The following is a 142,284-nucleotide window of genomic DNA, read 5'->3' on the forward strand; positions in this document are numbered from 1 at the left end:
CCTTACGTGCACGGCTAAAAAGAAGAAATGGAATAAAGATTGTGATGCCACCAGTAATTCAGGCACGTGGCCTTTTTACCACACACTATATTAATGTAAGAAAGCAAGCATCTATTTGGCTACCATCAAAAAAAAATCCATGAGTAAAATCAAGCCCTAAATCCCTGCTCTGTGAGGCCACATGATTTCACATGCTACCTTCACAGTATGATCAGGCCACTAAGCAAAGGCGACTTTACTCCACAGGTATGTGCTGGATTTTTCCCAGGGTGAGGGTGGGATTCCCAGAGTGCTCCGGGGGTAGGGGGTGGGGGGGTGGGATTTGCACCCCACCATCCCGGTTTCAGAGTCTCTTTTGAGGAGAGGTCATTTGAAGAGGTGCTCTAGGTAGACAGCAGGGACAGGGAAGGAGAATTACTATTTTTTAAACCTTTATAGCCTATGTGAAACATTTTCTGTGTGCAGACTGACCCAGGAAGGGAGGGCTGTAAGAAAATTAATTACTTATAAGTTCTTCACATGCCAGGAAGAGAAAAGAAGGTATAAATAAATAAATAACAAAGACATGGTGGGGAAAGAAATCCCTGATGCAATAGTAAGCTATCGCTCCAGAATTACGTGCTGCAGGATTATGAACTGATGTGACTAAGAGGACTTGTGGTGTGCAGATCTACAGATCCATCTGCAAGTGGTGACAGAGATACTTCTGTTGCCCAAGGGTGAGCTAAGGCTAAATACATTCTTCTATGATAATTGCTACAGTATGCATACATACACCTAGCTCAAGTCAGTGTCCATGAGGGCATGATCAAAAATTCACTGAAATGAGTGAAAAATTTTCTACTGTCTTAAACAGGCTTTGTATGGGATCTTAAAGCTTATACTTTAATGAACAACCAAATAGCTTTATGTTTAAAACCAGGAAAACAACTGGTGCAGGAACACAATGAGTGCTTTTAATGGCATTAAAAGGCCACCAGATGGACAATTTTCAATCATAGTTAAATCACTGTCCTCAAGTAGAGACTGAGATGTTTAAAAAGTAAAAAGTCTTAAGATGGAACATATCGATAAGCTGAAAAAAAGCATGACTCATCCCTAGCTTTCCTCTTTTCATCCTCATTGCACAAAAGCTCTTAAAAGTTGGTTTCAGCAATTTTCTCCTCATTATAATGCTTGATCCCTTTGTCACTGCTAAACCTATCCTCTTAGGCCAAAAATTTGCTAGAACTGTCCTGGTAAAACAGGGCTGCAATTTAAATTGCTATATTCAAACAGGCCCTCACAGAGTCTCAGGTACACCTTGGTCCTGGCCAGAGCCACTACACTTTTGATGTCCCATGGTATAACTGGTACCTGAACCAAAGGCACACGCCACACTCAGCATTGCAGGAGCAAAGCTTTCCTCTGTGACCTTTCTGGGCATCTACAGAAATAAGTTAAGGATATTACGTAGGGGTGAGGCAAAAAGGAACCATCATGGCTCTGTCCCCTTGTCATTACGGTCTATTTAGTAACACCACCACCGCAGATGCCCCAGTGCACAGGTGAGCTCAACAGCACCGAATCTTGCTGAGGCACAATACATTCACGCTGGTGTGAAGCTGTCTAGGTGCCATAGCGTGCTGTAACTTACAGGCTTAATCAAGCTTTGAATAGGGATGGCCACCTTTTCTTTCTTCTGAAAGAAAGGACAGAAAAATAGATGGTGAGGAGAGCAAAACCCATTGCGAAATGAGACTGTAAGTCAAAGAAAACCTACGCCTCTCTTGTATTATATTTTCATTTTTATTACTATAATAGCAATCAAAACTACTTTTTATAGCCCCCTCTTTAAAAAAAAAAAGTTCATGAACTGCAGGGCGTCCTAGAAATGTAATTGCAATTTTTTAAAATCTTGTAGTCAGATCAGAAAACATGTTTCTAAAACTCTCCTTTTTAACTCCACAATCCTGCATAAGCATTGACAATAAAAACTATCATAAAAGCTGTGTATTGGGAGTGGGGAATAGAAATTGAGAAAGGGAAATTTTTTCTTTATTTTAAGGATATATTAATTATTAGTTTAATTTTCTTTGCAGAATATTCACTTTGCCAGGACCATGCCTAGTTTAGAAGGGCATTTATCAAACATCCTTTGAAACCTTGAACATGCATGTCGGTTTTGAAGAGTACAGCATCCTGGCTAGGGTGATCCTACTGGTTCTTCTGGATTCTTCTGAACGCTGCTGCGTTCTCCTTTTGCCAGAGACAGCCTGGGAAATGCAGGCTTGAGTCCAAAGCTTAGGAAAGTTCTGAAAATAGGGGTTTGCTTTCTGCTCATTTCTATATCTTCTACATTTGGCTCTCCCTCACCTCTATGTATTCTAATGGGGAATAATCTATCATGGTTTTTTTGGAACAAACATTGGAAACCTGCTCCCAGTGCTCTATGGATCCATGCATGATGGCCTCTTGGAAACATGATGGAATGAAGTATAATAGGAAAAGGTGCAGGGTTTTTCTGATATTTCCACTTTTGAAACCAGAATAGTGTTGTTGGTTCCTTGTCACAGCCTCGTTACGCCTTTTTCTGAATTTTCTCCTACTACCACATGGCGTCTTATACGTGGTTACATTTAAATTACTGGGGGAAAAATCAAACCAGTCTGAAGCAACCATGAAGGATACCAATAGATATCTCCTGTTTATCAAAACAACGTTTGAACAAAAGGGGAAACTAAGCTCTCTTAAGCATAAGGGGTACGTTGGGCTAGTTAGTTAAGACTTGACCTAAAAAGAATGACTTGCTATCTGCTTTGCAGCATACTTTGGGATATTAATGACTGTTTGGCTAACAAGGATTTCAAAAGTGGTATCTTTTCTGAAATGCAATTTAACTTAGAGCTCTGCTAGTGTGTAACTAATTAACAAAGCTTTTGGAGCTGGAACTTAGCTCACTAGAGATGGGTAGTGACTTAGCTCACTAGAAGATGTAGGACTGCTCAGTGTTCAAGTCCTGCTCTGGACTTGGTAGTGTCATGATTCAGTAACCAGGCTGATTAGTAGCAAGTTACCAGTCATCTACCTCAGCAACGGCTTCTCTAGCACCTGGAGAATGACTCCAGCATCACAGCCCCATCTGTTTTGTGTGTGCTTCTTCAGATATTTAAGGTCTACTGCTTAGAGAGACTTTTAAAATCTGTGCTTATATAAAATACATTTTAAAGACATAATCTAATGACAATATGTGCTGAAGATAAAGTTACTGCTGCGTTAAGGTACTGAAAAATATCAAACACCTCTCCTCTTGTTTTGGTAAGACCACGTGCTGGTATGTACATATTGGTACTGACAAGCAGCTCAGAGTTCATGATGAGAAATGATGGGAGAAGAATGGTAAAAGAACCATTTTATAGCCCTTATTGCAACCTCAGAACCAAGACTACTCTTTATTTCTGTGCAGGAAGAATGATCAGTGAATGCTTCCAGCTATGGATGACATCCATCAGTGATCTTTGCTGTTTCTCTGGTTATATACCATGGGCCAGTATTTGGGCTCTGGCAATCCTAATTCTCAATGTTAATGAATGACTGCAGGAGCAAATAAGCCTGTGAAAGAAATCTACACATAATGATTCCAAAATTTATCAGCACTTTTGAGGACTTAATTAACTATATAGTGAAAAATGCCCCATGACCAACACCACCCCCCGGCCAAGACTGTGTAGGACACAATGAGTACATTACTTTGCTTCCTTGATTCTGCTGCTTTCTGCATTTTTCCCTGAGTGTTACATTCCTGCCTGCCACTGCCCACAAGCATATTTCTTTGCCACCCAATTTTAATCAGCAGAGGAGCTGTGTACTGTGCACTCAGAGTATGCAGTCATGTGTGTGTTTACAGATTAACAACCTCCAGGATCTCATTGTATCTGAATTCCTAGCAGCGAGTAGCTGTTCCCAGCAGCAGTGTTTGGAGCCCCTTTGCAAATCCCAGCTCCACAAGGTGGCTCTCGATTCCTTTAAAAATACCACTGCATTTGTGGATTAAACACATCCGAGAATGATCTTGAGCATGCTCTTCAGGGCTCTACGGCTGCACAAGGCTATAGTGGAACCCAAGATTCCCCTCAGTAAGCTGTGTATTTTTCTTTCAGTAAAGCTGGAAACTACTAAAGTATTACAATTTGAAGGAATGTTTCATGTTAGCTGCTCAATAAAATCCAAAAAAGGAGAAAATAAAGGCATTATACATGCCTGGAATGTGAAATGGGACATTTCACCCACTGCCTGCTCTGTTCCTTTGTGGCTGCTAAGATCACCTTCTCTCCTAGAAGTACCCTTCCCCTACTCTGTATCTCTGTAGGATCAGGTTAACGTAGTAACCAGGTACTGAGGAGTGCAACCTCTGCCAGTATGGACAGAGACACAGCAGCTTGGTGCTCCTCAGGAAAGAGATCCTGCCTTTGAAGGCAAGGACCCACAATAAGGTATTTTCTTGACTCCAGCTAGGACATCGGCTTCCCCAGGCAGACCTCCCAAATCACTTTGTTGCTGACCACATGTCAGCATGGCTTCAGATGACACAAGGAGGTCAAACCCAAAGAGTTTTACCTCCTAGAGCAGTTCACCTGAATGCCCTGTGGTCTGTGTCTCCAAACACCCTTGGTTAGATGATCACAGATGATCACCAGTTCTCTGTGGCACAGAGTCACATGTGAAACTGGAGTGAGACTGTGGCACCACAATGTATATCTGTGAGACAGGCTGGGCTGCAGTGTATGTGCAAAGCAGAAGCTGATGGTGTGAACTTCATACTCAGTGCATAAGCCTGGATAAGTCTGCCTTCCCTCCTGGGTGCAGTATTGCTGCTTTGGTAGTCAAAAATTCAACTTCATGCTGCTCACATCCTAAGAACAGCTTAAGAAAACCTGAGTAAACTTTGGGGAAAAAAATTATCTGCTTTCTGTTGTTTCAGGTCTTATTTTCAGGTTTTCCATAGCAGGGCTAGAAATGTTTTTTTTTTTAAAAAAAACAAAATCTGAGAGCTGAAGCTATATAATAAACAGTAACTATCGCATGGCAATGCTGGGTGTGTCTACGCTGTAACGTTAAATTCATTCTTCTTGTCGCTTCCTTCAAAGCTCTGCTGAGCTCAGCCCCTCCCTTGTTACCCTCCCCTGCCGAGCTTGCTGCAACCCCTACGCTTCGGTGCTGTTCCCACCTTTGTCCCTTCTCCTGCCAGCTTCTTGCACAACTGTCTCTCTGCACCTTTGCCTCCACACTTCTGCTTAGCACAGCTTTTCCCCTTGACCCTTTCTATAGTGTGGTCTCTTTTAAAGATCAGTTAGAGCGAAGCCACCTGCTTCTTGTTTTCCTAATTTCCCTTTTGTTTTCTGACTGTCTTAAAACACAAGTTCTTCCATGGAGAGACGGTGCAAAAATCAAATTGCAGGTGCTAATAACTATGTACACTTTCTCTTAACTTGAATCTGATAGATCTGCCCTGTGTTCATCTGCACAATCTTCGGAGCAGCTGAGGTTGCCTTTCTGCTCCAATTCTTTGTAGTAGGTGTCTGACAATGGGTAAAGACTCTGGGGACAATCTCTGCTACAGAAATTTGTATCCTGGAGCCAGCACAAGGGTAGGCCAAGGGACATATCTTTCAGTCCAATATCTAGTTTTTACGTTTTCACATGTAGAAAGTCTGCAGTCAAGAGCCAGAAATGTGATATCAGCATTAGAACCCGGTTCATTAAAAATTCAAATCAATGGAAACAACAGGATGTATTATTTATCTAAGCCTTGAATCAATCTGACTACTATGCATAATGATCTTAATTAGAAAAGTGAGCCGAAGCAGGAAGACAGTCTGTCTCCTGGCTTTGAAATTATCATAGCCCTATCAGTATGCTTGGGTAACTTGTAATTAGGGACAAAGGTTACACATAATTTTATATGCTGAAAAACCGGTTTTATACATGTCATTTCAAAAAATATTTAAGAAATAGATATAAGACTTGCTACCCCTATTATGCTTTGATTTTTTACTACTAGATTATTAGCCTGCACTAATTCATTGATGGTCTTAAGAAATACCGATAGAAGCTTTGCATTTACATAGAGCCTGGACACTAATAAGTAACTAGTAATATCATTATTAGTCTTTGTACAACTTCCCTTCCGAATTTTGGTTGCTTGTTGTATCTGTTTCACCCGCATGGAAAATGCAGCTCAGAAAAGCAGTGCGGGTTGTCCAAAAGCAGAGTTAGTCCTTGCCTGTTCAAAAACTTTACTGGCACGTTACACCAGTATACCCAGAATTACACCAATATAATTCCCTGTGCAGTCACCGACTCTTTTCTTCCAGTCATGCTTATCTTCAACTGCTGCCATTGAATATGGTGTGTTCAGGTTTTGACAAATTGGCAGAGTCCTGTGATTACGCCTTAACATTTTTTTTGACCAGCTGTAATTAGAAAACAGAAGTCCTAACTCCGAGGTCCTGCCTCATCAAAGCAGTCACTTCCATGCTTAATTTAAACAAGTTCTTCCATTTCGTTAAATCAACTGAGCAGGCCCACTGCCTGCTCATGGCCTCGAGTCACACACAAGCACCGCTCTCAGCAGGAGCAACGCCTTATTTTCTCAACTGGAACACAACTCTTCCTGTTTTATCACAGACACAGCTACCCTGATTTTTTTTCAAGGTAGTATTTCATCTTAGAAATTCATTACAAAAAGACCAAACTCTGTCACACAAACTGGCCTTGCTTTCCCAGAACCGTATTTCCGCGAACAAAAAATATGGAAATTAAAAACACAAGCAGGATCTGTTTCATCAAAGTATTAGCTGCATTTCTGTGAGGTTGACAATCACCTTTTTAACATGTCAGGAATTATATGCGTAATTCTCTTTAATGGGTGTTACAAATGTTCATCCCACACTGAAAAAAGATCACAGTTGGTATGAGTAATAACTTTTTTTCTTGAACATCAACAGTTCCCCTCTAGCTCTGTACATATCCTCCAACATCAATGTAACCACAGCTGTCAAGGCAGCCTCACCTCTTTCTATGTATATTTTAGCTTTAATTTTTTCCCATGCTTTCACTTACTGGACCTTTTTTTTTTTTTTTTTCTAAGGGGCCTAAACCTGTTCTCCAATTTTGTGGGCAAATTTATTGCAATAACAGATCTCAGTGTTTAGACATCTTCAAATATTAATTTCTTGCATGCTAATAATAGAGACCTACATCAAGATCTGGAGGTTTGGGGTTTGTTTTTTTTTTAATTGAAAGTGAATTTCAAATAATAGTTTCCCTCATTCAAGGATCTCAAACCACTTTACATAGTTAAATGAGTTCTTGTGGCCTCCTTTTGCACAGGCAGCAGCAGTCCCCCTTCCAACAGCGCCGGCACAGCCTCAGCGGTCACCCGCCGCCTGTACGTGGCCAGGGCGACGGGAGGGCGAGGAGGCAGGGGCTCGGCGCTGAGGCGGCACGCGGCCAGGCCCCAGGACACTGCTGTGGCGGAGCCTGCCATGTCCTGCCAGAGGTGAAGCACCCATGAGCACTTCCCTGAGGGGACAATGTCCCCTTTGAGGTGAAGCGCCCACGTCCCCTCAGTGATCCATGTCTCCTCAGTGATCAATGTCTCCTCAGAGACGAAGCACCCATGTCCCCTCATGGAAGCTCCCCCACGTCCCCTCACAGGCGTAGCACCCCTTGCCACCTCAGCGGTGAGGCGCCCGTGCGCCCTCGGGGCCTTGCTCTCCCCCCGGGGCCCCTGCGGGCCCCGTGCTCACCGCGGCGGGCCTCTCGCCACCCCACGCAGCGCCGAGGTCCCTCAGCGCCTCCCAGCCCCACCGCCAAGAGCTCTCCGCCGAGGGGAGATGGGGGGACGGGGTGGACGCAGGGGCGCCCGGAGTGGCCGGTGGGGAGGCAGATGGCCGTCCCCCAGCCGGCGACAGGCTTGACAAAGGGCTGCCCGGCCCCGCGGCGGGCGCGGAACCAAGTGCCGGGGCTGCTGTTTCCAGGCCGACCTGTAGTGCGCCCGCTCGGTGCGGTTGCCATGGTGCGGGCCCCGGGGCGGCTGCCGACATGGAGGCGGAGGCCACGGTGGGGCCGGGCGGCGCGGGGAGCGGTGGGGGCGGCTGGTTTCACTGGGCCGGAGGGAGCTGGCGCAGCGCGGCGGCCGCGGCCGCGTGGGAGGCGCTTCCCCGCCGGGCGTTCAGCGGCTGCGGGGCGGGCGGGGGGAGGTCCGGCGGCTCCCGGCACTGTTTGCCCCGGCCCCGCTCCGTTCCGCTCTGCCCGCCGGGCATGGCCGGGGACTGGAGGCGGCAGGCGAGGCCCTGTCCGGGCCCCTCGGCTTGGCGGCCGCCGGGTCAGTACTTGGCAGCCCGGGTGCTTCGTCCCGGGCCGGGGCCTGTGGGGGCCGCGGGTGTGCCGCCAGCCCTCCCCCCCCGCCCCGGGGACGGCCCGAGGGGCGCTGCCCGGCCTCAGCGCCTGTGGGGCGCTTCTGAGAAACACCTTCTTTTGAAATCCGTTGTTTCCCTTCTTTTCTCCTTCCTCCTCCGGCTTCCCCGGGAAGCCTCCCTTCCGGCAAGTCCCTTCACCGGCGTGTGCAGGCTTCCTTCTACTGCACGTGTTTCTTCACAGTCCTAGAAACGTATTTTTACTTTCATCTCCCCCTCTCTGCTTTTTGTCTCCGCTTCCATTTCTGGTGGGTGGTTTTGTTCAAGGCACGTCATGTGTGTGAAGTGTGGATTATTATTCCCCTTGTACAAACACTCACGTACTCAAGAGCTGAGGCTTCCCAGCTAAAATTATTTGTTCATAGTTATCAATGACTGATAACAAATGCTATGAGTACTTGTTATCAACCAGAGCTAATATAAAGGGTATAAATATTCTCCTCTATGAATAATCTCAAAGGCTGTGTGGTAGCCTAGTAACGGTGCCATTTGTTTTACTTGAACATGTGTGAAACTATTTTTTTCTTCCTTTTAGAGAGATTTTAATGAACGCTGTGCTCAGTGTTCGGAAGTGAACTGGGGTCTCACTGATGGAGGCAGATTTTACTGCAGATCTTGCCACAATGTTGCTGAGGTAAAAAGCTAAGCTACTGGCCTTGATAAAGGTTTATTTTGATTGTTTCTTGGTTTTATATTAAGAAAATGTTAGATTTCCTCCTTGGCATTAGGAGTCGAAGGCAGTGTTGTGATTCTTCATTTTCCGTGCTTTACTTGACACTGTTTAAAAATAATGTTCCTTGAAATCACAATTTAAAATGAGCTATTTTAAGATGCTCTGTTGCCATAGCTGTAGTGTGGGCATGATGTCTAGGTTCCATAGAGTTATTGCCTGGGTATTGCTGGACCCATGTACAGTTCTAATGTAGGCAAACCCATGTCACCTGTATGTCCCAGATAGTGATCCTATTTTTGTAATTTCTGAATGAAAAGTTCAGAATGTGCTGTCTCCCTTTAGGAAATTTGAACAAGTTCCTCCACTATGTTTTATGATGGGACAATCTATGCAAGTTAGGTCTGGTTTTTTTTCATGCTAAGATGTACTCCTGTTTTGCAGAGAACTAGAGAAGTTGTAAACACTGATTTTATTTCTAATGCAAGAATCCAGACAATCTCCAAAGGTTTAAGAAAGCAGGAAAAAACTGGTATGTATGAGTTTCCTTCTGTATTTTACATAAGAGTGGCTGTTCAGCCAGAGTTCACCTAGCCCATTATGTCTTTGAGAGCGGCCAAAACAGATAGCTAGGAAAGACTTGTAAGTACAGGAACAAAATACACTCCCCAAATGTTGTCAGTACCTTAAACAGTCACCTTTGGTGACTTCCTGAGCCACAGGTGATGTCTGTGAGCCTGGTGGTGGTTTTTTTTGCATTGAACAGAACCACGTGTTACCTATTGCCACTTTGACTTGTGGAAGCCAGTGGTCACTGAAGATACTGGTGGCATGCATTCAGATATGGTGATCCCTTTGTTCCTTCCTTGTGATGCCTATCACAAAACCAGAAAAGTTGTCTGTCTTTGTGAGATGTGATGGTGGCCCAGCTCTTGGAATGTCAGTCTGGGTTGTGTTATAGGTACTTGGCGCTGTAACCTACGCGCAAACCTACATGGAGGAGATTTCATGCAGTTACAATAGCTAAACCAATATTATATCTTTCATCCAGAGTCCCTTCTATACTTTTAATTTCATGATTCAGGAGAAGAGTAGTCATTACGAATGGTGATACATGCAGTAAGGGTGTTATGGTGAGGCTGCTGCTGGGGCTGTGTATGTATACTGTGATGGATGGATGGATGGATATATGGATGGATGCTTTACTGTTGTGGCCACTTTGAAAAAGCCAAAATGCATTACGATGCTAAACGAAGCATGGGGTTATCACTGTCTCTGATATGCTGACCTATCTTTGCTCAACTGCAGTAGCAGTGGATTACTCCATTCCTTTGAAAATAACAATTGTGGGGATGCAAAGGGAGGAGTGAAAAGGGGAACAACCTTAACACCTCTGCTTGTCTTTATCCTGTATTGCTCCTAAAGTCTGAGCTGTCTACTACTTCATGCTTTTTATTTCTCCTGTTAGGGAGGTCATTAGCCATCCCTCAGGCTTCTTAAGAAAGAAATCCTTAGCTTCATACAGTCCCTTGTATGACTGCAGTTAAATTATACTATGGCAGCTTATTTTCATGCATTTATGGCAGTAAGCTGTATCTGTGGTTAACAGCTAAAGCCAACATCATTAAAGCAGGGCAGAAGCTTTGTGCAGGTAACTTCTAAGATGGTGAGATGCGAGGTGTGATTGGTAGGAAAAATAATGAACAACAGGTGTGGAGGGAATGAAAAGGAGGTTGAGAAATGTAGACAATATTTCTAAGACCAAAAGCCTGTAGAAAAGGAGTTGTAAATGTAGAGAGGTAAGGGCAAAAAATAAATGAAACGCAGTCTGAAGGAACAGTGAATAGATTGGAGAAGGCCCATTCCTTATGAAATTTGTGTTGTGCCAACATTTGCTAGAAGCTCTGAATATCTGAGAAAGTTTCTTTCATTTAAATGTGTGTGTGATCCTGTGGGAGAAAGTGGTAAAGAACATGGTGATATTGGTTGTTTTTTGCCTGACTCACCACCATAATATGTTCCAATTTTCTGTGCTGGGGATGGGAAAGAAATGATCGTATTTAATTTTTTAATGACAGGTTCTCAGTTATTTTAAAACTGGTCACTTAACTCTCCACTTGATTGCCACATTAGAAATTATACTGAAATATGTTATTCTTGGGAAATGCGTGGACAACAGTGCTTGTTCACTAGTTTTTCTTCTTGATTAAGACTGTGAAGAAATGGAAGTTAATGGAGTATTTGGCATAGCTGGTCTATGCTCTAGGATCTGAAATTATTTAATAGAGAGACTTGTGTCTGTCCTGATACCAAGAGAACAGAACATTAAGTGGAAATAAGTGTGCATAAGGTTAAAAAAAAAAAGTACAAACAAAAAAACATACCTTTTTTTTTCTTCCTTAGATGGAGGCTGTGAATGGTATGTTTGTGAAGGCTTTCAGCTTGTGCTCAAGAAACAAGCTGAAGCTTTGGAAGCATTAGGAGTATGTCCACAAATGAAGGTACGTAGATGTCAGTGCGAGTTCTACGTGCTGTGACTGTGTAACAGGGGGTGCTATGTAAAAAGATGGTAATTGTTGAAGTGAATTGAACAACTCCCTGTTTAAAAACATTGAGCATATGAAAACAAACTTAGTTTCTCTGGTAATTTCAAAATGTATTTTATAAATCACAGTTCATAAAATCACAGCTGAAACATTATTCAGGTTCCTGAGTTAGAAATTACACTTTGTTGTCTCAACAATTAATGATCTTGTAAACTTTGCACTAATTACTGTCCATTTGTATTTATCAGGATGAAATTCTGTGCAATTTTTGGAGGCGTTATCTTCAGAAGAGCGAACAGGCATATTGCAACAGACCAGCTGGGGAAACTGTCAAAGCATTATCAGTAAGTGAAAAGCTAAAATCCCACGAGATGTTGGCTATCTTTTTAAAAAGCAACAACAGAAACCTTCTTTGTTCAAGCTACACATCTAGCTTGTAGTAATGTCGCTTCGGTATGAAGGATGTCTTCTAAACAGGGTTCCACATGTCCGTTTTACTGTTTGGGTTTTTTTTTTTAATTTCGAGAGACAAATATTTCTTCCAGTATGGAAGACTGCTTGTTTAAAAATATTGCTTTGTCTTGCCATAGATAGTCAGTAAATAGGGCGGAAATTAGAATATAAAAGGCATCATCAACTACCATCTTCTCCTGCGAGCTTTTTTGACGTTACTTATTTCATCAAGCTTTGATTCTATGTATTGCCAACTTTCTGGTCATTGAAGCAGACTGAAATGTAATGTGATCACTAGAAATGTTTTTACCTTGAGAAATCCTTTTAAAATACTTTTTTGCGGGGTTTCTTTATGTACTGGTGATTCACAGAGAAAGTAAAAATGCAGACAGTTTGGGTTCAAACTTCATTTACTGTTGATCTTGCATCTACCATGCTTTCTTTGGTTTCTTCAGATTGAAATGGTAACTAACAGTAGATAATACAATGACTTATTTACAAAAACTAGGTATGTGATAGCAGTACTGATGTGGATAGTGAACCAGAGAGACCTAGCCTTCTTCACCTCTTGTCTCTCTCTGAAAGTGAAGGGGATCTACAAACTGATTGCAGCTTTGCCTCATCAACTAGCAAGATCTCAGGTAGGAGCAATGAACTGGACTATCTGGAAACCATTTTTGTATAATTTAAAAAATATAAATAAATGTATAAAAGTGTATTAGTGTACAATGAATTGGAGGAACTGGTTGGAACATGTAATTTTTTCAGTCCTGTTTGCCACTAGCTTACTTTATATTCTATGAGAAATAGAAGTCTTTCCCCCTCCAAATCCAACCCAAAGAGAGGAAGTTGAATAGGTCCTGGAAATAAAATGGGAAATGCAGGAGGAAGTTCTGTTTTATAACAAGTTTGCTGCATGCCTCCTGCTTTGAGTGGGAAAAATTGCTATTTTATCTGCAAAGCTAGATCTTCACAAACACAGCAGCTTTAAAGAATAAGCACTTGTTTAGCTAATAACAGAGCTGTCAGTTATTGATGTTAAAAACCATGAGTTTGTTCTTTTTGGGGGATGGGAGGGTATTATTTTTTTCCTATCCCATAGATATATTTAGCTTTCTAATTTTTTCTTTACAGTATTGTTGGTACTTCTGTATCTTTTGTCTCTGCATTCTTTTTACCACTTTCCCTATAACCCCATCTGTCAAAAATCTTTTAGCATTCCATCAGTTTCTCCTTTCTGTTCACAATATCAACTTGAAAATATTTACAGAAAGTTGAACATTTTCATTAAAATGTTCTAGGAAATTGGAGTGTTTGGTGCCACTGGGCAAGTGTAATGCCAGACAGAGCTGCAGTGTCTGATATTGGAAATACATTTCAAGGCACATTTGAAAGCTTTCACTTGCGTTTTAAACTTCTGATGGTTTTTCTTTCTTGCTTTATTCTTTGCTTGCCTTTTCCTGCTTTGTTTGTTTCAGTGTTTCTTTTTACCCTATTATGTACTGTCCTCTGTATGTCCCATGCCTGTTCTTTTATGATATTGCCTGTCTACCCTCAGAAGAATGCAATCTTGTTGTTTCATAGTTTTCTCTTTATTTCATAAAGTCCAGGAATGGTAATAGAAAGAGAAAATCGATCTGCAGCAGTTAAAAAAATCAAGACGATTTTAAAAATCCAAACAGAATTAGAGAGGGCAAAAGGGTAAAAAATGGTGACACAAGTTTTTGTGAATATAACGTGAGTACCTTTTGTCCTTATATATTAAAATTACACAATTTTCAGGTAAAGAGTTCCTCTGTGTTTGTACATGTAGCAGATCTTGGGTGTTATGCAAATATATTTTATATGAAGAGGAAAGAATTGAGTGAAAAATTTCTAATGAAAATATTGTATTGAATTTTCTTCCCCTTTTTGATGTCTAGAGGAACTCCTTTCATAGAATCATAGAATCGTTAAGGTTGGAAAAGACCCTTAAGGTCATCGAGTCCAACTGCTAACCTATCACTGCCAAGTCCACCACTAAACCATATCCTCAAGCACCATGTCTACCCTTCTTTTAAATACCTCCAGGGATGGAGACTCAACCACCTCCCTGGGAAGCTTGTTCCAATGCCTGACAACCCTTTCAGTAAAGAATTTTTTCCTGATATCCAAAGTAAACTTTCCCTGGTGCAACTTGAGGCCGTTTCCTCTCGTCCTATCGCTTGTTACTTGGGAGAAGAGTCCGACCCCCACCTCGCTACAGCCTCCTTTCAGGTAGTTGTAGAGAGGGATAAGGTCTCCCCTCAGCCTCCTCTTCTCCAGGCTAAACAACTCCAGTTTCCTCAGCTGCTCCTCATAAGACTTGTTCTCCAGACCCTTCACCAACTTGGTTGCCCTTCTCTGGACACGCTCCAGCACCTCAATGTCCTTCTTGTGTTCAGTTTTGGGCCCCTCAGTACAGGATTTGAGGTGCGGCCTCACCGGTGCTGAGTACAGGGGCACGATCACCTCCCTGCTCCTGCTGGCCACACTCTTCCTGATACAAGCCGGGATGCTGTTGGCCTTCTTGGCCACCTGAGCACACGGCTGGCTCATGCTCAGCCAGCTGTCAGCCAGCACCCCCAGGCCCTTTTCCTCCAGGCAGCTCTCCAGCCACTCCTCCCCAAGCCTGTGTTGAATGGGGTTGATTCTTCCTTGGTATTTGTGCCTTTTATAGTTATGTTTCTTAGAGTTTTAGAACAGTCTTAAGATAGGATGTAATTTAACATGTTCTTGGTCTGTTGTTTCAGAAACTGAATTCAGCTTTTAAGTAGTCATACCGATTTCATTAAAAGCACTTGAACTGGGTTAAGAGTTCAGTGACACTAAAAGTACATTTTGGTGAAATCAAGCAAACATAGGAATTGTTTTGAAATTTAAGACAAGTAATTCTAGATGTGTTCTAGTCGCTTATAAATTGTTGTGAAGATTCATAGGTTTCCTTTTCTGTGCTGTTTTTACTGAGCTGTTATTGCTACAGACTGGAAACCTCAACGCCCTTTTTCTCCTCAGAGGCTTGTCCAATGTGCAAGCAGGGTTGTTGGGGTTTTTTTTTTGTTATTTTTGTGTAGGGATAATAGCAAATTCCACTGAGTATAGCACTGAGATATTGCTGGAGAAGCCTATTAAACTCTTAAATTATTATATGCGTGTAACTGTGTGTTGTCATGCCTTGCATAAGCTAGAAGAAATAAAAGGAAATGGTGCGCCATCATTAAGGCCACAAATGTAATGAGGATTATTTTAAGTTGGGTTGAATGTGAAATTAATAATGAAGCTTCGGTTGGGAAGCTGCCTTGAAGCACAAGTATCCATGTAAAAGATGAAACTGTTGACTAAAAGGATTAAGTGATGTTCCTGCTTTTGTTCTCTGACGCAGCTATACCTGATAGACCTTGTTGGATGCTCTCATCTAGGCCTTGTCTTAGTCTGTACTGGGTGTACGTTTGAGCCGGTTCTTTTAACCTGTTACTGTGCCCCTAGTGCTACCAACCGCCGTTTGAGGAGCCGGTAGGTGGCATCAAAGACCGGTTCTGGCTCAGGAACACACCCTTTGCGTGTCTGTCTTCATATTGCCTGTCAGTGGGCACTGGACCTCTACCGCTGACCACTGTCACCTTACAGGCTTGGCTATCACCTGCCAGCCGCACCACGGAGCTGCCAAGCTCTCTGAAGTTTTAAACTGTTTTTTGCAGGCTGCTTGCCATGGCCCTGCAGGTCCCATCTGGGGAGCTGTGGATCCAGCCCTCTCTGTTTCTGTCTAAACAGCTGAACAGTCTGTGGGGAAACATAGTGAGAAAATCTCTACAGATTTGATGCTGACATTTTGTGCTGGTGTGCTTTAAATACAAAACATTTTAATTTGTCCAGCTGGGTCATGATATAGGGAAGAGAGGCTTTTCTTCTTCTCTTCCTCCTTCCCTTAACCCCCAGGTTTCACAGCTGAAAAGGTTCCTAACTCATAAGTCGCTCTTCTAAATTAAGTTTCTCATTGCTGCTTCTCTTAGTTTTCAGTGATTAATCTCAGTAAGGAAGTAAGGAGGTTTGGTTGTATGATTGATTGATGGTTTTTTCCCCCAACCAAGGTGGTTTCTTTTTCATTGAATTTAGATGTGTTTTAAAAGAATACTTACGTTTCTACAGTTAGAGATGATGGCAGATGGATATATACCTTAACCTCAGTAAAAATTCTGCACTGTAAATCACATTTGCGTTAAAGTTCTGACTGTGCTGAATTTCAAAGCTCTGTGTTTTAATCCCCAACTCCGAGGCACTGATTTAGGTTCATCAAATTTTCCTCTGTTTTCCCACTGTCCCTCATCTCTCAAATGGAAAATCATATTCCCAGCTCGTAAGTACTCTTAGTTATATTTTGTATAGGAGTTAATGTCCTTCTAGAACTCCATGTTTAATTGTAGTTCCCAACAAAAGGTCGGTTTTGGTGGATACCAGAGTGAATTTGTCTCTTCATATCAACCAGTGTCTTAGTCAAGTGAAGTGGCAGTTTATGAAACAAGTTGTCATCTCATGTCACTGTAGATAGAGTTAAGCTGTTTAGTAGAAGAATACACAAACTATCAAACTACTCAAAGTAATGATTTCAGATGTTACTAGTTGCTGAACAAGGGTCCTTGTATGTTCCTTTATCTCATTTTCTGTATACCATGGACTGTGTGCATATCAAATCTCTTTTTTTCTTTTCTGTTTTTAACATAAACCCAAGAAAGCACCTCCATGTGCTCTGGATCGGTAGATGGTAGCTTCTATTTCATGAAGAACCGAAAGGAGAAACTGAGGATGACAATGCCAATGACCCTTTCATTTTGTTACATGGCATTACTCTGGTTGAGAGAACCAATGACGTTATCTGATCTCTTAAGGTATGAATAGTCCCTAGTGAAATATTTGTTGCTTTTATAAAGAATACATTTTTTAAAAAGTTACATCTCTACTATTGCACTCTTACTAATTCACTCAGTAATAGTGAAAAGTTGTCTATATTTAGTTGTCATATCTTTTCTTTGATGTAACAATTTGTGCTGCTGCTTTTGGAGAACGTTCTCCTCTGTTGCTTGCAATGAAACTCAAAGATCTGTAAGGGAGAAGATTTTGGAGCTAAAGTTTTTTATCCTTCTTCAAAATTTCTTAAGAATCACTGGAGGTGTGTATGGTCACACTTCTGCTATTTTTGCTGTTGTCAGCATGCCAGAATTAAATGAGTAAACATTCTCTGGGACTTACATCAGTGTCATCATACAAACAATACCAGCAGTATATAGTGATCTGAAAGGTGGCGAAGTAGCTTCATGCAATGGAGTTGGGCACAGATATTAATATAGGAAATCCTTTTTTTTTGTCTTAATATCTTTGTATCTGTAATTATCAGAGTTCAGAATAATACAGCTTATAATATAGTAGAAATAAAATGTTCTAATAATAGGGCTTGATGCTAAACGGAGACTGTCAGACTATTGCTGACAATGCAGTTTCCTCCTCTCCCCTACCACAAAGCTATGAACACAGTCCTCATTTACTTAAGGAATGAAAAATAATTCAACTTTTCTTGTTAGCAATGAATATGTTAAATCAGGCCCAAATAGTTTAAATTCAGGGATTCTTAGATTTTCCGTGGCAAAACCTTTTGTATACTGATCCTACTTTTTAACAAGTGTTGAAATACTAGGTATTTCTAAAAAGATGGGGGGGAAAATGCTGCTTTACCAAAATTTAAGGAACAGAAGGACTCAAGTAACTGTGCATTGGCAATTCAAATTGCAAACTTGGACAAAATAAAGGAAAAACTGATTCAAAATTCAATTGATACAGTAGATTTTAGTTCTTTAATTTTTATTTTTCAAATATATAACCTGTGAGGTAAAAGGCAAGGTGATGAGTACCTCATCCTCCACCTGTGGTGCGTATAACTAGTATTGTTGCTGAAAGTGTGATGAATGCAAGGGCAGTTTACCCCAGAGCCTGATCGTCCCTCATGGCCTCTTCTCGCCTGGACTGCCAACTTCCACCTGCAGTCTTCTAGCTTTGTACAGCTTTCTGAGAAGGGTGGGTGTTGAAGAGTGCTCTTTTGCAGGTACATCTAAAAAAGGGGAGGTTTGTATGTCTCAAAGTACAGTAGTTAATACTAGCTAATTTATTTCTGTGCAAAACAATGTTTAACCTTTTGATTTAACTTTAGGGGGTGGCTGTTGCCTTCATTGATCAGAATTGCACAAACCACTGCATATTTGCATAACTGGATGTGCTGTTGTTGCATAAAAGATGCTTGTAAAACATTCAGCACTATGCCACAGTATTCAGAATTCAATACCAGAAGTGTTTGTTGAGTGGATTAAGAAACAGTAGAACTCAAAAGTAGTTTTCAATGTCAAGATTTATTACTGACTAGCCTCTTCCTAAGGAAATTCTGTAGGAATCGGAACTACTGTAGTGTACTCTTATTTTCTGATCATTGACAAAAATACAATGTAAAGTCCTGTCTGATAATCCAAGTAGTAAATTACAACTACTGGGACAGAGCAAATGGTTCACAGTAAAGAATTCTTGCTTAGCCCATCCTCTCCAAACGGAGAGAAAAATGAATTGTTAAGTGAATAATTAAATATCTGTTCTTGGGTTACTGTATCTTGGAAACTGTTTCTGGAAAGCATGTGGGTTCATATGAGGCAAATACGTCCTCACAAGTTCCTGTCTTGGTATGACGGTGTGGTTTCAAAAAAAACCAAACCATGAAAGTCAACTGCTAAGAGGAAATGTAGATTGTGGTGTTTGCATATTAATGGTATATCGCTGTATTTGGCACTTTAAAAATTGAGGACTGCAGAAAAGATCCATGACAATAATTCAGAACCTGGAGAACATCCTTTGTACTGAGATCCTTAAGAGCTGAACACATTTGCTTGAAAGGATTTAAAGGAAATATGAAAACAGCAAAAAAAAAAGCTGGAAAAGGAGAGAAGAAAAATCAAGTATCAAATATAGCACAGAAAGGCATAATCAGAACCTAATAATTGGAAACTGAAAGAAGATGATTTGAATGAGAAGATATCACTTAATTAGATACAATTTATGGATTTAATACTTTTAACAGTGGGTAAATCAAAATGATTCAGTGATTTTAGCACTGAACATATAAACTGAATGAAATGCAGAAAGTGATGTTTAAAAGGCTTTCATTTGTGTTGCAAACTTTTACAGTGATACGATAGTTATATAAGACGGTAATTACATTATCATGCATCCCTCCCTACCCTTAAGGTCTTTGGCTTTAACAAGTTTGATGAAGAAGGGGAAAGAATTTTAAATTGCATGAACTGCCATAAAATTCAGTTTTCTAACTTCTGAATATTTAAGTTTAAAAAAATCAGACAATGTCAACATTTTTGCATGCATTAAGATACACAGATCAAAATAGCAACAGAAAGAGATGAAAACTATGCAGAGAAAACATTAAATATTCAGCATTACCCTTCAAATCTTTATAGGCAAATTGTTTTATTTAAACCATCTGAATTACAGTTGTACTTAGAGTTCTGCCTTGTTTTCTCCCTACCCTGAAGTCAGCTGACTACCGCTCCTCCCTTGTGATACATGCTTAGGCACCATGGTAGGGCAATCTGCCAGCTTTTAAAGGATTTACGACACCAAAAATGTACATCTCCTAGCTACTTGACACACTTAGCAGAAAACCAGTACAATTACCTCCTCTCACAGGGATATTTTGGTTTGAAAATAACGTTTTTATCAACCTTCTACTCAAGTCTATGCAACACATTAAATCTTTTTCCATTGTGAATAATCTCACAATACTCCCTATGCTGTGTATTATTTATCTAAATAATAAAGTTGTTGGCTTGTGGAAAAGGTTTCAATACGCTAGACTTCGAGATTCTGAGAACGAATGCCTTTCAAAGGAGGTCATACCTAGCTGTGCTGGCAAGGCTAAACTTGTCATCAGTTTGTGGCATTACTGTGTGGCTTTAACAGATGCATCATTTCCTCGTAGCATGCAGAGGACCTAGGGTATTTTTCATACTTAGACCTTCTAATGTATGCTGCTGCTGTAATTAAAAGAACATGGACTGTGCACTGCATTTGCCAGTCAGGTTTTCAAGCGCTCCACTGATACAATTGTAGTCTTACAAGCGTTTTGGTTATCTGTCTGTTAAATATAGGCTTTGAAACTGTTCTGAAGTGCTAGTCCAAATTTGGGCTCTTGGAGTAAGTGTTAAAAACCTGAATCATCAGCACATTGTATTCCTAACAGGGCATTGACGCTGTTTCATGTATTTTTAGAACGTAAAAACAACTCTCAACCTGAGTGTGGAGAGCATTCTTTTGTATGGAGACAGTAATTTCAAGCTAGTAAAGATGGCATTATTTTTTCAGCAGTTGTAATGCTTTGACTTGGTACGGCCAAAGTAGTGGAAACGTTTTAAGGGAGAGGAAAAAAAATTGATGGACATTGCTGGTCTTTTGCAGTGTAAGGATGTGGTTCCAGCATCAGTTTAAGGTGATCCAAGTTTCTCTTGCTGTGGTCCTGCTCTTTCTCTTGCTCTGGGTACTAGCATTCATCTGGTTTATGATATCCTAGTTGAAAGAAGTAGATCTTCAGAAAACTAATTTTGCAAAAGAAAGCTTCACTGGACATTTTAGTGCAAATTAATTTGCTTCACTGCAGTCTCTTTCCACCCTGTGCTGGCAATAATGTTCCTGCAGTCAGCTGAGTCTGGAAATCTGTCTGGTTGAAATCAAACCCTGGAAAACAAAAGACTAGTTCTCAATCTAATCCTCTGTCTGAGAAGTCACACAAGTGCTTTTGTCAGCAGGGAGGAGTGTGTGGCAGAGGACTGAAGGGAGGGTGGGATTTCCCATTTCAGAGGCAGCAAGCTGTTAGGGTGGTTTGGCTGCAATCACCACTATGCCACACCCGAAGGGAGGTCTTGATTGTCCTCTTCCAGCTGTTAGTGGAACCTCCTGTGCTGGCTCAGGAGGTTGCTGCTCTCAGTGTCTTGGTACCAGCTCTTCAGATCTGACAGCTAATTGTGTGATTGTGCCTTAACACGTGTTAGCCAAGGCTTATCGTCTGCTGAGCCAGTAATGGATCACTGTTGCTGAAAGAGCAAGGTCTTGCTTCCCTTTCTACTTTCCTCCTGCCTGTGTGATATATCTCCTTCTCTCTGCCAACTCTCATGCTTATTGGAGCCCTCTGTGAACCTCCTCAGTTCATTAAATGATGGGAAACAAACCTTTCTTACCAAAGGGATGGGTAGTTTTCTGTTGTTGAGAGTTACATTTGTGAAGAGGATGCTGAGTGACAGGAGCACACAGCCAGACCAGGAGGAGGGAAGTATGACTAGTTATGTTGAGCTTTTAGGTTAGCTCTCTCCATATTGTGAAACCATCCCTCAAGTTTAAGGTCTTCAATTTAGTGCAGCTGACCTTGAATAAAATGAGCTAAGGAGCTGTTGTGCAGGCTGCTCAGCAGATCAGGCGGGACGGCAAGGCAAGCTACTGGTGCTGGGTTTGGATGATAACCTCACTGAGTATGTAGACCAGTGGACACCTCCACTCATAGTGGGAGAATGCTATTTACACTGGTTGAGGAAACCTACTTGAAAGTTCGTTAGCAAAATGTACATCACACAATTTGATTAGAAAGGATTGTGCAGCAGCTTTTACCTCTTGATTTGAAAGACTAATACGCAGAGCTTCAAGAAAAAAAGTATTGGGCAATGTGATTTTTCAGAAATCATTATAAATGATGGGTTAATTCTAACTGAGATAATTTTTATTAAGAAATGCACTTTTCATTTTAATCCTGGTTTGAATTTTTTAAATTAAACTGAAAATTCAGTTAATGTTTAAAAAATTAGGATGCAACTGTAAACTTTGCAGTAATTAGCCTTAAATAGAGCTTTAGTCAACTTCAACAGATATACGCTACATAACTTGCAAAAAAGTGATGATTAGGGCACTGGACTGGGAGAGCAAAGGTGAGCTTGTGAATTGCTGTAGGCTGAGGAGGGAGGTGAATCTTCCTCAACAGCGGCTGCACTGTCTCTGAAGACAGTGTTCTACCTTAGTTCTGTTTGTTGGATTTTTTTTTCTTTTTTTTTTTTTTTCTTCAGACACATTTTGAACGAAAGTGGCAGATTACTGTGCTTTAGGAGGAACTTAGTGTTTCAGCTTGTGGTATTGGATCCAACTAGCAATTGAAGTGCATAGGTACTGCCCTGCATTGGGAGCAGATGCAGAGCCCAGCCTTGCAACCACTGTAGGAACCCGGGAAGGACTTGTAGCGTTTGTAGACCAAGAAGTTACTAATCTATGTAGCATGATCCGAGAGGTACGGTGTAGATAACACAGCTGGCAGGAAGGAAAGCTGTTTTCAAATCTCTGATATTATTTAAAGAATGGGGTCTTCTCTGTTTGGAATGTTAACTTATTCCAGTTCTGTGCACTGTTTTAACAGGATTGTTTTGGAGGAGACAGGAAAGCAGTTCTAGCTTAGGGCTGTGGGAGACCACTAGTATGCTTTAATAGGGAATGAGGGTAATGGCTATTCCCTTGTGAGGATCCATGCTTGTTCAGTGCTTGCTTTGCCTGGTGTGAATGTCAGCTAAGATTTTAGGCAAGAGCAGGCCTTTGGTGTGGTGGTGCCTTTGTATTGGTTAAGTCCCATCTCTTATATATCTAGAGAGATATGAAAAAGTCAAGAAAAATCCCAAATAATACTGTCAACCACTTACCAAAGCCAGTTTTTAACAAAAAATGCATTATTTGGATGTGAATAAATAACAAATTATTTTGTATTTATTAGTATACAAAATCATTTCTATTCATACCTGAATACTTTTTTTAAAAAAAATCAGAATACTGATGTAATTAACGGGGTTTCAGTGCTGTGTGTCTGCTCATCATTCTGTGACTTTCCTCCCTGCCTCATTACCTGACTCAAAGTCCTCCAGCAGAAAGTATGTATTTTAAAAGTAAAATTTACTTAAGGCTTTAGAATTTTGAAAAAAAAAAAAATCCATACCATTCAAAGGAGGCTTAAAACAGTTTCAGAAATGCAGTAGCTGAAGAATGTCCCAAACAAACTCAATATAAGTGTGTTGATTGTAAGCTTACTGCCATAACATTATTATTGGTCAGTCACATGTCACGTTGGTCAGTCACTGAGCTTGAACTTAAAGGCCTGTTAAATGGTGGAACTGCTTTTTGTCATATGGAGCATTTAGGGGTGTGTAACTTAGAATTGCTTAGGCAGTATAATACTGATGTTATTTCAAATGAGAAGTTGATTTGTATATTAATTTTAGAATAAGCATATGCATTTGTCATAGTAAATACCATTTTGATTTGGTCTTCATTTTTTTTATGCAGGTTTGTTGTTGAAGGTCATATTCCATATTTGAATGTTTTTCAGCATTTTCCAGAGAAGATGAAATTATGTGGACTTGATCTTAAGATCTTTTGCGTAGAGGTAATTTTTGTCTTAAAGGGAAAGATTAAAAAAAAATAATCAAAAAGCTAGTTATCTTGTGGTATTTTAATTTTTTTAGTCACTGTACTAGTAAATTGATTACATCTATTCTTATGTTTTAGAGTTTGTTTCACATTATTGGAGCCTGTGCAGAAACCAGAGTACTCTGTGACTCAGAGTGCTTTAATCTTTAACCAGTTTTATTAAGCTGATTACCTAAGTTAAAAAAAATCAGTAAGTACTTGTGGAGAAAAAGGTATTCAGAACTGCTTTTAGAACACTTAGAAATAGGATTTGACTGCATGTCTACTGGCAATATATTAGCCTTTTTGGTGCTTATTTAAAATATCTCTTGAGTTTGTTTGTAATTCCATATTCTTTTCATAAAATATGGTTTAGATGCTATCTCTTGTTCTGTTTCTTGATGTACTGGTTGAAATATATCAAACCTAAAATCTACATAAGGGGTTACGGCCCTTTTAGAAGGTGAATAGTGATGGACAGTCTTGAGTAAATTTCCCTTATTTAAGGTTATTATATATCGTGGTAACAATTGTCCATTGGTGTTTCTGTTTCAGGTAAAAAAAAAGTTTATTATAGATTTTTGAAGTGTGCAAATAAATTCTTAGCTTTTAAGAGCAGAAAGCAGCAGTTCTGCTAACAGGAAAAGCTAGGTTTTGGTCTGCTAAAAGGTGTTTGCAGCCCAAGTCCTCAGTGATGATATTGCGAGTAATGTTACTGTTCTCCAATATGTAGCTTATATTCAGCAGGACATGAGTTGTTCAGAAGTTAATCCATAGCATTTTTTTTATAGCCCTGCTATCCTGTATGGATAAAAAATAATTATGACCTCAACTTTTAAAAGTCAGGAGATAAATTTAATATAAAACCTCTTGATTTTTTTTCTTAGATCTTTCCTTAATAGAAAAGATACATCAGGTTGAAATGTGGGTGTAAACTTTTGTTTTTTAATTCTCAGTCTCTCTCTCCTTCTTTGCCTCCATCCTTTAGGGGTGTTCTTGACTCTCAAAAATGGTTACATAGAACTTGTATTCTGGCCTGACTAGATAATACCTCCCCCGTCCTAAAAATCACACAGAAACAATTTTTGTATGAATTGCAGCTGTAAAACTTGTACCATGCCTCAAAGTGGGAGATCTGGTTTGCAGAGAGATGACGACAATTACCCTTGGAGGATCCTACTGCTTTATTTTGAGATAGAGCTGTTTCTGGCATGCAGGATGATCTGATGCCAATTCTGAAGGTCATTTCATCAGTCCCTGTTAGCTTGCTTTCTCCCAGAGCTGTCAGTTTGGATTATTCTACTGTCCCTCCATAAGCACACTTCCACTATGGAATGTAGCATGTTCTGATGTGGGAGTGGGACTTCACAACTTGAGAGCCACAAACTGGTCAATTTAAACTCATTCCAGCTTTTATATAAACAGGAAGTCCAGTCACTTCATCCTCTGTCTTAAACACTTAGATACCATATATGCACTTTCCATTTCTCAAAAACTGCGGTGAAAAAAACAAATCTGATTTTTTTGTTAATATTGCTTATGATAAGGTTATATTAGTGTGGTCTGCTATTTAGCTTACAGGAAATTGCTGATCTAAAAGCTGAATTTGTGTAACTTTTGACTCCCATCTTGCTTGTCTGTGATACTGACACCTGCAACCCTCGCTTCCAATAAGTACATAAGTATATAAGTAGATAGATATACTAATCAAGTAATCTCTTAACTTAGTTTTCGTTGAGGTACATAGGTAGAGTTCTGTAGGTTTCCTGTACAGTTTGTTTTCTAGCCACTCCAGTATTATTGTGGCTTCCTCTTTCTAGGAATATCTGCTCCCTACTTTACCTTCAACATTCCTTTAGTAATGCAGCTTCATGTTTATTTAGTTTTAACACTTTTGACTGCATCATTGGGCTGATAATTTAAAAAACCTTACTAGCTGCTTCCTACATCTTGTGTTTCAGAACTGATCTTGCTGCTAATTGCAGCACTGAGATTACCAATAGTTTACTGTATCTAATTTTGACATCTAAGTTTTGAGAAATTCAAGAGATGAGGTTATTGTCCTGGAGCAGGAAGTCAGATTGTGTAATACTCCATCCTGAAAACACAGCCTGCATTCTTTTCTCTTTGGTGTTCTGTATATAATATTCTATAGACAATTATCTTCAAAACCTTTATGGGATTATGACTTAATAACCAGGCAGGTAAGATGCTCTAATGCCATTATTTGTTGTGCTTCAAGTCCGGTGAATGTAAGCTGCAAACATGTTCAAAAATCTTGATAACTGTCAGGACTATTCAGTAGGTCTCCTCTTTATTTTGAACAGATTTTTAGTACATTTAATTGTGTCCTGTGCTAATTCCCTGAAGCCCAAATTTGAATCAATAAGTAGTTATGTCATAGTAGCTTGAAGGATTTGAAGCCATATGAAGTATCATTTTATTAGTTAAGTACAGATGAAGCCTAGCTTGATAAGGCTTTTCTTATATAGAAACATTCTCAGGGGCTTAAACTTGGGGTTTTTTTCAGTAACAGTTTCCCAGATACCCAAAAGATACTGAATTTGTACAAGGTTGAAGTTGTTATAGCTTTTAAAAAATAAATGCAACAGTTATTACAAGGTGAGTCACATCTTTCTGTGTAGTGACGTGTGTTCGTGTACATGCACAAGGGTTGGTTTTTTTTATTGCCTCAGCATTTAGTAGTAGTATTTCATAAGCAAGGAATGTGACTGGTCTCAGGCTTTCCAGCTGATGAACTTCTGTGCTGTTTAATACTGGAATGGAGTCCGTATCACTGACAATTTTTCCCTGTCCTGCATATAATTTAGCAATTAGAGGTGATTGCAGCATCTGTCATACAAGGAGAGGCTGAGAGAGCTGGGATTTTTATCTGTGAGAAGACAAGGCTGGGGAGGGATTTCAGTAATGTGTATTAACACCTGATGGGAAGGAGTGGGAATGGAGTCAGACTGTTGTCTTGGTGGTACGTGGTGGAAGGGCAGGAGTCAACGAGCACAAACTGAAATACAGGAAGTTCCATTTAAACATAGAATGATTTAATTGTAAGCATGGTTGAATGCTGGAGCAGGCTGCCCTGAACCACTGTGGAGTCCGCATCTTTGGAGTTGCACAAAACCTGACTGGAAACAATCCTGAGCAACTTGCTGTAGTTGACCCTCCTTTGAGCAGAGGTGTTGGACTCAACAATCACCAGAGATCTCTTCCAACCTCAAGTATGTTATGATTCAAATGGTATAGTATGGCTTGTATTCAATTTCACATTTTCAGTGTGGGTGGCAGATAAGCCCTGCACAGTTTAGTAATGGAACAGCTAATAAGAAGGGCATAATTCTTCATTCTGCCCAAACTGAACTTTAAAATACCTTCCACAAAGGTTATAGTATCTGGACACCTCTGTCTAGAAGTCTGGGAGCTCTGGGCATAATCACCTCATAAACAGAGAGAAAAGGACCCTCCACCTCTTCGTATCATCTTTATTATGATGCGTAACTGTTAGACACGTGTCAGGTCCTAGCTGGAGATAATTACTACCTCACAAAGTACCCCTGGAGTATTTATGAAGGATAAAAGTACTTTATAAAATACATTTGTATATACTGTGTTGTTTATCTTCCATATGTGTTTATCTTTCTGTTGCTCCAAGTCTCTTCTCTAAGCCTTCACTTGATTAGCCATCCTATTTATCTCTTCCTCTATTAAAATCATGTGTATGTTAGAAGTTAGCCTTTGGTAAATAGGTTTTACCTAAATGCACAATCAGAGGGTTCACAGGGCAAACAGCAGCAGTAGTAGGATGCTCTTGCTTGCCTCTTATATCAGAAGTTCTAAGTTCCCGATACAAGAGAAGAAAAGTAAGATTTCCTCTTGCTCTACAAAATTTCATTTTTCTAAAACAACTATTCTTATTCCATTAGATTAAAACCTTTTAAGGCATCAAGAAAAAGATACATAAGTTTTGGGTTTTGTTCTGTGCAGGAGATCAAGGGGATTTTTTTCTTGCTATTTGCAGTTTGTTTAACTACAGTAAAACTGTAGTTTTACTGATCTTGAGGCTTGTGACAGTAGCGAACATGTCCTCGATGAGCGCAGTCATCTTCTCTCTTTTAGGTGGAAGTCATCTTTATTTCCTTTTTAATGCAGAGAATATCTATTTCTTTAAAAGCCTGCTAGTGTAGGAATTAAAATGAATCTGGAGATTAGTAGTATGCATAAAGTTCTGTGGGTAATTTGCTTTCAGCTTGTTTTATTTTTACTGATAGCATCTGTCCTCCAGTGGAGTTACACACAAATTTCCTCTTCCATTTCTGCTTGAAGTAGGGATACATCCTTAAGATACACATCCTCTATTTTGCTTTTAGGGTTTTATCTTTATCCTCATATAAAATCGATTAAGGCATCCCTTTTCTCTTGAGCTAGCAACAATTTGGCCTTGCTATAGATCTGGTTTTCCTTACGTTTTTGACTGAGGACTGTATACCTGATTATCTTTTATATAATTATTTTGTTTGTGGTTTAAAGTTGGTTCTGCTTTGCTGTCTCAAGTTTACCTTTACCTTTCTTTACTTTTTATAAACTCATTACTTTTTGGTGTATTTTACCATTAATGCATTGTAGATTGATTTTTTTTTTTTTTTTAAATGTCCAAAATAAATTTTTCGTTTTGATTCTCACATGCTTATCACACACACATGTAAACTTAAATGTGTGTGTGTATATATATATAGGTAAGCAGGTCACTCCTATGGCAACGTGATTGAAGTACTGAAGATAACAAACACGTCACTTTGGAGTATGTGCTGTGTGGAACAGAATAGGTATAGTCTCATAAATAAAAAAGTCTTGGATCCTGTTGTTCTGAAGAGCTTCAGGAATGGTTGGTTTTTTTAGATGCACAAGTATCTGGACTTGGCAAGGAGCCCAATGTTTGTCTTCAGTGAAGTTTCCTTCCTTCAATCTCCAACTTTAAAATATCTCCTTTTTTCCTAAACTTATTAAGAATCTGGATTTTCTTCTATGGGATGGGGGCAGGCTAGGAGAAAGTTGAACTTGGTAAGCTAGATGAATTCTGTTTAGAAATTGTCTACCAACCTGTTCTTGAAGACAAAAGGAATAGGTATTTACCTGATTATCCTTGCTACTATTTCTGCCCTGGAGTGGGGTCATGGAACAGCTTCTCTCTATGAGCCTTTCCCTTCTTTTTTTTTTTTCCTCCTGTCTCTTTTTTTGCTTTTTTAATCTTAGGTGGAAGTAGCTTCACAATTCCAAGTCTGTCTGAAACCTTCTGTCTTCTGAGAGGGCCACTAGATGCTTCAGTGTTGACAGACTTTTCTTGATATACCTTGCTGTCTAGGAACCTGTATCTTGAAAATGGTTCCTTTTTTGTTTTAAGATTTAATTCAATTCCTCTCTGTCTTCCTCTGTGTGTTTTCTTTTTTGGTTTTGGGTTTGGTTTTTTTTTTATAATCCACTGAGTATTGCTGCCTATAACAAAAAAAGTACTTATTTAGACAGCTTTGTCCTTGCAACAGAGGAAAATTAATATTCAGGTTACTTTTTGGTTGTCTTAGTATGCATTATTATTTTTTCATTTCCTTTTACACATCCTACATTCAACTTATCCATATTAACAGAAGCACTGTTTAATTGGAATTCTGCTCTAATTCACCTGTTTCCATCCCTACATGTCTTGATTCTAAATAACTCCTAGTGTTACTCTTCAAGTTTTTCCATGATACAGAAATGCTTTCTGAACTTCCAGCTGAGAGGGATGTGAGGGATGTGATGTGATGTGATTCCTTACCTTTGCCTGTGGAAAATTCTTGAATGCATCTTGGTAAAGTGGCAGCAATATATCAGGCTTGTCAGAAATTAGTGTTGTGGACAAGAGGAGAAGAATCATGGAACTCAAAAGCACGTGTCAGGATTTTCTCCCACCTAACTGAAAGGCTTCTTGTTTTTCTTCTCCTGGCTATCTTTTTTCTTTCAGGCTTATCTTTCTGCATAAAAATTATGTCTGTTTTTGTCTGTCAGATTAGGCCAGTAGTTCTGAGCAGCTTTGTGTTCAGTCTGATAAGGATTTTAATTCGTGCTCTGTTATGAACTGATGTTAGCTTTGATCGGAAAAGGAAGAATTTGAAAAGAAATATTTGCTGCCTTAAGAAAAGTTCTAATTCATCTAGGGAATTCCTTTTCCTTAAGGTAACCTGTGATAGGTGTTGAAGTAGGTACCATAATGTATCTATAAAGTAGACTGGAAAACTTTAGCTCTTTTGAGAATGTGCCACTTCAGTGAGGAGTGTTTTATTCTGTATGATGTTTTGGATTTATTTTATTTTAGTTGGAGTAGTATATATACCTTGCATGCATGTGTGCACACAAACCCTCCCTAGCTTGAATTATTAAATTTATTTCCTCTTTTATTTGGGAATGAAAGGCTTGCTTTAAACATTGAGAGACAATCATTCTCTACGCTGTCAGTAAATATTCCAATTCTTTGCTCGCTTCTCTTACTGTATCCTATAGCTTCTATTTTCTTTTTGTTCTTCTCTTCTGTTTTTCTTTACTTTTTTTTCTTTAAGTCTTCGTTGATTTTATTCCTGCCAGCACTTTTGTATCCATATTGCCCTGCCACTAATCCTTCTGCCACCCATCCTTCGCTGTCAGCTTCAGTCAAATCTCACTTCTGCTGCGGATTTGAGAGATCTGATTTCTGAGATTAATTTGCCAAGATTTTCCTCAAGTATCAAGGATGCTTCTGTTCTGCTCCTTTGTTCTGCTTTGCTTTCCAGTAGAGCAGCTCTTGAGTTTTGAGTACATTTATAAGTTACAGTCTTTCAGTGAGACTTTTGTGGTAACTTTCTTTATTTGGGTCCCCTTTTACTATCCCATAACAAAGAAAAAAGGGGTTTTTTTGGAGCAGCAACACCAGTAGATTGTGCTGTCTTCCTTGTGGCAGCTGGAGCTTCAGTCATCTCTCTCCTCTCCTGACCTTATGAAGGTTGCTTGACTGACAGGATATTTTTAGCTTCCATTTTTCCCATTGCCATTGTATTATTTTGTTGAGGATCTGTGCCAAGCTAATCATTCTAGAGTTCCTGAATCTCTCCTTTAACATTTTTTTAAAATACTGCATATTAATGTGGAAAGTCCTTTGATGTTTAGAATTTCTTAAGATTATTTAAAAACATTTGTGTTTCAGAGAGCTCCTTAGTTATTTCCTTGAAGCTTCTTGTGTGTAAATTATCTGGGCCTCTCCTTTGTAAAACACTCAGTTTTATCAGATACTGGTTTGCTTTTTTGCAGACATACTTTTTCTCTTCTTTACATATGATTTTAACAAGATGGAATCGTATGCTTTTTCCAGCTGTAGAAAAATTTTGCTTTTTCTTCCTATTTGTTTCATGACTTACCCATTTACCTGTGGCATTGAAGTTCAAGATTTTTGTTTTTTGGTTGGTTTGTTTTTGGGTTTTTTTTTCCCCGCCTTTTAGTTTCTCTGCTGCTTATAGCTTAGTCAACTTTACCTCTTGTTTCATTGCAGAATATCTATAGTGCTGTTTTTTGCTTTTTTTTTTTTTTATCCCGGGGTTGTTCACGAGCACTATGCAGTCAAGTCCCCCCTCTGCTTCAAAAGGGGAATCTTTTCGTTGTGGTTTTCCCTTTATCCCATTATCCCACAGTAAAAAGAAGGATATGACAGACCTGTCTGGGAGTGTAGTGACCTACCAGGACTGTATTTGGAGAGCTCTAAAGCGTGTGCTTTCATATCTAGCAGCTACAGATTTTTGTATCATTTGCTGTCCTACTTGAGAACAAGGTTTAATCTCAGGACCTATATCCTTGTGCAGTACTACCTACACATGTAGTGCTTGTAACCTGCAGACTTGTCTTCCAGGTTAAAAATGATGATGTAATATTAATAATTTACATTACAATATGATTAACTGTTGCTGAGTTTTACTATGGCAAGAAGGTTAAAGGTATTGAACCTCAGATGTAGCCCCTCTTTCTGATTTCTCTTTGTTACAGGCGACATTACAGTTGGAATACAGTTATTAATGCTTGCACTGTATAAACATTTTGTGCCTTGTGACCATCTAACAACTCAGTTACTCAGTAAAAACTGGTTTGAATTAAATGGGGATGTGCCACAAAAATGTATTTGAATCAATTCAGCATTGTTTAAGCATAGTAAAAGTCATTTTGTTTTGTAAATTTAGCTGACAAGTTTAAGTAGTTTAAGACGCCTCCTGATTTTGATTTCCCTGTGAATGTTGGGGGCAGAAGAACTGTCAGGTAGCCTGGAGGAAAACATAAAATTAGAGGGTTTCTCATGGATTAAGAAGATTGCTCAATATTTTGATAATTACCTACTGTATACAACCAAAACTAGGACTTGGTTGTAGTCTTCAGCTTTCAAGGCTAATGGCTCATTTTTAGAATAATTTTGTATTAAATCCTCATTAATTTCTAATAATCTTTGCAGGTTGTTATAAAGTGTGAGGGACGGTCATGCAATTTATTCTGCTAGGATTGGTTGAATAATTTGGCTATGTTCTGACCAGGAGTAGCATCAGTACTAGGTTTCTTAAAACCTAGTTCTTTGAGTATACAGTACTGAATAATACATGAAAACTGTCTGTCACTTCTGTATCTAAGCGTATTACTTGGTGTATTCACATTGGAAACACCTGTTTGCATTTTCTTGTTAGATACTTTGAGCTGCTTCTGTTTTGTTTCCTGCAGTCAGAAGCATATCACAAATTGATAAAATATTTTACTGTGTTTGAAGTGCCTAAACTTAGACAGATAGGATCTTTCTTGGGAGGCTTTGAAAAGTAGCTACGTCTCTCACTGAGAAAATTTTCATTAGATAACTTAATGTAGATACTGAAGAAGGATAGATAGAGATTAGCAGAGGGACTGTTATTAGAGTGTTGATGCTTTTCTCTTCTTGCCTACGCTCCACTCTTTTCCTGGAGGGCTGGGTAAGCTCGTAGAGTTTGCATGCTGCTTTTCACTCACGGTGGTGATTCTTCCCGCCTTGCACCAAGAACAAAGCCTAAGTACTTTTTCATCACTCTTTCAAATACAGAAAAAATTAGTATCTTCTCACATAATAGATGAATAGTGAGCTTTACACAGCACTTTATACTGTGTGGTGAGCACAGGAAAGAGTGAGGTCTGTATTCAAACCATGAGCTGCTCAGGGAAGAGCACGATGTCTGTGAGGACGTTACTTGGGGATGGCTGTAGAGCACACTGCTCATATCTGCCCTTCTGTGTACACAGAGCTAGGGGCTAGATATTTTGGGTAAACTCTAGTGGTGGCATAAGATTATATGAAGTTGTAATATTGACCACTGAAGATCCTTAGAAATCTCACCACGACTGTTTTTAGCATCGCTACAAATATAAGTATTTGTCCTGCTCTTCAGGCTAATGCCTCTTTCAGGTTGGCTGTTATTGTTCCTTGGTTTATACCCTAAATTGGATGCAATGTGATGGAGTGCTTTTATACAGCAAAATGGTATTTCATTCTTCGTGATTGTTTTATATCAAAGATGCTATTTATGGAACTATAATTTAATCAACTTAAAAGCAGATGGATTAGCATTTGCTTTATTACAGAGTTCGGGTATGTGAATAGAAGTTTATAAAGTTGACAGTATTTCTTAAGCGCTCATGTTTCTTTAGTTGTGGGTGTGGATTTAGTCTCCTAATTATAGTACTCTTCTAGGAGGGGCAGATGAAGTGAATCACTGTTCTAGGGGTTTACGTTTTTGTCCCACTGTCTAAGGAGGAGTGGAATTCCTCTGTATACTTTTGAATTCTGAATATTGCATGAGGTCAGTGTACTGAAATTCTTACTGTGGAAATGATTTATACCATCTGGTGACTGCTTTGGTATTGCTAATTCGATAGGTGACAACAATGCATTCTCTAAACTGACATTACTGTTTTGAATGCTGATAAGTTAAATCATTTTCTTTCCTGAAGATAGTTTTTATAATAAAATGGTGTGCTGGCCACTTTTGATGAGTAAAACCTTGTAGGAAAAAGTAAAATACATATCACTGATGCAAGGAGTTTAAAACCACCTATGCTTCAGAAGTAATTTTTAAAGAACAACGATAATTTTAAACAAAAAAAAAGTGTAAACAAAAATATACCTACAAGTTGCTTAGCCTTCATCATTCTATTCAGTCGTGTTTTTTCACTTTTGTTCACTTCTTTCTTGGTAAAATTCTTAATCCTATGTTTAGAGCCGTTTCGAATGAGTCTTGAAAAAATGCTGCTTCCTTAATCGGATTTATTGGGGAAAAAAGAAGAACAAAAAAAAGGCAAACCCGCCCCATTCTGCATTTACCAAAATATGTAATTTCTGAGCCTTACAGTTATGAGCATACAGATAGAGCAAATACAGTTTGAACTGTCTCAAATTTTCTTCCTGTTCAACAGTTGACTTCAAAAAAAAAAAAAAAATCTTGACTCAGTTTTGAGAAAACAGTAGTAAGTAAAGAAAAATTGGGTGGGAATGAGACCTTAAAAGACAGATACCATGCAAGTTTTGGGGTTTTTTGCATGGCATCATTACAGTGGGTAAGCATTACACATTAGTTTTTGGTTTTCCTTAAAAAAAAGGTCATAATTCATTGACCCATGAGCTTCTGTTAAAACACACAGATAAACCTTTTTTTTTTCCACCAATGTCTGTTTTGTGTCCAAGCACACCCATGATATCAATCAACAGATTTGTCCATGCTATTATGTTTGTTAAATAGGCAGAGATTTTATTTTTTAAAAAGTAAATTTTGTAGTGTTCTCTGAAAGGTTCTGTTATCAGTGCTATTATGTTCATGTACTAGCCTTAATTTAAATATCTGCGTGAAATTAATTATAAGTGTTTTGTAATCCCTTCATGATGCTGTTTTTGAACATGCCGTTGTTGTAGCCCAGCTACATTGGAGTTATTTTCTAATAACTCCTGACTTCTAGTAAAGAAATGGAGATCAACTTTATGTTAATGTATAAATGTATCATGCACCCATATTTTAAGAACTTCATGGAATTCTGGTTGGGTTTTTTGCTTTTCTTACCCTCCCTCTTCTCAAAGTCATAGAAGACCCAAGAGGTACAGAGAGGCACAACAAGGATCATGAAAGGTAGGGACAATTTCCTACAAGAAGTGATTAACTTTATCTACTTACCTTTCAACCTAAAGAAGAGGTGACTTAGGAGGAAGATGGGGTGATAGTTTGTAGAATGTGTGTAGGAAGCAACTGTTCAATGTCTCTTCCAATACAAGGACTGGCAGGTGTCAGAAAATGTTGCTGGTCTGCAGGTTCAGAATCAAATGGCAGGAAATGCTGCATTTTGTGGGTAACTGGTGAAACTCCTCACGGTATGATGTTAGAAGGGCCAGATAATGACTGGACAAATGCCGCAAAAGAAAACGTATCTGGAACTAAAAAATGCAGAGATCTCACTGCTACTCAGCCACAAACAGTGTGAAGCTGGACAGATACTTGGATAAGTGTCGTGGCTTCCTTGGTTCCTAAACTCCTCCCTACACATCTGGCTTGCTTGCTGCTGGATGCAAGGCTAAATAGAACTTTTTGGATTGATGTGGTACAGCCACTTTTTTTTGTTGTTGTTCTGGGATTTCAGTTAGGGTTTCCCTTTGTGGTTTTTGTGATCTGGGGAGACTTTTTTTTTTTAAGATCATAAAACTTCATTTTTCATTAACTAGTTATCTCGCAACTCTTTAAGTCATAGTTCAAGCCTGCAGTTACGTGAACTAAATGCCGTCCTTTAAAGTTTCATATTTAGAGATCTGGGGATGTATCTTATTCAACTTGAAAAATGTTGAGGAATGATTAAATGGAAAAAGTATGCAAAATTATTGCTTAAAAGGGTTATCTCTGGCCTATGGCAAAGAATCCTAAGCAATGACAACTACAGTTTTTAAGAAAACTGCTTTTTGAAAAAGGGTTTGCATGCTTGTATTTTTAGCGAACCTTTGGTTTGCTTTGGTTGAGGAACTAAAGAAATTGCTTGTTTAAAAACTCAAAATGTAAAATTTCTTACTGTTGAGTAGTAGTGCTAATCCCAATGCCAGGAGGAAGAAGGAACGCTTGCAAGAAGTCTGGCCTAGAAACACGGCAAGAGCAGAAATGTGAAAAGCCATGTAAGAGTAAATAAATTCTAGGTCATGGGGGAGCCATCGTGGAATGGCAGAGGTGGCAGCTTAAGGGTTTTTGCACATTACCCGTAATATTTCTAAACAGCCTTTAGTTCTGCGCAATTTTTCTTGGCCCTAAAAGTAAGCACAGGTCTTGGATTTGTGAGTAGATCAAGCTAATACCATCTTCTTTTCATGTCTTTGTATAGCGATTATGGTTTTAAAGTTAAGCATATGGAATTTAGGAATTACTGGAATGAATTTGCTTTTACCCGAGACTGATGTATAAGTGTGCTAGGGTGTAGTCATTAATCATTTCATCTCATATTGTTTCTAAACCAAGACAGCGTCTTAGTTTAGCATGCAAAAAATAATGAGCTGCTCCGCTTATCTTTTCCTTTTCTTCACATAATGTGCGAGTTTAAGCCTGCTGTAGTGCATGCTGTCTGAAGCCAGCACAGTTGCAGAATATTTGGTTCTTTCTCTTCTTTTGATGCTGGTCATTCTCCCTTGTCATGCAACGGTGCCTTCAGCTGCCGGGTGGCTGTTCCTCTGGGGCCAGGCCGGGCTCTTAGGGGTGGTGGTGTGCTGCTCTGTCACAAGGTGGAAAACTGGGACAAAGAGACCTGCCTGAGGCAACGGGGTGGGTTTGTGGCACCATCGTGAGGAAACCTGAAGATTTCCTAAATCCTGTAAAGTTGTCCCTGTATTTAATTCTTTTTTTCACGTTGGCTTTTCAAAAGGATTTCGTATCACCATCTGCTACTGGCTAATACCCATGTCTTCAAGTAATCACACAGCTCATAGCAAACTGCTGCTGTTTCGATTGTCTCACTCCAGGTGTTGGTGGATTGCATATTTATATTTTAGTTTCTGATTCAAACAAAGTAATTCCTACGCTAAATCTATCTATTAATAAACTCATTAATGCAGTCAAAATGTTTGCTCTGTTCTCTCCCAGTGTTCGGGCTGGAATGACAATGGTTTTCTGCTTCCCTGGAAAGCGTATACACCAGACTGGCTTTTAGACGCATTCCTCTGTTTGCTGAGTTCCTTTTCTAAAAACATTAGAGGTCTGATGTGTAAGATCCTCTTTTCCTGACTAAAATTTGGATAAGCTTAATTGCCATATGATTTATTTTGTTTTCTTTTAGTGGTAGCTATTTAAAGGATTGAAATTGTCAGAAGCCGGTCATTCCTGTTTATTTAAAAAAAGTCTTCTAAGAGGTATAAAATTCTAGCAATACAAATTCTGCAAATCAGCTGTGCTGCTTTTACTTTCCAAAACAAGCAGCAATTTCTGCTTTGGTCTGCTGGTGTTTGGAGATACCTTGTAATCTTAGTTTAGTTGGGGGTGGGTGTCCTTTTCTATCTGTGGGATTTTTTTTTCTTTCTAACTCTCTGGGTTGTTTTTTGGTTTTGTTTTTTTTTTTTCCTTCAGTTTAACAGGTGCGTGCAGTACTTCTTCAGGACAGAAAGTAGTGCAGAATGAAAAGAAGCAAGGGTGAGGCTTTTATTTGAAAGAAAAAAAAAAAGAGCTGAGGAGGAAGTTCACTGCTGAAAGGGTTATTGTAATCAAGTTTATCATGGGAGCTTGGTGTTGTGTAACTGAAACTCTAGCTTGTCCATACCTGTCTTAAAGCATTACTTAATGAAGAAAGAAAACAAACCTACCAAAATATTTATGAAATTCAATAAAATTTGTTCTCAAACTCTTAAATTTCAATACATCATGACAGTTCAGCTCCGTGTTGGATTACTCTCTTAGAAAGACTAAATTTTTTAGAAAGGTGATATTCATCAGAGTTAGCTTGTGAGCATGATCAGACTAACACTCAAGCACATGTCTCTGGTTTAATAATATTGAAACTCATTTATTCAAAAACCACTTTAGCCAGGAATCATGTAATCTACAAGATATCTTCCTCTGAAAGTAGCATATTAAAAGGTCTACCATGCATCCAACAAAATTTTTTTTTTTCTTTCTAGTAAAGGAGTACATCTGTGCTGGATGTTACTGTTGAGTTAGCTTTTCCTCTGGCTGTGGGTTGCTGGCTCATCCACATGCCATTTTGAATTCTTCATTAAAAACTGCCTGTGTCAGTTGAATGCAGTCTAATATCCTAGCACACGTAGATTTTTTTTTTTACCTCTCAAAAATGCGTGAGCATTGTTTACTAAGTCATCTTCTAAAATTAATCTTTTTTTCTCTACAAAGATCCTTCTCATTTCCTCTGCAGCAATGATCAGGAATGATTTGGGATGTTAAGATGTAGTAGCTGTTTCAGCTGAGACAGTTACCAAAGGAGAGAACAAGACAGAGGCTGCCAGTGTGACGACCTCCATGATTTTCAAACGGTATCTCCTTTTTTTTTTCCAATTCCCCTCCTGCCCACCCATTTGTTGCCAGGCAGATAGTCTGGGCAACGTGTTTGCCTGGCTTCAAGATGGACAAATTGATTTTATTACCTTGTGCTAACCTTTCAGTTATCCTTTCTGCTTGATGAGAGGCTTGTAAAGCAGCAACTATAAGTGTGTGCTTGGTCTCTCTCTGTTTTTTCTAGTGGAAGATGATGTGTATTTCTTAGCAGTTATTTAAATGGAGTTGTAGCAGTTTCATCTGTCTTTGTTCTTTTTGTCATTTGGGTTGGTTTTAATAATTCCAGGCACACCCTCTCTCTGTTACATCAGCATTTGTATGTGATTCATGGATATCAGGGTTTGAAGACATTTATCCGCTCATTTAGTCCACATAAAGATGGCTGCACTGAGTCAGACTCAAGGTTCATTGAATCTGGCCTTCTGTTTCTTCTGATAGTGACCTAGGAAAGGGCATAGGAGCAGGGTGCAGTGGCTCTCCCCACTATACTTTCATACTTCTCTCCACTATACTTTCACACATGCCAGCAATTCACAAGCCTGGGACATTTCTACACAGCAGTGGTAACAGTTATAATGCCCAGCCTTTACATTGCATGAGTCTTTTCTGCATACCCTGCTCTCTGGCAAAGAAGGCATACATGAAAAATTTAGCTTTAGACTACACTGAATCTAACTGTGCAACAGAGTTGACTACATTACTTTTGCTGTCTAACCTAGCTGGGGAAAAAAGTATTAGTGAGTGCCGGTTATTTTTTAAAGTTTGTATTCATAATAGAACATAGTGCTAAAGCACATTTAATTTGTGTGTGATGGCTATTGGATTAGTTTGCTGCTGTTCCAGGTGGGATGGTGATGGTCCCTGAGAGGTGGACAGGGGTTCGGCAAGGCGGGGAAAAATGTTCATTAAAAAAATATACATTAGCCAGATTTATTGGTGTGTGTTTGTATGGGAGGTCACCAGACTGTGTACTGTTAGAGTACACACAAAACATGAAAAAATAAAAATCTTTGGTAATCTAGGAGTTTGGCCTAGCCGATGACGGTAAGGATGCAGGATGTGACGATTGGCTCACAAGCTCATTTCATTCTATTTTAAATACTAATTTGGGCATAAATTTCACAGCTGATCCACTTATTGTCTCTTACTGTCAATTCTTTCATGAAACCTGCATGTACTGTGGCTGGCATCATCCCACATCTGGTCGTCTGCTGCATAAGCCTGATATATCTGAACCAGTTGAGCAGCAGAAGTAAAGTGAGGTGAACCAGGCTCCACAGAGCACTCAACTACTGTGGCCATTGTTGGTACTTAATTTTACCTTACGTAATTGTAAAGCTGGTTTGGGTTCCTGGCAATGTGTGTTTCAATGCAGGCTATATTCAAAGATGTTTACACACGTTAGGGCATCCACTTGATTTATTACTTTTCCAATAAATATATTTTGGTTTATGAACGCATCTTGCTTTATGCAAGGATTGAACCAAAATTCTGGATTGTCTTGCAAAAACCCCTTCACCAACCCTCTGAACTTTGATGTTTTCCAAATCTTCAGGTTAAATTGCTTTTCCTGAGAAGTTTGGTATACTCTCTTGCAGACTTGGTCATCTTAAAAATGATGAAGACTTGCTGGTTTTTAGATAATTCCAAGTGTATCCAAACTCTAAATGTCAAAGATTCCCAGAGACCTACAAAAAGCCAATAATGAAAAAGTGAAGTTGGACTGTATTAGGTTCCAGTATTAGGCGATTCTTTTAATGGCCATTTAGGAGAGATGTCGGCTGCTGAACATGAACAGCACAGGTGAAGGCAGAGCTGTAGAGAACGCGCAGGCATGGGAAGAAAGGGTTCTTGGGGTGGAAATTCACAGGTAGAAGGATGACGAGGAAGGGAACTGAACAGAAGGGGAAAAACATAAAAAGGAGAATTTAAAACAACTCTTTAATTCATTCTTTTCAGAAAGGATAGAACATAATCACAATAAAATAAAATGAACTGTGAATATGTAAGTAATGGCCACTGGATATTGTCCTGATACAGGAGAAGGAAATGGCCTATACAGTCATCTAAGAAGAGAGTCAGTCAGACCACATTTAAAGCAAGAAGCTATGGAGCCCGCAAATGAATCTAGAAAGCCAGCCAGTGCAGACTGTTTTCTACTTGTTGATCAGCAACATTCTGATATTGTTCAAACAAGTTGGAGAAGCTGCAATCTTGGCTTACCCAAAACAATTACCTGTTACTGTGATCTGATTATTATGCTAATGGTTTGGCTCATCTGATTCTGAAAACCAGCTTGTTCTTTTCTAATACAGGTGAAAAAATCCATGTAATTTTCAAAGATAAAGCCAACCAATTTAAATAGTCTAATGAATATTTATCATCATGAAAATCTTGTTCTAGATACTTCTTCACCAGCTCAACAGTGTGTATTTTGTTCTCCTATGCTCAGTTGAGGGGGGGCGGTGGGGAGGGGAATAAAAAAAATATTCTCAAGTAGTAGTAATCTTTCCTATTGCTTTCTGGAGAAGACCAGAAGTTACTGTATTTGTCATGTGTGGGAATAAGATATAAAGACTTTAAAGGCAAAAGAGTTAAGAATTGTTCTTGGTAATCTCTGTACCCCATCTGGACAAGTTATAGACTCTGTCAGTGTTGCTGATCAGTCTTGAAGAAATCCCAGCTTGTGAAACAGCTGAAAAGACTAGCAGGTGGCATAACTTTAGAAGAGTTTTCTCTCAGTCTTCCTGAAATTATTAAGTGCCCTCAAGGGTTTGTAACTGAGTTTTATACATGGAGTGGTTCCCGGGTTCTCAAAACAAGGTGAGAGCTCAGTAACACCACGTGCTGATGGACAGGGGAGTTGACCTAATATTTAGCACAGAAATACAACTTGAAAATCTGTAATGTAATATTTTTCAATTTTTGATTGGATAAGTGAAAGTTGTACTCGGAGAGCATGTGGCGTATGATCTAACACCGTCCCCTCTTGTCCAAGTACTCCTCCCTTAGGGTTTAATCACAGGATGCTGGAGGCAGGGTTTTTTCACCTGAAGGAGGGAGGCCCCAGCTCTAGATCATGCTTTCCTAGTTGATCTCCTGGTTGACTTTCAGTGCAACTTGTTCTATCAGGTTCCTTTCTTCTGGCAGAGATACATAGCTGGGTAGAAGGTGAAACTTTTTTTTAAATTTTGAGGCTGCTTGTTTGCTGCATCTGGAATTTGGGTGTTCTTTCTGTTTTAACTCTTCCAATACGTATGAAGCTTTGCAGAATAAGATATTTACTATATGAACTCGCAGATCTTTCAGAATTAAACAGAGTATGAACAGGGTATATAATGACCGATGAAAATTATCAGTGCTTGATTTCTGAAGCACTCTACGGTCTCTGCAGTCCTCAACCTTTCAGCCTTCAGCCCTTTGTTATGATGTGTCCTGAGGTGTGATATTGCATTGGATTCAGCTTACGCTTGCAGTTTACAGTTCAAGAGATTACCGCTTACTCCTGGAAGCGTGATGTTCGGTTCATCTTGCATCGTTATGACTCAGCGCTGTGTTGTAGACACATGAGTACTACAGTGAATGCTTTTGAGCTTAGGGGGTCAAGCGCTGGAAAGTAGCAATTGATTTGATTGATCTTTATGGTGGATTAGTGTGCCTTCTGCATGTCCAGTTGTATTTACATCTCTTTATGAACACACATAAAACCAATTTTTGTCTGTTAACATCCTTTCTAAAATAAGCCAAATAATAGCTCTTGGCATTAATTTTTATTTGTAGTTTTTATACCACTTGTTTGCTCTTTGAAAAACAAAAAAATGTGTCAGTTGCAATTGTAAAGCAAAGAGTGTTTTTTAACCATTTTGAAAAAGAATCTAATTGCCTTCTCTAAATTGCAAACAAAAGCTTTGAAGCAAGTCTGCTGGGCTTGAGGAGGAAGGGATGATTCACTAGTACCTAGGATAGGAAAGCTGTCTCCTTAGCCTGATGCAATGAGAGAAGCTCAGGTGTAGGTGCCTACCTTGAGCCCTCCAATTAAGAGCTATATTTGTTAAAGTACCTCTGTGTTAAATTAGACTGTTCAGATAACTTCATGGGTGATAGGTTGATGTTTGAGAATGAAAATGCTTCAAATGACTGAATTCCTGTGTCTTAATTTGTTTTCATCTGTGATATATTATTAAGAAGCTACTAATTCAACTGCTTTTCATTAAAGGGAAAAATGTATTTTCTTTATATCTAATTAGGAATAGTATTTATGTGATGCTTTTATTTGAATTCTGTGGGATTTTAATTTTTTTCTAAATACACTCAGGAGACATTACATATGATCCATGTTTTGTTCCAGATTGTTTTGGTATTCAATTTACCACTGCTTTTTAAAAGGAATGGAAAGTACTGTGAGTCTGTAGAAGTCTGGTAATGCGTGTTTTTCTTGTTTCTCAGGATAGTCCTGTAGCAGTCTAAGCCAATTTTTAACACTGTTTGGAAAATATAATGAACATGATAAAACTTCCTAACTGTTACAAAAAGTTGCATGTGTAATAGTGAGTGACAGCAGAATTATTCATTTGCTTAAGCATGTGCTCCTGCAGTTAAGCAAGTCTGAACTGCCATCTGAGGGGAGATCATTTAAAGAATGAAAAGGAAATGTTGGCAATCATTCAAAACAGTAAAATTTGAGCATTGGCTGCACAGCCTATATTGAAATAGATGAAACCAAATGATTGAATAAAAATGCATTATTTCAGTCTTACTGGTGTTGTAAACATGACTTCTCTGGTTTTAATCTGATCTAGAAAACCCAGAAGCCTGAATTCACTCTTGTTCAGGAAAGTTTTGAATCTGTGCGCAGAATGTAAACCCCTGCTAAATTCCTATTAAAGGAAAGTACCTCATGCACAAATTGACTTGAAAAATATGAATACATGACAAAGCGCTCTGCTGAATTAGAACCACCAACACAAGAAGAAAGCATTTTTATATGTTTAAAATGGTAAAGTAGGCTAAACAACTGAAAATTATTGCTTTAAGAGGTAAATTCAAGTAATTATTTAAAATAAAAAGAATTAAGAATGTTTAATAAAACAGTTAAAGTATTAAGAAATTAGGGTCAAGTGTTACAGTCCATACTTACGCAAACTTCAGGTCTTGCTGAGTTCATTATGAATAAGCATGTCAAAATCTGGCTGTAAGTTATATTTTCCTCTAGCAGGAAAACGTCAGTAGAAACTGGGAGAACTTTCTCCATGCAATTAATTTTTCTAAAAAGAGAGTTGCATATTTATTTTCAAGAATAGATGTGGCAATATGGAATTAGATTTTTTAAAAATTAAATTCTATGAGAGATTTTGTGAAAAGGTTCTAGAGAATGTGGGCCTGCTGCTGAATGGGAATGGGGACATAGTCACAAAGACCAAGGAGAGGGCTAAGGTGATGAATGCTTTTCTTGCCTCAGCCTTTGCTGATAACACCAGCCTTCAGCAGTCCCAGGTCCTTGAAACCAGTGGGAAAGTCCAGGGGAAGGCAGACTTACCCTTGGGGTGAGAAGGAGCTGCTTAGGGAATATTTAAACAAACTGGATGTATGAAGGTTCATGGGCTGTGATGGGATGCAGCCACAAGTGCTGAGGGAGCTGGCTGGTGTCATTGCAAGGACACTATCAATAATTTTTGAAAAGTCATAGTGACTGGGGGAGTTTCTTGAGGCCTGGAAGAAAGCAAACATCACCCCTGTCTTCAAGAAGGGCAGGAAGGAGGATCTGGGGAACTAAAGGCCTGTCAGCCTCATACTGATCATATTCATATTGATAAGTATAAACAAATACATAAATATGGAAGGTGATGGGGCAAATAAATGTGGAAAACATTTCCAAATGTGGAAGGCCAAGATGATGACTGGGAGTAGTCTGAATGGATTTAGGAAGGGGAAATCGTCTGACCAACCTGATAACCTTCTATGACAAGTAGAAGGCTTGGTGGATGTTCTTTATCTTGACTTAAGTAAGGCTTTTGACACTGTCTTCCACAACATCCTCATTGACAAACTGATGAAGTTAAGAACTAGTTAAGTGAACTGCGAGGTGGATTGAAAACTAAGCAAGTTCACAGATGATGTGAAACTGGGAGGAGTGGTTGATAGACCAGATGGGCATGCTGCTGATTAGGAGGACCTTGCCAGGCTGGAGAAATGGGCTGACAGGAACTTCATGAGGTTTGACAAAGGGAAATGTCAAGTCCTCCACCTGGGGAGGAATAAGTACAGACACCTGAACATGCTGGGGGCTGACTGGCTGGGAAGCAGCTTGTCAGAGAAGGTCCTGCGAGTCTTTATGGACGCAATGCTGTGAAGAGGAATGTGAGACAGCAATGTGCCCTTGTGACAAAGCTGATCATCCTGGGCTGCATTAGACAGAGTATTGACAGCGTGTCAAGGGAGTTGATCCTTCCTCTCTACTCAACACTGGTGAGATGCATCTGGAGTGCTGAGTCCAGTTCTGGGCTCCCAGTACAAGAAGATGTGGACATACTGGAATGAGCCCAGTAAAGGGCCATGAAGGTGAAGGGAGTGGAGCATCTGGCAAATGAGGGAAGGCTGAAAGAGCTGGGACTGGGTCAGCCTGGAGATGAAGAAGAGAAGACTCAGGGGAGTATGATGTCTGTATGAATACCTGACAGGAGAATGCAAAGGAGAACCACCAGATCATCCTTAGTGGTATCCAGTGACAGGATGAGTGGAAATGGATACAAATGGAAATACAAGAAATTCCATTTAAGCATAAGGAGGAAAAAAAAAAAAACCAAACCTTTTTTCTTTTGTACAGTGAGCGTGCTGAAACACTGGAGCAGATTTCCCACAGAGCTTGTGGAGTTGCCATCTATGGAGATACTCAAAATCCCACTGGACACAGTCCCGGGCAGCCTGCCCTAGCTGACCCAAGTGAGGGGCTTGGACTCAAGCAGTGCCTGCCAGCCTCAACCCTCTGTGGTTCTGTGATCTCTTCACTCTTTAGAGAGTTCACCCTCAATTGCACCCATTTGGGTTTTTTTGTTTGGTTTGTTTGCGGCTGGTGTTTGTTTTGGTGGGTTTTGTTGGGGATTTTTGGGGGGGTTTTCTGGGTTTTTTGTTTGGTTGGGTTTTGTTTGGTTTTGGTGTTTGTTTGGTTGGGTTTGGTGGTTTTTTTTTGTTAATGCTTTTTCAATTTTGGAGCATCTGGAGACATACTGATCACAAAGTGGGTTGGTTGGAAGTCTGAAGCAAATTTTTGTTTGTTTTGGGTTTTTTATTATATTCTATGGGCTTTAAAATTAGCACGTTTCACTACTTTGCTGCAGTCTGGCTCCTTTCTTGCACATGTTTGTAGTCATATAGAGTGCTAAAAGAGTCTGTGTAAATAATGCTGTATTAAATAATACAGAATCTAAAATGGATAACTAATTTAAAATCAATAACAAATATGGTAATAGAGCAAATGTGTAACACCCTCTAACCCTGTCTTTCAGTCATGGCCTGTATATGAAGAAGTATACAACAAAATGCTTGAGCTTGCAGTGTTTTTAGACCTGCCTCGTTTTCCAGATATAACAGACAGCTGCTTTCTTCATCCAGACATGTTGTGCATGAAGTACTTGATGGAAGCTAATTTGCCTGGTAAATATTTTCCCAAACCCGAACTGATAAAATTTTTCTTTGGTTTATTAAACTCTAGGAAAAAAACTTGATTTACTACTTTAAAAGTGCCTACTCTTTTCCTTCTAATTTATACCCATTTAAGCTTGAACTGAAAGATAACTTCTATAGAAAGCACCTTCATCAAACATTTAGAGGATGTATTACAGGCCCAGATATGCAGGAGCACTCTGGTGCTGGCTCTCTATGGCTGTGGAGTGGATACTTCATTTCAAATCTTTCAGTAACCATGTGAACTAAGAGGCACTAGTTGAAGTCACTTGACTTATTAACTTTAGCTAAATGATTGATGAAGTTGGGACCTGATTGCTTGCACTGGATTGTCATATATTCTATAATATTGCATATTAGCATTAATTTTAGTATTAACAAGGGATCCTGTGTGACAAATCAGCTGCTGTCTCACTTGATTTCCTATTTAGTTTTGAAATTGTATATTGCATAAATATCAAACATTTGTGTTCATCCTAAAATTAAGTCTTGAATATTGAACTGCCAAAGAAAGACCAATAAGTCCTAGTGCATGAACTGTCTGTTGGGCTACCATACTTCCTATGAAATACCACTGTCAGTGAAGATGGGTTATACAAACAGCCTGTAAATTAATATTTTTTCCTCAAAGCATTCCAACAATTAATAGTTTGGGGGGTTTTATTATCTTATTTTACAGTTAGTTACATTGAACAAAGCTACTTGGCTTTTCTGTGTACTCAGAGTTGAGCAAAGAGAAGACAAACAAGAGATTTAGGGCTAAAATTCCAGAGTAGATATTCTGATTTTGTAGTTTTACACCACTGTTGCACTAGAGCCTGTAGAGGATCATATTATGTTTCAGATTTTTAAGTATCAATTGAATCAAAGAAGCAGCTAGAAATTTGACTTTTTTCAGATTTATTACAGAGAAATACAATGCTAAGTACTCTTTGAAAATTACTGTAAAAGAAGAATACATTGTCCTTTACTTTTTCCTTGAAACTAAACTTTTGATCATGTTAGAAGAATTTTTTTAGAATTTGAAGGACTACTGTTATTGTCTAACATCTCCTAATAAATAAATGAAGCAATGAATTCGCAGTGCCTCTTAGCACCTTATAACAACAATAATAATGAAAAAGCCATTTTAAGTATCTGAAATAAAAGAAAATAAACTGACACTATTTATAAGAAAATCTGGTTTCATGATTTTGTTTAACTTTTACTGTCATGTATGAGAGGATTAAAAATTAGTTCCTACCGAACTCTGTAAGCAGCAAGAGAGTATAAAGTGTAACTGGATTAAGGTTGTACTTAGTCAGACATTGCTAACCTTTGTGGAATCTGATGGTGATGTAATCAACTCCTGCATTTCTTGCTGAACAGGAAAGGTGAGAAATTTGGGGGATTTGTATCTCTGAAAAATAAGCATAGAGTAATAAGAGACTATATAAATATCACACTGCTGCTTTTGGAGCTGTAATTGTATTTTGACACAACCCGGCTTTACAGTGTAATGCCAGTTTTAACTAGGCTGGGATTGTCTGTACCTCAGCTGGGTTTTGTTAGGGTAGGAGCAAGCGCTGCCCTGCCATGCTGGGCTGCTGTTCATACCCAACTAAATTCTTTAAAACTAGCCCCTGTTCCTCTTTGCAGTACTGAATCTGTCCTTGCATAGGTGTTTAGTCAACATGGAGGAAAAAAGTTTGTGCAAGTTTTTGGCTTTTGGGGTATTTTTGAAACTATATTTATGCAGATTTGAGATAAGCTTTCCCACAACAATATTCAGGCTGATCTAACATCATTCAAGTAACATCAAAACACTATTAAATATGTGAGGTTTTTTTCCCCTCCATGTAAATAGATAATAAGTCACGACTGTTTTCCATGAAAGCACAGTGAAGGTTGCCTAGTATTTTTAAAAATACCTCAAAATACTCTTTGCTGTCTGATGGTCCTAAAAGACATAAGCATTGTTTTCCTCAAATGACCAACATATTTGCACTGTAAAAGTACTTCTATCTTGACTCAACATACTCATTTTATATTTTTATTTACATTCATCAGATGAATTGCATAATTGGACTTGTCGAGTGGTGAAAAAGATCTGCATTGGAGAAGCGGATTTCCTGACTCTTGTGCCTGGAAATAAGACAAGAAGAAATGTGAAATACGATGTTCTTGCTGCAGCAGTTATTGTAGTTGTGCTCAAAATATTGTTTTTATTAGATGATCACTATGAGTGGTAAGTGTACAGGAAATCTGTAGCAAAGCCCAAATTTCAAATAGTGCAAATGATTGTCTTGGATCATTCTTTCTTTAGTAATATTAAATTTATAGTATTTCAATTTTGATTAAGTTCAGTAGCATAGAACATACACTGAAGGCATTTTAGACATTAAATATTACTACTTTTTTAAAATCATTAGTTTGAACCTGAAACTTGGAATAAAATTAGGGTGCAATTTTTGTTGGTTGTATTTGACCTTCATGTGAAAAGTACGGTATTTTGATCTACAAAATATCCTGTGGTTTTTTTTTTTCCAGGTTACTTTCAGACTTTGCTGAAGAAAGAAATAAAAATAACAAAGAAGGTACATAAATATTCTAGTAGAAGCAGTCTTATGATTTTGTAAATTAAATAACTTTGTAATCAGGCTTAGAAGGACTTGTCTTATTGATCATTAAAATGTGTTTTTGTCATTTATTCTTTTAGGGCAAGTCTTTATTCAAAGAAAACAGTATAACTTGTTCCTGTAAAATCATCTCAGTTTACCTGCGTGATTCTTATTGTATTGGATAGGGGAGTTCGGTACACATTTTGCTAGGTACTTTTCTGCTTCTCCTTGTCCATGTTTGCCTCTTGTTTTAGAATTTTATGCATGGTAGGTGAAGATGAATGGATATACAGTAAAGAGGGAATGTGCTTTGATCGTAAATAGCAGATACTTATTAGGGGCATCAAACCACATTTATGATAAAATCCAAACCTGTTTAGTCTTGTTAAATAAAATGTCTTAGTGTGTAACATATTTCAGATGTAATCTATTTTCTTAGTCCAAATAATCCTGAGAGAGTGTGGAAAAGCTAGCAGCAATTAAGATACAGAAGATAATGGTGCGAACATGGTTCTTTGAGGGCAGAAAGACCAAATCAAAGATTAGAAATCTACAGGAAGATGTTCCGTGTCCTAATCCAGATCACAGTTGAAGATAAGATCAAATATATGTTACAGTGGTTTATCTTTTAAGCCTTCCATCCAGTTTTGGGTCCATTTTGACCCTTTTGTTACTTTTTAAAAATTTAAGTCAATAGTAAAATCAGTGTTAGCCATGCATGAACACAATTACTGCTGTATCTAGAGATAGTCATCACTGTTAACAAAACCCAGTAATTTTCATTTTCAGGTGGATACACAAACTTATTTTGGGTCTCTTTTTTTTTTCTTTTAATTTCCCTTGAAAACCTGAAGTAGGTAACAGTGACAAGAGTAGAAGTTGTGCAACTGCTTATAAGCTAAGGCTCAAAGCCATTCATGTCTTAATGGGGTTTCTCTCTTATTAACAAGGTGCACTGCCCTTGGAATTAACAACTTATTCTTTGTCCACTTTTTTACTTTAAAATCTGCTGGTACATAATTATCTATGTGCTGTTATGTTGTACCTGTCCTTAAAATGTTGGGTGATGGTGAGCGGCTGTGCAGAGGAGCTGATGTGAGACTTTCTGTTAGAGGACTGATTACTGCCAGAGCTCAAAACTGCCTCTGGCATTTTCCCAAAGTTAGCATGCTGAAATGAATAATGGTTAATACCTGAGTTTTAAAGATCCAATTTATGTTGACTCCATTATCAATTTAACTATCCTTTCTCTAGTCTTTTTTTAATTAAAAAATAGTATTTCACCTCCAACAGTTTTTCAAGACAGGCTGTACAGTAGGTACTGTACAGTAGGCCCCCCACACCCCCCCCGACTGCCCTCTCAGCACTTTAGGAGTACTTACTTAAACATCTGGGTTTAAGGAGTTCCTAAAAGAAGTTGTATCCATACCTTTGAATTTTAAGAACTACTGAAGGTCTGTCTTCCCTTCATTTGTCTGTTGCTTTTTGAGTCCATCCATACTTCTAGCATCTAAGGCAGGATAGCTCAAATAGTAAAAAAATCAGATAATACAAAATGTATTGATTATAAGAACAGTATATTCACCTTCAAAACAGTTTAAACAGCTAGCTGGCAAAGCTAAGCATGATGCAAGCATTGCATGCAGTGCAGCTGGGCTGATGGGGAAATGCAAAGCCTCGTTAATCACAATGCAGATAATCCACCCACGGGTAATAAGAGTTGATTATATTTTAAATATATAAATGTAAAGCATAGTTCGGTTTGGAATTCTTACACTTATTGTATGTACCCAGTTGGTCTACTTCAGTCCTGTGCCTCTTTGGAGCATTGATGATAAATGTGCTGCTAAAATGCTATAGGCCTTCACAGTTTTGCACGTGCTGATAAATTTTTGTTCACATATCAGTGAGTGAAGTTCCTGGTGCTCAAAAACATGGGAGGCTGATACAAAGTGAATACAATTGTCTAGTGTTTCTTTCCAGCCCTGTAAGGTTTCACGGGTGGTAGGATAGACAGTGAGGAGTTGGTGAAACTGTTTGAAATTTTACATCTGAGCTTGTGTAGATCTTATTTGCTTAAACCGAAGCTTGCTCTATAGTTTCATTAATCCCTTGAAGTCAACTTTCAGACAGGTGAAGGCCATCTCACACTGTGGAGATCTAGTTCATTTGGCAGAGCAGAGGGAGACTTTCAGATGTAACTTTCAGAAAGGAGGGGAAAGGTTTGAATTGTGCTAAATCTATAAAATCTATTCTGTGCTAAAGGTTGTCTTCGTACTTCTTATGACATGCTGTTCTTTCACTGTGTTTCTGCATTTCTCTTTCGTACAGGATTGTTAGATCAGGTATGTTTAAGCACACAGAATTCAGGATAGGTTTGGATACAGGTGGAAGAAGCAGGGTCTAACTGTGTGGAGACCCCTTTCTGTGTACTACATGTTTCATACACTTCTTCCAAATCAAAAATATGTATGTTTTATTCAGGTGCTCCATATTTTGAGTTCAAAAAGTGGTACAAGGTTATAAAATGTTCCTTGGATGTGGAGCAAAAGAAATTGGATGAAGAAAGAGCCAAGTAAGAGGTTTTTCAGTACTTTTTATTTTTTAAGGTGGACAGTTTTACATGAAATCCTGACCCCCACAGAAATTAAGAAGGCTAGGAATTTGCTCCACACTTACACCCAGCAAGCTTGGTGAATAAAGCAATTAAATCCCTATCTTAATTTTCTCTTTACACTCATACTGTTTATCCAGCATATTAATTAAATGCTCACTTTCTGTGATAAGTAGCTTATACAGCTGAACAATTAACTGATGACAGTAAATCTAGGCTTACATGCCTCAGTTTGTCTACTCTAAGAAAAAGACTTCCAAGATTTATTGGGGGGGCAGTGGCTTTTAATAGCACTAATGATTACATTATTTTGCTTTTATTTTAATACCTCTAGCAGTATTTGTAAGAAATTACTGTTCTTTTACTTGTTTGACCAAGTTTATTTTTCCCAACAACTCTTATGTCTCTTACTGGTAGGTATCTCTGGAGATGTGAAAAGCCACTGTTTTATTCAGCCAAGAAGAAATCTAAAGTTCTTAAGAGAAGACGTGAGTAAACTTCGCCTCTTCCCAGCAACACAGAACTCTGCTCCTACTTTTCCCATGATAGAAAATCTGCAGCCCTGACTGTGATAACATTTACATCTTAGAATACTTTCTCTTCTCTCTTTCATCTCTGGGTACAATTAATGTAGTTCTACTTTACCACCTGTGGCTGGAATTCTTCAAACAGACATTTTCCTCTTGCTTAACTGAAACTGCCTTTGCCGGTCTTCCTAATGACCTACTGAACCTCATCTCAGAATGAGTACTCTGTCCTCATCTTCCCTGGTTCATCAGCTGCCTTTACATAACTGTGATCTTTGTGAATTTTATCTTCCATAGCTTTCCTGTGCATTTTGTCCTTTACTTCCTCATACCCTTTGGTATGGATATCCCACTATATCCTTTGGTAGACCTTGCATATCCCTCTTCTCTCCCACTCCTTCTTGCAGTCTTCTACAGAAAGTGAGGAAGGCTTGTTTGAACGTGACTGTACTTGAATAGCTAGCTGTACGTAGTCAGAATGCAGGTACATCTAGTTTATTTTAGTAGCTCTAGAAGTACTTATAAGAAATTACTGGGTTTTCTGCTGACATAAAAGCAAACAAACAAAAAAAATCCCCACTTATCTTTGGAAATATGGAAAACCAGAATTTTATTCAACCAAATTAGATCTGAAGTTCTTCATTCTACATTTAATAGTATCTAGTAAGTGGTAGATATTTGGAGAGAGATGCTAAGTGTGGCAAGTGATATTTTTCCCTTTAGATGCTCTTCCAGTTTCTGGAAGTGACCGGTTCAGGGACTTCTAAACAAATTGTATTACTGTATTTTGTTTGTCTAACTCATGTTGGATTTCTCTTTCAATAATGCAGTTGGGGTTTTTTGAATGCTCTTACTCTTCAGAATTCGGTAGGGGTGATCCTGAAGTCAAGTCATGTTCTGTGGAAAAACATGTTTAGGTTTATTTATTTCAAGCTGATCATTTGCTGAGAAGCCCTTTAGTTCCTGTATTTGTAAGAAAAAATGAATAATTATTCACGGTTCATCATTTCTGTGGCACTCTGGATTCCTCTTCTGGCTCTGCTTCTCTTTGAGCTAGAAGACCACTTAGATTATGGAGCCTTACCACTGGCTGTTGCAAGCAGGAATATCACATAAGGATATTGTAAGGGCAAGATTCATGTTAAAACAAATCTAAAATAGTAGAGACAAAGAGTGTTCTAGAACACTTACATGCCCGATAAAGATTTTCAGAAACCTTCCTCAGGTATTGTATTTGATGATAGATTTTAGTGTCCTCTTGAAAGATAAGCTTCCCAGTCCTTGGATTACTTTAGGATGTCTCTTCTGCTTTTTTTTTTCCAGTTTATGAATGAGTTTATTCAGAGTTTATTCAGATAAAGAAGTTGAAGGTCCAACAACAGTGGTTTTTAACCTGCTTTTTATCCTAGGGAAACAAGGCTTAGGTGGTCAGATTGTGTGTGCTGATCTATCATCATGCCCTCTTTCCCTTCTCAGCCGTAGTAATTACAAAAGTTTGTCATTCTTTCAATTCTTTCACTAGCAGTGGGGAAAGGCAGAGTGGGGTTTTTTGTTGTTTTTTCACAGTTGAAATTTGCACTGTGAAAAGCTTAACCTTAAATCCCTATGTGTATGAAATCAGGCTTACTTAATTCTGATATGCTGGAAACTGGCCAAGATTTTTTGAGTAATCTGAGTGATAGCATAACACTGGGTAAATATAGTGAAAGGCATCCTGGCATGTGTTTTCTATCAGAATAAAAATACCAGCAGCATCAGATGGATTTTACAGGTTTTACCTGGGGAATGATTTTGGAATACTCCAGTAGTAATATCATTAGGTATGAAAGACATGGCATTTTGAATTATCTTTCAAAATCTTTCCCTAAAATATGTGACAGAGTTGAATTTTAAATGGAATGGGGGAGAGAACATACAAACCTTCAAGGTTTCTCAGTGTTCCACGCAGAACTTTAAAGAAGAAAAGAAAAAAAGCACAAATACCCTGTTTTCTTCCTGTATTAATCACCTCTGAACAGTATTCTAATACTTAATACTTTTGCATTGGCTTCTTTGTTTCTATTTGTACAGAAATGGTTGTGAACTTACAAAATCAGTTTGGCAAGCTGTCTGGTTCAGTGCAACCTGCTGAAAAGCCAAATCCTTCAAGTTTTCAGTTAAGTTGGTTTGAAGAAAACACAGATGGGAGTTGTTTTCACGGGCATAGCCTGAAGGGAATTTTGCAAGAAAAATGTGGTTTACTTACAGCCATGAACCCTGACTATTGGCTGTGTACAGTTAAACTATGTACTGAGAAGTAAGTATTCAATTTTTTAAAAAATACATTTTGGAAAGTTCTCTTACAAGTTAAGTGTCATATATTTTTACAAACGACAACTGTGGGGTGTGTACACAGCTATGTATTCACATATAGTTAAAATCATTTGTAGAAAGGGGTGTGTGGAATGGTTAGTCTTGGATTGGGAGTAGAAAAATTGTAATATGAAGAGTGATCAAAGTGAGATTTCGAGAGGAGAGGAGATGAGACAAAAGCAACAACTAGAGTCACATGGCAAAAGTAGCAGCTAGATACAAATATTCACTTCACTTCCTTCTGCATAGTATTTTAGAAAAAACTTGCACCACAGCTCTTTAGAGAATGGGAAAACGGTTCCATTCCTCTCTCCCCTCAACCCCAAAAGAGCATAGGGAATTAATTTTTAATTACTGTCCTTCTTCTGTGGTGTTCTTAATCAAAATTAAAGTTAAAATTAGCAGTTGGAGTTCAAATAAGAAGGTACATAAAGCCTAAAGAATATATTTTTAAAAGAATAATTACAAGTGAAAAGACTATCACTATTTCATCTAAGTATATTGGCAATCCACAGTTCTATTTTTTGCAAGCAGAAAAGAAAAAGAAGAAATTCCTTCTACTGAAAAGTAAAAGAATAAATACAGGAAAAAGAAACATTTTGTGCTATTAACGAAGTTTAGTGTCTGTCTTTATTAGAGAACTTTACAAGTGAAAGGGATTTTTTTTTTCCCCAATTAAAGGTATATCAAAACAGTCATGCTATTTGTTAGTAGTTATTTTCTTTAAAGGACCTAAGCAGCAAGGAGAATGATAGCCCAGCTGATCCAGCCTTGTACAAAGTTACAGCGATATTTTAGTATCTGCCTGGTTTGTGTCAAACTTCTAACTCTTCCTTTAATATCTTCTCCTCTTGTGTCAAATTTTGCAAAAATTGGTGAGTTTTCTATTTGGTGGGTGCTGGCAGAGAAATACGGCCAGAGGCAGAAGGCAAAATCCCTGCTGAGGGAGTGTAGGAGTTTGGCAGTATTTACTCCAAGGAATTGAAAATACCTAAAATAGTGTTTCTCACAAACTCCCTTGGTTGTATAAATAAGGCTTCTGGATCGTAGACCACATTTTGGTTCTGCCATTGGTTGTATCATGAAATCCTAATCCAGAAAATGATTGTACTGGTGGGTATCAGTGAAAAAGATGAACTTTGCAGCTGGATTGGAGTCTCCTGAATTTCTTGCGTGTGCAATTGGACGGTCTTTTTTGGAAAAGAGGTCGGGATCCGTTAACAAGAAATGTTATTCAATGCACTAATGAAATCTCATCTTAAATATTTATCTGTTGTATAGTTCTAAATGTCATGTTTAAGAGAGCAACAGCCCCTGCTAAATCTTAGTGATATGTTCCTGATTTTTAAAACATTAAATATTCCCCTTGAAAACAAGTGGCATTTACATGTATGCAGTCTTTTCTGTCTTTCAGTGGATTTATTTGCTTATCTTTTTTTCCTTTTCACATTGCCTTTCACATATCCACCGTGACAGAAATGGGTTGGAATAATGTAAACACAGTGTTATATTACAAGAGCTTTGGTTCTATGGATTCATTCTTTTGTATGAATAAGAAGCTTTTTTTTTTTCCTGAAGGGAGGAGAGGTAATAATCCTTTTGCCACAAATTTGCGTAAATCTTATGTACACACTGAATGAGTAGATATTTCGGTGTATGTTTGTGTGAATAATCTTTCATGCAAAGTCTGTTTTTAAGCCTACATTTTCATATGTAATATATTAAAATGTTAATGGCAAACTGTCATAGCCTTCATGAAACAAGATTTGAATTTAAATTCTTACCGGTTAAATTTCCCATTGTATCATTTGCAATGCAAGTAGTTAATTATACATCTGACACTTAACTTTGGAAAACATCATCTGCTCCCTCAGATATGAGGTTTTATCCTTTGCAAGTGTGTGTATGTATAGTAGAACTAAAAACAAACTTACAAATTCTCTTTCTCTAAAATCAGCATGGTCTAACTGGGACTACTGAAATGCTTTAATCCTAGGACTAAGGTATGATTTCAGTGTGGGCAAAGCTGAGATCGGTCAAATGGTTGGTAAAATGCTTTTACATTTTCTTTTATTTTAAAACTTTGAGTTTTAAACTGGATTCTAAATTGGTTTGGTATAGAAGTCTTCAGGTGATATATGATGAGGTATTATAATGTGTGAAAAAAGTTGAGAAAAATGGCTTTCACTTATTACCTCTAAATATAAAATCACTTGGGATTTTTTTAGCTCTTCAGAGATGTTCTTAGGGCAGATAGCACAGAACAGGGCAAAAATGTGTGTTTGTTTAGGTACTCTTGTGAAAAGTGTAACTCCAGTTAATCAAATAGGTGTTTTATAGTATTGGCATAATTATTCCGAAGCCAAAGCATATACAATATCACTCCCCTGTCCCCCAAATCGAAACACCTAAATTTGACACCTAAGTTGCCACAAGAGCCGTAATTGCTACTAGGACATAGCAAAACGTCTTAATTCATATTAGCCAGAAAATGCAGATTTGGTTCAACAACATTTCCCCATGAAGCTCGTGTTTAGCAAATGCGTTGGGTTGTGGGGTCAGCTAATTTGTTCTGACACTGCTGAAATATCTGATTTAATTTAGTTTTTGTCAGAAGTTGCTGGCAGCTTTCGGGGAACATGAGGTAGGGCAGAGGGTGGGATGTATGGTACAAGAGACCTAGTTTCAGATTTCCAATCTGCCAGGCTTCAGGAGGCTTTAAACAAAGACTCTACTCCCCGAAGTGCAGCTTGCATGGCACTCCAGGATGGGTCCGTCTGCTCCTCCAGTTTGAGGTAAAATGTAAATGTTGGGCCAGAGGGAGTGAGCAAATGACTCTATAGTCTGGTAATTAGCACACTTGCCCATAAATTGGGACAGACAGGTTCCAGTGCTTGTTCTGGTGAATATTTAAGACTGCTGCTCTGAATCAGACAGAGGGGAAATTTTCAGCTCTGCTTCTCCACATCCCAGGGCAATACCTAGTAAGCCAGAAGATGCACAGGGCTTATATGATGAATAGAACCTACCCCATATCAATGTAAAAGATTTTTTAAAAAAACTTGAAACAGCTGGATTTTATGTTATTTTAAAGTTACCACTTTTAATAAAAACAAATTTGGGGCTAACCCAGAACAAGGTATTTTTCCAAACTAAATTGCTGAACTTAATGTTAATGGAGCTATCTCTGCATCCTGTCCTCTGTGGCATCTTTTGTTGAGTCTGGTAACAACTGTCAGCAAGTCTGGTCTGCTATTGTCATTATATACTTCATCAATAAAATCACCTTATCATTTTTGTTTTCACTGTGAAAGCTACCAAGTAATTAAGCAGAAGGCAGCTACAGCACTAATTACTTTCTGTCAACACGGTCAGTGGTTGCCCCAGTGTTTCCTATGTTACTCCATTGACTTGAACTTAGCTTTTGTCTCTTGTCTCTAGACAAGTAATTTATATTTCCCCCACAGAGGCAAGGGACAAGAAATGGATGGGTTATAATCCCATGGCATAGTGCCCAGAATAGGAGAGAGGACCCTATGGAGAGTGTGGGCAAAGAATAGAGGAAAGAGCCTGGGGTGTCTGCATTGGATAGTCTTAGAAATTTTAAAAATAGATTAAGGTAGCCATTTTCACGCTCTGCTACATTTGCTGAAAGCTAGCAGAACTAACACTGGTTCACTTCAGTCCTGAAAGGCAGAGAACGTATTCTTTGCCTGGTTGAGTATGATCCTGATTCATAGTGCAAGAAGCTATATAGGCTTTTCCTTCTTACCGTGTCTGCACCATCTCTGAACATGTCTTGGTCTGGTCTTCTACTTCAGGGTTTTGCAGCAGTGGATCCCTTCACAGAATTGACATTGTAGGTTAGAATTGTGATTTACGCTGTTGGTAAAATGTAGAGTTTTCCTCTAATTACAATTAAATGTATAAATGCTAGCTAAATACTAACTAAATACATTTATAATTTAGAGCTTTTTTTTTTTTCCTTTTCAGATTGTGTGGTCATCTGGCTCATTACAGAGAAGTGGGCTTTCCCCAGAGTTACCATTTTGTACTAAGGTTATTCTCCTTTCTTCTGAGGATACAGCCCTCGTATATCCATGATGAGGTGTGTGTAATAGAACACAAACTTTTTAATAAAAAACTCTGTAAAAAGCCAAAATACAGTGCCGTCATAAGGAAGTAAAAAGGTCTAAAAATAACAGTCTTAAGACCGTGTATATTGATTGTTTGGATCCCAAACCATGGTATTATATCTAAACTTATACTGATCCTTTTGCCTGCATGGAAATTTTTTGTTAAGATAGTAGTACTGAGATCCACTACTGTACTTTAGTTGTAGTGTCATTTTATCTATCATTTAAGTCACTTGTTTCCAGCTGGGAAAGTTACCAAGGAAACTGTTTATTACAATTTATTTCCTCACTTTACATCAGAGCCAACAGGAAGCCATGAAGTTACCATTTTTTGGCATAATTGTATAGTTTGGATGTACTGGACAGCATATTAGCATCTAATTACGTTGTAAGATTTTACAAATAAAATATTGTCTATTTTTTACCTACTGTTGTAGGATGACAAATATATTTCTAGAACGTAATGTTTACTTTGTTTTGAAATAGTGTATTAACAAATTAAAGGAGCAGTTGGTTGATGTTTTCTCTGCAGTGAGTGGTTTCTTTTTTTTCATTGTTTCTAAACAGGCTGTTCTGGGGTAACTCCGGCACTGTTTTTTCTACAGTTCCTTGCATCCTGTATATCTCCCAGTCTGTTGTTATGCCTGAGCCTCTCATTCAAGTTAACACCTTCCAGGTCCATGTTCCATGCCAGGGTTCACAGATTTTGCAGCTACTTTTATGCCTGGAACTGCCTATCCTATTTCTTGTGCAACGGTAACTGCCAGGTCCTCCTGTCATTCTTCTTTTGCAAGGCTACTGTTGTTTGAATTTGTTCTGACCGCTTCATAATTCAGCATCTTCAGCAGCTTGTGCCTCAGCCATTCTACCAGTTTCTGATGCTCACTTTTATTTATGCACTGTGTTTTTAAAACTGTTCCAGACAACGTGTAAATGAAGTTGGGTGCTCCCACTACATTAAAGACACCATAACATATACATATGTTGAACAGAGATGAATAATGCTGCTTTCAGTTGAATGACATAACATTCAGCAACTCCGGCTGTCAATGGAGAGTACAGAAGTTGCCAAATCTATTTGATCAAAACCAAAATCAACAGCTGTTTCTAAGCATTATTATAGACAAGAAAAATGGTGTGTGCAGACCTTAAAAAGTGTAATAGCTTCCTTCCTGAGCAAGGGCTTCAGTGAGATGTAATCTGGGAAGGTAACGTGTTCAACAAGCAGACTCTTGAGTATGATGGAAGGGTTCACAGTCTGTTGCAGTCGTTGTCTAAGAATTGAGGACAGACATATGATAGGAGAGGTGCTGCCCTACCTGTCTGGAGCAAAGTGATAAAGCAGTATTTAAAGCACAAGTAGAGCAGACAGGACTATTAAAGGTAAGTTGTAATAGTTACTTGGAAATACTGTCAAACGAGGAGGCTTTGCCGGCTCAGTAGAGGCAGGAGGTAACTGAGCATGGTGTCCTGATGTAAGGTGAGAGAAAAGACACGGTTTGGGTGAAGGTTTTTACTTTTTCAGATATTTTAAGTAGTTAATTGTAGAACAGGGATTTAGAGCAATGGTCCTGTGAAGTGATTGTAACATACAGATGGGAAGGCATAGCTTTAGCCATACAGAGCCAAACTATGCTTGATGGGGGAAAAGAGTAGACTGAACGGTTACTGTTGTATGTGTTAGAGATTTCGTAAGTGGGTACAGTTTAGTATCTCTTAAGTCTGTTGCCACGTTGTGCTAGATGCCTCAGACTTGTAACAAGATGTGTCTTGAACTGATGTTCACATTAATGGACTCAGAATATACTGATTTGAATCTCATCTGTGTTTGGTGTTTGTGTTTTAAAATCAGCCATTACCTATTATGTCTGACCTCACTAAAGTTTGTAAACATTTGGTAAAATTATTCATTGTTCTTGTTTTAGATGAGTGTATGTTCAAAATCTACAGAAGTGTAATACGCCTTGTCAGTGTTTTCAACAGTGCTTGCTCAAGTGACTGAAAGTGTCTCATTCTTTTTACTATGATATCTGTTAAAGTTTTGAATTAACTATCTAAAAGACACTTTATTAGACATAAAGGATTCATGTAATTTAGAAGCCCTTATTTGAAAGACTTATACACTTAATTATAGGTATACCTTTCTTTTAAAACTACTGTAGTAGTAAAATCTGAGCTTCATAAATTAAAAATACTGTGCTCATTGTTCATCGTTACAAATGTAACAAAGCTCCCTTAGATGTTAGAATAAATTAAAGCTGTACTTTAATAAACTGGAATAAAGCTTGCAGTTAATCATCGAGGGCCATGTGCCTTCTGGACACATAGGCTAAGAGTCAGATTTAGAAGTAAAGGGTGTGCCCCTCAAATACTTAATGTTAGTTCTATCCAGTTTAATCAATCAACACTTATGTTGGAGTAATAATGTTTAAGAAGCTGACGAGCCACAAGAGTGCCTTATCTTCAGTGAAGTGTAGTTGAGCTCTCTTGGGACAACTACTTTGAGTCCAGTTAATATAACCCTGTGGTGGAGCTGCACCGGTTGAACAGACAGCTACTGGCAGATAGCTGAAGGGCAGGGCGTCTGCTGCGACCCAGCACTTCCAACCACCTCTTCTATCTGCTTTTAAGTTACAGCTCCTTTCTGTAACTATTTGCTGAAAACGTCCAGGGAAAGCTCAACTTTCTGATAGCTACTTTTTTGCACTTCTTCCCACGCAAATGTTAAGTAAAGAGGCTCGGTTTGTTTTGTTTCTTATTCTAAAAGTTGAATGAGAGTTCTTGAGTATATAGATAAAGGCAAGTGGGTTTTTCAGATTAAGCTTTTAAAACATTATATGTTGAGAAGATTTAGAATAGTTAATAATTATTTAACTTAGTAGCAAATCAGTTATTCTGAGACCTTGATTTGCTTTGTACAGTGAATTGAGGCTTTCTCCTAGTTTGTGTGTTATAACACGGGGTTTTTTTTTCTATCTTTAAGAGTGCAAAAGTAACCTTTCTTTTTGAATTCTCCTAAATAATGCAACCTTCCTGTTGTTTCAGTGGAGAAATATGAGAGATGTCTCATTGTCTTTTAAAGGTACAGCCTTCTGCAGAATTGGAATTTTACTACCTCAGCGTGTCTGCATTCTCAATATCAACCTAGTCTCAGTCGAATACGTTTTTCTTTTTAAAGTTTTTAACTGTTTTCCAGACATGAAGGAGAGATGTTTGACTTTTTCCTTAACTTCTTACACAGAGTGAGGGCCCTGAACCTGATTTAACCAGAGAATGAGAATCAGCAAAGCCCTGTGCCTGCAAGCAATACTAGCTAATTTATTGTCCATAGTGTGTTGTATGGGCTTCACTGTAATTACGTCTTTCCTAACCTATTTTTAGCATGACCCCTGAAACAATCGTGTTTGGAAGCTTTGAGAAAGCATCGTGCAATGTTGCATGCAACACAATGAAGAACTCACTTTCTTATAACTTCTTGGGAAGCTCAAAAGTCCCTTCCTCAAAGTGACTTTTTCTACCTTTATGGACAAACAAGTTGCTGATGGTCTTGAGAAATTATTTCAGGATATTTACTGAAAGTTGTTAAGAGGATGCTTTTGCAGGGCTGGGAGCAAAAGGGCTGGGGTCCTCACAGGGCTTTTGGGAGAGGTAAAGTCTGGAAATGTTGTCCCTGCATAGGTGTCTGCTCCCTGGTTCGTCCATCCCTTCCCCATGTCAGGTTGAGTAAGTTTTATGCTGCTTCACTTGCAGAGAAGAGACAGGATAACTTTGATTAATGAATCTCCTATTTTGATCCAAAATGACATGGGCTTCCCAGCACATACACTCATATATACTTCCTGGCTGAGCGTGTTAGTATGTGGATTTGCCAAAGCAGTGTCTCTTGCTGCATTTGTCCTTGCACTGAATGCAGAATGTTTGCCTTTCAATGTCTCCTCCACAGTTACTGGTCTTGTTGCTCCTAAAGTGTGAACCTCCTTTGTTCCTGGCCAGACTAGCTGAGGGAGAGCATAAAGGGGAAGCCAAAATACAGGAACAGGCATACGTGAAAGAGCTCTCCTCACTGCTGCTTGTGCCATGATGCTGCTGAAACAGTGAACAAGAGTGTGAGTAAGGATTGGCAGAGCGGGAGATGATGAATGCATGTGTCCTCACGTGAGGTTATAGCTGCCCTTGTAAAACTGCTAATGGCAGCATTTCCAGAGCCAGAATGCTCCTCCCCGGTCCTCAGCATCTACACTCTGCCTTCGGCAGTACATCAGGTAGTTTTAAAAGAAAATACAAGCACATTCCTCTAATAATCTCACATGGCTGCTCTGTACTGTAGAAGTATTGTGTGTCTGCTTGCTGTTGTCCTAGCAGTGGCTTTGCTCATCAGCTGCAGACCCTGCCATTGCCTCATGAGAACACCATGGAGTGTGTTTAGTGTCTAATGTTGCGATCCAAAAGCTCGATCTGGTTCCTGGGGTGCCTCTGTGCCACCTTTTCATGGGGGACACCTGCGGTGGCTGGCTGAGTGAGCACTGCCTGCCTCTGACAGGGCTGCCTGAGAGGTGTGGAGTAGGGGCTGCTGCGAGGGAAAGAGGCGAAGACACCGCTTCTTTACAGGCCCAGGGAAGAGAAGGGTGTCCTAAAACTATATCTAAGTGCCCCAGTTCTCAAGGCCAGGATATCAGGCTGCAAAGCTAGTGAATTCCTGGTGAGCTGTTAGCTCCTTGCCAGCTTGGCAGGCTTCACGTCTGCAGGCAGGTTGGTTCTTGTGCTTCTGAGGAGGACTTCGACCGTGGTCCCTCAACACAGGGCAGCAGGGCTTCCCATGACTGTCACTTGCAACTTGCTCTGATGCTGTGATGTGAAGGAATCCACCTGGCCCTGGATCTCATCAGTGCAGTAAGTCGTGCTATGTTGATATAAGACTGTGACAAAATGTTTTTGTTTACTGAACTGAGAATCACAGTGTTCATAACTCCTAACTGGGCAGCTGGGTGGTTTCCGTGTTGTGGAGCAAAGCGGATTAAGCAGAGAACAGTATGCAGCGAAAGAGCTAGCTGCACACACTGTTCTCTTGCTACACCATCGGCCTGTGTGGCAGGACCTATGTACATAGAAGTCAAACCCAGAGGAAGCGTGATATTGAGCAGAGACAAGAAATGTTCAGTAAGACTGGTGAGCATGCTAAAGATTTTCTCTTTCACAAAATTCTGGCCTTCAGGCTGACTTTTTTTAATATATAGGCTACTGCCAAAGTGATTAATTTACATTGCAGTTATTTCAGAGTATACTCAGTCAGGCTGATGGAGCTGCGGCTCCTACCCCTGAATGGTCTGTATGCTCTCAAGAGTTTCTATGTTATCTTTAGGGCTAAATACAGAGTTAACAGGCAAATCTTCAAGGAATGCCTGAAAGATTGCATATAGGGATATGACTGAAGTGAAAACCAAACTCTCTTTTCCTGTTCTGTATTTCACACATTGTGCTTTCATTTGTTTCTTTACCTTTTTTCCCCACAGCTTTTTCCATCTCTTTCCAACAGAGCATTTCCAGCTTCCTTTTCCACTGTCACTTGCCTTTCTATTTATTTCTTTCCACTGTGCCTGCTTTCACCTAGCTTCCTAGTGAGTTCATGAACCAATGCCTGGGCTTTTCTCTTTTTTGTTTTCCTCTCGCCTCCCCCCCCAGCCCAAGTCCTTTGATGCCTTCAGGCTAATTCTGTGGGGGTCAGTGATCAGCTTCAGGCTTACTTTTCCAGCTCTATCATTAGTGACCACAGGCCCATTGCAGAAAAGCAAAGCTTGCCTGGTGTGCTGTGTAATGGAGAAAAGTGTAGAAGATTCACTGCTCTTTACAGCCAGCTCTGCAGCCTGGCCTTCGCACCTTCGGGGTTCAGATTAAGTAGAAAGTATCTTGTTTTGACTCCCTGCTGCATTTTGTGAAATCAAAAGTACTGTTACACACTTGATGCAACTTGTTTATTGCACAGCTGTGAACGGCCAGTGCATGTAGATGATAATTATCAGGTATGAGATTTTAAAACCCTATTTGTTAGGTAAGTCATAACAGTAGCTAATCCTTGTCCAGAATAATTCCCAGTTTCTCTAGACAGTGATATCAAAAGACAGACTAGAAAGAGGTGCAAACAAGTCAAGACAGTGCTCAGCCAGGTGGTTGCAAATGGTGCGTGAGTTCGCTGGGGTTCCTTGCGTGTTTCGAGTGGGATTCATTTAAAGGGAAATGAATGTGTGAAGAAGGGAAGGAGAGTGCCGAAGGCAGGATCGAGGCGGAGGGAAGAAGGTAAAGGGAAGGGCGTGAGAGGCTGGAGGAGAGCAGTGAGATCGGGGTGAAAGGGCTGAGCGAGGGAAGCAGTTGGAGCAAATGCCAGTCAGTGCAGGGCAAGGGAAGTCCTGCCAGAGCTCTGTCACATCAGCTGGCAAGGCTTTATGCCCGAGCCAAAGCTCTGCTAAATCCCTTTGTGCTTCTTGCCCGATTTTATTCAGCAATGATGCAACCCAGTTAGTGACATCACAGAAATACACCTACAAGTGGTGTTACAGAGTCTAGATTGTGACCGGCAGATTAGTCAGTGGTGTCACAATCCAGTGTTTATATCATTCTCTCCTGAATGTGGAAGTGATTGCTACATTGATAACTAAGCTTTCATCGGTGGATCAGGCTGTTAAGAAAAGCCATCCCTTTTGCAGAGGCAACAGCTTTGATTTATTTGGAACAAAATCATGGTAAATTCTAGTTAAGCAGAAATAACAAGCGTGGCACATTACTAAGATTTTAGCAATTCGTGTGCAGTATAAACATGTGACTGAACTCCAGCATGTACTGCATCTGGGTCGCTTACAGCTACAGGGTAGTATTAGAGTTTATTGTTAATGAAAAGTATGCACGTGTGCCAAAAAGCAGTGATTCTGTCTGCACGTCCCAGAATTCTTCAAACAGAAGTGGGGAGCGTGAGGCATGAATAACACCCGAGAAAGTCAAAAGTCCTTTCCAATACTTGCAATTTTGAGCTGGTTTTGTAATTTGTATCAAAGTGAGTTTTATGCATTTAGAAAAATATAACTTTCTGACATCTTAATTGGGTGACGGTATTTTTTTCATTTGCAGAGCAGATAAGAAATTTTCTTCTACATAATCTCAAATTAGATTTTAAAGTGGGTTAAAAATGCAGAATTGCATGCCATAAAGAACAATTTGTATCAGTTCATTTCACTTTGTAGAGCAAGATCCTACTTCAGTAATGGTATTTGTCTTTTGCCATCCTAACGGCAATGTTTGCAGATCCAAACAAAGCATTTTGTTTCTAGAACGCTAGTTGTAATCCAGTCAGAGGATATTAAGCAACTTCCAGGATTAGACCCTTAGTGAAAGTTTGTTCCCTTTAGTTTCATATTTCTTTTTGGTTGGCTGCTTGAATTATCCTTCTGTAATTTTGCATTGGAGTATATCTGTACAAATAGGGAAGAGATTTTGACCTAGAAGGAGAGACCTCTTATTAGTGCGCATACTTTTAAATTACAGTAGTTATCTGAAGCATCTTGACATATGATAGATAGCATTGTTGCTATATGGGTTTGATTCAACTTGTTACTTAAACAAGCAACCTCCCACCCTTATTTCTCAAGGAGAAACTTAAGATCTTTCTGATTTAAATTCATGTGCTCCACTTTGGTTATATCCAATGCATTTGTAATGTTGCTGCTGCTGTTAAGCCAGAGGACTTAGATGCGTTTCCAGCAGAAAATCTATCATAAACCTTTCTCTCCAAATCACGGTTCATCCATGAAGCACGTAATGATGCTAGGATCCACTGTACATGGTGCAGGTGGCACAGTGCTCGTGCAAAATAACGTGTGCCTTACACCATTTTTAGACTTTCCTAAAACTGAGTTTAGTGCAGGAAAAAGGAAGAAGGTTACACGGGAGAGGGAGAAAGGAAACCCATTTTATTTTTTAGTACAAAAACCAGCCCAGGGCGATTCCTGAGTCCCCTGCCGTGAGTCCCGGCCCAGGCCCGGGGTCCGGTGAGGCGACACCCCGGGCAGCCCGCACCTACCGCGGCCGGCAGAAGAGGGCTTGGCGGGAGGAGAGGCAAGACGGAAAGGAAAAACGTGTTTTTTTTTCCTCAGGCAAGCGGGGTTTGACAGCGGGGTGCGCTGATGGGGTGGGGGGGGCTTCCCCCCGCAGCTTCCCTTGCTTGCACCGTCCCCAGCATTGTTAGGAAGGGGCCGCGGCCAGTACCACCCGCCGCCCGGCCCGCTTCGTCGCGGCCCCGGTAGCCGCCTCAGCGCTGCTGCCGCCGCCACCCGCCGTCCCCCGCGGAGCCCTGCACCGGCACCGCCCCGCCCCCGCGCCCGACCGCCCAATGGGGGCGCGGCCACTCCGCCCCGCCGTCCGCGGGCAGCCAATGGGGAGCGTCGCGCGGCGCCCGTCCACCTGCGGCTGCGAGAGCCACCTGAGCGGGCGAGAAAAGCCGACAAAACCCGTCGGTGCGGCGGGCTGCGCGCTCCTCTCTCCGCTCGCCCCCGCCTCGCCCTCCCGACCCGCCGGGCCAGTTCTGCCGCCCGCTGCCTCCGCCAGACATGACACAAGACTACGACAAGTGAGTGAGCCGGGCGGGTAAGGGGGGGGCGGGGGGGGGGAGAACCGGGTCCGGTCCGACCGGTGCTGCCGCCCCTTCGGGGGGCTGCAGCGAGAAGGAACCCGCTGCCCGCTCTCTCGTGGGGCCAGGCCGGGGGGGAGCCGGCTCTCCCTGGGGGCCCGCCCCCCTCCATCTTCGCGGCGGAGCAACCGGAGGCTGCGGCGGGGCGGTGCGAAATGGTGGGGGGGTGGGGGGAGTCTATGAGCCCCCAGGGCGGGGGGGGGGGGGGGGGGGCGCAATGGGGCGACCCCGGCAGCCACCCCGCCCCGTGAGGCGAGCGGCGAGGCAGGGCCGGCTTTGAAACCCGACACCGGCAGCGAGGCGTGGGTCAGGACCGCCGCCGTCCGCCCCCCGCCCCGCCGCGCCTTAAATGCGGGAGGCGGCGGCGAGTGGGGCCGAGCTGTCGGAAGGAGCGGGCGCTGCCGCGGCGCCGGGCTGCCCCTCTCCGGGGGGCTGAGGGAGGCGGGCGGAGCCGCAGCGCCGGGCTGTCCCGTCCCACCCCCCAGCCGGAGCCCCCCGCCGCAGCCCGGCGGCGGGAGCGGCCTCCATGGACTTCTACGAGGCGCACCCCTCCGGCAAGGTGGATTTCGGCAGGTAAGGGGGGCGGCGGGCCCGCCTGGCCGGGGGCTGGCGGTGAGCTTGGCTGCGGCTGCCTCGCGCTGCGCCAAAACCGGCGTTAAAAAAGCTAAAACTGAGCTTAAAGCCTGCTTTCTATGACCTCGTGGTGTCGAATGCCGAGACGTCGTCTTCAGGCGGATCCCGTGCTGTGTTTCACGGCTTCAGTTTACGTGCGCACTTGTCACCGCGTCCGCCGGGAGACGGTGGCCGCGGACGCTGTACGTTAATGGAAAACGGGGTAACTCTGAGGTGATTTGAAGAGCCGATTATAAAATTACTGCGTTTTGAATTACCAGTGACTCAAATGCACTCATTTCCGAGGGAAAGCACAGGATTTTTACCAAAAGGGATTTTTTTATTATTCCTCTTTCTAGAAAGAGGGCTAACGCAGCAGCTGACTACCTTCACCCTGTGATTAAGATTTTTCATATGGTTTTTTACCTCCAGTGGCGCTTAATAGACGAGGCCATAGTAATTTAGGTGCACGAGCTTCGCTTTCCTGGCACGTAGAAGCCGGCGAAAGAAATCCTCTGCTGCCTCAGCGCTGAGGCGTGCTCTGTGCCCAGAGCAGGTGTAAAGCGCCGCGCGGCTGAGGATCTTCCCGGGTCTCAAGCTCAGCTGCGCGGTGAGGGAGGGAGAGGGTGGGTTTTGGATCGGTGAAGTAAAAGTAGGATTAGTTTCTGTGATGTGAACGTTGCAAGCTGTGGGATGCTCACAGACAGAGAGTTACTTGGTTTTTGTAATATGCCTCTGCTTCCACTTTGGTCATGTAGAAAATAAAAATCAGAAATTATTAAAGCTGCAGTAGGAAGCTTATTGCCAGCCTTTGCTGGACGTATCTACAGCTTTGTGAGCAGACCCATGTGCCAGTAATCTTGAAACCTGAAACTTAAGAAATATAAATGTTTGCTGTCTCTTATTAATATGTTCTCATTTTCCTGAAAGAAGCTGTGGTTTTGCTAAGGGATTGAGTTACTGCCAAACCCTGCACTTCGCTTGATAATTCTGCAGATAATTCTTTTTATGCTGCTTTTGGGGTAGGGGTAGGTTACTTGTAGGGTGATAGGCATTTTATTTAGGTGTTGCAATGGCAAAGAAATCTCACAAAAATATGTAGTGTTTGCTACATTTCTGGTTAGTGGCTGTTTTAATTCTCAGTGTTTTTGGTTCTCTCTTTCCATGGGAGCATTGTGTTGCTGAAGGGAAGCAGCTTTGTGAGTCCCAGCGAGGCTGTCTTAGCCCTTCAGCTTGGCAGAGATGGATCAAGTGAACTGCACCCAGCTGCCTTTTTTAAATGAAGTAACTCTAACTGAAGGATCTACCCATTTGTGATTGATATTTTAGGTTTCTTTTGTCACATTGTATAAGAATAGGAGCATGCACCATGTCCCTGAAGAAAATTCTGCTTTATCTTCTGCTGTACAGTCTTGATAGAAAGTGGGTGTCCTCGATACCATTTTGGTGCCTGTGTCGGTGTGTACACAAATATGTACAAAGACCTAAAGAGCTCGGTGCAAGAGCTTGTCTCTGTTGTTGTTGTTTGCTTTTTTCCAACGATACAATACTACTTTATAGCCACAAAGTGCTCTTACAAGTCCTGGAAACTCCCACTCGCTTTAAGTGTCTTCAGCTCAGCCAAGCTGTCCCACTGAAGCTCAGCAAGAGACTCCTTGTGTAACTGATAAAGGATCGAACGCATAATTTGCAAAGTGCTTTGCAATCTTTTTGGTAGAAGGTGGTGATAAATGTAGGATACTGTTAAGCTGATTATAGTGATTAGAGTATTTCACAACTTTGTTTCACAACTTCTTGTAGTATATTTCAATCTCTGAATGCGTCTGGGTAAATAGATGAAAAGAATGCTTATCTACTAGGGAAGGGGCGTGATGGTGGTGAAGTCGTTTTTGTGGGGTTTGGGGTGGTGGTTTTTGTTTTGTTGGTGGGTTGGTTTGTGTTTTTTTTAAATATTTCTTTATTTTAAACTATTACCAATTCATCCAAAAATGCCGAGTTTGGGATTATTTAAGAAAATAAAAAAGCCTCCCTCCTCTCCCTGCCAATCTGCAGTAAACTAATGTTATGCAGACACTGGAAAGAAAGCTGTTTGAACTGGTTTAAAAGTCAGTTCCAAACATTAGCTTGAGCTGACTTGAAAGATGAAGCGTGTATTATAGCAACAGAATCAAAGTACATTGCCTGAGCTGGTAGGACAGCATTTTCTACAGGTGTCCCACTTTCACCTGTGGGCAGAAGGTCCAAGTCGTCTTCTTCCCAGCAATCTCAAAATGTTCAGAGTAAATGTAATTCTTCTTGAATGCTACAACATAAAGGGCAAAACTTCAGGTTTATTCTCTTTTTTCCCAGTCATCTGTTGAGAGTGGTTCAAACTAGTGTCACAGATTATTTCAACAGTAACCAGGCAGTAAGTCTTTAGGCTTCCCTTGTTAGAAAAATTAACTGCCAAATTGAGTTGAGGTCCCTTTGACCAATTTCCATGTGTAGTCTATAACTAATCAGCAGCTTCTAGGTGGTGTTTTCAGATATGATCTGAGAGGGAAGATGCCTTCTGAAAGCTCTGGGGGAAAGAGATGTTTAATTAATTCATATTTCCTAGTCCCACATGGGGACTGGAGCAGGTTACGGCTCGACAGAATTATGTAGGATGTGCTAGAGGTTGTGTAGGTGGTAGGCCAGTAAGTGCCTGTAAACTTTTTTCTGGGTTGGATTCAGAGTGTGAGCGGGTCAGTGGTGCTCTTAAACAGCCTTGTGATTTTTATATAGGCTGGTGTAATCCAGCTGAATTTGGTCAAATTAATCCTGATTTACACTAAGTGTGAGTGAGATGAGAATTAGGTTTCTGGGCTTTTTGTGTTGACTAATCCTTGCAGTGCACTGAATCAGAATGTGAACCCTGTGAAACTGGGGCAGCTAATTTTGAAGAACTTCAGGAATGTTTTTCATGTGTTCTAACAGGTGGCTTTTTCTTTCTTCTTTTTTTTTATGATTGAAGTAAAAGACCTGTGTTGGTTCTTCAGAATGACTCTCTCTACTCTCAGAGACGTCCTTATACCAGTGAAGATGAGGCCTGGAAAACCTTTCTTGAAAATCCCCTTACAGCAGCTACCAAAGCTATGATGAGCATCAATGGTGATGAAGACAGTGCAGCTGCCCTTGGACTGCTGTATGATTACTACAAGGTAGATTGGTGTGGGTACGCTCTGGCAGCCAGCAGAGCTCTTGTTCCACCTCTGGAAAAGGTGTCATTTGGTAGAGGGTTTTACAGAAGCTATGAATAGATCACGAGGACTTTAAACTATGTGGGCTTTAAATGGAAGAAATTCCATCTACCTTTTTCTAAAAATTGGTTTATTTTTAGCTTAGTAAAATAAGATCCCCGGATCTTAATGTAATGGGTCAAAAGCTTCAGTTGCACTTTGCCTCTCAACGTCAGGTTCTGCAGGAGATAATGCATTATAGAAATAGTCGTGACGAATGAGACTTTGGGATCGTTTCTGAGCATAAATACACACAGAGAAAGAAACTTCTCTCCTTTTGCTCACGTGATCGCTATTCTGTGGGACCATTGGCTTTTGCTGGGGCTTTGATGTGCTACCTTAGTCTCAGCTGATATGAAGCTGTAACTACAGACTTTTGTGGTGTGTGGGGTAGAAGTGGCCACCTGAAAGAGTTGCTGTCTGCATCCCTTTAACCTTCATTGAGCTTCAGCTGCTGTGATCTGTTAATCCTTTGGCAAGCCTGGTTGTCTTCTCCAGTGTTCATGGTTTTCCCAGAGACAAGCGCTCACAGGTGGATTGAACACAGTGAAACAGATAACCTTCTTGTTTGTGTGGAATACGTTTTGCTGAGCTTTCTTTACTTAATACTGGAAGTTATCACCGGTCCATGTCCAAGTCAGTGGAGACCAGCAGGCGTTTCCAGGCAGGGAGGCGTCCTGCTTGTGTTAGATGGCTGCATTACGGTGGCCTGGCTCACTGGGTGGAGATGCCTGTTTCTTCTTTGCTGAGCATGCAGGGGGGCCAGGAGGCTGACTTGGCTCATGTGCCTGACACTTTGGCTAGTGTCTTTTAACAGTAGTGAGTGCAATTGCCAGCCTCAGTATTTTTCTCAAGCATGAGGAGAGGCTGCCTGGTGCATGCAGAATTCTTGCCTGTCCTTTTAAGAGTTGAACATGTCTGAGGTATCAAAATATTCTTGTAATGCTTAACATGGAGGTTAGGACTACACACACACACACACACCAAAATGCCACAAACTCACTGATGTGGATGTTATTCAGCAAGTTTTGTGAGAAAACTGGCTTTCTGCTTTGTGCTTGCACTTGCTATGCTCTTAGAAGAAAAAACCTAACACTTTTACCAGAATGATTTTAATCCACAAAATCAATTTTGATTTCTAAACTTGTAGATTACAAAGAGAACATTGATGTTGATCCTTCACGCTTGGCAAAGCAGAAGGGATTTGCTGTACATTAATATCTAATTCGGGGTTTCCTCTTGTATCAGTGGGTATACAGAAAAATCAGTGGAAGAACAGGTATGCCGCACACTTGTGTGATGCAAAATGGTTAGAAGTTGAAAGATTTACTGAGGCCTGTTATGAAGTAATGCTAGAGGGAAGATGTCTAGGCATTTCTGATACACCACCTCTGCAATATTAAAGGCAGCCGATGAGATCACCTTCATATTACAAAAAAAAAGCCAACAAACCCCCAAAAAACCAAACCAAAACAAAAAAAAGAATTGGAGTGTTCTTTCATTTGACTAATAGGCTACCCTGATAGCTCAGCTGTGGTTAATAAGGCCTTACAGGAAACAAATTTTTGATCAAAACCTAGAGTTTAGGAGTGTTGGGCTTGAAGCCAAACACAGGTTGGAAGATCCTTATTTTTCAGTAACTAGCATTGGCTGCCTAGCAGTCTCTGGCTAGAGGTTCTCCAAATTTTGCTGGTTACCATGGAAAAAACACAACAATTCTGGTGTTATTGGAATTTCCAGGTTATGTGGAAGAGCCAGTACTTAGGTTTTAATCAAGGGCTGTTTAGAGAAGTATGCCATTAGTCTTCTAGTTAGCAGTAAAGCGGTGGTTCCCGCTGGCAAAAACAGACAGTATCTGAGCAGGCTTCAGTGAAGGAAAGTGGTAGGAGTTTACTTATCCTTACACTGCGAAGTGTTTGCTTTGTTCATTCAGGAGGTGTGTTGAGGGTGACAAAGGCCCTGGGCACAATGTGTGTGTTCAGAGGAGCTTGTGTGGACTTGCTGGGCAGTTGAGGGGACATGAGCACCACGGGCTTGTGCCAGCAGTGGTGAGAGCCGTTTGGGGCGCTGGCTATGTGCTCTGGTGAATGGAGCTGCCATAGGTGGAAGAGTTTATCGTCTTCTGTGTGCCTTGGCCTTGCAGCATAGCCAGGAAAATGGTGTGCGTCTGTGTGTGGACAAGGTGGCTTGTGTGATTGGTGTTGTGGTGTGTGGTATTTTCAGGGCAAATCCTGTCCATGGCATAAAATATGAGGAGCAGTATTGAGCTGTCTTAAATCCAGAGCACTGGTGGTTACCTTTCCTTTATAAAAGATTTAATACAGTTTGATCCAGTGTATTGTACATGGCCATACACAAAAATGAGCTGTTGCATCCCAATACACATCTTGACCCTCATCCTCCCTGAATCGCGTGGTGTCTGAGGAGGAAAGGAAAGCATTGAGGGGTCTTTGAGGAAGTGGCCTAGAGAGCACATGTTCATGGGGAAGGAGCTGTGGAGTAGCATCCTTTGACAAGCCTTGAGCTCATCCAGCAAGCCTCTGCCAGCCTGCAGAAGAGAAACTCTGCACTGTCAGGGTAAACCCTAGGGTCTCTCCTCCTGGTCCTGCTCACCCTGGCGCTGGTGCTCCAGCCAGGGATGGCCAGTTTTCTGTGCCAGTTTTCCCACTGCCTGGTGCTGGTAGGAGCGCAGGGCTGGCACAGCTGGCTGGGTCAACTACACAGGGATCTGTGGGGCATCAACTGGGGCGGGCCTGGCATCCCAAAGCTGTGCGAACATTAGTCAAGCTCTAATGCTAATAATGACTTGTATCAGAGAGCAATGCTTTCTTAATTTGACCAAATGGCTGTGTTTTGAGGAGCTAAGTTTTTTTTGTATGGGGGGAAGAATGCAGTTGTGTGTTGTATTTCCTAGGTTCCAAGGGAGAGGAGATCTTCGACAGCTAAACCAGAGGTAGAACATCCTGACCAAGACCATAGCAAAAGGTATTAGTTGTCATTATTGCATGTCTGTTTATCCTTCCCTCCTAGACCACCAAAGCTGCTGAAGGAAAGTAACTTGCTACAATGCAGTGTTGTGCTGGAAGAGAGAAATTGCTTTTACTCTGTGCCCCAAGTTCCTGTGCTGCTCAGGAACAGGATGGGGGTTGGACCGTGATGGGGAGAGCTGAGGCCCAAACTGCTTCTCATCACCATCCATCTGCTTTCTGTGTACTGGTGTCATAGAGGCTGCAAAATCTGTTCTTAACACTAGGTACAGCCTGGTAGCACAGGCACCCTTTCCCAAGGCTGTGGAGGTGACTGGTGACCCTTTTATTTTTGCATGTGTTTGCCTCAGTTGCTCACTGCTGATTTTATTCTCAGGCACCAGCAGCATTGCTTCTTTGCATGGGCTGACAGGGAAGGACTTCGAAGTGCTTGTGACTTAGTTTTGGTTTTGTATTGTTTGTAGACTTCTGTATTCTCTGGAACTCCTTTCTTTCTTCCTCTTCCTGCCCTCCCTCTCTTGTGCCTCCCAAGCAGAAGAAGATACTGATTAAGTAAATATTACGAATGTGAGGTTCATTCAAGCCAGGCTTCCACTCCTACCATCTTCTTCCTTTGGACAGACTAGAATCCGTTAAGGACTTGAGGTGAGGTTTTGTGGTCTGGCTGAGCCAATTGAACGACTCGTTGAGAAGAGCAGTCTGGTTCCCAGCCAGGTGTTCCCACTGCTCCCCTCATACCAGCTCTGGTCTTCCACTGACCCATAACCTAGCAGGAAAAAAAAAGTGGCAAGTTTTCTGCCAGTGGAACAAGCCGAACTGGCTCACCAAGGGGACAGGGGAGTGTCAGAATGGTGCAAAGGAGAGGGCAGGATCACGTTGTGGGGAGGGAGAAAGGGAGGGCAGGCTGACTTAGTGGCTACTAGCTATGAGGTCAGCTCAGCCACAGATCTTAGTGTTGTCCAGGCAGAAATGAGCGTGGTGGGGTGGAGAGTATGAAGTTATGCAAACCACTCCAGGGAGTCTCGGTGTGGATTTTCTTGGGGGTTTGTGCATGAAAGGAGGGGTGTAATTTCCCTATTAGTGCTTCCCGGGTGGTGTGCAGTCCTAGGGCAGAGGAGCAGCAACCTTGCTCTCAGTCCTCCTCCAGCCGCCAAAGAGCAGTTTCATGGAGCCTGTGTGTGCTGATGCATGGTGGGAAGGGCCTCAAAGGGCTTAGTTTTGGACCGCTGTTTTCCAGGCAGTGAGAAGCTGGGCTGTGAACCTTCACCCTTTGCTCCAGGGTAATTCATCTCCCAGGTGGGGTTGTTAGCAGTGGGTGAGGTTTCTTTTTCGAATGAGTTTCGCAGCTTTTCAGGTTAGGATTGAGCTGTTCTGCACAAGCAGGAGAGTTGGTATCAGTGGTCCTTGTCCAAAAGGCTGAGAAGTATTTCTGCCTCTGTTTAATGAGAAAATGAGCTGTGTAATTTATACATGATTTATTTTTCTTTGTTCTTTAAAGGAACAGCATCCCGAATGTGACAGAACAGTCACTCATTTCTGCTGGAGAAAACAGAGTCCAGGTTCTGAAAAATGTGCCTTTCAATATTGTCCTTCCACACACGCCCCAGATGGGCATGGACAAGAGAGGCCACCTTACAACCCCTGACACAACGGTCACCGTTTCAATTGCCACGATGCCCACCCATTCCATCAAAACGGAGACTCAGCCCCATGGCTTTGCAGTGGGCATCCCACCAAGTGTCTATCACCCTGAGCCCCCCGAGCGGGTGGTGGTCTTCGACAGGAACCTCAATCCCGACCAGTTCAGTTCCAACACCCAGCCTCAAAACTCCCAGAGGCGAACACCAGACTCCACCTTCTCGGAGACTTTCAAGGAAGGCGTGCAAGAGGTACCAAGGGAGGCAGGAGCAGAGTGTGTGTGTGCGTGTCTTGATCTGAATGGAGAGATCCAGTTCCATCTTAATTGTTCTTGTTATGTGAGACAGAAGTCTGTCCAGTGATTTAGGAATAGAAGACTTTCTCAGAGAGGTGCATAAGTATAACTTAGTAAATAAAACCTTCACAACATGAAATCATTATCAAAAGCAAATTACTAATCTTACTAGTGACAGAGTCTTTGGCTTGCAGAGTGTGGAAATAGATATCTCTGTCCCCAGCACTGGGCCAGGTTTTGCAGAGTTCAGTGCTCTGCAGTGCCTTTGCAGGTACCGAAGTGAAGTGTCTATATCTGTAAGCTTCCTCACTGCCAGTTTCGAGGTGTGGTATGTGTCAGTGGAAAACAGTTGGTTTATTAAGGGGTCTTGAGTGAGAATTAAACCGGATGAAAATCCATGGGTTTTGTTTTATGGTACCAACTGAAAACAGAAGTATAACTGTTTTGATTTTTAAGCCAGACCTCAAGGAACTGTGTAGCTATGCCCTTGCTTTAAAATGTTGCCCTGAGCTGACTTAGGTTTGTGTGATGTTGTGCTTAGTTGATACCCAAAAGTTTTGGATTAAAACCCTGCTCAAGTGTCCTATTTGTACAGACCAAAAACCAGTTATCTGATGATCAGTTCGCCTGTCAGAAGTTCTGTGGTAAAGAGTATCTGTTTAATCTTGACTTTTCTTGTTGCTGCTATGTTAATTGTTGTATTGCTTTGTTTTGTGTCTACCTCAGGTTTTCTTTCCTACTGAACTGAATCTCCGGATGGCCAACATGAATTCAGAAGACTATGTGTTTGACAGCATTTCTGGGTAATGCTGTAAGCCCCTGGCTTGCCTATACCTTCCTCTTCTCTTACAGATGGCTTGTCCATGAGCAAGCAATACCACTCACTCCCTTTTGTGTGAGTCTCTCATGCACTGGGGCCACTGTGGATCTCAAAACCACAACAGTGCTTGCTCATTTGAATTTCACAGTTGAAAATCCTACCTGTATCCTTAAGGAAAACTGTATGCAGGGTTGGAAATACCACCCTGTTTCAGTCGATGTCCTTGTACCAACTCCCTGTCCCATGGGCAGATGCAGTGCCGTCTGTCAACTCTGCGGTTGTCTTGTAGCTGGCTTCCAGCTGTGTCCCTCTCCCTGACCTGCTTGCCTTGCTCTGTCCCTGTTGGAAATCTACAGCAGAAATAGGAAGCATGAAACTCATCTGAACTCCAAGGGAGGGGAATAAACTAGTTGTTTGGTTAGCTGCAGTTGACCGAGAGGGAAGAGGAAAGGACCATGGCCACTGAATGGCTTATTAGCTTGTGTATTTAATTTAATTGCTGATAGATACTTTTCTGTTCCATGATAGCAGCTTGCTCCTCTCAGCCTGAATAGGGAGCTTCCAGTCTTGCCTGCTGCTGTGTCTTGGGATTTAGCTTGCCAAGAATTCCTCTTAAATGTTCATTCATGAAGGAAATGGTTGAAAAAGGGGCTCATCCTGTTTTCCAACTTCCTTGCCTGTTGATGGCTTAGTGAGTCAACTAACAACTTTGGAATTTCTCCAAATTAAATGTGGAACATTTAATCGGCTTTCCAGGAAAATGCCTTAGCAATCACTGCCCTCTTCGCTCTGTAGGAATAACTTCGAATACACTCTGGAAGCCTCCAAGTCCCTCCGACAGAAGCCTGGGGACAGCACAATGACTTACCTGAATAAAGGTCAATTCTACCCAATCACACTGAAAGAAGTGAGCAGCAGTGAAGGAATCCATCACCCTATCAGTAAAGTCCGAGTGAGTGGCAGCTCTTGTGGGCTCTTGGGAAAGAGGGTGTGTACAATGGTAGCCTTAAACTCTCCCAAAGTGCAGTAATCTAAACCAGAGCATCAGTACTAAGGCCAGCTTACCCACTGTCTTACGTCAGTGTTCGTTCCTTTGCTGTCCACCTACTGCCAGACCAACCCATCCTGGCTCAGTCTGTTAAGAAGTGGTGTCAGCACTTGTGTAAAGGTGATGCAACACCTGGAATGAGATCCTTGAACTCCAGCTAGGAGAGCAATTCTGCTCATCTCTGTGACCCAGAAAGCACTGCTGTCTGCCTTCCTGTTTGGCAGTGTGTGCCAGGTATACTGCGATGCGTCAGGTTGGAAAGCCTAAAGCAGAAAATCTGATACCAAGGAGAACTTCCAAAACAAATGTACTCTATGGCCTTTCCTCTTCCATGTGTTTGCATGGGTTGTTTTTTTTTTTTTGGTTGATTGGGGTTTTTGGGGTTTGTTTTGATTTTTAATCTTACCCCCCTCCTTTCAGAGTGTCATCATGGTTGTGTTTGCTGAAGACAAAACAAGAGAAGATCAGCTCAGGCACTGGAAATACTGGCACTCAAGACAGCACACGGCCAAACAAAGATGCATTGACATAGGTGAGGAACATTTTCATTGCTGATGTCAAACTCCAAACCTAATTCCTTGGCAAGGTTTGGCTTTCTGCTAAAGGTTTGTTATTTTAAGGAATCTTTGGATCACGCCCTCTGCTATTACAAAGCTTTGCTGAAAGCCTGGAGAGAGCTTTAGATTGCTTGGAGTTAATGCTGTAGTTTTCAGGGCTCCTTATAAGGCTGAATTTTGGAGAATTTTGGTTGGTGAGCAGTCTGAGTTTAGGGTTTTGCATTGGGAAATCTAACATCCCTCTCCAGACTACAGTTGTTTTGGCATATTCTGGTACTTGTAGCTAAATGGCTAAATACAGTGTTTCTTCAAAGGGCAAGATCCTCGTAGAAATACCTTCATACTAATGATCCTCTTTCCCACAGCTTCACTCATAACTAACTGGTCTTCGGTACACACAAAAAAAGAAAACACTGCAAATTTCCACTTGCCTCCAGACGAGGCTGGGGCTGGCTGGCTTCCAGCCTTCTCTGGCTGAAGACTGGCTTGTACTCCTAGTCCCTTCCTTCTGTGAATAAAAGCAGGGATTAATCACTTGGCACTTAAAGCAGACGCGCATGCAAATCTTAGTTTGTTATTGAAGGAGTTTTATTGAGAGCTTATGCCCTTGCTGTACAGGGTAGAGTTTCCCGCACATAGCAGGCTATGGCGCAGGATGTGGGATATTTGGGATGTCTGCTTCTCTCGCTGGAGTTTCTAGTTTGGAATTTCTGCCGAGTACTGTGTTCTTCCTTCATACCCTTTGTATTTTGGTTTTGTATGAGAACCATTTCCAGCCTTTTTAATGATCCATTCTTAAATACAATTCAGCTTCCCTTGCCCTCAAGGGGTTGCTGAGGAGTTGCAGTTTCTGGCTGCCTTGTGTGTGATTAAGGACTGTAGATGGTATCGACTCTTCCTCTCCCTCATGCATCCTTCTTTCTAACAGCTGACTACAAGGAGAGCTTCAACACCATCAGTAACATTGAGGAGATTGCATACAATGCCATATCCTTCACTTGGGACATCAATGAGGAAGCAAAGGTATGTGACCACAATTATATTTCCTGTCCTTTTAGCAGATTTGGGGGCTGGGGGAGGGGAAGGGTGTGTGGCCTACCTGGTGATTAGCATGTAACAAGTTTGTTTACGCTCTTACATTAGGCAAAACCTTCTGGCTATTTCTTAAGAGGGTTTGCATGTGCAACTGTGGAGAGCTTTGCAATTGCTTTGAGATTCTTGGCAGAACTGCCTACCTGACAGACAAGTACTGACAAAAGGAAGTGCAGAGCGTTTCTAGAGCAGATGAAGTGGTGCTGGAGGTGCGATGGAGCCCAGCTGGGCTTGGCAGGGAGCACGGCCTCTTGGAGGACCCCGGCAGGGGGCAGCTTCTGAGGGAGTTAAGGCTGTGGCAATGGGCTTGCCTTTAGCAGAAGAGGGAGAAGGTGCTGCCATTGAGCTCCCAAAGCATATGTTGCAGAAACCATGGATCCCAACACCCAGTGACCTATTTCAGGTTACAGCAGTCTCCTGGTGAACTCTGGTTTGATCTTTTTTTAGAACTGTGGGCACTACAGTAGATGTGTAAGTATGGGCAGCTTCCCTAGCCCACGCATCTTCTGGGTGCCAGGACAGCAGGTCAGAGAGTGGAGTCCCCTCTGTTCCAAAGGTGTTTCCCACTGGTTTGTTGCTGGAATCGAAGTGCAAGAGTTTTCTTTGGAGAGTTTCATTACATCCTGGATTTTCATTAAAATTGGGAATGGTTTCCTTCAGTTCTTGGAAGCTGGCTGTTCCCTTGCTCGTACATCATGTGGTAGTCATCAGTGTCATGGGGAGAACCACTGGTAGCTGCAGAGTGCCATGGCTAGGGAGTGCCCTAGCTTGGGCAGGTAGGAGCTCTCAGTAGAGAATTCAAAGGTCCTCTGGAGCTGTGTGCGCCACTGTGCTCTCTGCAGGAGGCACAAGGGATGGTGTCCTGCACAGAACTCACTGTCACCATGAGCTTTGCTCAGTGCAGCACAAAAGCTCTGGAGAAAAGAGTGTGAGGGGTTTTGTGGGGCCTGCTTGTTGGGTTTCAGCTCCAGGGGAGAAGTTTGGGATGTGTGGCAGGCAGCAGCAAGGAGCTGTGTGTGCTGCTGCTGAGGAAGTTCTGTCTTGCAGCATGTGTGACATTACATTTGAGGCTGGTGTTGTGTGCCAGACTTCCCCGCTCATCAGGTTTGGCTTCAGTCAGGTTGAGAGGGATGCTAGGGAGGGCCTTACCTGCTGGAGGATGCTAAAAGTCTGATGTGACTTCTGAAGCATGAAGCACTTCTGTGTGTGAACAAACAGATGAAGCTTCAGAAGGCTGTGAAAAGGAGGCACTAAGTATTCCCAAAACAGTGTCCTGCTGCCATAGGCAGTCTAATGTTGTCCCACTCAAGGAACTCTGTTAATCTGTGTCTGTGAGGTACTTGAGGGCTTAGGATTTGCACGCAGGGATGGATAATGCAGACAGAGCAATGGTTTCAGGTCCCTAGGGAGTTTACAGCTCGGCAGCTGCCTCTCTGCTGGCTGAGCCATCGCTACAGCAGTAGGGTGGCTGCCCCAAGGCTTGCCATCCCTTCCCACCAGGTGACAGAGCCCAGCGCTATGAAGCAAGTGGTTATTGCCCAGGTGCCCTACAAACCTCTGAATGAGTAGTTTCAGTAGTGAAATTGCCAATAGCAGCTTGAAAACGTCTAAGGACCCTTAAGGTGGTATTTCAGCTCAGAGCTGAACTTCATGGGATGAGGTGGTGCGGGGAGGTGTGACCCTGACTGGTTTTGCAGCTATATAGGCAAATTTACCTCCAGATTCACAGTCTTAAGGTGTGAGATCCATATACTTTGAGTATTGATTTGTATGAACCTGCAGAGTTGATGCTAACAGTGCAACCCTGGCTCCTGGGATCAGAATTGTATTAAGACAAAAATACTCTGGACTTCAGTGTTCAAAGAATTGGCATTTTTAGCAAACGCTCTGTGTGTTTAAGTGGCTGTTTAACTTTCTTTTTCTCCCCTGAGTGAATGTGTTTTGTCAATGGTTGGATTTCTCACCAGTAGAGCTGCAGTTCTTTCTCAACTCCTATGATTTTATCAGGAGATGCCTGAGCCAATTTCAACAATTTTAATTGCATGCTTCATTTACCTTGCATACTCTCTCTTTTATATTCTTTTTTTCCCCCTCCCTTCTCCCCTGCCCCATAGTAGTCTTGAAGTATATGAAGAGAGCAGGCAATAGAGAGCTGAGTTTCTGATGCTGCAGAAAGTCCTCCACAGTAATAAATAGTGCCTTCTGTTTAATAACAGCAGCGGTGTTGCATAGATGATATGTTTAACCAGCTAGCAAGCCTTGATTATTAGAAACTTGCTTCCTGACTTCTTGAGCCCTGGAGTTACCTGGACCAGAGCCAAATGATTTTTCTGGGGTTGCTGCTGCTTCCATTTCCCTCTTGCTCTTGCTCCCAGTTTGCTGTGGGAATGTCCTGTGCAGCAGTGTCAAACAGGAGGTGATGAGGCTCTGCATGTGGGGTTTCTGATGAAATTACTTATTTAAGCACCCAGGGTGCTGGGTGTGTCTCAGGTTTAAGGGGGAAATAGCATATTATCATGAGAAGTTTCCCGTAGCAGCTGTGGGACCAGGTACTTGCCCTTCTTGTGCTAACCCTCATCGTGGGGATGTACAGGAATATCAGACCTCTACTGCTTTGTCGATGCAGGTGGGTGTCACCTGCATGAGAGAGTGCTTTGCCAGTGCCTTGGGGCACTTTTGGGATTCTGTAATGTACAGCTTTCTGGTGAAAAAAACACAATATAAGTCATGTGCTCACTCTGTAGCAAGGGAAATGTGTGAATTTTGCAGCTGCTGAGTTGGGGGATGGAAAGGATGTTTGAGATACCCTCAGCAACCAGTATTTCCCAGTTGTGTTATGCTGGGGCAACTCCAGGGCTTTGAATGCCAGATGCAGCAGGCAGGTCTGGGTCTGCACAGATGAAGTTGTCACACAGCTGGCTGCATTGGTGTGCTGTTTGAGAGCCCATGTGTGTAGAAACTAGGAGTATTTCATGCATCACATAGACTTCCCAGTCTGGGACCAGTGTCCATGGGTTTCAGGAGCAAATGCTGTGTGCTTCTTTCTGGCAGCTCCTTTCTGCCCTCTTCTGTTGCTTTGGGACATCACAGGAGCTCCTAGAAGTGGCTGCTTTATAAAAGTGGTAGGTTAAGTATTCTGACCTTTGCAAGAGTGTGTTCAAGCTGGAAAAGGGCCCGGGATCCAAAACTCCCTTGCTCTGAGACAATGAAGGGAGCCAAGGGTGGGGAGGAAGGCCAGGCTTCGAGAGAGAAAGACTTACTGCCCTGAAGTGGTGTACCTGAGATTGGAAGGAAAGGGAGGGCAGGGTTGTAAAGATTGACAGGAGACACTGCACTGTGGTGATTAGGGTGGGCTTCCAGGTGCCTGTGTTAGAGGTGAGGACTGACCCCACCACCTGGCAGATTAGGGGAAGGGAAGAATTGGATGAGGGGGCAATCATGCTTTGTGAGAAGAAAGGTGGAGGTGGTGAACTGGGAAATTAGTTGATGAACTGGTGAGTTGTTAAATAGGGTATTTAGGAAAGCCAGAGCAGCTACTCAGCCAGGAGTCATCCTGGTTGGGTAGAAGCATGGTCTGATGAGTCTGACAAAGATGTGTAGTTTATACTCACTGCATGCAGCAGGTAATGCTGGACTTACCCTGAGGCTGGTGGAAACTTCAAACAGTTTTCCACCCTGTCCCGGATGTCTGCTGTGTTGGGCAGACAGCTGAGGTGGGGTTCTCCTGCAAAGAAGCTTTCAGATGTCTAAACAAAAGCTTGTCATGTTTCACTTCCATGACTTCATTAGGGGGACGGGGTGTCTAGAGCTGGGATGCAGCTTTCTCAGGAGGTTCCTGTTCCCCTTGTTGACTGAACAGGCTTGGCTGTCTTTAAAATCAGGGTTTTAAAGGTAGAGAAGAAGAATCCTGTCCTTGCAGCCCTTTTTGTGTCTTTGACCTCTGTATGTCAATCAGCAGAAGTATTTTTAGGCTCAGGTCGTGAGTGTTTGAGGCTGGGAACTCTCTTCCCAGGTCTGTACAGCATGCCCAGTTCTCTTGGTAGGTACCCATTAGAGGTCTTTTAATGAAAATTGCCACTACGTGCATAGTTAAGTGCATGTTTCTTTCGAGTGTTTCCTGCTACTCTTTGTAATGCTGGCCATTTTCCTGATACCTCTGTTGTGTTACCCGTTAGGCTGTGAAGCAAATTCTCTGTCCCTTAACTCTGGCCTGGGGACATGGCCTGCTCTCAGGTCAGTGGCCGTTGAACAATCTGGTCAGATCGGTTTCTCCAGGGTTAACTGGCTTTGCTGGATCTGGCTTTGCTCAAATCCCATCTGAGCTCCTGCCCTATGGAGCAGGAGGGCTGGGACCTCATGTCTGAACAGGGCGAGTTGTTGTCTGCATGGTGATCGCAAGAGCCTCCTTGCCTCATACAATCCCAACAGTGCAAGGACCCTGCTGTTGTGCTGGAGCACCCCATACACACTCACGAACAGGTCACTTTTGAAATGTAGCATTGCTTCCAGCGGCTCCCGGAGAAGGGCCTCTCCATGGAGGTCTTCTGTCTGGCTTGCTTTAGGCTGGATGGTGCGACTGTAGCCAAAAATGATGTCACTGCACATTAAGGGCCCTATTGTCCTCCCACTCCTTCCCTCAAAAAAAAAAAAGGGCATTGTAAGCTGGATACTCTGTGAAAAGAGCCATTCTACTAAAAAGGGATACATGGTGAGGGTGTAACGGGCATTTTGAGCTGGAGAATATCATGGTAGAGCTTTCTGCTGTCCTTCCGCTAAAGGCAAGGTGCTGTGGTATATCTCTTAAGAGATGTCCTGAATGACAGCAATTAAACAATGCTTTTCTTTTCCATCTTTTTTGAACAAAAAAAGAAAGTCCTGTGTTAAGGTAATTTGTGGCTTATTTGGGTTGGCTTTTGAAATAGCAGATTGGGCAACAAGGGTGGCCTTCTGGCAGGTCCTCGTGTGTTGACTAAAGTTCTTGGGCAGGATTTTTTGTTCAGATGAACTCAATTTTTTGAGAGGGTGGATCTTGTGCTACAACTTGAAGTTGTACACCACTGGGGTGTATACCACTGATTTATTTTAAGAGTTTATTCTAGCATAATCCTCACTTGCAGGAAGAATTTCAACTTCTTTGATTGATGAATATTGCATGCATTTATATGGATGCCATTGTAATGAAGCAGCAGTCATACGCCTCATTAAAGAAGGTGTTTCCACCTTCAGCAGCATTGAGGAGGTACAGGTTTGGCTAGCTGGAAATGAAACTATGAAATGTGATGAGTCAAACGTACTTAAAGGAAAGAGATTGGTTTGAAGCCAAGGCTGCAGACCACAGGTACTTTGAGGCACAAGTATACACAGCCTTTGGAGCAGTGACATAGGAAAGTCATAGCAAGTATTGCTTACTTGCCTCTTAATGCACACCTCTCCCTACCCTGACCTGGGTTTTCTTAAAAACAAGCATGTGTTGCCCTTGATTTTAAGCATTGAAAATTAGAAGCATGTTTTTAACTTGTTTTTTCTTAAACTTGGTGTCCCAAACTCTGACATCCATCTGGTCTTCCAACCAGCTACAGAGCTCACAGTGTATTTTGTAAAGCTGAAAGAAAAATCTTCCTGATGTTAGTTTTTCTGTAGAGAAAAGTGGGAGGTGAATTTTTTTCCTTTTCTCCATTCCTTTTATACCTGATGGCAACATTTCCTTTTCAGCCATTTTCTGCCTTTATAGGCTTAAGCGTTTCTGTTTTGGTTTGGTTTTGTTTGGGGTTTGTTTGTTAAGGGGGTTTGGTTTGTTCAGGGAATGGGCTGTCTTTTGGGGGTGCATTTTTGTTTGTTTTTGTTTTGGCATATTGCCACTTTTTTGCCAAACTGCTGTTTTTACTTTCTTTCCAACCAACCTAACAAAAGCTGACACCTGGCCCCACACCTTTATCTTATCAGAGTGTGGGGTGGGAGGAAGCATCAGTAGAACTGGGAACCTCTATCTCCAGATTTCCCACGTGTTGTGAGCAGAGACATTCCTGTATTTCCTTGCCTCAGAACAGGTCAGAATAACAATCAGGGTTGCTCTTTGTGAACAGGAATATGTATTTTCCTTTCATTACCATTCATTTTCATTTTCATTTTGTTGATGGAGTGAACTTGCTGGGAGGATGTTCTGTTACCTGGGGCTGGGTCATATTTCCCACTTGGTATTCCTTGGCATGGTGTGGGACCTGCATTGTGTTTTGTGTCAGTCACCCAAACTGGGCTTGGTAGGTTTGACTGCAAACTAACATCCCTGGGCTGCAACAGTGGTGGGTCTGGCCGAGCGGAGCTGGAACGGATGCAGCCCTATCACACATCTGCCAGACAAGCCTTATTTGGAGCATCCGATCCCAAAGGCAGGAGATGGCTGCGGAGCCCACAGGTGCATGAGTTGCCCAATTTTTTTATCTCTCTTTCCTGGCTCGCCTCCTGCTGATGCAAAACCTGTGGTGCATGTGGGAGGTGAAGAAATGAATGTGAGAGAAGTAAGATTAGCCACATGTCAGGTGATCTGTACCAAGCTTTTTTTGTTCTTTTAAAGTCAGAACAGTCTTCCTAGCGCTGCTTTCTTAGGACATGCCTCCACGGATGTGTGCAGGCAGACCTGTGCTTGCCCTGCCCGCACCCTGAGCTGCCTGGCTGTGACCCAGCGCCAATCCAGGAACATAGCTATGTTAGCACAGCATGGTGATCAGCCTTACAGCTCTGCTTCTTGAAGGGCTTGGAGCTGCACTGGTGTCATATGTAAGGCTTTTGGGCTGGAGGTGATTTGTGTCCAGCCAACTCACAGCATAGATGAAGCATGTTAAGGCCTATCTTGTATACACCCATGCGGACAAATCTTTGGGAAAAGACCCTTTATTTTTCCCTTTCATGTTTATATTTGTTGAAGACTTTAGAGAAACCATGTGCTTTCAGCCATCAACATTTAAATAACAACCTTTGAGCTTCGAGTAATTTTTCTTTAGTGGAGGGCTGATAAATGAGTAGTTTGTGGAATCTGGGCCTAGGGCTGCTCCTTCAGCAAGGAGTGCTGTGACCAAATGGCTGCAGATCCCTGAACTGCACACACATCTGTGGGAGACCAAGCACCCTGATGGCTGCTGGGCTTTGCACTGACATTCCCAGAATTCCTGCTGGCAGCCAGGCCAGGGAGCAGCTGTGTCCTGGTGATGGCAATAGCTGTGTAGCTTCCTGCTCCCTAGTGTTGGATGGTGAGAGACGGTGTAGGCAGATGAGGAGGGAGTTGTTACTGTTGTTTGATCCATATCCAAGTCCTGTTACTTAGGTCTGATGGATCCTTTACCTTATTTGTTCCTCTGGTTTTTAATCTGCCATTGTAGCCTCAAAGGCTCCTCTTCACATCAGTGTCGTTGAGGGTTTCTATGACCCTTTGTCCTGAAAAAAGTTAAAATAACACGTAGATTAGGTCAGTTGTACAGTAACTGCTGCCCTCCTGAGCCAGAGACCACAGGAATGGCCTTGCTGCTCTGAGAGAAAGCAAAGCGAGACACAGCATAGGTTCTATGGGTCCCATTGTGCATGGGCTGCTTGCATCCTCAGGCTGGTCTGTGAGTAGGATGCACAGTGATCCGGTTCACAGGTGGGACGCTGCCTTTGTGCTGAGAAAGTGGTCCCAGGACAGACTGGAGTCCCTTTGGCTTTTGTGTCTTGGGCAGAACAGAATTATTTAGCCAAAGTCAAGAAAAACAGTATCCAACTGCATTCCCTGCAAAGAAGCTCATCTCAGTTTAACCTGTCCCTGGTTGTTACATTGTAGGTTCCAAACTCTGTATTCTGTCCAAACACAATAATCCAAAATCAAAAGCATCCTGACAATTTTAAGTTGAATATAACGTTAAAATGAGAGGCTTTTGCCTACTAGTGCTAGAAAAGAGCTAAAGTTTTATCTGAATTCTCAATAGAGAAATACCCAGTAGACTTGGATTATGGAGTGATGTCTTCATCCTTTGGGTACAAAAATATAATGGAGCACAAATTGGAGGAGGTGAATTCAATTTACCTGTCGTCTTTTGAAATGAATGCCATGTGGAGCAAGGTGGTCAGACTGGAATTGTCCCAAGTCTGTCTATGTAGGGTCTTATCCAGAAGGATGTACAAGACTCTGCATGATGGGGAGATCTGTTACGTGGCCATTACAGTCTTACCCATGCCTGTATTTGCTGGGGACTGGCCAGGGCATAGCGTGCTAATACCCATCCGAGTTGCTTGCCATTACCTATGGCAACCCCAGACATTGTTGATGTGTACCTACATATTGTTCCTTTTCAACTTTGCTTTGCAGTGAGTCAGAAGAGGCTGTACAAGGTGACATTTCGTCTAAAGCTGCTGCATATATAGCCTTTGGACTAATCAAAATTGCTGGTGCTTTTTGTGTGACAAAAGAGCACGGCGTCCAAGATAAACCGAGGAGAAGAGATCTGGGTATGCAAGCCTTCATTTAAAAAAGGCATCTTTCATCTCGCTGACAGCGAGGTTCCTGCAGCGCTTTGATTGCCCTTTAATTATGCCTGGTTTTCCTGGTTTGTTTGAAAGGCAGATCTTGTTAGAAAAAGGTGCTGTGTGGAAAGAACTTGGCTGTCTCTGCTGCCCTTCCTTGAGGGCACACAGCAGAGCTGCCAGATTAATATTTTTTTTCTTCATTATTAAAATGGAAGATTGTTTCTCGTAGATTTGAACGTAGGTGTGTTTCTCCTTAGTTAGGTGAGGAGGGGTGCAAGTGGTAGGGTGGTTAAAGCAGACCGGGAAGTCATGAGGTCTGGCTTCTTCCTACGCTAAGTTCCAGCATGATTTTGGAGGAGGTGTTTTAACCCTTCTGCCATCTGTCTTCCGTTGTGTGCGGCTGGCTGCTGCTCGTCTGCCACAAAGGCTGCAGGAAGCCCAACCTGCTCTTGGGTGGAGGAGGGTCTGCAGCGTGTTGGGGTGAATGTCACCAGATGTGCGGGGTTAACACCTCATACCAGCTCACAGGTTTCATGCTGTTTGGTGTTTTGTCTTTAAACCTCGCGTTGTGGAGCCATTTGTCTCGATGAGAATCTCAGCTTTCGTTAATAATTTAAAAAGTGTGAAAACATCAACCAAAAAGAAGGAAAATAAAACCTGGCTTTGGTTGGAGAGAAAAGCCTGGAAATATGATTCAAATATAGACTAAAGGCTTAACTGCCAAGCAAGCAAAATAACTTGAGAACAGGTTTCTAATCCTTCCAGAAATCTCAGTTTTAAAGAAAATCTGCATAACTTTTGAGGGCTTGACTCATGTTTGTAAGTGCTTGGGCTTGACAATGCTCTATTTTTAAGTGCTGTCTTTACGTTGAATCTTGGGAGGTGAGATGAATTTTTTTTTCTAAAGTAACAACAAATCTTAATATAGCTGAGAATGCGGAACTGCCCTTAGAAAAATAGGTTGGACACATGAAAAGGAATCTTGCTCAGCAGGCTGAAGACGCAGAACAACTTCTGTGGTTACGTTTTTCTTTCTTCTGGCAATTTTGGGGTGGGGATGTAGCTGGCACAGTCACTTGGCCTTACGTTTCTTTTCGAACACAAGTCAAATCTTCCTGAACAAAAAGCACCTGGCTTGAAACTGTTTTAGCCCAAACTGCAAAAGCTGTTTGTGAAAACTCTGGTTTTGTGGAACCTGGGGCAACCTGAAGTTGCTCAAAAGTGGGAGTTACAGGATGGGTAAGGAGAAGTAGATGACTCTTTTGAACTGAAATGGCTTTGTATAAACAGGAGAAGACAGGCTGGCTCTCTGTTGCTGTAGAGAGGTGATCAAGTTTTAGTTGTCATCTCCTGCCCAGAGTCTCAAAGACTTAAATGGTATGAAAATTAAGTCAGCTGCTTAAAGCCAAAAGTAATCAAATGAGGAGACTTTAAAGTAGGAGGATAATCTGTGTCATCTGACAGGCAATCCCAAATTCCCATGGGATATCCATGCAGCTCTGCTGCCGTAGCGTGTGTCTGTTGTTCTGAGACCAATGCTTCTACCTTGAGCCCAACGTGCTGTGTGGGCTTTGCGTGGCTGGTAAGCCATGAAAGCTGAAAACATAGCCCTAAATTATCCAGTGAAGTGACACCACTTGTTAGGGAACTGGTGGCGAATGCTGCATGTCAAGTCTGCTGGTGTCCAGTGGTGTGAAACTCAAATGAAGGATTTCACAGAAATTTTGAGGCTGTGGTAGACCTGCTGGCACATGACTGCTTGGGCATGCTTTCTTGAAGAATGCAGTAATTTCTTCCTACAAACATGAGCTGTGTATGAATATTCAGTATGGGTCAATAAATCTAAAATTAAAATTTATAAATGTAAAAGTATGCAAACACCAGAGCTAAGGCTCTTTTTAAACACACAGAAACCCTGCTCAGGGAACACAATTATTCAGGCGGTGCATACATCTTGATTACCTAGCTCCGAAGTGGGTGAAAGTAGCTCTTCAAATTCCTTGAAGCTTTCCCCCAGGGAGTGCCAGCACCGCAAGCAGAATGCCCTTGTAAAGCTTAAGGTAGCAAAAAGGGAAGGGGGGTGGATAAAAGCTGGCAAAGTGTCATTTGGGTTAGTCTGGGGAAGACTGAGAAGAGCTTATTCTGAAGTAGTTTTCCTGGCTGCAATTCGGGATATATTTAATGCTTTCAAAAGAAACTGTCTTCGAACAATGTGGGTTTGGGATGCTGAGGCACAGGCTAGAGGGTGAGCAGACATTGAGGCTTGGCTCGCCTTCAGCGCTGCTGTCCCTGTGCGTTGTCCTGACTTGGGCCACCACAGAACAAGCAGGGCAGGTTGGGGTGGCTGGGAATGGGGCTCTGCTGGCATGCCACGCTAGTGTGAGTTAGATGTTTTACACATTTCAATTTCCCTTTGCACAAGCGGGACTTGGCAGGGGATTGCCAGCTCTGTGAGATGTTGTGTGCGCACAAGGGAAGGGACAGGGGCTGTTTGCTGAGCTGGTGTGCTGGCAGCTGTCTCCCTGCTCTGGGGCAGCTGGTGCTCACAGGGGCTGTAAGAAATTGCATGTGAATCTTGAACATTCAGCTGAGTTATTACGAGAAGATGCTTATCTACACTACCCTTTCCCTAGCCTGGCTTCCGTCCCCCCCCATATATAACGCAGTAGTACAAAAAGCTTATATCCCTAATCTGGTGATAGTTATTACATTTCCATTTCCCCTCTTTTGTTAAAACTAGTAATGGATGTTGCAAAACTTGTGCGAAGAAGCCCATGATAAGCACTTCAAAACACCACAAATCCAACTTACCCAGAGACTTTGCAACAGCAGGATGGCTCCGGGAGGTGGCACTAACTCACTGCAGAGACTGTCTAATGGGTGCTTTGTTTTAGTAGCACAATAAGTGAGCAATCCAGTGATGGGACAGTATGCCTGCAAAATCTCCGGCAAGGAGGTGCTTCTGACTACCAAGGCTTTGTTTTGTTTTTGTTTTTAAGTGGGTTCCTACTTTGCTCTTGAGGCAGAGAGGAGAGTAGCCACTGCAGGTCTTAGCCCATAAATTCCTGGTAGTTAATCATTGCAGCTTCTTCTGCGACATGCCAATAATGAGCATTGTGTCTAGAGAAGAGCCTAGCACACAGCAAGCCCATGTTCTGGATAAAAAGTACTCTGGTCTATCTGTTTATATCTGTGCAAAGGTATTTCTTCCTTCTGTTAAGCAGCATTGACTTGTTCTGTGGTTATGTTGGGGTGTTTTAGTCAATTATGAAAATGAAATTAGGTATGTTGAAAATAATTCTTAATTCATTTTTCCCATAATTCATTTTTTATTAGAAGAATGAAAATATTACTCTCTTGATCTGAACATTAACAGGGTATTGTAGATCTTACTGGGGATTATTCAAAAAGGTGTTAATCTTTAAGTGTAAAGCCCAGAAACTCCTTCACTGAAATAATGGCATTATTCCTGTGTTTAAAGATAACATGTTGCTTAATACCTTTTAAAAGCTTTTAAAATCATTCACAAAAAAAACACCAAAAAACTCGGAAGTAGTTTCAAGCATAAGCTGTGCTGACAGCAACTTATCTAAAACTCTTGGAAAGCTTTCTTTTAACTTGCCCACAGTAACATAAATTTTTCAAAGCATGGCTGTGTTCTTACCAGGATGGTAAAACATTGGCCAGTGAAGGTTGGGTATAGAAGGATTCCTGTTGCTAAAAGTTTGATAATAGTTGATCTCTTGAGTGGAAACATCTGGGGAAGGTGGGTAGAGTCTTCATAACATTTGAAGAATTTGTTGAAACTCATTCTGGACAAAGTGGCTTTGTCCCCTGTAAATTTTTTCTATAGAATTAAGAACATCATACCACTTCTTGGGGATTTTACCTGATCTCTCAGAAGGCAGAAGGTCTTGTTTATAGTGGGAAGCACCAGCATTTAGATCTCAGCACTCACCAAGTACTCCCTTACTCAGCAGCCAGCCAGGAGTCTCTGTGTCACTACTGATGGGAGCTGCTTTCCTCTTCTGCAGGTTTTCATTTCTGTGAACTGCCTCAGCACGGATTTCTCCTCTCAGAAGGGAGTTAAAGGCCTGCCCCTGAATCTTCAGATTGATACCTACAGCTACAATAACAGGAGTAACAAACCTGTCCACAGAGCCTACTGCCAGATTAAAGTCTTCTGCGACAAGGTAGGGTTGGGTCAATGTGCCAGTGACCCTTTGGGAAAGGCTGTTCCACAGCTTAGCAGCTTTTTTCTCCCCGCCCCCCCCCCCAGTTCTGACACTTGCTACTTTGGCTCAGTGAAAACTCCTATCTGTGTTCAGCCTTTGCAAGGAAAAAATTTCAACCCCTTCTACTTGGCTCATAGCTGTTACGATGACCTCAGATAAATTTGCTGCTCTCAAAATATTGGAGTGCTGAGAAGTGTTCCTGAGCATTGACTTTGGGGAAAGGTCAGTCAGTGGCAGAGACTGACTGTCAGTACTCCAGACACTGGAAAGTCCTGCAAAGTGCCTTCAGGAGGAGAAGTCACTGCAATTCATTGGAGCAAGCGGAGGGAGGCTTGTCTTTGCCCAAGCGATGTCGTGTTGCTCCTTTTAAATTTCGTTGTGCGCTCTTACTGCAGTTGTTATTAAAAAAGCCCCAACAACTTGCACATCTTGCGAACAGAAAATGTTGCTGTTTTCATTGTGCCCCTGTGAGATATAGCAGTATAACAAAGCCCATTTACAAGCTGGATGGGTGCTGTAATTTGACTGCTCTGCCTAATGCATTTAGCACACAGAGAATTAACACCTTTCCCAAAGCCACTGGTTCACCTGAAGCTGTGAAATAAACACAGCAGGAGCTGAGCTGAAAGCAGGTGTAAAAGCTTAACTGAGTTTGCAAAGAAAGGATGTTTCCCAGTCTTTGTAACCTGTTCCTGTCAGAATAGTCTTTAGAAGGACTAGAGAAAATAACACACAATGCTACTATTTCCAAAGTGACCAAGATGAAGGCTGGGATGAGTGCTGCCCAGACTTCCTCAGTCCCTCTTTTGATCACTGAACCACTCTGATGTCCTGTTTTGCTAGCACCCTACTTGATTAGGGCCTCTCATTCTTCGTATCTGGACTGTGTCTTCATTGCATGGACTCTTTGCAAGTGAGATCTCGAGTACCTCTGTGCAGCTGCAGGTCTGAGACAGGCTCATGGCCCTGACCCTTGAGTCCTGTGCTAGCTTTGCACTGGTCGCATACTGTATGGTCTTGCCTTGTCATCCTCCAGGGGACTGCCACAGATTCATCTCAGCCACTGCTCTGCCTCCACTTACCTCCAAACTACATGGAGCCCTCTACAGTCTGCCTCTGCTGTAGCATCCCATTGACTCATCCTGCCACGTATATTGTCCATCTATATGCTTTTAGATAGGCTCCTCTGTTTCCCTGCATCGTTGGGAGAAGCTGCCTGCCAGTGTAAAGCTACTTAGTCATCTTCCTTCAGGTGCCTCCCGAGATGGCTCGTGTTGTGATGATTTTCTGCAAAGAATTTACCAGGAAGCTGAGTGCTCTCCAGAGCTATCTTAAAGACTTGCCAGTAAGCGTAAGAGGCTTGGGTCTCATGGGCTTTCTTCAGGCTTTTTTTTTCTCCTTTTTTTTCCCTCCCTGTTTGTTTCCTCCTCTAAAACGAGACTGAGGAAAGTGTGTCATCTAAAGCTTGCTCATTATCTGGGAGTCTTTTGTGTTATCAATCTATATTTTCTACAATACCCGTGAGTATAGATTTGCTGCAGGGAAGGGGGGGATCTCTTACTCATAAGTTGTCCAGTCAGTTTAGACACTGTACTAAAATGACTGACAGGGTTGGGCCACTGCTAATAAGACAAATTGGTTAATAAATGGGTAGATGTGTAGTCAATACATAGCTTAAAGGAAGCTATTTGAGTCTACCATAAATTTCAGCAAATCGAGTAGTACAGTAGTGCCAGTGTATCATCTATTTTGCTTAGGGATTTTGACCTTTTCTCCTGCTTTATTCCTCCAGATACTTTGCAAGTTGTACCTGAATTAAAAGAGGAGGGAGGGAAGGAGAAAAGATTACTTCTCTGTATTTAATCTGGCGGTTGTTCGTTCTGTGAACATGCAGCTGATGTGAGGTTGGTGCCTGAAGATTCAGAAATTTGCATTTGTAGAAATAGTGTTCGAAGCTTGCTGTTTTTTCAGATCCTGTCCAGGGCTGGGGACAGAGGCCAACAAGCTGAATACTGTTTGTCACCTCATTGAATCAAACTCAGTACACAAATGCTTGTTTGAGGTGCTGGGCAAGTGCTCCTGTGAGCAGACCTGTGTCCTTACAGCTGCAGGTACTGACAAATTGTGGTGGGCTGATCTCACTAGATGTCTGGTGCCCACCAAACTGCTCTGTCACTCCCCCTCCTCAGCTGGACAGGGGCGAGGAAATAGAATTAAAGGTTTGTGGGTTGAGATAAGGACAGGGAGACTAGTCACCAATTACCATCATGGGCAAAACAGACTTGACTTGGGGAAATTAATTTAATGTATTGCCAATCAAAATTAGAATAGGATAATGAGAAATAAAACAATCTTTAAAAGACCTTTCCTCACCCCTCTCTTCTCAGGCTCGACTTTACTCCTGACTTCTCTGCCGCTCCTTCCTCCTCATGGGGAGGACTCCACACTCTTCCCCTGCTCCAGTGTGGGGTCCCTCCCATGGGAGACAGTCCTCCATGAACTGCTCCAATGTGGGTCCTTCCCATTGGCTACAGTTCTTCATGAACTGCTGCAGCGTGGGTCTTCTCCACGGGTCCGTAGGTCCTGCCAGCAACCTGCTCCAGCGTGGGCTTTTCACAGGGTCACAGATTCCTTTGGGCACATCCACCTGCTCTGGTGTGGGGCCCTCCATGGGCTGCAGGTGGATATCTGTTCCACTGTTAATCTCTGTGGGCTGCAGGGGCACAGCCTGCTTCACCATGGTCTTCACCACAGGCTGCAGGGGAATCTGCTCCAGTGGCTGGAGCACCTCCTCCCACTCCTTCACTGGTCTTGGTGTCAGCAGGGCTGTTCCTCTCACATATTCTCACTCCTCTCCTTGGCTGCAGTTGCGCAGCAGGTTTTTTTCCCCTTCTTAAATATCATCACAGAGGCACCACCACTGTCATTGATGGTCTTAGCCTTGGCCAGGGGTGGGTACATCTTGGAGCTGGCCGGCACTGGCTCTATCAAGCGTAGGGGAAGCCTCTAGCAGCTTTTCACAGAAACCATTCCTGTAGCCCTCTGCTACCACAACCTTGTCATGCAAACCCAGTACACCCATAGACCTGAAAGCTGCTACCTTCTCCAGGTTCCTGTAAAAGCATTGACATCTCTGAAAAAGCACCCATTTTCTGCCCTGCTTTGAATCTTAGGTAACCAGTCAGCTGGTCTTGGATGTTTACAGGACCATTGTTACTATAGCATCAACACGTATCTCAGTCCTTTAATGTGTTTGTCCTCATGTGGCCAGTCTTACCTGTAGAAGTGCTGTTATCCATGTTTTCTTCTTGGAGGGCCAGTTCTATAGTGTGGAGGTCTGTTGGAAAAACAGCAAAAAAAAATTGATTGTTACAAATGATGACAGCCACCTAACAGGGACAGCTCTGTGTAGGTCCCCTGTATTTCTTTGTCTTTTAAGGCTGTGCTTGTATTGCATGCCTGAACTGACTTTGAACCCAGATACTGGCATGACGGTCCTCTGCTGTCTCTGTTTTTCTGTGTGCAAATCAATAGGTATCCTGTGGAACATTGAACAGTCCAGTTAATGTCATGTGGTGGCCTTTGCATGGGAAAGGAATGAAGGAGGAGGGTTCCCAAACTTGGGGTGGAAGGGAAGGCTGCTGATACTTCTTTCTAGTTTTTGGCTTCTGCTTCTGAGACCAAGTTTCTACATGCATTTAGTCTTCCCCTTCACACTCTCTGTGGAAAGAAGGGGTCCATAGGTACCCAGGATGTTTGGTTTTCATCTAATCTTATGTGGTTTCAAGACCTGAGTAAAGCAGCACGGGTATAATGGTGTCCTCCTGTAGCATGTTACAGCACAAGATTTGTTCAGGCTTGGCCCAGCAATATTTGGGCTGTGCAAGGATGGGGATGACCTGTCTCAGAGGAAGATGAGCTTCTCTGCTGTAAATGGTGCCTCGGCTAAGCATCCACATGGGGAAGATAAAATACAAGATTTCCCAGGCTATAGCTAGTGTTGCTCTCTGGCACCTGTTGATACTCCTGTAGCAATGGGCAGTGCTGTGGGAAGGCTTTTATGGGATGGTAGGAACATGTGAGTGAGATGCTGTTGGAAGGAGAGATGGTGCAAGGCAGCTGGGGGCAGCACTGATACAGATGGGCAGCAGCACAGAGACTGTTCCTTCTGTTCCATGATCACAGAATCACAAAATGGCTTGGGTTGGAAGGGTCTTTCTCATAAGCCCTTATTCATATACTGAAAGGCTGCAGTAAGGTCTCCCAAAGCTGCCTTCTCCAGGCTGAACAAGCCCAACTCTCTCAGCCTGTCCTCATAGGCAAGGTTTTCCATCATTCTGATAACTTCTGTGGCTCTCCTTTGGACCTGCTCCAACAGGTGATAGAATAGTTTTGATTGGAAGAGACCTTTAAATATCATCCAGTCCAACCCTCCTGTAGTGAGCAGGGACATCTTCAGCTAGAGCAGGTTGCTCAGAGCCCCATCCAACCTGACCGTGAATGTTTCCAGGGATGGGGCATCTACCACCTCTTTGGGCAACCTGTTCCAGTGTTTTACTGCCCTCATTGTAAACATTTTCTTCCCTATATCTAGTCTGAATCTACCCTCTTTTTGTTTAAAACCATTACCCCTTGCCCTATTGCAAACAGCCCTGCTAAAGAGCTTGTCCCCGTCTTTCTCATAAGGCTTTGTTAAGTATTTGAAGCTGCAGAAAGGTCTCCCCGCAGCCTTCTCTTCTCCGGGCTGAATAACCCCAACTCTCTCAGCTGTTCCTCACAGCACGGGTGCTCTGTCCCATGGATCATCTTTGTGGCCCTCCTCTGGACCTGCTCCAGCAGCTCCTTGTCCTTCTTGTGCTGAGGACTCCAGAGCTGGATGCAGGACTCCAGGTGGGGTCTCACCAGAGCGGAGTAGAGGGGCAGAATCACCTCCCTCGACCTGCTGGCCACACTTTTGATGAAGCCCAGGATACAGTTGGCCTTCTGGGCTGCCAGCCGCACACTGCTGGCTCATATCCAATTTTTTGTCCATCAGTATCTCCTCACAACTTGGCCACTGGGACTACAGGGCAGGAGAAAAGCTTGAACAGTTCTTGGGCTGTGCACCAGAGCTGCATCCAGCACAAGAGGGCATGCAGAGAAGGGCCAGGGAGCGGCCCGCCATCCTCAGAGCACATCTGACTGACGCAGACCACGCGTGAAAGCGGGGAGTCCTGTGATGTCACAAAGGGTCCAGATCCCAGTGTGCTGTGACTCAATATCGCATCCTTTTTCTGAATCTCTGCTGCTTATCAAATTAATCGCATTTCTCTGTGGGAGGGAGGGATGGTAGCTCTCCCCAAAATGCCACTTCTCTTTCTCAGCCCAAGAGTCCATTACACAACTGGAGACTTGGGGAGGGGAGTAGGGGCCAAAAAAACCCTGCAGCCTTTAACACATAAACAATAGTATGAAATCTTGCTTTTCAGACTGTAGGCTGTTCTCTAGGTGATGAAGTTGGGAAAACCTCTTTCTTACAAGCTTATTTATTCCATAATGGTGGAATACAGGATTGCCAGTATCTTTTCTTCAAAAGTATATCTGATCCTGGCTGTCACTGAGCTCTGCTGACAAGGCAGAAAAGCCTGTTATCGAAGACATGACTTTTTTTATGTGGGATTCAAGATGTGTTTACCTGGGCCCCTGTAGCCTGGAACAAGTTGACATTCAATCAGGACTCTGGCTATAGGTATGGGAGGGGAGAGGTTTTCTCAGAATGTGTGCTTTTGGTGGATCAGCGTGTTCTCTGCAAGGAAGCAGGTGCTGTTCTGTGGCACAGTGTCTGAGTAGCAGAACTTTATTATTGCCACATGAAAAGTAAAAAACAGGTCTGGAGCCAAATCTGATCTTTCTGTTGTCAAGCTGAGATGTTGTGACTATTCTGGTAAAGGAGGTCACAGAGGTGCAGGTCCAGCTTTGCTGAGGTTTAGGTGGGATGTCTTTGCTGTAGTGGGCTGTATCAGCTTCATGCGGTCAAGTAAAGCTGGCAATGCCTGTGTCTTCATTAATAACTCTTTCTGTTTTTCACAGCAGCTTCCTGGTAGGTAGGAGAAAAAGTGATATATGTTAACACACATCAAATGTCTCTACTAATTTTCTTTTTTATTGCCAGTGCAGACATGCCCACTGCTACCTAGCAGACGTAGACATCCTGTCATCTACAGGGTATTGATGGGAGGTTAGGAGGACTGTTGCCCTTCTCCCATGCTGTGCACCGTTTTCCACCCCATTGCTACGTGATTTTTGACATCTCGTTTGTTATAGCTGATCTAGTCTTCCCCCAGCACTGTACAAGGATGTGGGTGTGTTTTGGCAGCTTTGCAGGGGTGGGACTGAGAAATAATGGCTTCCTGTGGCCAGATAACTGTTACCTTTTACCCTGCTTTGCAGGAGGGTGTTGGGAGGCAGGCAGAACTTGTGTATACCAGTTTGGACAGTGATCTGGTGGTAGCACCAGGACTGAGTGTTGGGGATCTACTGTGGGGTTAGCACCTCATGCAGCTGGCAACGTGACATCCCTGACTTAAACTACAGTCATGTGTGAGGTCTGGGCAGAGCTGGAGAAATGAACATGATTCCAATTACAAACCTCCCTTCCTTTTCTCTGTGTGTCATAGCTGCCTCACCTTGCAGAAAATATGGTGCTGTCCCCACTGCTGCTTGGTTTGGAGGGCCAGGACCTGTGCAGGCATGAACCCATATAGGTATCTGCAGATTCTACCATCGCCTGGCCCTGATAAAAAAAACGAAATAATGTCTGCTTTAAAACTATGCACATCTACAACTTGAGATCACTTAAGGCGGGTATAATCGCTGCTGGCTGCATGTGCAATGTGCAGGAAGGTAGCTTGCATTCAGTGATTCAAGTGCAGCATGACTTTTATAGATTGGGATTTAATGATGATCTAGTGAACACTTAAACTGACAAAACTTGTGTGTTTTGTTGTTTTAATCACTTCAGATATATTTTTATAGAGTAGAATCATTAAGGTTGGAAAAGACCTCTAGGATCAAGTCCAACCGTCAACCCAACACTACCATGTCTCCTAAACTATGCCCTGAAGTGCCACGTCTACATGTTTTTTTGAACACCTCTAGGGTTGGTGACTCCATCACCTCTCTGGGCAGCCTGTTCTAATGCCTGGCCGCTCTCAGTAAAGACATTTTTCCTAATATCCAATCTAAACCTCCCCTGACACAGCTTGAGGCCATTTCCTCTCATCCTATTGCTTGTTACCTGGGAGAAGAGACCAAACCCACCTCACTACAACCTCCTTTCAGGTAGTTGTAGAGAGGGATAAGGTCTTCCCTCAGCCTTCTCTTCTCCAGGCTAAACAACTCCAGTTCCCTCAGCTGCTCCTCATAAGATTTGTGCTCTAGACCCTTCAACAGCTTTGTTGCGCTTCTCTGGACACGCTCCAGCACCTCAATGTCCTCCTTGTAGTGAGGGGCCCAAAACTGAACACAGGATTCGAGGTGCGGCCTCACCAGTGCTGAGTACAAGGGCACGATCGCTTCCCTACTGCTGGCCTCACTATTCCTGATACAAGCCAGGATGCTGTTGGCTGCCTTGGCCACCTGGGCACGCAGCTGGCTCATGCTCAGCCAGCTGTCAGCCAGCACCCTCCGTCCTTCTTTGCCAGGCAGCTCTCCAGCCACTCTTCCCCAAGCCTGTAGCATTGCATGGGGTTGTTGTGACCCAGGTGCAGGACCCAGCACTTGGACTTGTTGAACCTCATACACTTGGCCTTGGCCCATTGATGCAGCCTGTCCAGGCCCCTCTGCAGAGCCTTCCTACCCTTGAGTAGATCAACACTCCCACCCAGCTTGGTGTCACCTGCAAACGTAGTGAGGGTGCACTCGATCCCCTTATCCAGATCATTGATAAAGCTATTAAACAGGACTGACCCAGTTTAAACAACTGGTGAACCCCGCTTGTGACTGGCCACCAAATGGATTTAGCTCTGTTCACCACAACTCTCTGGGCTTGGCTGTCCAGCCAGTTTTTTACCCAGTGAAGAGTGCACCTGTCTAAGCCATGAGCTGCCAGCTTCTCTAGGGGGATACTGTGGGAGACAGCGTCAAAGGCTTTGCTAAAGTCCACGTAGATAATATCCATAGCCTATCTTGCACTTTATGGGGTTGTTATAGCTGTGTGTGTATTTTTTCATCATATCCCCATCTGACTTGAAAGAAAAACAAGTGTTTGCATTTTGGATATGGTTGTTGGATTTCATTACATGACAGGGCTCAAACATCTCCAAGTTGGCATGCTCTGGCAAAACTGCAGCTCAGAAGAATCGGTGGGTGTTCCTGCCTCTGCAGATGAAAAACCCCCCAAAAAACTAAAAAGACCTTCTTTCTCTCTCTCTCTTCCCTTAATCTTTTGTCTGGTAGGGAGCAGAGAGGAAGATCAGGGATGAAGAGCGAAAACAAAGTAAAAGAAAAGGCAAGTGCACTGACCCCAGCTCTCAATTGAATGCCTGTAAGTAGAAATTATTTCATCAATATTTTAAATATCAGATCTAATTTTGGCTCCAAATAACTTGTACAGTAGAACTCTTAAATCTGTTTTTATCCCCTATGGAATAGTGCTTGTTTTAAGCAGTTGCTTATGGAATCATTGTGTTTTGCAATATACTGGGTCATTTAAGACTTCACTTCTACATAGTTCTTCCTGTCCTAGACAGGGTGATGGAATCATCAGGTATGGGTTTTAGCAGTAGAAGTGACAGGGTGAGGTGGGATTTTTGGGCACTGCTGGAGCCCCTGCAGCTCTGGGCGGCAGGGAGAACTGGAGCTGTTCCAAATGTTTCCAGCTTCATCCTAAATGTAGGCTTTAACTCATGTTAAAAATGCATTTAGAACTCTGCAGCAAGGCAGTGGCAACCTTGGGACTGAACCACCAGCCCACCAGCCCCTACGCTCGTTCTTCTAGAGCAAAGTGGTCCTTAGTAAATAATTTCAGTAGAAGTTGTTTGTGCACATGTGAAGGCCTCAGCACCATAGTATGTAAAGGCTGTGGAGCTTCTTCCTGCGGAATATCTTTCATTTAACTGCTGCAGATGACTGGAAAACAGATCCTGTGTTTGGATGACTAGTTATTCAACAGTAGAGCTGCTTAGAGGAGGAAAATGTACCTGCCTTTCTTCCTTTGCACGGTGCGGATGTGTGCTCTCCCTTGCTCTGCTCAGTGTGCTATGAATGGTCCAACTGGTTCAACAAGCATGCACCTTGCAGCTTGCTGGGCAGGAATTTCCTGATGCAGCTACAGGCTGCTGGAGCAGCTTCAGAAGAAGATAATGCTACAAGGGAACCCATTTGCTCAGGGGCAGTTGCAGAAAGGGCTGGGTTTTTGGTTGATTTGTTTGGTTTTTCTTTTCCCCCAGAGTACATCGTGAAAGGTAGGTTTAGCACATTTCACATTTCACAAATGTAGTAGCCTTAACAGCTCCCAAAAGATTACTGCATGCAGCCCTTTGTGTAATGGCTGGATAGTGCAAACAATTTCAATACAGATTTCTGGGATCTTATGATTTTACAAAAGTGGCTTTCCAGTATGAATTTCCTAGGCTTGGGATTATCCTGATGTGACCTTCATTTTCCTGGAAAGTCCAATCCATTGTTGTTTAGTTATTGTGTGGGAAGTTTTTGATTGCTTTAAACCATCAGCTGTTATACCCACCTCCAGGATCACAAATGCTTTGTGCACATGGCTTATCAACAGCAGAAATGGTTTGTGGCTTTTGGTCAGTTAGTTATACAGTGAGCAATCTTTGAAAAATGAGGGGGTTTTGGGGGAGAAGTATATTTTCCACTGGAGACACAAGAAATGAAGTGTTTTCTTTGCAGCTGGTTTGACCCAAAATTGAAAGGTTTCCACTTGGTAAAATGAAGTCGTCAGTTTGACATGAAGGTGCCTGAAGTGCAGTTTAAGTCACCTCCTGCCGTATTTTCTCCTTAGCGGGTCTTTGCAGGTGAAGTCTGTCCACTTGGTTGCTTGTGTTACATCAGCTGCTGTGTCGTGAGAGCCAAAGTGCTCTGTGGGAGACAGTGCTGGTCCTGCTGGGGGATGAACTGGGGTCTGGCAGCTTGAGGTGACCAGGATGAACAATGAATGTAAAATTTGAAAGTGTGGAATTGAGATGGAACTCTAAACATAGCATCTTGCAAGAAACAGTATTTGTACCACCCCTATAGTGTGATAGTGCTTCTGTGGTGCTGTTATCTTTGAGAGGCTCCCAACTGGAACCACATGGGTTGCGAGTTGTCTCTCTGTTCGTCTTCTTTCTGCCTTCCTGGTGTTGGAAATCAGCAACCTTTTGAGGGAACAGCTAGGGAGAAGGGGGAACTTGGACTAGCTTTTGCCCTCTGTTTGGATGGTTTGCTTGGTACCTGGAAGATCCAGGTTCCTCTGGGGTGAGTGCCAGACCATTCTCCCATCCCAGTTTAATATCTGAACAAAGTCAAGCAGCTCACTTGAAGCGATGAAGCGAATTTCTACTACTTTATGAAACAAGCTGTTTCCTCAGGGTCTGGGCCCTCATCTGAGAGGTAGACAACCCAGGTTCAAACACCTCTGCCACAGGAGCTTCTCCCTTTGACCCTGACTACAGAGTACCCTTGTTCAGCAGCATATGTGCCTTTTAAATGATGTAGGAAAGCCACAGCCCCGTCAGTGCCTTCGCTATACTCTATTCCAATCTTTGGTCTTTGCAGTTTCTGATGTCAAAGTGCCCATGCTTCCCTCACACAAACGTACGGACATCACCATCTTCAAGCCCTTCATGGATCTAGACACTCAGCCTGTCCTTTTCATTCCTGACATTCACTTTGCAAATCTTCAGCGTGGGGCTCATGTAAGTAAAGCTTATGGGTATGGGGCTGAGGAGGGTATGGGATGTATTTGCAAAAAGCCTGGGATGCATACGTATGAGATGCCAGACTGTCTGCATTGACGCTGTAAACAAATACAGGCTGAGTCTCATCTGCGCAAGAGGTGTTGCTCCTAGACAAATTGGCTGGAGTTAACTGGGGATGTTTTATTATTAAATTATTTTCCTATGAACTCTTGTTCCTGTGAACCTGAAAGGATTTTTCCACAGTATCTCCAGCCGAGAGTTCGTTGAATGAACTGCAGGCTGGTTTTCTCTTTTAAAGTCTGCTGGGTTCCTGGTGCACTGCTGTAGACCTTGGGCTCCTCCAGCCTGCTGCTGCAGGGTGAAAATCCATTCTGTGGAACTGGCAAGTGTGTCAGCTCTGTGATCTGCTGCCAGAGCGCCCTGCCTCAGCATTCCTGGAAAGTCCCAGCTGACAGGAAGCTGGAAGGGAAAAAATCAGAGTGCAACCAAGTTTCAAAATTTTGAACTTCCCTGTGCTGGGTGTTCTGGCATGCACTAACATAATCTAAACCTTACTTTTTAAGAGCATTGTCTAAACTCATGGTAGGGCTGGAGAATAAACTTGTATCCGTAAAGCTGACCTTTCCGCATGTTTTCCTATGAAGGCTCTAGCACTGAGGTCTGACGGAAGACTCTATGCCAGTCCAGATAGAAAGCTGGTTAGCTCTTGTATGTTCCGGTTTCTCTCATTTGAGGTCCTTTAATTTCTCTTTATGAAAAAAGATAAAGATGATGCTTACTAGCTTTTAGAAGATTGAGCCAAAGTGTTGTTTGATATAGGGTTGAAAGGTAATAGGAGAAAATGAATTATAGTTCTGCATAAAATTTTCACAGCCCGAAGTGCGAGTATTATTTGTGTAATTAAAATGAAGGCTGATATTTATTGCTTGGCCCAAAGCATCTTCTAGTAGCATAGCTGTGGCTGGCTCCCTGTTTGACAGCCTTGGTTTCCCCTATGTCCTGTACTGATGTGCTTACAAGTGAGTTGGGTAGGTGAGCCATCTGCCTATCCCTTGCAGCTCCTGCCCTGGGCTCAGGCATTCCCTCTCTTTTAACATGATGCTGTTGGACCTCTGCTCACGCCAGATGCAGCAGGATTGTTGTTCTATGCCAGTGACTGTAACGCAAACAAAGCTATTGCTAAGGCGCTATTAACAGATAGCACTTAGAGGGATGGGGAGGGCATTGCTGACAAGACCATGTTACATTAGCTAATGGCTCTGTCCTTATGCACTTTTGTTTTGTATCGTTCAGAGCCCTTTGTAGTGTTTTCCGAGGACTGAGTACCATATAACGTTCTCACTAGCTAGCTAATTCAGCATGAGTCTTTCTGCGTATGTCAAAAAAATCTCCCCTTTGTTTTAAAAGGTCCTTCCTGTTGCTTCGGAAGAACTGGAGGGCGAAAGGTAAGAGCTGTGCTACTTCAGCCTACTGAAGTCTTGCCGTCAGACAGGGGTAAGTCCCTGTAATTGTACCACGGCTAACTTTTTGCTCTGTCAATGACAGCTCCAACCTGAAGAGAGGAGCCTATATCGGTGAAGAGGACTTTATTGCTACTCCGAATAAGATGGCCAGAATAGAAGAACCAAAAAGAGGTATTATTTTCTTCTTTCAGAGGCTGAATTATTGGAGTATTTGACCATCATGATAGAGAGATGCATCTGAAATTAATTAGTTGTTTTAATTTATTTTGGAGTATACTTTAGCCTAATTTTTCTGGTAGCCTGATTTTTTTCAAGTAGTAGTAGAAAGAATTTGTATATCAGGCTGTAGTTCAGCTCTATAAATCTCTTACAATGTCAGGACTTCTGGGTTTTTTTCTGCCAACTTGGACACTGACTGGTTCTGAACCTGTAAGGAAAGAGACTCAGAGGAGGTGAGCATTTTACCAATCTCCTTGGTGGATTGGGGGAGAGAATTCATCACATAATCTGCTACAAAATACTTTGGAAATCTTCTCTAGGACTTAAAGCAAAGAATGCCAAGAACTGGTTCTGGGTATAAAACTGTTGTGTCTTTTGTGGTGCTGGAAAATGGGCTATTCACCATTGAGACCCAAACTGGGAGAATGTTCTCCCTGTTTTTAACCTGTTGTCAACCTTTGCAATTTGATGTGGGAGTGGATGTTGATGTGGTGTTGTGGAAGGAGATGAAAGGTCCCTTTGGAGATGGTGTAGAGGATTACCTGCCTGTGATGACAGTCATATGTGGAAGGACCATGACAAAGCTTAAGGGATTAAAAGAAGAGGATAAAACTTGTGATGCGGCAAGGGTTAAGTCTAGCAAGTCTGACCTTAATGGGGTTGCATCTCTGTAATCTGGATAAACTAGTAAGGAAGGGTGGATTTTGTAAAAGGAAATCAGACTACTTGGTTTTTCTTGTTTCTGTATGCCATAAAATTACACCCATGGGATTCTCTCTCCTTTGGCTGGTGTTATCGTCCAACCTGTGCTGTAACTGAGTGTGTGTGTGTTGTCTTTGTTTTTTAAATCTACATTATTATTTTTTTTTGACCTGCCTTTAGCAGAGGAAATCCATCAAGGTGCTGTGCTGCCCTGAGTTCACCTTGTTCAGTTAGATATGCCAGTAATTGTTCCATGTTAACAGGTGTGTCAAAGCTGTGGCTGATGAACCCTTTTAAACAATCCAGTCTGCAATACCTGGTCATTAGAAGATAGATTAAAGACAGCAAAGCTGTTGAAGTCCAAGCTTTCTTGCTCTTATGGCTTATTCTTCAGCTTTAATGCCATTTTTAATGAGGCTGATGTTACATACAATGACTCTGCTAGCTTAAGAACGCTAGGGATGCTTACCTAATTGGGTTTATTACTATTTCGTTCCCCTCCTAGGAGGAGACTGTCTGCATTGTATGTCAGCTGTGGTGGTATGAGTATTACTGAAACATGGCAAAGGGTAGGAAGAGAGATGAGACAGCACAGGAGGAGCAGAGGACTGTACAAATAAATTATTTTAAAATGAGAAGGTGTCCAGGATGGCTTCATCTGCTGCGGCAGCATCTGTCAAATCATTTTATTGTGCAAAGTCTATGGCAAATGACTTGTGAGATATGGAGGGACCTATGAGTCTCAAAGCTCCGTGTTTTGTGTACCTCGTTTCCATCTTTCAGATATGACCTTTTGTCAAATAATAGAGAAAATACCAAAAAGAGAGAAATGTAGTAGTATTTTGACAATCAAGATGCTTAAGCATACAGTATTTCTGTGTGCAAAGAGTATGTTTTGAGCTAATCTAGCTCTGCGTGTTTGTGATGCGATCTTCAAGGTATATTGAATGTATGTGTGTATATCTCTTCATAAGATCCTCAGTGTATGTTACTGAGTGCTTAGCCACTACCATATACAGATCTTTTCTGAGGAGCGGTTATGCAGTTCATTCTTCTCTCCAATTTGCTTTTCAGTGTTGCTGTATGTCCGAAAAGAGTCAGAGGAAGTCTTTGATGCGCTAATGTTAAAGACACCGTCTCTGAAAGGTCTAATGGAAGCGGTAAGTAATAAGGCTGTTTTGCAGTCCTCGCCTCCAGTTTGAGAAGAAGCGAGTGTAGTCCCTGGCTATCCAGTTCTTACACACTGGGCAATCACTGGACCTAGGCTCTCAATCGCAGCTTGTGTCCACATATTCCTGCTCTCTGGATAAGAAGTGTAAGGCTGATTTCCTTTCAATAACATGGAAATTAATGTAAATAATGGTTTAATTCATTATTAAGGGACTTCAGGAATCTTCGCTTTTAAGTACCTTACCCCTCATTTGTGGGGTCTGGGTGTAAGAAGGTATTTCTCAGCATTCCTGAAAATACAGGTGTGTCACTTTTGGACTGGATACCTAAGACAGTCCCAAAATGACAGGCGCTGCTGGAGAGAGAGCCTCCTAGACTCAGTTCTTATTCAGGCTCTGTTTTGGCCAAGGTGCAGAAGCAGCTGTGTAGGTCTCTTCTTAGCTGCATCAAAAAATGATCAACAGACTCCCACTGTGGATGTCCTTTAAATCAGAGAGGGTATTTTAATTAGAAGATGGAGTGATTTCCAGTATGAGTTCAGTGGCTTGGGTTTATTTCAGCCTTTCAAAGCTTTGTTTGGGGGCCTCCTCTCCCCTTTCATAACCTGCCTGTGAAGAGCTCAAAGTCCCAGCTTCTGAGTGTGCTTGAAGACTTTATATATCTGTGCACACATGTGCATGAAATTGCTCTCTGGTACTCGACTTCCAAAATAGCCTTCCACTACCCCTGCTGCTGCAGTGCTGCAAAGGAAACACAGAGCTTAGCTCCGGGGAATGGTGTAATGTTTGGCACAAGCTCAAAACTGACATTTCTGGCTGCCTCTTTCTGTGACTAATGCCTTGTCGATGCTTAGAGGATGGAGGCTTTGGGGCTGTACAGCCAGGTCTTGCCATTAGCTTTGGGACCGAGAGATGGTTCTGTAACCTGAAGCTCTCTTCCTGGCTATGGGGCTTTGTCAGCACGGGCAGGCTGGAGGTGGGGGCTAATGGGGAGGGGAATTGAAGGCTATGAAGTCCCCCTTACCTCATGGTCCTGAAGTGAGGCTGCACATTTGTTGTTTCACTTGGACTCCTTAAAGCAAGGAACCAAGAGCTCACAACTGTAGCTTGGAGGAAATCCCCTGTGCTTTTGCATCCTGAAACAGCATATTGGTTTGGTATTTGCTGTTGGTATGATAGAGCAATCTGCCAAGTAAACCAGGCTTAGGTTACTGACCTCATGACTTTCTGGAGGTTGGTACAGCGAAGTGCTGTGATTAGTGGCTGTGGTTTCACACTTGAGGTCACCCTGCTGGGTAAGGGGGACATTTCTGATCAGCATGTGTCCTTAGCAGAGGTCTTCGCTCTGTTACTATTTTCTTCCTAGACCAGCCACTGTGACAACTAGTTTTCACTTGATCCCTCTGACACTGAATTTAAAAATTGTTTTTGGTATGCTAAGAGAACAGAGAGCCAAGAGAGGATGAGAACCAGGGTGTGGGGTAGATTTTTAATGTGTGGGCTTTTTGGTGTGGGGGCAGGGGGTTGCTATATGAGAAGTCAGTGGCCATGTTTAGAACATGGTTTAAGTTTTTTGCACAGAAACTGGCAAACTGCAGAGGAGGGGTTCTCATGTGTAGGCTTATGCTATAGTTCAGGGTTTAGTATTGCCTTTATAGGGTAGAGCAGTTGTCTTCATCTGCAGACCTTTTTTTTTGTTCCTTTCTGTAAAATAGTAAGTGGAAGACAATGCCAGCAGTCTCCTTGCTTCACCAATGCTTGCTTTCTTTTGTTCTAGATATCTGACAAGTATGATGTTCCTTTTGATAAAATAGGAAAAATCTTCAAAAAATGTAAAAAAGGGTGAGTATGCACCTGTGCAGCAACTGTCTGAGAATATGAACTTCTCTTTCAAACCTGTAGACAAATCTGCTTTATAATTTCTCCATGCACTGCACGTATGCAAATGCCATTTGCAGATATGTGTGTGTGCACGCAACCTACGCACATTCCAACGTCATTCATAGAGCTGAAGACCAGAAGGGTCTTATAGAAATATGTAGTCTGACTTCCTGCGTAAATACAAGCCATGGAACCTCTGTGAGTTAATTGCTATTTGAATCAGAGTTGATCATGTCAGAGGAAGAATAATTCAGTTTGTTTAAAGACTCCAGGTGACAAAGAACCTACTTCAACCCATGTTAAATTGTTCCAGTGGTTAACTGTACTCAACTATGTCTGCATGTGCCTACAATCATTAAACCTGTTTGTCTTTTTGTGGGCTAAATTGAAGAGAATTTTATTGAGAAGTGCCTGTTCCCCACGGAGACCACATTCCACCATCTTTTTATTTTGTAGCATAAATAATTGAGTTCCTGAAAAATGTCTGCTTTTGTTTTTCCTTTTAATATCTCAGTAATTTTCTTGGTTTTTCTCTAAAGTCACTTTGGTGTCTCAGCCCCTTCCCCAAAGCCCCTCTGGCCAGAAAGTTATGTCCTTTAATCACCTTTGGAATGTAGTTTCAAGGGTTGTGCTTTCATAGCAGAGTTACCCCACCAAAATAACTGCAGAAGTTTTAAATTGATGGTAGCTAAACCACTGCTAAGGACAGCTCTGTGTGTGTGTGTGCACAAGCACACAAGTATTGACCTTTCTGGCAAATGAAAGAAGTAGCTGGCAAAGCATCGGTGGTTTCTTCCATGCAAGCTCTGTAGAGTTGTGTGCTGATTGTCCATAACTGTCAAACAAACCAGTTCAAAGCCCCAAGGCTGCCCAAGTGTCCCTAGCTTCAAAAGGATTTCTGCCAGTCCCAAGATCTCTCTCCTTCCCTGGTCCAGGAGCCAGGCTTAACCCTTTTGCTGGGATCCTAGAAGCGTGGATGAAAGCCTTGGCGGCAGGCTTGGGTAAGGACAGGTAGATCTGCTATAGGGAGCAATGAGTCAGAGAGAGGTAAGTGGGGACCTTCTGTTACCGCCAGACAGTCCAAGCTCCCTGAGGTCTGAGGGCGCCTTTGCTGTCTTTGGCATTCAGAACTATAATACATCCCTGATTTATTTTACTTTTTCCAGGATTTTGGTCAACATGGACGATAACATTGTGAAACACTATTCTAATGAAGATACCTTCCAGTTGCAGATTGAAGAAGTTGGAGGATCTTACAAGCTCACTCTGACTGAGATTTAAGATCACGGATCCTCTGTGGATTTTAAACAAAGGTCTCAAGTGAACATTTTCCCATAATTTAGTATGTTGGGCAAAACACTAATCACCTTCTCCAGAAGAAAGCCAGGTTTTGACTTGTTCTGGGGAGCAGAGCAGTGGATTTGCTTAATACATTTGTGTTTCTGTTCTTTCCAAAGAACATTGTAATGCTCATGACCTTATTTGCACTTGAAATGAGCAAGCAAAGATCAGAGATTAAATAGAGAGCATGTATAAAACACTAGTAAATATGGGAGGGGAAAACTCCTGGAAGGTGGCCTTTTAGAGTGGTGATATCTTATTTATCTATTCAGTAACCATGTTTGAGCCCGTTACCAGCTAATACTGTTTTATTGGACTGTTTTCTGCTAGGTAGAGCTGCAAAACTACTAATTGATACTAGTAGGCATTGCGTGCAGGTTGGAGAAAAGTCTTTATAATGTTTACTCTTGAACAGGGCAGACTGTTGAAATCACTTGTGTCATTTGGGGGGAATGTAAAACTGCCTTGCTTATGAAGAACTCGCCTTAGTAACTGTGTGAACTCTCATCAGATGAAGCTATATTGTATATAAGTGCAATATATTTTTGAAGGTTTGTAAATGTGTACATACAAGTGATATATAATATATATAAAATATGGTGTTCTGTATATACCGTGAATATAGGCAATGAAGCCCATCTAAAAGGATGCCATATACAGAGAAAACAGATATTTAACATAGCTATTTAAAAACGGGCAAACCCTTAACAGGCACCAAAGGTGAGCACGTTTGTACGTTCATAGAAGGCACAAGAGACCTGCTTGTTCAACATGGATCTTCCTGTGTGGAAGGAAAAAGGTACCGGCTCTCTCCTAAACCCTCCTGCACAGCCAGTCCTGGCTTCTCTTACAAACTGCCAGTTTGAGCCCTGAGACAGCTGTGTGCTGCTGCCCTGAGAGGTGATTTCAGCTGAGCCCCAAGAGGAGCTGAGCAGACATAGTTTCCTTGAAATCTCACTTCTTGGGGGTCAGGAAGAAGGTCTCCCAGAGGGTGGAGTTTTTTCTGTAGCAGTGTGCTCAAGGCTCAGCTGGATGCTGCCCACAGCAGCAGCTCAGGCTGAATGAGCCCGTGGGTCATAGCCAGCTTGCAAGGTCCTAGGATGTCAACAACTGGAAGTGCACAGGCAAGGCTTTTGAGAGAGGAAGGTGGCATCTTGCCTTAGCAGGCCAAGCGGTAGCAGGAACCAGGGGCTGCAAGCAGGTTAAGCATTCCTGGTGTATGTACACTGCGTTGACCGGCTGCTGAGGTGGAGAGACCAAACAGGGGCAGCTGGTAGCTGGCGTCCTGGGCCTAGCCCCAGCTGGGAGTGCCAAACACCTCCAAAAAATACTGCTCTGCAGTAGATTGTACAGTATTTACTCATTGCCTGCATGTGCTTATGAAGGAAAGGCACCTCTGGTTAGTAGCAAGTGGGAGAGGAGCATTTGAACAGCAGCACTTGGCTCTAAGGCAAAAACCTGCATTACAGGGTGAGCAGATGAGCGTGAGTACTAGGTCCAGTGTCACTCGGTGCTTTTGTTAGGGATCTGCATAATGAAAGAGGTTTATAATGTTTTCAGACAGCACAAAGCTGCACATGCCTCACCTAGGACATGAAAGTCAATCTGGATAGGCTGGAGAAATAGTCTGGGAAAAGTAGGCTATGATTCTACGTAATGGCTAACGATTCTAATTAATGGTTAACAAATCATAACCCAGTGTTGTTCAGCTGTGTCATGCTGCTGTTTGGAAGAGGGAGGCAAATGCCACATTGAGTTGATAAACAGGAGCATGGCCTGCAAGAAACAGGAGACCCACCTTTTGCGCTACTCGGCATTGCCGAGGCCTGTGCCGGAGCGTTACGCCCTGTGCTGAGCCCAGCCCTTACAGCAGAGCCTAGTCCTATCAGATGACCTAGAGAGGCCAGACCTGCCTGGTCCTTCAGCCAGAGCTCATGGCTCTGAGGAGGAAGGGCTGGACGAGTTGCCTGATGAGGGATCATCTTCAGAAGGGAAGGTTGAGGGGAGCAGCCTCCCAACACATGGGAGTGTTCTCCTGGTCTGTTGCAAGCACAATGAGAAATAGTGGGTGTAAATTGTAGAAATTCAGGTTAGGTGTCAAGGCAGCTTTCTCTAGTGAGAAGAGCAGGTTGCCCAGGGAGGTGGTGGAGTTTGGCATCAGTGGTCTTCAGAGCCAGGCTGGGCAAAGGTACCTCTGCACTGGCAGAGGCATAATTGATTCTCCCTTGGTGCAGAGACTAGGTGACCACTTGAAGTCCCTCCGTACCATATTTTTTTAATGATTTACATGAAACGTAGTATTTTGGGATTTGTGTTTGGACCAATCCTGAGCTGGTTCATAGACAGCTCCATTCCCCCCTCCTCCTCCATTGACTGGCCCCACAAAGGCTTGCCAGCACTCTGGTCACCCTGCGCTTCCCTCTTCACTCTGTGGCCAGAGTCGAGCAAACTCTGTGTGGATGCATCCATGGTTGTGGGCACATGGACGGAGCCCATGGGCTTGAAGCCGAAGGAGAGAAGCCGGCCTGCAGCACGGCGCTGAAGAGGCTTGGCTGACACCTGCCACCCCATACAAGAATCCAGCACCTGCAGAGCAGCCACGGGACTCGTACCCAGCCAACACCAACCTGCCGCTTGGGCTTCCCTTCAGCAGTCACGCGGAATAATGTTACTATGGCAAGGGAATTTTTTTTAAACTTGATATATAGAATACTTATATATTTACACATTTTTACTGAAAATGGAAGTTTTATTACAAAAACTCAGTCTAGGGTCAGGGAAGTAGATTTAGAATCTCCATAGAGGTAGGATTGACATGAATGTTATTTCTTTTTACTGCTTAATGAAGTACGTGAACTAAATCTGACGATTGTTTTCCACTCTAAGATGTTCTGGGACACGGGTCTTGTAACAGTAGCAGCAATGTCATGTATGTTTTACGAAACTGATTTTTTTGGTTTTGCCTGCTGTTTTTTAATTGAGAATGTATTTTAAACCAAGCTATTAAATTTTATATGTTCATTTCTAATGATGAGTCTTTTATATAGTAGGCGCTTCTGCTCTTTCCCCTTTATTTTTTGACAGGGGATCTATAACATGAATTCACAGTGATCATTTACTAGTTTCTCTTCTTTGCAGAAGCAAATAATCCCAATGCCAGCCTTGCTGCTAGTCTCACATAAGAAGTGTTTAGTCCCATTCTTATTCCCTGCTTGATTTCAACTGACCTCATAAATTTTTGAGCGTGGGGAAGCCCCATAGCATTTTGTTTCAGTAGGACCCTTTCCTGTGGCAGTAAAACAAAATGGAAAAGCCATCAGTAAGCTCGGATGCGTAGTGGGTCAGTGATGCTTGATGGTCTCTGCTGGAGGTTGAACAAAAGCATCGGGGGCATTGCTACCTTCTGCGCCCCATGCGGCGGTGGATGGCATCTCCTGTGGCCGCACGTCTGGAGCAGGGTGCTGTGGCTCAGCAGTGCCAGCAGCTGTCCCTGGCTGCCAGGTCTGAGGTGCTTCATGTAAGCGCCAGCCCATGATGGCTACCAGGAGCGGTGGGCATCTCTCCAGGAGGAGCTGTTGCAACCAGCACTTCCCAGGCGGCATGGGGGACTACCAGGGAAGCTGCAGGTATTGACTTTCCCTATATGAAAACACTCTGAAGTCCACACCAATTCTCCAGAATAATCCTAATGCTGCTGTTGCTGCAGTGTCTGGAGAGGTGTTCACCTCCTCTTCTTCACTGTTAGAAAATGTCTTGACAAGCTTTTGCTAAATTTAGCTGGCTCCCCAGCACCTGCAGGGGTTGCAGGGTGCTGTCCTGGGGCAGCTTCTGCACCGGCAGCTTCCCAGTTGCTGGGCTTGCGTCGGCATGCCCAGGGCTCAGTGGGGAGCAGCGTGTGCAGCAGGAGATTTCTGGGCTAGAAAAAGGCAGGTAATATTTCTTATTTATTTCAAGTTCTGGTACGGGCTGTGCTTGTGGAGTTTGTGTCCCAGGTGTAGGGAGATGCTGCAGGACATTGCCCAGCAAGTCCTGGGATGCCTGAGTGATGCGGAAGTGCCAGGTGATGCCAAGTGTCATCTCCCCTCAAGTTGGTGTCCACTGAAAGGCTGAGTGGGGTTTAGCCCCTGTACTGCCTGTTTGTGGCGTGGCAGCTGTCTCGCAGCAAACCTCAGCATGAGGATGGACCCGCTGCAGGGCTGGCTGCAAAATGGCAGCAGTGCTTCTGCCTCTTCGGAGTGTGATGGCTGTGTCTTCCCAAGGCTTTACGCAGCGTGCGTGTGTGCGCCTATGCCATCCCTCCCTCCTCCTCCTCCTGCTGCCATTGGCCCTTTTCCGTTCATCTAGTGTATTTGAAGAAAGTGTGTTTTTAAGCAGCTGTTATCTGCAGCGGAGCATCAGTGGATGAAAGGTGAACGCCTAAAGATGCGCTTTGAACTCCCAAGCCAGGCAGCCTTACAGGGAGATCTGTGCTACTTCCCTGGCGTGTGACTTGGGGCTCTAATATCACAAACGGTTAGTTAAGCTTTTAAGATCTGATCTTTTTTGCATGGCAAAGCTGAATTCTGCAGCTTGTTCAAGGATCTTCTGTCTATATAGATTAATTGCAGGAGCTTTTTCTCAAGGCTTTGCAAGAGCATGGAGCTCCTCAATTTGGGTGGTTTGTTATTTTAGATTACTTGATTTGTTATGATGATTAAATTATTAAATATTATATTTAATGACCTCTCAACTAGATGAATTGCTTTAATAAAAAAAATGAGCTCTTAAACTTGTTTTGCTGTTTGTCCTTGGACTGCCCTACTAAACCACCAGTGCTCTTCATTGGGTACCTTTGCATGGTTCACAATACCGCAGAAGGGATATTTTGGCTTTTCTTCTCGGCTAGTTTCAGTAGCTGCTGCGGCTGGGGTGGCTGTGGGGGTTTTGGTGCATCTTGCAGTTTCTTGTTTGCGCAGGGCAATCCTCCGTTACCCCATTGATCTGTTTGCCTACACACACAGCTTGTGGATGGATGGCATGACCACAGGCTTAAGCGTTATTTATTTTGCCATCTCTCCAGCACGGCCGCCCTGTAGGCTGCAGATGCGTGTGCAAATACTAGCTGGTGACTGGTGTCAATGGCACTGAACTTGCGTGCTCCCGCTGCAGTGCTGGTCATCTCGGGCGGCATCCTGAGCCTGGCACTGGCCTGCAGGTCAGTTATCTCTGCAGCAGTTCAATGGGTGGGAGGCACGCACCGGGCAGAGGAAAGGTGCGTGGCTCAGCCTGGCAGCAGCTCTGAAAAGTGAAAACATAGTGGAAAAAGTGTTTGCACCTCTTGGGGGTTTGACGCCTGGAGGTGGGGAAAGCCCCGGGCTCGGGGAACGATGGCAGCAAGGGATGGTGGAGCATGGTGTGTGGGCGGCTGCTGCCGCCAGGCTGGAAAAGACGTGGAAATTCAAATGAAATCTGGAGCGGGGGCGAAGTGATGTGGGGAAAGGCAGGCAAATCGAGTCCTGTGGTTCCCCAGCACTAGGGGAATCAAGTCCCGTGGTTCCCTCAGTGCTGGCGGGTGAGGGGAGCCAGATGGAGCCCCGGGAGGGCAGCACCAGCCCTGCCAACCTGTTGAGTCTGCGCCCACAGTTTCTGGGCTCGATGGCTTGGGGCAAAGAGGGCGCAGTCCTGCCGCTGCTGCCAGGCAGCCCTGCTTGAACCAACTTGCCTGCCTCAGCCGTCGGCACGTGCCCAGGCAGGGCCCAGTCCCTTGCCTGGAGAGGCCTTGGCTGGATCGGCTGCCGTTGGCAGGGACCACACCGTGGGGCGATGCTCAGCCTTGTGCGGAGGGGTGATGGGCACCCAGGGACAAGGGCGCAAGAGTGCAGAGATTGGCACCAGCTGTGCTGGTGGCACCACGGTTGTTGCCAACACTTCATGCTTTTAATTCTGTCATGATAAGGTTTGCTGGATTTTTTTTTCTTAAATTATTACATAAGCTTTGCAAACATTAAGTAAATAAAGTAAAAATATCCGCTCAGTGGTCAGCTCTGCAGGTTGTCTCTCCACAGCCTCTGCTCTGTGACTCTTCCCCCTTGAAATACTTTGCTTTGAGCCCATCATCCAGCACTGGCCAAGGGCTTTTGGGGACAGGAGTGCTGGGACCCCCATCTTGTGGGTGTCAGGGCCCTAAACCAGTCCTTGCTCTCCTGCTTGCTTCTTGTCTCTGTGCTTAAAAAAAAGCCCAGGCTGCAGGTGAGAGCCTGGTTGAGACTTGCTGCATACAAAGCCCCAGGTCAGGACAATGGTCAGGACAGTTAGAAAAGCAGCAATGGCAAGCTGAAAACAAAAACACCTGTTGCTGCTTAAATCACCCCTTGCCATGCCATGTGGCCATTCCCAAATGAGCTGGCACCTCGTGGTAATCTTGTGCAGAGCTTTGCCTGTGAGCAACCTCCAGCCCGGCCTCAGCAGGGGCTGAGCCGTGCCCGTGGGGATGCTGCGTGCCTGTGGCTTCCCGGAGCTCAGCAGGGGCAATGGTTTTGGCAAGAGAGGGGCCCAAATCCACCCAATCTCTGTTGAGGCACAGCTCATCCCCGCTTGTCTGTATGTGCTGCGGTGCTGGGGACCATGGCGCTGCCCCATCTGTGGCCGGCAGCTCCCCTGGGGCCTCACGCTGACTTTTGTTGCTTTTCAAAGGAAAATTTTGAGCCCTTCTCTGGGACTGCAGAGGAAATTTGGAAGATCCCTCAAGTGGAAGATAAAGAAGGTAATTATGGTGCGCAATCACTTTGTTTTACTTTTCTTTTTTTCTTCAGGCCCATCTTCCAATTCCTAAATGCTTGGGGTTAATGATGCTGTTCAACGCCATCAAATTTTTCAGTATTTAATTTCTTGGCAGAATTTCTCCCCATCACCCTGCTTTGAAAAGCCTCTCTGATCCTAAGGTTTTTTTCACGCTGCATTACATCTATCCATTACCTCGCTGTTATTTTGCTCCAAAGGTACATCTCGAGGCTTTTCCAAAGCATATTCGAGCTCCCTGACGACGGCGCTCAGGCGGATGAAATACAGCATGACAGACCATGTGAATGCCATAAAGTGCAGAGATAGCAGGTGGAAACCTGGCTGGCGGGGACCTGCCTGCCTGCAAGCGGTGCTGGGATTTCATGCCCAGGTGAAGGGAGAGGAAGGACCTGGCCTGAGACTGATAGAGGTGGGGAAAGAAAAAGCTCTCGGACAGGCAAGTCTGCATTTGGCACTGAAATGGAGGCACAGACCTTCAGGTTAAGGGCGTTACGATCTCCGCTGTGCAAGGGGAGTAACAGCAAGTAAGTCCAAGCAAGCACCAGTTATGAAAAGAAGCATTAAGTCATATTCAGCAGCCCAGGCTGGTGGGATACTCTGTTGATGCAGCCAATGGGGTATGTTCTGCTTCTGAGCAAAGGGGTGGAGGAGACCGAGTCCTCTGTGACCAGCAGTACTGCTGGGGAAGTATCACAAGAGCAGGAATTTCGGTTTTCCAGCTTCTTAGCTGGGGCAGGGATGGGATGTGGACATCACCAGGGTGAGGCACCCCCCTTAGACACTAGCACAGGGATTTAAACTGTTAAGCAACTGCCACTGAGTTTTTCCCCCAAAACCGCAAAGGCTCTGAATAACATAGGTGGCTTTTATTCATTCATCTTTTAATGGAAAAAGTATTTGTCAGTAGTAAAATCCTATACTTGATTGTGTCCATTTACTATATACGGTTAATTGTAAAGCATGCTGTTAATTCAGCATTATATATATGGAGAGCAGTCAGATGTTTGAGTGTGTGGGGGGTGGGATATTACCCTTGTAAGCAATCTCATCCCCAGCTCATGCCCTCCTTCGCTTTGGCTGCTGTTGAATAGGGACATGACCTTGTCCTTGGCTTTGCCATCCATCCTGCCACGTGCAGCTCTGCTCAGGGCCCCCAGCAGGAAGGTGGCATTGGAGGACACAGAAACCCTCTCACCCATGAGGGAGCGTGGGCTAACTCGGCTGGAGACAACAGGTTTTTAAAAGCACCGCTGTTTTGCCCACCAAGCAGCTTTTGGGGAGGCAAAGGGAGGTGTCAGGTGAGTGCAGACAGAGACCCTGTGATGAGGAGCAGAGACAGGAGTGGGCACAATGCAGACCAAAGAAACTGGAAGAAGGAGATGCCATAGCCACACTGGTTGGTGAAGAATTTATTTATAAATATACTGGGTTAGCAATCGCATCTTGGTTCAGATGTCAGTGTAGTATGACAGCTAGCTGTCATGGGGAGGATTTTATACAGCAAAATTCACGGTGGCACTCTTTCAGACATTATTTCAGGCATTTATGTTGTTATAGTAAGAAGCAAGTGAAGCTGAGCATACAGAGCAGGGGTAGCTCAGCTTTTGTCTCCTGCTCATCTACTCTGCAGACCCTGTGCAACTGTGACCGGTGAGATGGGGAGGACCATGCTCCCCCTACGCTGGTGGCCCTACAGCCAGGTTCTTCAGCCCTGGCCGGGAAATGTCTGGAGGCAAGCAGGGCTGAGCCTTGGAGTCTGTAAGGACATCCATGTGCAGGAGGGCAGCAGCAGAGGCGTGCTTGGTGCCAAGGTCAGTTGCTTGAAGGTGGCCGTCTCATCCGTCCCCTTCTCTTCCACAGAAGCTCTTGTGTTTACCTCTGTCTAGGGATGTGCTGGCTGGTCTCCTGCCCCTCCTCGGCCCCTTCATCTGTCTTGTTTTCAGTGATGGTCATTAACTGCAACCCATGAGAGTTATTTTTTAATGTGGATGTTCCTTATTCTTAACATTTTGCCAGAAGAGCACCAAGAAGGTAGTGGGAGAGAGGCTCTTTCTGAAGGGCTGGGGAAGGGAGGAGTGGGAGACGGAGCTCCAGGGAAGAGCAGGGGAGACTGCTGGATGGACAACATGAAGCAGGGGTGTGTGAGTGATTAGTTCCCTGGGATGCGCAGGGTTAGGAGTCACCACGGGGTGGGGGGAGAAAAAATACAGATAAGGACCTAGAAAAATGGACAATTATGTTTAGATCTGCTTAGAGATGTGATCCAAGAGGCAGTAACTTTTCATTGGGCATCCAGGTTTGGGATGTCATGGCCTTTCCCAGGCACATAAGAAGGGCCCGTTCCCAGAAAAAGGTGTTGGGTGAAGCTTTTGAAGATGCTCAGTAATGTTGTCTCAGGTCATCAAACATGATGGGGGACGGAAGTTGTACACCTGAGCTGTGCAGAAAGCCCCTGATATCAGCCAGGTAATCCAGAAGCGGTGCGAGGAATGGGGAAAAGTGCCAGGATCTTAAACAAACTCCATTTGGTGTCAAAACAGCCTTGGTGAGCTGCCCGCTGCATCCATGTGGGAAGACTGCATCAACCACCTCTTCTGACCATACACGGACCTTGGCCAAGAGCCAGCGAATTGATAACTGAGGACATTTGATGAGACAACTGGATGCCTGTGATCAGCAAATCCAACCACGCACAGACCTGCCCCAGGCTTGGCCCCGTGCTGTGCTCAGTGCTATACGGGTATGCAGGTCAATATGGACAACGTCCTAGAGGAGATGGCACTGTTGGTACTGGAGGACCTTCTCTCTGCTTGCCAGGACACCATTGCAAACTCTGTGTGCGAGGTCACTCCTGCCCAGTGAAAGTCTGCGGTACCAGTCACCCGCAGCTGTGAGTGTGAACCATGTCTCGTGGTCCAAAATTTGGTCTCTGGCCACACAGGACATCTTCCCAGCATCCAAATGCTGCATGAAAACACTTCAGAGTTAATAAAATATGAAAGATGATTCAGGATGAAACACACGTTTACACATAGGCTTGATACCTGCCCAAACACGTCATAAGATGACGAAAAGAGAGGATCATCCGTCAGCATTGCTAATGCTTTAATATACTGTGTGTCAGAAAATACATGTGGGTTTAGCTAACAGTAATACTGAGGGTCAAGAGAATGGTGAAAATGATGAAGACGTCCACTTAAGCAGAATAATAAAAAAAAGTCATTTTTATTTTTGCTGGCATTTGAATCCATCTTCTGGTGCCACTAAAATAAGATCAGGGCACAAATAGCAGCAGTAATAAAACCAGGTGGTGCACTGGAGCGAGCAGATGGTGCACTAGTGCGTCATACTTATTACTGTCACTTACTTTATTATTTCTATTACGGTGGATCTCTGGATGGCCCTCACCTGTAATCAATATTATGTAACATTATGTTTCAGATACTTGGAAAAAATCTGTTTGAGTGGTGATTTCCCTCTGTAGTACTGCCAAGTCTCAGGAAGCATTTGATGCAGTCAGTATTTTTTCAGGTAGAAACATGTTTTTGGGAGTGGAATAAAAAACAAATGGCAGCGTGTGTTTATTCTATAAGCACCCAGGGTCCAGCATAAAGTGGGAAACAGTCTGTGTGACTCTTCTCTTAAACCCTTTCCTTATGCCGTGCTGCCTCCTTACCCGCTCCTTGGATGCTTATCCAAGTACTGAAAGATCAAGCTGTTTCTGAAAGTGAATATGAAAGATGCAGGCAAGGAAGAAGTTGACTTTTGACACACACCAGTTGGGGATGGCACGCAAGGACTGCGTTTTTTGTCCTCCCTTTGGGCAAAGGCTGCTGTGTCACAGCCTGTCCCTGCTAGCAGACACGTACGCAGTTTGCCGGGGAGGGCTGGGGCTCCTCGCTCAGCGGTGGGGGGTTTTTGCTGTGCTATTCGATAGCCTGCAGGGATAAATGAGATCTCCCCTCCAGCAGCTGGCCCACATGCAGCGTGGCAGCGCAGAGGGACGGCACGTTTGCACTCCCCTTCCCTCCCACGCGCTGTCTAGCACCGGGCTCGCCTCCGTCGGCACGTTGGGAGCGTGCCCCTTCAGCTCTGTGATGCTGCTGGGCACGGCGACAGGCGTGAGAGCAGCCAAAGGCAGAACGGTCTGTACGGCGGCACCCGTTTGCTCGCTAGGAAAGAGGCAATCCATCAAAACAGACCCTCACTGTCAGCTGGGGCCAAAGTCCACGTAAAAGCCACTGGATTTATCATCATTTTTGCATTCAGAAATTATTCTAGCGAGAAATATTTCTTGTCAGTCTGTCTGCTTTTCCCCCCCCCCCCTTCTCTTTTTCTTCCTTTCTTCCTGCTCTATTCTTCATGGATATCCCTTATATCCATTTCCCCCCCTATTCTTCGTGGATGTCCCATGTATAACTCTGTGACTATAAATCCCTTCTGTAACTCTGCTATTCCCACGGAGGTCAGTGCGTTCACCCCCTGGGTGAATCCCTCCGGTCCCGCTCTGGCCCTGGGCTGGCGGCTGCTGCAGCTGTTCCCATCAGCTGGTGTCAGGCACTACCTGGCAGAGCTGCTTCATTTGCTCCGTGGTGGGGAGCTCCTCCTCTGGATGCTGCTGTCGCCCCCAGCAAGCATGTTTTGGGGCAATCCCGGGCTGAGGCAGCTCCAACCGCTCCATCCTTCAAGTGCACAACAGAAGAAGGAGAGTAGATGGAGAGATGCATCCTATGTGTGCATCGCAGTCTTTAATTTCTTCTGACGCTTCTTCTCACGTCTCCTGTACAGGAGCTCTGATTGCAATAATCTGTATTTATTTAATCCCGCCCCATTTGCTAGGCTATATGTGCTTGCTACGGTAGCCTGCTGCTGTATTCAGCCAGACCAGATGCCGCTGCCAAATTGCTCTAACTCTAAAGCTGCACCCAAGACAACTGCTTTGGTCTATTTTTAACTGCTGGTAAATGTTAGGAAAACTGTCTGAGCCTGTAATATTCTTCCTCTAGTCTCTTTTGAATTGTTTATTGTAAAATTATCTGCAAAAAGGGAATTAGGGAGAGCTGCCTGTGTGCCCTTTTGTTGTTTCCAGTCTACACTATTAAATATTTTCCCTCCTACTCGCACGCAATGTTTGATTCTTTTCTTGTCTTCTCAGCCGAAAGGATAAGATAACCCGAGCGGAGCCTTCTCATCCCTCCCCCGAAGTGACTTACATCTGCTTGCTCCTACGTCAGAACAAAGACATCGTCTGTCTTTGACAAAGAAAGCTTTTCTCTGAAGTGTTTGCCAACAGCCTGATTTAAATACGCCTTTATAACACCAAATGGTAGTCGGAGAGCCAGATCCGGAGGACACCGGAGCAGCAGCAGCAGCGCTGCAGGCACAGGCCGGGGGAGGATGGCTCTGCTGGGCTGGGGGCTGCACGGCCTTGGCCAGGCAGGGCAGGGGCACCGGCATCCTGCAGCCGCCAACGCAGGCAGGCCCCTCGAGCTCTTCGGAAAGGAGTGTTGGGGATATATGGGCCCTGACCCAGGTTACTAGCTTCAGGAGGGAAACCACAGCCAGTGGGGATCATCCTGATGAGCACGCTTGTACATTGCTCGGGAAGCCGTGCTGCTGGTGAAACCCCCAGGGAAGTCGGTGGGTGTAGTGGAAGTGCAGAGAAGGAAGATGATACGAACTGCACCAATGCTCACCTTAGTGCAGCCTCGGGAAAGGAAAGAGAAAGGGGGGAGAAGTAAAAGGGGGCAGAAATGAAAGGGGGAGAGAGGAGGAGAAGCTCTAGGCAGTTAGGGCTGGGGGCTTGGGCTCCGTGGGGTTCACACCCGCACTCTGCTACTGACATCTGATGCAAGGATGAAGAAGATGCTCCTTCCTCATCTAACACCGCCTTAGCTGGCAGCAGAACAAGGCAGCCCAGGTGATTTTGGTAAGAACAAACACACTTCCCCTGTGGTGCAAGTGGGAGTACAGACGTGTAACGTCAATTCTTTTAACTGGTCTCGCACCGTATGCTGTAGCAAGGACCCCGAGTCCAGCAATTTCCACCTCGGGACTCAGAACATGTAGGCACAGTCTGAGGTATGTGACATGGGAAAACATCCCACTGCGAGTCAGGAGAAGTGATCCACTCTGCTCCCCTGCGACCAATTCTTCACCGGCGAGGCTGCTGTGCTGCCTTCAGATGCTGTTACTCAATTAAAAATCTGCGTTGTAAATGAGTAAGGCTGTGCACGTAAGCGCTTTAAGCAGAAACTGCATGTGTTTCAACAAGCAGCAAAGAGACAAACACAATTGTTTCCCAACTACAGCGGAACTGGAGAAAATGCAAAATAGAACAGCACAGTATTTTTCTAGTTTTACAATTCCCTAAAGGCTTCCCTCGAAATGGGACCGCGTGAGGGGCTCTGGTCTTACAAGGAACAGCTAGTGATTTACAGAAGAGGCACGTACCCTGTGCCCCCACTGCGCTACCCCCCACCGTGCTTTTTAGTCACTGACAGCATTTTCCCCAAATCTGTTTCATTCCCTGTCACACACTCATTTCCTTTTGCGAACATAAGTAATGTCAGAGCTGGATTTGCTCTTTGAATTATCAGCATTTTTCTTACCGTCGTAAGGCACGGGGCCCTGCCGCACAGGCTGCGGCAGGTACCGCGCAGACAGAAAGGCGCTCGCAACCGAAGCACGGCACGAGACGCCGGGCAGAGGCACGAGCTTGCGGGTTGCAAGATGCAGGCAGGAACAATGTCACGCGGGGAACCCCGTGGGACCTTCTGGGGTGAAGGGCCTACAGCTGCACCTGCTGCCGCTGTCCCCGTGGGACCCCCCATGGGAGAGATGGTGGTGGGAGGCCTGGCAATAGGGAAAAATAGCAAGGTTAGGCTAAATACGGGAGGCACCGGGGAGAAATGCAGAGAGGCTAGGGGAATGTCCCAACGGGCGAGCCGGGGAGATCATTGTAATTCGGTATTTGATGGGCTGGGGAAGCTGGAGTACGTGAAATGTGCAGAAACGGTGACCAGAGATGAGCACAGTGTGGTGAAGCTTGAGAAACTATGTGGACAGTAGGGAAGGACCAGGATTCAGAGGAGCTGTAATGGAAAAAATGAGCCCCAGCGGTCAAGTGAAGCTAGCAGCAAATGGAGATGAAAGATTCAAGATGATCCCTCCCATGTCCTCTGCATCGAGAAGGGGGACGTCATGTCTTGAGAAACCAAGGAAGGAAAATGTAGAGATAATCCAGCGGGAAAAAATGCTTGTTCCTGTCTGCATTTTGTTTGAGCGGGCAACATGGCATCCGGCGGGGCCGGGCTTGGGTAGCGCTGGCAGGGCAGAGGGCCGAGTCAGGCTCCGGGGCGCGGGTCTGCCCCTCCGGGGCTCCGCGGGAGCCCAGCCGCCCTGGGCGAGACCCTGGGCACGGGGTCACTGCAGCTGCCGACTCCACCGCTGCCGCCAGGATTCGGTGCTGTCCCATAAAACCACAAACCCTGCTGGGAACCGGTTTCAGCTCCCGTTAAAAAAACATAAGGGGGTGGGGAATGGGAGGTGAAAAGCAAAGAATACAATTTTAAAAATATATATATATAGTGCGATTTGAAGGCTTTTTAAAGGACGCCTGCCAGGCTGGTGCAGGGGAGGCCTTGGCTGGCCACGCGTGCCCCTGTGGGCTCCCAGCGAGGCAGGGGCCGTGGCCGTGGCCCCGGGAACCCAAAGAGCCGTGCTAACCGCCCTCGGTGACTTTCTGGGGGGCGGCAGGATTATTTTTAATACAGGGTTATTTTTAATGCCGAGCCCTGCCGCGGCCGGGGGGGAGGAGGGGCCCGGCCCCTTCCCCGCCACACGCCGCGGGCGGGACCTCGCTGAACACGACGGAAAATTGAAGGCGTGGGGCGGGAATCTGCGGGAAAAGGGAAGTTTCCCCCCAAAAAAACCCGCCCCGGCGCCGAGGGGGCGCGGGGAACTGAGTGGGGGGGGGGGGGGGTTGGGGTGCCCGCGTGCCGCGCCGCACGCACCCGCGTGCGGGTGGGGTGGGGGATGGGGGCGTGGGGGGAGCCGCGCCCCCGCGCCCCGCCCCGCCACACCCCCGCGCGCGCGGGCATTCCCGGCCGCCGCCCCGCCCCCGCCCGACCTTTTCCCCAGTTTCAAGCGCGCGCTCCCCCCGCCCGGCCCCGGCCCCGGCCCCGCCCCCTCCCTGCCTGCCTGCCTTCCTGCCTTCCCGCCCAGCCTGCTCACGCGCCGCCCTTCCCGCCGGCAGCCCCGCGGCACGCCGCGATCACGCCGGCCGCCGCCGCTCATTGGCCGGGCGCGGGCCGCGGCGGCCGGTGATTGGCCGAGGAGCCGGGCCCCTCTCCTCCCACTCTTCGCCACCGCCCCGCCCGTGCTGTCTGGCGCAGGGTGCGATCCGGGGCGCGTCCGCAGGCGCGCGCGGGCCGCGCGGCTGCCGGAGGGCGGGGCCAGGGACGGGAGGGGGCGGGGCCGGCGTGTGCTGCTGTGTGCGTGTGTGTGTGTCTGCGTCTGCTGCTGCTGCTGTGCGCGCTGCTCCCGCGGCTGCTAGTACCCGGTCACGCCGCCGCCGCCCGCCGGAGCCGCGCCATGCACGGCTCGCCTTGCTCGGAGATGGGAGATGCGTCCGCGGTAAGCACCGGGCGGGCGGGAGGGGAATGGGCGACGGGCGCCCACTACGCTCCCCCCCCCGAGTCGGGGGCAGCCGGGACCGGTCCGGTCCGAGCACGTGCTGTGCGGGGCCGTTATCGCCTCAGCGGGGCGGCGGCCGTTCAGGGTCGTTGCTCGCTCCCGGCCGGCGGTTGGGACCGTCACCCGCCGCGGTGGGCGGCGGGCCGGTGCCGTGCCGGCGGGGGTCGGTCGCGCCGGGACAGAGCCCTCAGGGGCGGGTGGTGCCCCGGTCACCTGCGGGGGGGCGGGGGGCGGCCTTCCCGCAGCGCCCGTGCGGGGGCGGCGGCAGGGCGAGAGCTGCCCACCCCCCCTTCCTCCTCCTCCTCCTCCTCCTCCTTTTCCTTCCCTTCCCGCCATCCGCCCCTCAGCGGCGCCGCCCGGCCGGGAGCACCCGCCGTGAGGCGGGAGCGGGCGGGGGTGGCGCGGCCCCGCGGGCAGGAAGAGGCGCTGCCCGGCGGTGGGGGCACCCGCTGCCCGCCCCGCCCCGCCCCTGCCCGCACCGCACCGCCCTTGCCCGCGCACGTACGGCCCCGGCAGCCGGCGGGGTGATGTGAGGACAGGCGGCCGGGCGCGGTTAGCCATTTCCCTGGCAGTGGGAGAGCCTGGGCTGCACCGCCTGCCTTGAGAACGGGCTTTTATAGGTTGGGTGGGTTTTTTTTGTTGTTGTTTTAAAGCGGGCAATATTTTTTCATGTTTCTTTAGGGAAAACCGTTCTCCTGAAACGTGGGGATGGGGGAAGAAAAAAATTCAGCTGCGTGGTTGCCTGCAGTCACGCTTTGAGGAACGCTCACAGGCTTTTCTGGCGGCTTAGTTCGGAGCCTCGCCTGGTGCGACTCCTGCTTGACAGGCCATCTACGTCCAGGCTTGCAGGCGACATGTTTTTTTGCCCTGATTCCCGTTCTCATTGATTTCAGTGGAAATCATGAGAAGTCTCTCTCGGGGCAGTTAACAGCCTAGATCCTATTTTAGAGTGCTTTTGCCCCTCCCTGCCCCCAGCCTTTACATCTCCGTGTGTGGTACCTCTTGTTTTAGGCAAGTCCTCTGTGAGTCCTGTGGTGGCATTTTGGGTCCGTTATATTTAACATGTTTGCCATGCGCATACCTGTAGCCGGGACAATGTCACACACCTCTGCATCTTTGTGACTCTGTTGAGCCAGGATCATTTGTATTGTTGACTTAGGTGTGCAAGTGATGCCACCCAACGGGTATAGTTTCCTCTAGGGCTTTAGGCCATGCTAACGGCATGGTGGTGTTCAGTTAAAAGCTTTTTGCTGCAGTATATAAGTATGCTGTGTAACAGCGCTAGGCTCCAGAACCTTGGTCCATGCTTCTGAATCCCAGCCTTCACAGTTAGTTGGTGTGCCTCAGGACTGAAAGAGTGTGGACACCTAGCTGAGACTGAGCTAGCACATGAGCAGTAAACCAACAGCACAGTGTAGTTTTCGGAGTCACTGCCAAGCACTGGGAGAGCTTTTTGAAGTTTGGATATCCTGCAGAGTGGTCAAGTGATTTGCACGCATGCATACGTGAGCATATGCACAAATTTTCTGTGATGCTTGCAGCTGGAAACAAATCAATATGATTACATCTGTCTTCGTGTTATTCATAGTGTGTTTTGGGATACCTAGCACCTGTGTAGTATCATACCTTTCTAAAGTACAATACCAATAATTCCCACTGTACTTTGAAAACTGATTTCCTTCCATCCCCCCACTCTGGCTTCCCTATTGGTAAAAACAAGATTAAAATGCTTTTGCAAGGTGTGATACTCTGAATCAGTGATCATACCTTAAAGTGTCTTATTGTCAGCTGAAATTTATCTTCCAAATGTTACCAGGATGAGGATAATGCTGAATAGTCTTTCAGGTCTGGGAAACAGCCTTGTCTAAACAAGGATGGAAGTCAGGATTTTTTCCCTCTTTTTTGCTTGTATGCAGGTGTGGGATGTGTTTATTCAGAACTGCGTAAGCCAAGAAAGTAACTCCGGAAACATGAGCTACACACATACCTGTTACTTTCCTGCAAATTACACCTCTTTTGGGCTTTTTATTTTTTTTTAAAGAGTAACAGGGCTGGGGAGATGAGCTGCTGGGGGAGCGTTGGTAAAAGTCTTGCCGCGGGCTTGGGATCTGTTTCAGATGACCTTCATCGTGAGCAGACAGTATGTGGGTGGCGTCAGCTTTGTATTCTGACTTGTGCTAATAGCCAGTAATCCGATTACATTTAGGTTGACATTGTGGACATCTATGAGTCTATCCGTGAAAGGCAGCGTCATGACAGTGAAAGGTCTACCTGCAGCACCTTGGAGCAGAACGACATTGAAGCTGTTGAAGCGCTTGTTTGTATGAGCTCCTGGGGTCAAAGATCACAGAAAGGTGACATATTAAAGATAAGGCCACTTACGCCATTCTCAGATTCTGGTGATTTCACAGCGCACGCTGAGGCTACGTCTGAATTACCAAAGGACTATTTGTCTACCCTGGTAAGAAAAACACAAAGGCAAAATAAATATGCCTGGCATCTGGATGTTATATCTCTGCAACGGATGGGAAAGATTGCTTGCTCGTGTGTCCCTGTGTAGAGTATCTACAGGATAGCCAGTGCTCTGTGTGTGTGTGCATAGAATAGTGAGGTGGGCACAATGAGTTTGGGTTTTTCTGCTGTCTCTGGAATGGCAAACGTAGGAGCTTGATCCATTGTTAAATCTAAATGCGAAAGACCTTGCGGACAGGTTATTTAATTTGGCAGGCACACTGAGGATGCTGTCTGGGTGGCTGTTGTAGGTGTCTTGGAGCACTTCGAGTAAGAATGGCAGAGTGAGCCTCAGCGATTTGGCACAGACTTATCCGCAAGCGCTCTATCAAAAAGGCTCTTCATGACATTTGGCTTAACTGTAGTCCTTGTAAGAGAAAGTACAGGTTACCATCATGAAATAGACAGCTCAATGAGTTTCTGTGCTCTGTGTTTGTACATGTAGTCTGTTATTTCCCCAGAGCATTGGTCTACTCTGGCTGACTAATGTAATGTAATGTAAATCACAATTTTTTTGGTAGGAATTTATGTTGTAACAGAAGTAGGTATTTAAAAAGGGCTTGATGCCATTCAGGTTTCAGATGGTTAAGGCCCATTCCAAACAGTAGGCTTCTAGTACGCAGTTATGTCAGGAAAAAGGGGAAGATAGAGGAAAGAGGCTGAGGTGGTACGCCAGCTGGTTGATGGGCTCTTCTCATACTTCTGCCACTCAGTGTCGGCACTGTCTTGTGAGCTACGCAGGAGGTAGGCATGAGTTTTCAGTGGTAAAGGAGGAAGGACAGGTGGTGGTAGCAAGACAGCAATTGATGAATAAGAAGGGAGAGAGCAGTTCCATTTGTCTTTATTTCAGAAGTAGCCACCAGCTGATGGGGTAATCATTGATAAAAATCTAGAGCTTGCTGGAAGCTTGAAATTGAAACAGTACAGGATCGCTGTCTCCTAGTCTGTTATCTGTGAACAGCAGAGAGCTCATAAACTCTTACAGCTGCACCCATTGCTGAGGAGAAAGGAATGAGAGTTTTTTGTAATGCAGCAAGTAGACATGCAATGTTCTATGCAGGTTTACATCTGCCTCGTTGCCTTCCTTTTATTAACATGCTCTTGAGCATATTCAGAATGGTTCAGATGAGGCAATGTACGCTTTAATCAGTTTGTCCCAAGAGGCAGGTTCTGAGATTCTGGGAAGGGACTGTAATTTTACTTTTCACAGTAAAGGTAGTGAAGAATTGTGCTATGGAATTACACTGCTGTATAATGGTGTGTTCTTTCTTGCAGTGCATGACCCCTCCCCACAGCCCTGACTTTGTTGAGATATCAGCTGCTATGCTCCTCTCCTCACAAGTCACCTACTCCAAACCAAGGACTGTCATGGCGAATACAGCTGCCTGCTCAGTCACATCAGCGACCGGTGCCTCTCTTACAACCAAGCCGACTGTTATCAATGTGGAGCGACAGTGCAGCCAGAAGCCAGTGATATCTGAATCCTTTGCCCCTCAGCCTTGCAGGGCCATGGCAACAAGCGTGATACGTCACACAGGTGATAGTTCTGCTTACCATCACATTCCTGCTGTGCAAGAGAAGACAAAGGTAACTTCAGGCTACAGCACTTCCAGAGACTGGTGTGAAGCAGATGACCGAAGACATTCCAGGCTGCCACAGGACACGTGTGCTGCAGATGATTTAATTAGCAAAACCTCTCCAGTACATCAACCTTATGCACATGACTCCAGTGATACTGTGACCAATAAAGGACAACTACCAGTCCGGCCCATTTCGCCACAGACCCGCTTACCAAAGAATTGTGAGAATGACTTGCAAAAAAGAGCTACCCCGGTGACACCAGCCCCCATTTCAAGCCCCCAGGTTCTCTGTCAAATGATCCCTTTAAATGGACAAAGCGGTATGATCAATGCCTATGTCAAGCCTTCAGCTCCAACAGTCTCAACTCCCATGAAACCTATTTTACCGCAGGCAGCTCCGCTCTCTCAGCCTGTGCTCATGGGACCTTCTGTGCCTCAGGGGACCGTCATGTTGGTTCTGCCACAGACTGCTGTCACACAGACACCCCAGTGCCCACAAACAGTAATGACTGTTGGGAACACCAAGTTACTGCCCCTTGCTCCTGCTCCTGTGTTCATCACTTCTGGTCAAAGCTGTGCACCACAGATGGACTTTTCTAGACGGAGGAATTATGTTTGCAACTTCCCTGGGTGCAAGAAAACCTATTTCAAAAGTTCCCACCTCAAAGCCCACCTTCGCACCCACACTGGTGTGTATGACAGGGCAGGTCCTTTCTCGCTCCGGCACTGGCTTATGTTGGGGTGCTGAAATGCACATTTTTGGGGGGAGGGGGTAGGAAAGGGGAGAGGCAGGTGATTGGGAAACTTCTGCTCATCTCGGAGAAGAGAGGAATGTTCATTCTCTGTGGGCAAGCAAAACAAGACAGACTTTGTTCTGAGACCTCAGCTGACCCCATAGCGTTAGTTGAATTTCACATGCTTTAGCTAGAGTGAAGCTTTGCCGTCTGTGTGTGTGTGTGTGTTTAGATTTGAGTGGAATCCTGCCATCTGGACTAGATCGAAATGAATTGTGCAAGTCCCTTTTTTGGGGCATGGAGAGGTCTGGTGTAAGCAAACTGTAGTACAGGTAGTTGGTCTTAATTGTTATGTGAGTAAAAGAAAAGAAAGTCAGAAACTGCACATTTTTTCCAGAGTTTGTTTAGGCTAAATGGGAATGCATTGAGATTTTGGGATACTGTGCTAGGAAGCAGAGGTGCTACAGGTACATAGCAGATTATTCAGTTACAGAAAGGGAATTTTAAAAAGTAAATGAAAATTAGTGGTAATTGCCGTGAGCTGATTTGCTCCGTTAAAATTTGGCCAGTGTGGAGACAGTATACATGTGTTTTACTTATCCTTTCTCTAGCTCCAAGATCCTCTTAAGTTAACACTAACTTTGAGTTCTCAGGGACTGTTCTTGATGTTGAGGGACAGGCATAGTGGGAGACTGGTACATAACAGCTCATTCAGAAGTTTGTCTAACTTTGTTCTTCCTTGGCTTTTTTCTCCCAGTCCCCCTTGCCCCACAGGCACTGTGGTCTTTCAGGAGTTGGCTTCCATGGCAGGATTTGCATTAGTTTGCCAGCTTGTCTTTACAGTTTCTTTAGGGAAAGAGCTTAAACCCTGTGTGAAGCCGATAATCCTGTAAATCAGAGCTTAGAGGTAGATGATGATGCTTCTGGCTTGAGAGTAAGTGCTGCGGGCTGCTGAATTAACCTGGCACTACAGGATATCATAGACTAGCAACATGTGTCTTGCGTTGAGCACATGCTGCTGATGATCCGTAGGGAAGCTGCGCATGTCCCTGTATCATGATTAAGGCTAGGGCATCTATGGGAGGTGAAGCATGCTGACCTTTCACTAGCCAGTCCATGTTACAGGACTGGGGGGAAGAGTAGTTTAGCTTTCTTTTCCCACCTTTTCCCTGCGGACTTTACTCTCAATATCTGAAATAAGAACAATGTTTCTGTGGGGCTTCCTTTTTGCTGGATGCCTTTGTTCTGCTCCAAAGTGTTACTGTAAATTTGGGTCATGTGGTAGATGTTTATCTGGAGCTTTATGGGTGTTGCAGGCGGTAGATTACGTTGTTTAGGACATATCCGATGTTAAGCCGGATGGGTAGAAGCTGACTTGGACAGCCGTCCTGACTGCTGTTGTTCCTGGGCATGCGGAACTCCCCCAGCTGTCTGCTGGACCTCCAGCTGCGTGGGGATGGCAGGACGGGCCGATCCTCAGTAGCACTCACTGGGGCCGTGTGTTTGTGTGCAGGACTGGATCCCTGGAGCAGCAGCACTCTGAGGCGCGATTCCAGGCTTCCTGTTTGTCCACAGTATGTGCTGATGACTTGCAGCAGCCATAGAGCTGTGGTCACACAGGGACGGGGCAGGGGCTTGCTTCTAGTTCAGTCAGCGGATAAGGTAGCTTTATTAAGAATCTTTAAGATGGGGTTTCGGACAATTAAAAAAAATAGACTCGATTAAAGAACACTTAGAGATATGAGGGAAGAAGTAGAACTGATCCCTTTGATTTTTCTCTGGAACGCAACTTGAGCTTAAGCTCATGTTGAGTGCACACATGAGCAGTTCTGTGGAATTCATGTTTTGCAAGGCAGGGTTTAAGTTAGTTCTTTGATGAAACTGTAACACAGCTTCTCAAAAGCGACTCATGCTTCTTCTCTCTCCTGCAGGAGAAAAGCCTTTCAGCTGCAACTGGGAAGGCTGTGACAAGAAGTTTGCCCGCTCAGATGAACTGTCACGCCACCGTAGAACTCACACGGGAGAGAAGAAGTTTGCTTGTCCCGTGTGCGAGCGTCGCTTCATGCGCAGCGATCACTTGACAAAGCACACCCGCCGCCATATGACCACAAAGAAGATCCCCAGCTGGCAGACGGAAGTTGGCAAACTCAACAAAATTGCCACAGTGGAGAAACCGAAAAGCAGCAGTGCTCTGAGTATGCTTATCCCTGTGCCGTCGTCTTGCCAAGGCTAGTGTGAGGAAGCGCCTTCTCTACAAGCTTTCTGAAGACCAGGAAGAGCTCTGATGGCTACAACAGAACTGACAATGGCTTTTTTCCCCTGTGTTTGTGCATACTTTAGTTTCCTTGAGTTTAGGTCCTCTGTTAATAATGCTACGTGAGAAATCAATCGTATCTTTCCTTGTCCCTTCCTTATTTGTTTTTTTCGATACTTGGGCAAATGCAATCACCAGCACTTAAGGAAAGCAGAACTCTTTGGAAATGATTTTGGCAATAGGTTAAAGTCACTTGTAATGCTTGCTGTTAATATTTTGATGGACAGTAAAACAGGGTGGTTTTTAATTTTTATACTAGTATTTTCTATACCAAATATATTTTGTATTTATTCATTTTGGTCTCAATGTGCAGGCAAATTACTTGACCTGCATTAGTAGGGGTGTGCAGGATGAGACCCAGTGTTTTGGAAACTCCTTTTCAGTAAACCTAAAGAATTGCATTTGGAGCATTTTGTAAACACCCGATATTTGATAACTCATAGTGGTTGGGATTTCCACACTTGCAGATCCTGATCCTGCAGTGGGCTGGTCCTGTTACACCCTCCTTACGCAGGTGGCTTTGGAGGTTTGGAATCCAAGTGTGTCGTCATTTTTAAAACAAACCAAACCAGAATGACTTTCTTGTAGAAAACAAGTGTTGAAATCCTCCAAATTTTATAAGTTCATACCCGTTGCAAGTGGAAGCTGTTGTGACTTTTGGTAGAATTTTGATGTACTGGGCATTCCTGAGTCCACACTCCACCAGAGCAAAGTTTGGAGGAGCCAGACTGCTCTGAGGGAGGTAGAAGCACAAACACTATTTAGAAGCTCTGACACTAAAAACTATGCTTTACTTTCAGTCCTACTAAACCAGCGTATCAAAACCTACAGAGAAATGCAAAAACGGCAAGAGAACCTGTGAATAATTAGCTGGGTCTCTGTTTGTATTTTTTTTGAGTACAGGAGAAATAAAAAATTAAGGGGTTTTTATGTATTGTGGGTGCTTGTGCACCTTATAAGAAACTGTTCAAGGCTTTCATTTACCTGTATCAAAGCACCAGAGGAAGTACTAATCGTGTCTTGATTAAGAAATAGCCACCATGTCAACTTGATGATGCTCTTCATGTGGCCTTACACTTCTCCACAGTGCTTTGTATAAAATCACCCTTTTCTATTAAATGAGATACTCCCCCTGTTGAATGGATTTTCTTTTACACTAAGTGTCAATCTGGCTAAGAAGCAGAATCACTGGCTGCAGGAGTGCTGTGTTTTAATGGCATGCTATGAGTAATAAAACGAAATGCCCATAGCACAATGGGACTGCTCGGTTTCCGTGGTGTGGAAGGATGTGCATGTGTATTTTAGCAGAGCTGTTGTGCTGTGAAGCACCAGGTGTTGTTTTGCCGGGAGTCAGCTCACCTGCTGAATGAAATATTTCTGTAGTGTTTGTTCCTTCTGGACTCTTCTCCCTTCAGCACCCTCTCCTACGCTGAAGCTGAGTTGAGCACTGAGGAGGACTGTTTTTCCTGGATGCGTAAAATGTGGATAACTCGGAATGCACCAACTCTTGCACTGCTTTTGTTGTTCTGAAATCCCGGTCTTGATTCTCGGTGTGGGCAAAGAACGGTTCTCATCTGTGTAAGTGCAGACTTGCTGACCTCAGCTAGCACTCCCCTGAAATCCCTCAGCTGTTTTAGTTGAAAGAAGAATATGTCATTAACTTTAACACTTAAGTCTATAGTTCTAATTAATGGTAACGAGTTTTTGAACTGCACTGAATTGGAGTATTGTGCTAAGTTTTTGTGCCTGACCTTTAAAATGCCCACAGCCTGTTCACTCAACATGTGCCGTAATCCCGCAGCGTATGTGCCAGTGAGCTCATGTGCGTATGCAGACCTCGTGTTGTGCTCGCCAAAGAGCTCGGTTGAAGCCCCTCCTCCTGGTAAAGTGGGTGCTCGTGCTGTTGCTGTTCTGTGCCGATACCCAGTTTTCCAAATTCATGTGGTGAAGAAGGAGACGTTGCTGCTCTTTTCTGTGCTCAGATGTCCCTTAGAACGAGGCATTTGACTTTCTGATGCCATTTTAGGGTGCTTATAATGAGCGGAAGAGCATCCTGTCTCAGTCCAGTAGGCAATTTAGTACTTCATTATTTTTACAGACTTATGGTGTTCACCTGAGCAAAACAGTTTGGAAACTGGTGTCATAATTTAATAAGCTGTCATGTTAGCTTGTTGCATTGTGGCAGGGGAAATGGTGGACCAGAGAATATGGAATTTCAGAAACACGTCTCATGTATGTACGTTGCTGTGCAGAAACACAATGGCTCGATTCCTCGCTCCTGCGAGGTGTGTGCTGCCTCCTGCCACCCGTGTCCAGGATGTGCAGGCTCTTTCTCCTGTGGATGTGCATGAAGCTGAGCCGCTGTGTGGCTGTGTCCGCTCTGTTTGCTCTTCTATTCCTTCCTGCTGTGTAAGGGTTATTTATGGATTAAGCATGACTGGGATAACTGCTCTCTTTGCACTTTACTGCCTGAACTATATTGTTCAGCCTTTTTATTTTAAGCCTATATTTCAAAGAAATGGAATCACATTTTTGTACCTGTTTTCAACTTCTATTAAATAAAAAGTATGTAATGTGACTGGTTTTAAATAATCAAAAAACTGTGAATTTTCAGGTTTCATACATGTCCATTCCAGAACTATGTAAATCCCTCTGGATTAGGTTATATATCTAGGCCAGTGGAAGGCTTTGGGGCTTGCCAGTTCACTTACCTGTAAAGGCAGGACTTTTTGGATCCTGCTGTAAATTGACCAGTGCTTGTCCATTTATAATTTTACACAATACTTCTTGTGTATTTGCTAGAACGCGTACACCACCACCAGGGTTTGGGGTGTTTGCACACTGTCTGAAAACAGGAGTCTCGGGGTTCGTAACTGTTCTTCTAGCATGGCCTCCAGAAGCTGTCGGCAAAAGGTGGTGGTCCAAGTGCTGCTCTGTTCGCGTTGCAAGCTGTGCATGGCATGAATGCTGGAAATAAAGAGGAGACGAGAACTTGACTCAAAAGGTGGCTGCATTAGCCCTGGTTCTTCCTGTTCCCGTGGGCCTGTGCTGTGGCGGGCTGGGTGTCACCTCCAGGTTTCGCTGGGAAAGAGGTGTCTAGCGGCGCGACAGCAGCAGCGATCACTTTTCATTTTCAAGCATCAGTTCCTGCGTTGCAGCAATGTTTATTTCTAGCAGGGTTACATTTCAATGGCAGAGAAGGGGAGGAGGGGGCGGAATGACAGCAGCTTTCTGCCACAGCCTTTCCCTGAAAGGTGATTCAGGCTCTGCAGTCAGAGCCCTCGGAGAGCAAACTGGGAGTGGTGACTCAAGGCTTTGTCTGCAGAAGAGCACATAATCCTTGCAAGTGTGCAGAAGGTGAAAAGAGAAGACCCTGTAGATGGTCCTGCTTCCCTGTCGGGAGAACAACTGGAAGGGAAGGCCTTCCTGGGGGATCAGTGCTCTGGCAGAGTAGGACAAACTCCTCAGCCCCTGGGCTCTGCCGGTCTCCATAACGCTTTGTCTCGCAGGGGAAGATGTCCCACCTGTCTGTTCCTACTACTATTTTTCAAGTAAGGTTTTTCTGAGCATCAAGTCATACGCTAAACAATACCCGTAATTTTTCTGCCCGTTTTTATATCATCTCCCTCGCTTTGCTTACGGGAAACGCGACTATGGATTTCACAGTTCTGTGCTCATCTTTCTGCTCTTTGAACCAAGCTGCGGTCTGAGTTGTTATGTGCTGCCAGGAGGTGTGGTCGGCATACGTCCTGACGGGGCTGGAGTCTGGAACAGCTTCATCCTGTGAGAGAAAACAGCTGGTATGTGAGGAAGCTTTCCCAGCTACCGCTGTGCTAACGCGGGCATTGTGTGGGCAAGAGTCTTTCTATCTTGTTAGCCATTCTAAATCCATGAGGATGAAAAGTTTTCTAAAGAAAAATGCATGTGTGCTCAAACGCGTCCGTTGGTGTAACGCTACACTTTGCAGTTAGACCAGCATTGCTTTCCTGTGTGTGGCTATACAGCCGGTACGGCCAAACCTCCAGCTGAGCGGCAGCTTGCCTGGTCTTGCTCTCAAACCTGACGAGCACCGATCCACTTGCAGTTCGCATACTAGAAGCGTGAATCCATTCTGAAGCTGCAGTGCCAGGAGGGCAGAGGTGGCCTGTGCTGCCGAGTGGTTGCCTGCTCGGTGTGTTCCTCTGGCTCAGGCTACAGCTCTGGCTAACTCTCCAATTCCAGCTGTGAAAGCTGCGCTTGACATCCTGTGAATGATGAAGGTGGCGCTTCATCCGTCATCTCTTGTGAGCCGAATACTGCCTCAGGGTTGCGTCTGGCTTGAGTTCATCTGCTGGGATAAATCTTCTAACAGGTTTTGAAGTTTAATCTGTGAGCCCATCTGCCTGTTTACCTTCTGTTCGTGTCTGGCAAGGCAGCTTGAAGCAGGCAGGCTATGGCCATGAGAAGGCAAACTTCTTCCGTGCGTGCAGAAAGAATAAATCATGACTCAAAACCCAGCAACCTACAGGCTAAGGAAGCGGCGAGACAGCTCAGGAGGATGCTGCAAAGCCTCAGCCGGGCCTGTTTGCAGTCCATGGGATTACCTCTCCTGTGGCAAGTATGTTAGCACTGAGGCATTTTCTCTCCAGATTGGTTCATCCTCTGTCAAATGCAGTCGTCCTCAGTTTCTGCTTCAGTCCTTGAGTGTAGGAGGAGGAAATTGGGCATCATTTACTTTCTGATGTGCGCAGGTGGCCATGGGTGCATCTTGCAGTGCAGAAAGCTCAAGAAAGCTGGAGCATGCCCTTTCCAGGGAGAGATTTTCCTGGATGGGAAGGATACCTTAGGTTTAACTTTCTCCCTTGTAGTATGTGTCGAGTTCAGACCAATTTATTTTCTCTTGGTTATCGTTGTCCAGATAAATGCACTTCACCCTGTGCAAACAATTGCCATGCCCTGTGTCCAGGGTGGAGGGGGTGGTGGGGAAAAGCCCTGTTCTGGATGAAGTCTGCGCCAGGCAGCTGGTGCTCTACCTCGCCTGCCAAGTGCAGTGGGGAGCGCTGCCACTCTCGTGTGGCGCAACTCCAGGGCTGCATCTCACCCGGGGCAGTGGTTCTGTTTCAGCTCCTGGGGGGGTGTGTGTGTGTGCATAGTTTGGCTGAAAGCTTCTGGGAGTTTGATCCTCAGAGGAAGGAGGTTGGAGAAGAACATGCCTGGGGTGGCAAGGGTGCCACCCTCCTTTCTCCTCTAATATTGTGAAGGTGCTGGACGTGATGCATCAGATGCATTAGTTGCTCTGCTCTCAGAGGTCTTGACAATGGGGTGCTGGCAGATACATGCGTACGGGAACCATCCTCATGTACACTGGGCAAAAGGACTGGCATTTGGAGTCCCAGAAATGGAGGTGGACTATAAAGACCTCCTCTCCTGAGGAGGTTATGGTGACTATCTGTTCTTCATCGTTCTTTCCAGCCATCTCACCCAAGCATGGATCGTCACAGCTTTCTCCCCACTCAAATCTACCTACAGCTCCCAGTTGAATTCTTGAAGCTTGTAGATCTCACTGCGTGGCTACACACCAGGTAAAAAACAACTCACTTCCTAAAACTGCTTCGTCACCAATCTGTTTTCTTAGTTGCTCTTTGGGAAAGAGTTCTGCCCATTTACTGGGCTACTGAAAAGGCAGAGCTCTGCAAAAAGAAGCAGCATCCATCGCAGTGCTGTCAGAAAGAAAAGGCATCTACAAAGATGGGGAAAAGGATTCAAAGCACAAGAAAAACCCAGATTTGAGTGAAATTGAGAGTCTGAGTAAGTGTGCAAACTGGGTCTGTAGTTTCAGGTTAATCGGTTTTGCTTTTTAAGATCTTGGGTTGAGTAATTTTAAAAATATGGCTTTAATGCTTTTACCACCCTGACCTTTCAGCTGGCATCTTCTTGCATGGCCAGGTAAGAAACCTTGTGAACTCATGGAAGTCACTAAGCTCAGAAGTGCTGATATCTCTTCATGCACTAAAGAGTAATTTTTCACTATCAGCTGAAAAAAATGACCCTCTTCAGTCCTCTCAGCGACTGGTTTTGCCTCACTTAAAAAATAATGGTGATAGGAGGTATGTGTAGACAGCCAGCTGGCCAGCAAGGTGCTCCCACTCCTTTTGGACTGGTGCAAAACACAGTGTGTAGCATTCGTCGTTGTTAGATGAATAATGTAGTAATTCAGTTAATATGCATAGACTGTTGCTGTTTTATTAATGGGGATTAATAGCATTAGCTCAAGACCTGTGCTGGGCTGCACTGTCTTACGCTGTGTGTATTGGACAGGAGGCTGGTTTCTAAAATGATGAATGAGAGACTCTCCTGAACAACAGAAATGTTTTAGGGTCAGAAAATACTGGCAAACCAAATAATTTTTCGTTTTACAAGCAGTTGTGATTTGATGAAGGTTATAGAGGAATACAATGAAAAGAAAATAAACTTTCCGATAATGAAGCTGGTGGGATGTCAGCATTCACTGCCTGAAATGTGGCCAAGTGATCTCCGTAGCGCAATTGTTCTTTTCTGTAAAAAGCAATTAATTGAAGAAGTTTCTCTTGAAATTAGTTGTGGGCTCAGGTACTTCCTCAATATGATTATTTACCTGCAAATGATCTAGTGTCCTGTTTTCCCTGAGCAAAGGATGGATCAAAAGTAGGGTTACACTGACACCACGTAGTTACACCGTGCAATCGTGCCTTCCTAGCTACAAGCCCCAGTGCCACCCTCCAGGTTTTGGCATGCTGCTGGGTACACGTTTGACGCAGGTGGGGGAGCACAGTCCCTGACAATTCCTGGGCAGACTGGGGAGCTGGTTGGGTACCACCATCCCATTCTGCATGGTGTGAGGATAAGATAGATGGTTGTGAGCCTTTCTGTGCCAGCTGACTCTGTGGTCAGAGCTCAGCACAGAGCACGCATCATTTAATGGCCCGGAGAAAGCCTGCAAGACCAATGCATAGTTTGAGGCCCCTCCTTGCATCTCAAAACTTCTTTCTCCCACCTTTTTTCTGGTGCAATGGCTGTCCCAGCTCCATCACTCCCTTCTGGACTTTCTTGTGTTCCTGCAGCTCCTCCTTTTCTCTCAGTGATGCTGGAAAGGTTGCCTGTGAAACCCACTGCACCTTTATTCCAGGTGCAGCAACATGCTTGTCCCCTGGCTATTTGATAAGCTAATTTTGTGAAGAAGCTTAATGGTTTGCTGTGTTCAGTCAAGAGAGATTTCTGTCAGTTTAGGTTTTTGTGGGGTTTTTTTCACTCTCTGCAAACTTGTTAAACTTGGGCTTTCTTTTAGGAGAGCCTGAAATGGGTTGTAGAGCTATTACCTGGGCTAGTCACCAGATGCAGTCTCAGAGGGAGAAAGTCCGCGAGGAGAGACAAGGCACAGGCAGAGGGACCCTGGGGGAAGGCAGAGCCCTGGTCCCTGCCTGTGCCATGCTATGGGATGGAGCTGCGTGCTCTGCCTGGCGTAGGGGCACCTGCTGCGGTGCCCTGTCTGCTCACGTTGCAGCATGGTCTGACAGCAGCGTGGCTTTCCTTCTGGTTTGCTGTGTCACTGGAGGCCACCCAAAAGGATGGCAACACGCTGGCCCTGTCCTTGTGATGGGGGAGCTGTGACTGAGGTCCTCGAAGCATCTCCCCATGTCTGCCGGAGACTCTGGGGACCTCGGTACAAGGAAGGTCCTGGCCAGGAAAATGAAAACCATATAGAAGGAAAATCTAAAACAGTGTGGTGATTAAGGAAAGACAGGGTCTGGAGTACCGTGATTGCCTCTGGTGCTGGAGTCTGCAGGTCGCCCGTGTTTTTCCTGCTCTCCACAGGCACATTCTGCTCACCCCAGTAGGTCTTTGAGAGCTGCTGAAAACTAATACAAGCTCTGGGAGGTCTGGCTGCTGACGCTTGATACACTGCAGAGAAACTGCGGTCCCACTGCAGCTTAGTAGCATTAGTAAGTCTAAAAATGACTGTTCCTGCCAAAAATAAAGCGCTATCATTCAAAATCAGATTTTTTCAGGAGGGTTGGAGAGCCCTTTTGCTCTAGAGGGCCCACCTGACTTCCCCCAAGCTATGCAAGGACATCTGCTTTCTACTCTGGCTGCTTCTGGGCCACTGAGGTATCACAGAATCATAGAATGGTTTGGGTTGGAAGGGACCCTATAGATCATCTAGTTCCAACCCCCTGCCGTAGGTAGGGACACCTTCTACTAGACCAGGTTGCTCAAAGACCCATCCAACCTGGCCTTGAACACTGCCAGGGATGCGTCATCTATCACATCTCTGGGTAACCTGTTCCGGTGTCTCACCACCCTCACAGTAAACAATTTCTTCCTTTTGTCCAGCCTAAATCTACCCTCTTCCAGTTTAAAACCATTGCCCCTCGTCCTATCAAAGCACTGCGGCCGCTGTGCTGGGAGCTCTTTCCTCCAAGCTTGTGTAGCTTTGCAGGAGGTCAGCTCCCTATCTGCTGCCCACCTCTGCTGCCTGCCCGGCAGCTCCTGAGCCCTCGGGCAGAGTGCGATGGCCAGCCTTGCTGAAGGCTGCTGCAGGAAAGACAACTGGAGCATGAGTACGTGTGCCAGGGGTGTAATCTAGTGTCTGCCTCACGGCATCTCTCCCGCCACCCTCCAACGATGTGTTTTGCTTAGTCTCTGCAGGTAGTCTAAGACAATTTGCCACGTAAGCTGGAGAGCCTTTTTCAAAACATTTGATGCCTTTACTGAGAGCTACATAGAGTACAGATGCGTTTATTTCTGTTTCACAGATACCAGGAATTACAAAGAAGGTAAAATGCAGCATCTTAAGACGTGTCCTGCTGTTTCCTCTTGCATTTATACAGTCTATGTGAAGATTTCATCTGATGTCTTTTATGAAGACAGAAATAAGGTATTTTTCTACTTCTGATAATAAGCAGCTACTCATAATACATTACGGTGCAGGTAAAATAAAGGCAGAAACCCTGAAATACCAGGCTTCCCTGTCAGGGAGCACTGAAAATACATATTTTTCTCTGGAGAGCCAACTTTCTATTTTATTTTGCAGTCAGCTAATGGTAGAATATAGTGTTTTCTCTTCTAGGTTACCTACAAGAAATAAATGGGAAGGCCAGGACTGATAATTCTGAAAACTGATCACAAAGAGCTGCTCTGCAACAGAGTGCAAATCCCTCTAAAGATGGATGATCACTGTGCACAACAAGGCAGCACCAGGGACATGCCTCCTGCTTTTGCTGGAGGATCCACGCCAAGGAGCCCCAGGTACCACACTGGTGCTGGCAACCCACCCTGAAGGGACAGAAATCCTATGCTCCCTATTAGGTTCCAGGAGCCTCGTTTGCCTAAGTGGTGGGATTTGAACTCTGGGATGACACTGCCTGTGTACTGGATGGAGGGCTCAGTCCCCTTTTCATCTTACATCCCATGCTGGGGACCACATTTGAAGAAACAGTGCCAAATTTAGACCTGGAGGCCTGCACAGTGCAAGGAGTGAATTTGGCCTGTTTTAAGTGGCAGGAATATTAATTTCATGCAACACTCCCTTAAATGAGATCTGAACTGAATGATATTGCTGCATTTTTCTTCTGCTAAGAGAAAACATTATCTTCCTTCAAAGCACCATTCCTCAAAACTTCTAGTATGACACTTCAATTGTAGTACATCTTCATTTGTAAATACCATTTAGAAATGAGCTTCTAAATATTGATTTGCAAGGTGAATTGGTCCTTCTTACAGCAGCACCGATCAGAAATTAGCAGTTGGTGAGGATCTTCACGCTCTCACTCAGAACTGGTCAGGAGGGCTTTCTCCTCCATGCTTCCCAAGCAGCCGCACTGCCCCTCACGCTTCACCTCCCTTCACCACCCACCTCTCCTGTGCCATCTCACTGTGTGAGGTGTTGTCAGCAGCCGTTTTGCTCCAGCTGGGCTTCCAGGAACGTGCTTGCAGTTCTCGTGGCAGGGGGTTGGGTTCAGCGGCAGTACTCCTGCTCGATGCTTGCCATGAGCTCCTCCTCCGAGTAATCATATGATATTGTGGACTGTCCCGCCGGCTTCTTGCCGTTCCTCTCTGGGCACCTGCCGGGGAAGGGAATGAGTTATTGGTGCTAT

The 142,284-nt window shown here is 43.7% G+C and overlaps 4 protein-coding genes across 5 annotated transcripts in view; 3 read left to right on the top strand and 1 right to left on the bottom strand.

Moving 5' to 3' along the window:
- The first annotated feature begins 7,910 nt into the window (after positions 1-7,910).
- TAF1B (TATA-box binding protein associated factor, RNA polymerase I subunit B) lies at positions 7,911-58,703 on the top strand. Of its 2 annotated transcripts, XR_010372363.1 has the most exons (16): positions 7,911-8,103; positions 8,995-9,093; positions 9,574-9,661; positions 11,533-11,630; positions 11,924-12,019; positions 12,637-12,769; positions 16,873-17,029; positions 23,553-23,652; positions 45,766-45,913; positions 47,993-48,170; positions 48,473-48,519; positions 51,028-51,118; positions 51,575-51,645; positions 53,755-53,980; positions 55,513-55,623; positions 58,030-58,078. XR_010372363.1 is itself a non-coding variant. In XM_064448024.1 (15 exons), exons 1-15 carry the CDS (start codon positions 8,086-8,088, stop codon positions 58,220-58,222), a joined length of 1,743 nt encoding a protein of 580 aa, XP_064304094.1. In that variant the 5' UTR covers positions 7,913-8,085; the 3' UTR covers positions 58,223-58,703. The 2 variants fall into 2 exon arrangements, 1 of the variants encoding a protein (XP_064304094.1); XM_064448024.1 differs by lacking the exon at positions 55,513-55,623 and having other exon boundaries at positions 7,913-8,103; positions 58,030-58,703.
- An 8,640-nt stretch (positions 58,704-67,343) lies between these two features.
- Positions 67,344-112,729, top strand: GRHL1 (grainyhead like transcription factor 1). The gene is made up of 16 exons (XM_064448025.1): positions 67,344-67,416; positions 70,451-70,637; positions 73,630-73,700; positions 75,201-75,591; positions 76,362-76,438; positions 77,251-77,407; positions 77,924-78,035; positions 78,989-79,083; positions 91,680-91,838; positions 100,317-100,404; positions 102,639-102,778; positions 104,189-104,226; positions 104,327-104,415; positions 106,240-106,325; positions 108,112-108,176; positions 109,382-112,729. The coding sequence occupies exons 1-16, from the start codon at positions 67,370-67,372 to the stop codon at positions 109,494-109,496; spliced, it is 1,917 nt and encodes a 638-aa protein (XP_064304095.1). The 5' UTR covers positions 67,344-67,369; the 3' UTR covers positions 109,497-112,729.
- Positions 112,730-124,791: 12,062 nt separating this feature from the next.
- On the top strand, positions 124,792-133,421 carry KLF11 (KLF transcription factor 11). The gene is made up of 4 exons (XM_064448026.1): positions 124,792-124,973; positions 127,240-127,494; positions 128,820-129,813; positions 131,790-133,421. Exons 1-4 carry the CDS (start codon positions 124,932-124,934, stop codon positions 132,089-132,091), a joined length of 1,593 nt encoding a protein of 530 aa, XP_064304096.1. The 5' UTR covers positions 124,792-124,931; the 3' UTR covers positions 132,092-133,421.
- Positions 133,422-140,869: 7,448 nt separating this feature from the next.
- The window catches only part of CYS1 (cystin 1), a 17,642-nt gene continuing 16,227 nt past the window's right edge, over positions 140,870-142,284 (bottom strand). The window contains exon 3 of the mRNA XM_064448027.1: positions 140,870-142,251. Within this exon, the coding sequence (XP_064304097.1) occupies positions 142,146-142,251 (106 nt within the window). The 3' untranslated portion in view covers positions 140,870-142,145. The remainder of the gene's footprint in view (positions 142,252-142,284) is intronic.

The sequence above is a fragment of the Phalacrocorax carbo genome, chromosome 3, assembly GCF_963921805.1.
Source record: "Phalacrocorax carbo chromosome 3, bPhaCar2.1, whole genome shotgun sequence".
In the NCBI taxonomy this organism is placed as follows: Eukaryota; Metazoa; Chordata; class Aves; order Suliformes; family Phalacrocoracidae; genus Phalacrocorax; species Phalacrocorax carbo.

Bases quoted from the DNA above. Each gene is read 5' to 3' on its own strand.
- TAF1B (XM_064448024.1), top strand. The intron at 23,653-45,765 runs GTAATTTTTGTC...CCTGTCTTTCAG, and splicing joins TTAAGATCTTTTGCGTAGAG to TCATGGCCTGTATATGAAGA. The intron at 51,646-53,754 runs GTGAGTAAACTT...CTATTTGTACAG, and splicing joins TAAAGTTCTTAAGAGAAGAC to AAATGGTTGTGAACTTACAA.
- GRHL1 (XM_064448025.1), top strand. From the start codon at position 67,370: ATGGACTTCTACGAGGCGCACCCCTCCGGCAAGGTGGATTTCGGCAG. The intron at 75,592-76,361 runs GTACCAAGGGAG...TGTCTACCTCAG, and splicing joins TCAAGGAAGGCGTGCAAGAG to GTTTTCTTTCCTACTGAACT. The intron at 104,416-106,239 runs GTATTATTTTCT...TTTGCTTTTCAG, and splicing joins AATAGAAGAACCAAAAAGAG to TGTTGCTGTATGTCCGAAAA.
- KLF11 (XM_064448026.1), top strand. From the start codon at position 124,932: ATGCACGGCTCGCCTTGCTCGGAGATGGGAGATGCGTCCGCG. The intron at 124,974-127,239 runs GTAAGCACCGGG...GATTACATTTAG, and splicing joins AGATGGGAGATGCGTCCGCG to GTTGACATTGTGGACATCTA. The intron at 129,814-131,789 runs GTGTGTATGACA...TCTCTCCTGCAG, and splicing joins CCACCTTCGCACCCACACTG to GAGAAAAGCCTTTCAGCTGC.